The 144,179-nt window shown below is 43.3% G+C and overlaps 4 protein-coding genes and 1 pseudogene across 10 annotated transcripts in view; 3 read left to right on the top strand and 2 right to left on the bottom strand.

Annotated features, from left to right (window-relative positions):
• MEIG1 (meiosis/spermiogenesis associated 1) overlaps positions 1-5,418 on the top strand; it is an 11,932-nt gene extending 6,514 nt beyond the window's left edge. For all 3 annotated transcript variants that reach the window (XM_032880793.1, XM_032880794.1, XM_032880795.1), the window contains exons 2-3: positions 1,639-1,805; positions 5,099-5,418. In XM_032880793.1, the coding sequence (XP_032736684.1) occupies positions 1,668-1,805; positions 5,099-5,227 (267 nt within the window). In that variant the 5' untranslated portion in view covers positions 1,639-1,667 and the 3' untranslated portion in view covers positions 5,228-5,418. The remainder of the gene's footprint in view (positions 1-1,638; positions 1,806-5,098) is intronic.
• Positions 5,419-40,528: 35,110 nt separating this feature from the next.
• On the bottom strand, positions 40,529-47,068 carry ACBD7 (acyl-CoA binding domain containing 7). Its single transcript, XM_032880926.1, has 4 exons — positions 47,000-47,068; positions 42,307-42,424; positions 42,083-42,145; positions 40,529-41,996 (listed from the first exon to the last, which is right to left on the bottom strand). Exons 1-4 carry the CDS (start codon positions 47,009-47,011, stop codon positions 41,923-41,925), a joined length of 267 nt encoding a protein of 88 aa, XP_032736817.1. The 5' UTR covers positions 47,012-47,068; the 3' UTR covers positions 40,529-41,922.
• Positions 44,092-45,013, top strand: LOC116881187 (annotated as a pseudogene).
• A 14,433-nt stretch (positions 47,069-61,501) lies between the features above and the next one.
• RPP38 (ribonuclease P/MRP subunit p38) lies at positions 61,502-66,275 on the top strand. 2 transcript variants are annotated; one of them, XM_032880924.1, is made up of 3 exons: positions 61,502-61,599; positions 63,874-63,996; positions 65,316-66,275. In XM_032880924.1, exon 3 carries the CDS (start codon positions 65,330-65,332, stop codon positions 66,173-66,175), a length of 846 nt encoding a protein of 281 aa, XP_032736815.1. In that variant the 5' UTR covers positions 61,502-61,599; positions 63,874-63,996; positions 65,316-65,329; the 3' UTR covers positions 66,176-66,275. The 2 variants fall into 2 exon arrangements, with proteins under 2 accessions (XP_032736815.1, XP_032736816.1); XM_032880925.1 differs by lacking the exon at positions 63,874-63,996.
• Positions 66,276-68,959: 2,684 nt separating this feature from the next.
• NMT2 (N-myristoyltransferase 2) lies at positions 68,960-133,659 on the bottom strand. Of its 4 annotated transcripts, XM_032880920.1 has the most exons (13): positions 133,469-133,622; positions 100,684-100,819; positions 100,266-100,308; positions 96,679-96,823; positions 93,073-93,191; positions 92,881-92,972; positions 92,641-92,757; positions 91,482-91,652; positions 90,176-90,284; positions 81,623-81,793; positions 71,566-71,733; positions 69,576-69,713; positions 68,960-69,393 (listed from the first exon to the last, which is right to left on the bottom strand). In XM_032880920.1, exons 1-13 carry the CDS (start codon positions 133,494-133,496, stop codon positions 69,373-69,375), a joined length of 1,458 nt encoding a protein of 485 aa, XP_032736811.1. In that variant the 5' UTR covers positions 133,497-133,622; the 3' UTR covers positions 68,960-69,372. The 4 variants fall into 4 exon arrangements, with proteins under 4 accessions (XP_032736811.1, XP_032736810.1, XP_032736812.1 ...); XM_032880919.1 differs by lacking the exon at positions 100,266-100,308 and having other exon boundaries at positions 133,469-133,655; XM_032880921.1 differs by lacking the exons at positions 81,623-81,793; positions 100,266-100,308 and having other exon boundaries at positions 133,469-133,659.
• Positions 133,660-144,179: the final 10,520 nt, after the last annotated feature.

The following is a 144,179-nucleotide window of genomic DNA, read 5'->3' as shown; positions in this document are numbered from 1 at the left end:
CTTTTTTAACTATGAGAGAAATTCTAGGTCACGTCCTTCACATTGAAGAAATATTTATCTGAAATTCAAAAATTCCATCAATTTTATGTTCATTTCCTACTTCCCCCTCATTGAATCCAGGCTGAGCTAAATTTGTTACACTTCTGAAAGCATTTATTGTAAGACTCCTGTTTATAAAACTTTTAAAGTCTGCCCTAACTCATCTTATGTTTAAGATGATGATGGATACTTCTAATTGATGTGATGATTATTTTGACTTTTTTTTATACTTTAATATATTTCCTGACCTTTTCAACACATACTAGCCCCTACTTATCTATGGGGGTTATAGTCCAAAACCCCCCACTGGATGCTTCAAACCACAGATAGTACCTAACCCTATATATTCTATGTTTTTTCCTGTACATACCTGTCTATGATAAAGTTTAAATCAACAATAATAAAATAGGACAATTATGACAATATATTTTGAAGTTATGTGAATGTATCCTGTCCAAATGTATTTTCCTATACTATTTTTGTGATAATGTAAGATAAAATGCCTGTATGATGAGATCAAGTGAGGTGAATGACATAGGCATTGGGATGTAGCCTTATGCTACCACTGACCTTCTGACAATAGGTCAGAATGAGGATCACCTGCTTCCAGACTGCGGTCAAGGTAGAGAGTGCAGAGGTACTACTGTAATGAGTATTTGCATTGTAATTGAAAAAATTTTGAAAATAAGGATCCATTTAGAGGACCTACTCATGAGGTCTATATTTAATGTATTTCAGCCAATAGAAACATATTTTAATAGAAGAATGGATTGAAGGAATCATGGTGAAAATTCTGGGAACTTTATTTCAGTTAACTGATATATATTTTGGTAATAAAATGACTCTGAGAAAACAACTGCAAGACATGTCTTTGAAAAACTGACTCTAGAAGTTTGGTGAATAGACAATCATGCGTACTCCAGTGGACTATTTGAACTTCAAAAGCTATTGGTGCCTGCTTACATTGTTTTAAAATCAATGATCTCAGTATCATACAGTCATACAGCTTTCATGGACTTTGTGTGCGTCCGTCTTTTCACATCGGGCTGTCACCGGAGCAGGGTCACAGTGACCTCCTGAGTAAATGGATTGCAGTGATTGGACTACCTCCAAGTAGTTAAGATATGGAACAAGAGGAAATCATTGCTTCTCAGCAAGAAGAATAAGAAAACAGTGAGAAGACTGATCTTACATTCCTTTTTTAGGGAAAAAAAAAAGTGGGGGATGCGGTTTTGAATATAGTCAAATGGAATGGTGGTGAGATGTTTTGACAATCTACTGAGTAGTTAAAAATAAGAATGTGACTTCAGAAATGTGTTTACTATTGCCTAGGACACCAGAAGTAGGACATTATGCTCCAAATGCAATTTTATTTGATGAAGAAATAAACAGTTCCTATGTATCTTTCAGGGTTTATTTTGTTTCCAAAGTAGAGCATGAATCCTTCTCAATCTTGAAATTGAATGTTTACAATTTAATATACTTAATGGGATTCTCAACATTCTAGGTTTTTTTTTTTAATTCCACTTGTGTTCATTTTTAAAGAGACTTTCAAAGTTGTCACTGTTATGCTATTAATTTTGTTTTAACATCTTTCAGAAATAATTGGCAATAAGATCCCTGTAGCCATGGCTAGTTCTGACGTGAAACCAAAATCAATAAGTCGTGCCAAAAAATGGTCAGAAGAGATAGAAAATCTGTACAGATTTCAGCAAGCAGGATATCGGGATGAAATTGAATATAAACAAGTGAAACAAGTTTCTATGGTAAGATGTGTCTACAAACCTGAACTCAAAATATTCAGTGAAAAGTATCAAAATCAAACAAAGAACCAGAGAATAACTAAAAGGAAGCTCTACTCCAATTCTCTCATTTTATTGATGAGGAGACTGAGCCCAGAGGAGTGGCTTTCAGGTAGACTGGAGAGAGAGGTGGTCCCTCAGCACGGAAACGTTAAGAACTTTCTAACTTTTATTTAACAACCATGCTCTACCAGATAAAAGGTTGATGATCCCACAAAAGCAGTCTTTTTCCCTTACTCGCGTAATTCTATTGCCAATACTCAGTTTGTTGTGTACCTATTAACTTTTTCCAGTTTCTTTTTTATCCTGAATTATAAAGGGGTTAGATTTTGCTTATTATGGAGATTATAAGTGACAGAAAACTATTAAAGAGCCCCTGACTTTGGTTGTGCATTACACTCTCATGCCCAATAATGGGACTGTTGTAAAATCAGATTTAAGACAACACAAAGAACCTCCTTGAAGGGGAAGTCCCACAAAGTGAGAGGAGTGTGTGTGTGTGTGTGTGTGTGTGTGTGTGTGAGATATAGGGAAGAACAAGCTTATTCACTGTATGACTTGGCGATTTTGAAGAGGTCTTTGCATTTCACTTCAGTATATACTAATTGGGTATAAACTGTAAGGAAGGAGAAAATTCTTCCTTGTTCTTTTGGCTGGTCTAACAATCAAATCGACCCATGACAGATTAATAGGAGAAAAAACAGATTTAATCCACTTTCATACGTATGGGAGCCCCAAATATATTAGACCCAAGAAGTGACCAAAGCAGGCCATTTATATACCTTTTAGACAAAGAAATAAGAAATGTGTGAAGAACTGACAAGACAAAGTGACTTGGGCTTGAGGACTAATTAGTGGGGAAATGAAGCAGTTTATTTACACAGTCCTCTTGGCTCTGAATTCTCTCTCTGGTGATAAGGGTGTCTGTCTACCTCCAGGTGCAGGGAGGGTGCCTTTCACAGCGGGGGGCGGATTTCTTTCCTGCTTTCAGGGGTACAGAGAGGAGGGTCAGGGTCTTTACGCTCTAGTTTCTCAAGTAAATTTAACTAGAAACCATCAGTATGCCAAAGTGCCATGTTCTGGGGCAGCGTGCCCCTCAGCCCTGTCACTACCATGTGCAAATTTCCATGCCAAGTGTTTAGGAGATAAAAATATGCGTACCTGACCTCAAGAAACTGACTGGGCCAGTAGGTAGAGAACCAGATTTGGAATCTCTCCAGGGTCTGAATCCTGGTTCTTCTCCCTCATTAGTCAAGCAATCCTGAACAAGGTTCTTAACTTGGCTGAGCTTAACGGTTGAATTGTAATGGCAGTGCCTGCTTTAGAAAATAGTTACAGGAATTAAATGAAATCATGTGCTTGAAGTGTCCAACACTGCAGTGCTTAATGATTTGTTGAGTGAATGAAGGATAAGTGTTTAATGATTGATAGCTTTTATTATCTTGGAATAGAAGATTAATAATGACATGAACAGTAAAAATTTATGCAAGTCAAAATACGTGTGCCTTTTTAAATGATGCAGGAATTTAGGGAAAGACAAAATCACTTCCTCTGGGGGACAATCCTCCAAAAGGGCTTCATGCCCCCAGAGACATTTGCAGAGGGCCTTGAAGGTAGGCCAGGATGGCAACTAAACACTTGCCTTGATTGGTATATCTTAGAGGTGGGAAGGGTTTGATTAATTTTTCCTCACCTGAAGCGTATGTCCATTTGGAACATAGGAGCTATTGAAACTTACTGACCTCTGTGGCTGGTCTTGAGGACCAAACCACTCCACTCTGTTCTACTGAAAGGAGTGAAGCTTTCCTCCATTGAATGGGAGTCCTCAAGTGAAAAGCTAAGAAGAAAAAGTTGTAAAATACAAAGGCTATTATTTAAAATGACTAAGGGTTGATGAGCATAGGAACCAATATAGCTCCTTGGAGGGTATTTCTTCACTGCATGAGATGCTTTTTAGGACCCTAGTAAATGAAAGAGAGCTTGCTCCTGGCCCCAAGAAGAAGAGAGCTATAATGGTGTCTTGAGAACATCCTCCTTTCTCTGCTGGGGGCAATGGAAGCTATGAAAGAAAAACTTGACCTAAGTGACAGGAACCATTGATTTTTTTTTCTTATACTGTATATATCAGAGAGCCTGCCAAGGTTTATCCAATATGTTTCTACCTATTTTCATCAATTCTTAAATAAATGAGACAACATAAAAAATGAAAATGTGCTGTTAAAAAACAAAGGCCACGTATTCCTTTGTATTCATGATCTATTCCTATCCCAGTGGAAAGTTGTGATTTGTGGATGGGGCATATGAGAAATGACAAGCTGCCTGTAGAGGTGGTGGTGAAGATTTGATTATCTAGACCATGATACCTGAGTGATCAGGTTTTCACAATGATAGAGTAGATCTTACAGAATCCAGAAGAAATATACCAAACAACAAGAAAAGTGCATTGACCTGATCAAGAAAGTAGAACATGAATTTGGAGAGGAAAGGGAGAAAAATGTCTAAACTAGGTCAAGCCAAATGATAAAGTAAACAAACCAATATGACGTATGAGAAAGAATAGTGGGGAAAAAGGTAAGAAAAGGTAGTGGAGATTTAGATTCATGACCTCAAATTTCTATTAAAAATTGGATTTCAAGGGACACCTGGCTGGCTCAGTTGGTGGATCATGAGACTCTTGATCTTGGGGTTGTAAGTTCCAACCCCATTGTGTGTGTAGAGATTGCTTAAAAAGTAAAATCTTTTTTAAAAAATTGGTTTTCAAGCTGAACTTGTGATATGGACTTGAGGACTGCATATGCACCTTTAGGTATTTCAAGTCTAGCTGGTTCCATTTGTCACTGCTGTGACATCAATTCTCAGAATCCAAGTGCTTTCAGAGTGTTGCCTGAGTCTAATTTCCTCCTAGGACATTACTTTTAGATATTAGGAAGTAATAATGTTTGAAATAATTTGTAAATATAAGAAAATGCTTAGAGTGTTTTGAATGTTTCCTCTATCTTGGCCACTGAGGAGAAATTTAAATCTAGAAATTGGGATCTAGAGAGAAGAACCAACTTAGCTATTTTACAGTATAAGGGTACAACTTAGGGTGTGTTTGAGGTGTGTATAATACTCTCTTGAGAGCTCAAGTATTTTTAGATTTAATTTTATGCTTTAATTTTTGGATGTGAGATATACTGTTAACTATTTGATAATAAATTATTATATAAAAATAAAACCAGCATCATAGTATTTGTATTCTGGTTTCTGATGTGCAGGTAGATCGTTGGCCAGAGACGGGATACGTGAAGAAACTCCAGAGAAGGGACAATACTTTCTATTACTACAACAAACAGAGGGAGTGTGACGACAAGGAAGTCCACAAAGTCAAAATTTATGCTTACTAGCTTTCGTTCTTTGTGTTGTCATCATCTAAGACTTCATTGCTTCATTCTACATCATGTAAATGTCATTTTACAAAATAATTCAAAATGCAGACTTCAGTTGAATGTTTTGAAACACAAAAGCTATGAAACCTGGTATCAATCATCCTGTTCTATTCTAAAATATAATTACAGAAGCATTAAAGTTGTACCCGTCTTGGTCCTGTTCTTCTGATTATTTTAACCAAGGTAGAGTAACCATGATGCACAGTAAGAGACAACCCAATTTGAAACCATCCCAGTGGTTAGGCTAGTTGTTTACAGGTTAGTGCTCCGTACCCCTGCCCCTGCCCCCAGACTTTACAACTTTCCAAGACCACCATTTTGAACTGTCAAATCTGCCTCTTGTAGCCCCAGGGCTTTCTCTTGCCTCTTTTTCTAGAGGCTTTGCCTTTGCCTCTTGCTGAGTAGACTGGAAATGCCAAGGGCTGCCAGCCCCTAGGAGCTGTCCTCAACCAACGACTGCTGGGGAGGGGTGTTCAAAAGCCCCAGCTGCCTGGTGCCTCCAAGAAATCCATCAGAGGTGTGTGGCGCCCAGTTTCCCAGCAGGATGAAGCTTCAGTCGCCTGCAGCGGTGTCTGGCTGCATCACATAGACTACTGGCTGTCTCCCTCCCTCGCCACTCCCCCACTCCAGGCCAGGGTTTCCCTTCCTCCTGCATCAGCTCCTTGTACGTGGAGCCTTGTCCCAGGGTTGGCTTCTGGGTTTCCAATTTAGACAGTTCCTATTCCAGTGCTGCCTGGAATCACTGCAGAAAGGGTTTGAGTGCTAATGAGCAAGGCAATAATTAACCTGTAAGACACACGACACCCCCAAAATTCATGAGTCTTGAGTGCTTTGAGGTTAAATAGATGAAAAACACCCTTTCTGGCAGCATCTCTTTCTGCCCACGGGTCCTGTCCCCGTGTTTTAATAAAATCACCTTTTTGCACCGGGGGAAAAAAGAAGGAAGGAAGGAAGGAAGGAAGGAAGGAAGGAAGGAAGGAAGGAAGGAAGGAAGGAAAAGAAAGAAAGAAAAGAAAGAAAGAAAAGAAAGAAAGATACCCTTTCTCCTTTAACTATGTTTTCACTAGATTTTTTTTGGTCACCATTCGTAAGCCTTGATCTTTAAATAGATTTTTGGATACGGGGATCACACCCATCAATTCATCTAACTTTAGCTCCCATTTTCCAGAACTGTCTGCACCGTGAAGCTACATGAGTTTTCACAAATCAATGTTGTGCTTCTTCATCATTTGTCTTTTTGAGCAAAAACATCACAGGAAGGATAAACTTCTTTTATGCCTTTTTTGTCTTTCCCAGCGTTGCTTGGGATCATCTCATGGCTTTGAAACCATTGATCTGTACCTCTCTGCTCAGGCTTTTTATCATCTTTTTCCAGATTTGGCCAATCCCATAGCACTGAGCATAAGGGATCTTGTGAATCTGACAATGCTTTTTTTTTTTTTTTTCCTTAACCTACTGTGATAGAAGACATCCCCTGACATCTGCATTGCCTCCAAATACACCCTTATCCCTGAAACCTGAGCATATAGTACCTTATACAGCAAAAGGCACTTGCAGGTGTGATTAAGTTAAAGATCTTGAGATGGGAAATAGAATATCTGGGTGGGCCCAATGCAATCACTCCTGTCCTTAGAGAAGGCAACAGGCTGGTCAGAGTTAGAGAAAGAGGTGTGGCAAGGAGCAGAGGTCTGAGGGATGTAAGGAAGGAACCAAAATCCAATGAATGCAGAAAGCCTCTAGAAGCTAGAAAAAGCCAGCAAATGGCTAGAGTCTCCAGAAGAAACGCAATCTTGCCAGCACCTTGGTTTTACCAAATCAGACTTATTTCAGACTTCTGGCCTCTAAAACAATAAGAAAATAAGCTGGTGTTGTTCCATACTGCTCCATTTGGGGTAATTTTTACAGCAGCCAGAGGAAACATATCCCTACACAGAATGGATGAAGGAAATACCCCCATCCACAGCTATGGAGCCTACATGAGCTTCAATCATGATCTGCCATTTTTGACCAGGGAGCACAGAGAATGTTACGAATAATATCCAGTCCAAGGAAGTTGGCCAGGTCCTTTTTGCCTGGGACCTTCTCACAAATTAGCTCAAATGATCTACATGCCCCTTTATCCTCCTGCAGCAAGACTCTCTTCAGATATATGGCCCTTGGGACCATCAGATGAGATTTTGGTTCCTTGAATCCATGTGACTAGTGTTTTCCCAGTGGGTCTTACAGGGAGTATAGCTAGTGGTTTCCTATTGTGCTAATCTTTCTTAGAAAAGGGAAAGCCACTTTCTTGATGGCTCCCTTTATGCCAATTTTGTAAGGTACTTGTGTCTGCTTGACCACTGCGGTGCTTCTGAGCGGGGTCTCCAACCATTGTCACCTGCTTTTTCTAGACTGCTTGTTCTTCAGTGAGACTTGGCCAACAGGTCCATGATGGCAACAGCTTCCCTTTCAAGAGAACTGCCCTTCCTCTTCCTCTGTGTCATGGCTCCTGGTTTGAGTGGACACTGCAGAAGGACCGCCATGGTATCGGACACCCATAAGATTGCTCCCATGGAACTGCATATGGTGACATTTGGTCCAGAAGCTGGCAAATGTTCATGAACTATGTATTTCTTCCAGACAGTGGTTCTCTAACCTGGCTGCATTTTATTATATCACAAGATGCTTTTTAAATAATTTAAATAATTTTAAATAATACTGACGCCTGAGCCCCACCCTGTTCCAGTTAATCCATATCTCTGGGAATAGGACACAGACATTGGTTTTTAATTTTAAAAGAGCAAAACCACAACACCCCCCCCCCAATAATTTTAATGTGCAAGCAAGGTCAAAAGCCATTGACCTCATCAGCTCTTGCTTACTATACAATTCAGACCACAAATCCAACCATCTCCTGACTGCCACCGTAGGGCCTGGATCCCAGACAAATATTTGTCATTGTATGCAGAGATTTTTCAGGCTTGGCTATGGAGAAACTACCCTCGTGTGTGTGGCTGTGCAATGCGCTTTAGCAACATCACATCACCCCAGTTGTGTACCTCTAGAGCCTGTGGCTAAGGCCCTTGGAATAGGCTCTCTGGCCAATCTCTGTAAACCAAAGTGGCAAGTTCTTCTTTTATGCAGATGACCAAAGTATCAACACATTTATTATTGGAAACCTCTACTGCTTCCAGCAATGCCTGAACTCTACCATTTAAGGAACGAGGCCCCCTACCATCTTGTCTGGGAAGTTTCCTCAGGCAGCCTGTCCTGGGACAGCTTGAATATATTATGATGTCATATGGCTCCAAGTTGTGTTTCTCACTAGGCGGGAAAAGCAGATGTAAGTGGTCAAAAGGGATAGGACAAGGATAAGGAAGAGTGTGCAGAGAAGACCTAGCATCATGGGGCTGGGACTGCAATCCTCAGAAAGGCCTGCTTGCAAGACTGGCCCTTCTCTGGCCCCTGGGCACTTGGAGTTCCCACCACTCCTGATGAGAGGGGTTCACTGCGTCAAAACTGCTCTACAAACTAGGACAGCGCTTCTCTGTCCAGTGACCCCAGCGGATGCAGGGGCAACAGCCTGATTTTTCTTCCCATCTTCCCATGTCTTGCACACCAGGTAGGATGATGGACCAGAGAATGGGAAAACCTCCCCACCTCATGGTTGCTGATTAGCTCAACCCATCAAGCAGTGGTTTTCACAACATGGGTCACTACCCAACAGCACCAATGGATCACAACCCTGCACATTAGAATCACCTGGAAGGTTTTAAAAATGTGGCTGCTAGGCCTTGCTCCAGATTTTCCAGCTGAGAACCCCCACAGGTGTGGTGTCAGCATCTGCATTCTGCAGGGCCCGGCAGGGGCACTGAACCAGCAGCCACGGTGTAGAATCCATTGGCCAGTGGCTCATAGGCTCAAGGTGCTGAGTCATGACCGTCATTTTTTCAAAAATTAGGTAGAAAAGAATGCATGGACTGACCGCGTTTTGATGTGAAACGTTTTTCCTGACCTACATGTCAAATAAAAAAATGTCAAAAAACCACTGCCTGAGGGCATCTAGCTGTACTCTGCTTTCATCCGGGGCCTGGAAGGAGGGTGTTGCTACCTTTATTTTTGGCCCAGATTCTCATAATCCCACCCAGGCCAATCGGAGGGAATGGTGGGGCCCCTCACCACCACCATCTCCAGAACTTTCCTTTCTTGCCCCCCTGCACCTCTCACTCTCCCTCCTTCTCACTCTGTCATCCTATTTATTTTTTGTTTACCATCTGATTTTACCCCCTGCTGGAATGTAAGTTCTACAAGGGTAAAGCTCTGTTGTGTACACTGTAGCGATCCTCGATCCTCGGAATGTAGAACAGGGGGTTCGGTAGGCTCCCGACAGACTTCTCTCCAGGGAGAGGGCTCACTGCCCACCCATTCTCCTCATGGCTTCACACCACACACTTCCTGTCTGGCACCCCCTGACTGCCCCGTCAGCTGGCGCTGGAGGACCTGACTACGTGGCAGATAGGGGGCTGTGACCTCTTCATGACTTGGTCCCCCCAAAACGCTCTCAGCAAGAAGAGTGGTTATGAAAAGCTTCCTGAAGTGTGTCAGACACCTTTGGTGCCTCCTTCCCACAGGCAGTGGGGATCCTCCAACCCCTTTGTCACAGGGAGGAGTTTAGAGCTGAGGGAGGAAGACACTGGGTTCAGGCTGGTTATTCTCAGACCCCCGGTCCAACTTACACCAGGAAGAGAAACGTCTCCTGCACTCCCTAGATCAGGGAGTTTCTCCTGACTCCAGCTGGCATTTTTTGCTTTGAATTGTCTCCCTCTTGTCTGGGTTTTGTTCTACTGGTTTGAACGCAGAATCTTCCTCTCTGCACTGATGACTTTTTTGGATTGTGTGTCTGGTTCTTTAATTCAGAGCCTCTCCGCCCACGCCTCCACCCCTGCAAAATAATGCTTCTCTAATTGTCCCAGGGCTCCATGCACTGCAGTCTGAGGCCTGAGGTTGCCCCAACCCCCGAACATTATCAGCTGCTTACATGCCCTTGGTGTGTAAGGGCTGGTGCTACTAAGAGATGGGATATACGGGTAGACCCTTCTGGTAGCTAATTTTATGTGTCAAGTTGTCTGGCCCATGAGGTGCCCAGATATTTGATCATACATTATTTTGAGTGTGTCCATGAGGATGGTTCAAGATATAACATTTGAAATGCTATGGTGACTGGATGTCTCAGTCAGTAGAACATGCAACTCTTTATCTTGGGGTCATGAGTTCAAGCCCCATGTTGGGCAGAGAGCTTACTTAAAATAAAAATAAATTAATAATTTTTTTAAAGTAAAAAAAAAGACCAACCCAAACATCTGAAATGGTAGATTGAGTAAAGCAGATTGCTTTCCTTAACATGGGTGGTCCTCATCCAGTCAGTTGAAGGTCTGAAAAGAACAAAGAGACACTACCTGCCTTTTCTCTGTGAGTGAGGAGAAGTTCCTCCTGCTCAATGGCTCAATCAGGCACACGGGGCTTTTCTTGTCTTTGAATTGGAACTATACCCTCGCTGTCTTGGCTGTACAGCCGACCGACTGCAGATCCTGGGACCTGTCAGCCTCTGTAAACACCTGAGCCAATTCTTTCTAGGAAATTCCTTACACCTCCCGTTGATTCTCTGGAGAATGCTGCCTAACACAGCCTTCCCACCCAGAACCCACAATGCAGTTAGGAAGGTAACAAACTCTCCACAAAGTGAGTAACAACCCAGCGGCCCATTATTTGATGCCAGAACATGATAGATAAAAGATGACTTCTATAGACTGGAAAAATGAGGGGAAGTAATGGGCTGAATCTTGAAAGATGCATCTGCTGAGTAGAACAGAACCTAATCACAGGTATCGAATGGCCTGGGTCTCACTGAGTAAATCTCAAATTGGGTTGGGTGGCCCCTTGCAGGGCAGCAATGATGGCTCACTCATGTTTGTGTCCAGAGCTCAGCACAGTAAACACTCTCGTAAATGTCTGTTGAATGAATCAAGGAAAGAAGAGAGTGGCAAAGCCGCCATATTGAGAAATGCCACGGATACATTTAGACTGACAAAGGACTGCGTAGGTAAGTCAAAGAGGGTACTTAGCTACAGGAAAACCTGCAGTCAGGTGGCCCAGCAGTGAGATCAGAGAGATCTCACTGACAGAGAGACAGCTTCTGGGTCACAGGCTGCTCCAGCAGGCTCTCAGCTGGGGATGGTAACAGTTGAGTAGCAGTGGATCACCACTGATTTGTACAAGAATTATTGCCTCCTTCTGTCTCCAGCCTGATTCTTCTGGAATATTTCCACACATAGCTTTTAGATAGTGCTGGCAAGCATCTCACCCGAGCCACCTGTCCATCTCCCATCCCAGAGTCTTGCACACCCACGCAGCCTCAACCCTGCCCAAGGTCATTGCCGAACTCAGTGCAGAGACCATGCTCCCTTCCTTCTACGGCATCTTTCCTTGTCATGCTCGTGAGCCCTCAGGGGTACCGGCCATTTTCTGCAGTATGAAATCACCTCATCGCTTTATCAAGGGCCCATGAACAGTCTCACAGACAAACAGAAAGGATCTTTGAACAGCCCAGAGAATCTTCTTGTAGTTTAGTCACAGAAAAGCCTCCTCATGATGACCTTATTTGCAAAGAAATAAAAAAAAAAAAACAAGGCTGCATTCTTTTGCTTTGGGAGGAGTGGCTCCTCAGAGACTTGTTAATACATCATTTGAATGTTGCCTCAAGTGTGTTTCCTCTTTCCTGTGGGGAACCTTCAGTTGAGGGTCTGAGGGTCCATTTGGATTCTACTGTCTTCCTTGTTCCCCAAGGGGATATTTCCCCAAGACTTCCACAGTATCCGTCCCTGCGGCTGCCACCCTAGGCCAGGCTGCTTCTCCTTCCTTCCAGAAGACTACAGGAATGTTCACCTCTTCCAGCCTCCCCTCCACGGAAGCCCAAGTGAGCCTTCTAAAGTGCCAAACTTGACTCTGACTCACTTACAAAACTCTTCAGGTGTTCCCTGTCATTCTAAAGATGACGTTTCAATGCCACCCGATGTCCTGCATGGCCCTTCATGACCTTGTCACTGTTTATTCCTTCGGCCTCTTCTCTGAGAAGCTCTAGCCTCCACACCCAACTAAGCTTTTTTCAGATTCAGCTTTTTCTCACCAACCAAGCTTTCTCCTTGGCTGGCTGCCACTTCCCCACAAACCACCCCAAAGCGTGTCCCGGCTAGCTCCCTCTCTCTCCTTGCTCTGCTCACCGTGGCCTCACTTCAGAGGAAGACTTTCCTCACTTCCTTTACTCCCTCGAATCCGGGTTAGTCGCCCTTCCCTGGCATGATCTCACAGCACTTTTATTTAGGTACTTAGCATGTTCTGCTATAAAATCTGTTTTGCTATCATACCTGCGCACCCTCTTCCTGGGTAAGACTATAAACTCACAGAGACAAATGCCTACAGTGTCTCTCTCTCAGCATCTCTTAGCACTGTAGTTCTAGAAAGGTTGGGAGAAGAGAAGAATGAATGAGTATACCATTCTACTAATGACTAACAAAATAGAATTCTATCCTTAAAACTTCCATAGAGCCCTAGGATAAAGGTAGGAATCATTTGTTATCAGAATGAACTGGGAAATACTAGATACATTTCTTTTTCTTTTTCCTTTTTTTTTTTTTTCCATATGGAAGTAATGCATGTTCATTAAAGAACATTTAGGAATTTACCTTGAGTAGGAAAATCAAAAGTCACCTATGGATCCAGGCTCACACACAAAATATAATTTTGCTGTATTTCTTTTTATTGAAAGAACTATAGCTAGTACTTCAGACTCTCAAATTTTCACAGTAACCCAGTATGGTGGAGAGCTTCAGTAACTGGTTCCAGGTCACAGAGCTGGCTAAATATTAGAGCCAGGATATGGACCCAGGCATCTTGACTCAAAGCCTTCACTTATACCTTTTTGGTCCATCCTAAACTATAGCTGCCTAAAGTCCCTGCTTTGAAAGAAAAAGCACTTTAATTATGCTCAATTTTGCTATTTTATGTCTTTCACAGAATGACTTTTAGTGGTTTACCTAAGTGCCACTCACTTTAGCACATAATCTATAAAACAATGATGAAAACCGTTTACACTAATGAAAACCACGAGGGAGGCCATCTGGATACCAATTTCCAGCTACTGCGCAGCGTGCTTGAGCTACAGCCTTATTGACCTGAAGGAAGCAGGCAGTTTGCAAATGTCTCCACATGAAACCTCTTGACCAGAACACAGTAATCCATGCAAAATGAAAACCGCCCCACAGAGAATTTTGTAACTTGCTCCATGCATTAGATTTCTCACTATTGTCATTTCTGGCACAGGAAGTGATTTCTGAAGTGGTTTTCAGAAGATATGAAAGTCAACATGTTCTTAAATTCAGAGAAATGGGACCTACATTCCTCTCTCTCATGAGAAGCAGCTTCCCTCCTTCAGATACTTATCAAGCCAGGAATATACTGAACTCATTTAGCAATTTCTCTGACTGTGGGGTTTTTGTTTTGTTTTGTTTTGTTTTGTTTTTCATCCAAGGAAAATACCTTTATTTGTAATAACTTCCTATTACTTTAAGATTGTTCAGAGGATCACTAAAGTAATCCAAGTAAACCACAGAAAGAAATGGGTGGCAAATGACAGTGATAGGTTTACTGGATTTTATATTCAGCAGGAACAATGGCTAGAAATCACTGGTTCTCCAATTTTGTGGTTTAGGAATTAGGATTTCTGAACATATGCCATCAAGATAATGGGTGACAGAAAAGATCAAATCCTTCTATGATTTAAAATCTAGGCATCAAAGCATGACTGACCCCTTGCTTTACCATTATTAGTGTGCATATAGTAAGTAAGAGTGTCCCTCCCCCCCTGCACACACAGTCTCTCTAAAATAAATAAATAAATCTTAAAAAAAAAAAAGAAAGAAGGAGGAAGAGGAAGAAGAGAAGCAGGGGAGGAGGAGGAAAAAGGGAGGGGGTAGACAGGAAAGGAGACAGACAGAGACACGGGTATAATGGGACTCTAGGAAAAGCTGCTGGGGACAGGAGTCTGCTCGCTGTTGAGGAAGCCCATATGGCCTCTTCCTCTTAGGTAAGCCGATCAGAGGCAGATAGACACCCTTGGTCATAAGAAGAGTATAGAGCTTGTATAACCCAAGGAAGGCTGCCTCTCCCAATAATCTTTAGCATGTAAATCTACCAGTAGAGAAAGAGGCAGAGACATTTCAATAGAATCCAAGGAACCTAGGAGGAAAGAGAAGGCTCCATCCTTTTTAAAGTTCAACATTATTAGACCTTCTCTGATGGGCAAGAAAGGACACCAAAAAACCTCAAAAGGAGGCCGTACTGAAGTCTAATGGTAGCCAAGCAAGATGAGCCATGGCAGAGCGTGCAGGGGAAGGAAGGAGCCTGTGGCCCTGCCATCTTGGTCCTGCAGTTGTGATCCATGAGGGAGTAATGAGTTAGCATCTTGGGATGCTATTTAGATGGTGGGCAGGGGATGCCTGGGTGGCTCAGTCAGTTAAGCGTCTGCTTTGGCTTAGATCATGATCTTAGGGTCCTGGGATCGAGCCTTGCATCGGGCTCCCTGCTCAGGGGTCTGTTTCTCCCTCTCCCTCTGCCCCTCCCCTGACTTGCATCTTTGCATGCTCGCTCTTTCGCTCTATGACAAATAAATAAATGCTGGGCACCACTGAGGTCTTTGCTGAAATCATAGGGTGTCTTGGATTGTAGGGTCAGTTTTTTTCCAAAGTGAAGCACCCAGAGTTGAAAAGCTGGGGTCATTCATTGAACTTCTAGAAGTAGAAGTCGAGTGGGAGCTAGGAGAGAATGCAGTGGGGGAGGGCCCTTCCAGGAACATGGAAAAGCAAAACCAGAAAAGGAAGCCACAGACCAGGGAGGGGATGGCCTGTTGGAGTGGTGATGGTCTAAATCCGGGGAATGGTGTGAACACCATCCCCTTCTGTGTCCCAGTTCTTCTTCCTAATCAAAAGCATCTCGTACTTTCTTTTTGCCATACTGCATGGGGACCCTAGGACAGAGTACAGAGTAGAACTGACCCTGTGGTGGGGAAAGAAGAGAAAGGCACAGAGCATACCATTTTCCAACTTAGAAAGTCACAGAATCAAAGGGTATTAGAATTGAAACAAGCCTCAGAGGATCTGTGGCCCAGGAGCTCAGGAAATCCAGGCCCACAGAGGGGAAAGGTGTGCCTGAGGTTCCACTGTGGCTGAGATCCTAGACTCCGCCCAGACCACTCTTGCACACCACCACCTGCTGCAGCAAGTCCACTGAGGAACAAGAGCAGAAGAACCTCTCAAGAGGCCTTGGGCCAGAGACTGATAACTGTTCATTCAAGTCATGTTTCTGTCTTTATGTTTAATTATGGCTATAGCTACTTCCTGTCAAATCCTCTAGAATAAGTGGCAATGGGAGCTAAGCATTACTAGTTGTCAATGTAACAGTTGGCGCAGAGCTGATACCTGGCCCCAACTGATACCAGATGACCTTTGAGACAAGAGCCAACCCATCTCCTCTGAGCCCCCCACAGGCCAGGGTGCATCAGAGCAGGGCAAAGGGCAGTATGGGAAACCCTACATCCTGTCCTCCTGGGCCCAGATTCTCTACATTCGGGGTGCATTCCACTTGGGTGGCCTCGTCATCATAAGCACCGTTCTCTGCTCTGGGTGTTTGGCAGCAACTTTGGCCAAGAGCAAGGCCAAGAGAAGAGTGCCGTCTTCTGCACCAGCCAGGCAATGAGCCAAGGGCCAGGAGCACAGCCAGGACAGACCAGGAGAGGCTGCATCCCAGCTCTCAGGCCAGCTGCAGGCCTGTGGGGGTCATGGGTACCCTGAGTGGTGTTAGGGACATGTCAGGAGAAGGGGTGTGATGGGAGGGAAGTCTCTGGGAAGATGGGAAGAGGGAATGATGGGGTGCAGGTTCCTGGGAGCATCCGCCAGTCATCCCAGGCATCTGTAGCATGACTGCTCAACTCTCGTAAAACCTGTCAGCATCTTGATTGAGGAATCGCAGCTCACAGAAAAGCTGTTTACAAAACCTCCTTCGAAAGGTGTGTTTGGAGATAACTTTTGAGACACCCATTCAACACCCTCCTACCACACTTACGTTTGCACCTGTATCCAGTGAAAGGGCTTGGGGTAGCCCCCCATAATGTGCCACTCTGGCATGTGGCTTATTTTGAGCCAAAGGCTCTTTTGCCCTTCCCTTAACCGCACAGAAAAATCTAGATTGGGCGTCTTTCCCAGAATAAGGGTGAGTATCTGAGGGAGCCATCTGTAGGGTAGAGCAGACATCTGTTCCTCTTATGGCCCTGGAAAGGGCATTCTCTTGGCTGAAGTCCAGACACTGCCCCCTTCTCTCTCGTTCAGCATGACACACATGCCTCGTGTTGCCTGACTGTCTTTGGGATTCCCACGTCTGTGTGGATTCCCCATACACACACCTATTAAATTCCATTCCCTCCTGTTACTCTGTCTCATGTCAACCAGATTCTTTGCCTAGCTGGAAGGATCTTTGAGGGGACAGGAATTCGTGCTCCTGACACCAGCATGTGGGTGACTGTTGCTGCCAGCGACCCCTTCCTGTGGGTCCACATGCCTGCCGGCCAACTTTCATGGCTCCACATCCAAGTCCCCTCTGCAACTTCTCTTTTTCTGCCTACCGTTTACTTTATTTTTTTTTATTTTATTTTTTATAAACATATATTTCTATCCCCAGGGGTACAGGTCTGTGAATCGCCAGGTTTATATACTTCACAGCACTCACCATAGCACATACCCTCCCCAATGTCCATAACCCCACCCCCCTCAACCTCCCTCCCCCCATCAACCCTCTGTTGGTTTTGTGAGATTAAGAGTCACTTATGGTTTGTCTCCCTCCCAATCCCATCTTGTTTCATTTACTCTTCTCCTATCCCCTTAACCCCCCATGTTGCATCTCCTCTCCCTCATATCAGGGAGATCATATGATAGTTGTCTTTCTCTGACTGACTTATTTCGCTAAGCATGATACCCTCTAGTTCCATCCACGTCGTCGCAAATGGCAAGATTTCATTTCTTTTGATGGCTGCATAGTATTCCATTGTGTTATATACCACTTCTTCTTTATCCATTCCTCTGTTGATGGACATCTAGGTTCTTTCCATAGTTTGGCTATTGTGGACATTGCTGCTATAAACATTCGGGTGCACGTGACCCTTCGGATCACTACGTTTGTATCTTTAGGGTAAATACCCAGCAGTGCAATTGCTGGGTCATAGGGTAGTTCTATTTTCAACATTTTGAGGAACCTCCATGCTGTTTTCCAGAGTGGCTGCACCAGCTGGCATTCCCACCAACAGTGTAGGAGGGTTCCCCTTTCTCCGCATCCTCGCCAGCATCTGTCATTTCCTGACTTGTTAATTTTAGCCATTCTGACTGGTGTGAGGTGATATCTCATTGTGGTTTTGATTTGTATTTCCCTGATGCCGAGTGATATGGAGCACTTTTTCATGGGTCTGTTGGCCATCTGGATGTCTTCTTTGCAGAAATGTCTGTTCATGTCTTCTGCCCATTTCTTGATTGGATTATTTGTTCTTTGGGTGTTGAGTTTGCTAAGTTCTTTATAGATTTTGGACACTAGCCCTTTATCTGATATGTCGTTTGCAAATATCTTCTCCCATTCTGTCAGTTGTCTTTTGGTTTTGTTAACTGTTTCCTTTGCTGTGCAAAAGCTTTTGATCTTGATAAAATCCCAATAGTTCATTTTTGCCCTTGCTTCCCTTGCCTTTGGCGATGTTCCTAGGAAGATGTTGCTGCGGCTGAGGTCGAAGAGGTTGCTGCCTGTGTTCTCCTCAAGGATTTTGATGGATTCCTTTCTCACACTGAAGTCCTTCATCCATTTTGAGTCTATTTTCATGTGTGGTGTAAGGAAATGATCCAATTTCATTTTTCTGCATGTGGCTATCCAATTTTCCCAACACCATTTATTGAAGAGGCTGTCTTTTTTCCATTGGACATTCTTTCTTGCTTTGTCAAAGATTAGTTGACCATAGAGTTGAGGGTCTATTTCTGGGCTCTCTATTCTGTTCCATTGATCTATGTGTCTGTTTTTGTGCCAGTACCATGCTGTCTTGATGATGACAGCTTTGTAATAGAGCTTGAAGTCCGGAATTGTGATGCCACCACCTTTGGCTTTCTTTTTCAATATTCCTTTGGCTATTCGAGGTCTTTTCTGGTTCCATATAAATTTTAGGATTATTTGTTCTGTTTACTTTATTTTTTAAAGATTTTATTTATTTATTTGTCAGAGAGTGAAAGAGCAAGCGTGCAAAGACACAAGTCAGGGGAGGGGCAGAGGGAGAGGGAGAAACAGACCGCTGAGCAGGGAGCCCGATGCAAGGCTCGATCCCAGGACCCTAAGATCATGACCTAAGCCAAAGGCAGACGCTTAACCGCCTGAGCCACCCAGGCGTCCCCTGTCCGCCATCTAAATACGAGTGATCTCGGAACTCTGTCCTATCCCACTTTCTCCTCCTCCTGAACCTGAAATCCACTGACTCTCAGTGAGTCCATTGATAGACTTGGGGGAGGAGGTCCACGACCCCCATTAAAACAGCATTGGGTGCCAACATGACAAACATAACAAACAGGCACAAGCATGGTTTCTGGAAAGAAGGTCCGCAGTACACATCCGATTCTGGTGGAGGCTCTGGGCCCCTGCTCTGCCTCCAGCCCAGGGAAGAACACCGCTCTCTGCAAGGCCTTCTCACTCCATCCCTTGGGTTCAACCACCCACCAACGCAGACAGCCCCCAACTTCTCCCAGACACTTTCCTGAAAGCCAGATCCCGATGGCCAAAGACCTGCTAGAAATCTCCCCTGAGAGGCCTCTCGGGTACCCCAAATGTAATGATCCAAAACTCAGCACAGCACTGTTCCCCCCCGACCCACTCCCCTTCTTGGGTTCTCTATTTCAGTAAAGGACACCATGGCACACCCCACTGCCCCAGCCAAAAAGCTGGGCGTCCTCCTGATTCCTGCCCCCCACACTCCCCAGACCCAGTATGTGGGCAGCCCGAGCCCCTTCTCTTCAGCCCCTCCTGGAATGGAGGGGCTGTGTGGGGGCCTGAGAGCTCGGCTTCTAGAACTGTACTGTGCCCATCGGCTCCACAACCACACGTGTCTTTCTGCCAGACATATTTAACTTCTCTGGGCCTGATTTTTTCATCTCCAAAATGCAGATAATAGCAATATTTTCCTCATTTTTTGTGAATAGTGCCCACATCACTGAGAATCTGAAGCCCTGATGCATCTTAAAAGCCAGGAGCAACACGGGGCCCTCCATCAGGGCTCTGGCTTTGCTCACGCTGCGGTGAGGCCCGCTCTCCGTGCTCCCCAAGCTCAGCCTCCTGGCTTTCTCTGCCCCGACCCCACAGCCTGGGCCTTCATTCTGGAAGACGGTTCTGGTCAGCATCCCTCTCCACAAATTCTCGTCATTCTGAAGCTCAAGTCCCACATGCTTCCTGGGACTGACAAGATCACTCACCTTCTGTCTCCTACTTACATCCTTGCTTTTTCCCTTGGCACCTGCTGACCACGCTCGCCCTCCAGCAACAGGCATCCTTTTCTCTTGCTCTTTGACCTCATGCACAGCCTCTCCATGGGGCTGTGGCACAGGCTGTTCTCTCTGCCTGTCCTCGGGCCACCATGGGTTCCATGACCCTCTTTGCTGTGGCCTGCCTCAGCTGAGATGGGGAAGCTGAAGCAACCCTGTGCAGAAACAAAATGTCTGTCTTTCTTTCTTTCTTTCTCTTTCTTTCTTTCTTTCTTTCTTTCTCTTTCTTTCTTTCTTTCTTTCTTTCTCTTTCTTTCTTTCTTTTTTTTCTTTTCTTTTCTTTTCTCTTTTCTTTTCTTTTCTTTTCTTTTCTTTTCTTTTCTTTTCTTTTCTTTTCTTTTCTTTTTTCCTGCTTCTATTCTTGCTAGGACCTGTGCTCCCATCTTACTCCTGCCAGGTATGTCCTCCTTGTAAGGGACAAAGAGTTAATGATTTCTATGGAGACTTCCAGGACAACAGATAACAGTTAAAGGATGACAAGTGAGGCCATCATGGGAGAATTCCAGACCACCGGTGCTAGATGTCTTAACAACAAGACCCCCAGTTCCAGGGAGTAAGTGACTTATGAAGGACACCTGGCCCCTGTCCTTGCTCCGACCAGTTGCTGGAAGCCTGGGAGGACACATGCACCACACCACCATGGTCAGTAAAAGCCCCAGACGAGGAACAAAGATGAGACTCTCTCTCCTTTCCTTTCTGAGTCTCTCAGACACCCCATCTGGGTCTGCTCTCTCTGTATCTTCAGTAACCTCTGCTCTCACTTCCTCTCTGCTCATGTTTGAGCAGAAGCCAAGGACCCTCTTGGCTGTTCCCGCGGGACCCCCTCTGAGTCCTGGGACCCCGCCTACCTGCATCAGAGCTAGTCATCTTTCTGTGATGTTTCCTCCATGCCAGCCCCGGAGCCTGGCAAGTGAGTATTGTACCTGTAAAATTATTCTAAAATCACAAGAACGGAATCTTCTTAGGTGCATCTTATATACACAGCACATAGCTGGATTGTTTTTATTTTTTTAATGCAATCTATTTTTTTAACTAGAGAATCAAGTCTATTACCATATAAAATACAATCACTGATATTTGGGGTTTACACTTGCCATCCTGTGTTGTCTTTTTCAATTATTTCCCCTGTTCCATGTTTCTTTGTGAGACAGGGAAACTTGAAGGACTTCATAAAGAGCTTCTTTTGCTCCTTTTCCTGCTGCTTTTCTGTTCTTGGTAGGACCCGCATCCCCACTTCATGCACACCTGAGTACAAATAGCGTCTGTGCTACTTCGAATGAGGAATGAATGATTCCTCTAGAATAGAGCATCTACAGAAGGACAAGGTGAGAATGACCAGACAAAGCCATCATATGTGTATTCCAGACACTGGCGCTGGACATCTCAACCCCAAGACCCCTGACTCTAATGAGTAACACCTGGGCCCTCGTCTTTGTTCTAGCCAGTTCCTGGATGCCTGAGAGGACCCAGACACCAGACTACAACCCTCAAGAAAAACCCCAGACCCAGAGCCACGACGAGACTCCCTCTTTTCCTGAGTCTCCCAGACGCTCGTCTGTACCTTCACTCTCTATATACCTTCGGTAAATCCTGCTTTCATCTCCTGCTGCCTCCTGCTTGATTTCCACCCTACTCTCTTAGCAGGTCCTGCAAGACCCCTCTGGGTCCTTGGACCCCGCCTTTGTCTTTACTTTTTGCTTTGTGATTAACCAAGCATTCTTCTCTTCCAATGTGTTTGACTTAGGGTGTGTTTCTATTCTTTTAAGGACTTGCCTTACAAATTAAGCATAATTATTCAAGTCTAAATTTAATCAGACCTCTAAGATAATATAAGGACCTTCCTTTACTTCTCCCGACTTACACGTTATTTTTCTCTGATATTTTACTTCCATATATACTTCAAGGCCCACCAGATAGTACAACTGCTATGCCAGGCAGGCACTCTTCGTTTACATCTGCTGACATATTTCATCCTTTCTTGCATCCCAAGTCTTCCATCTGGGATCACTGACTTTCTGCCCGAAGGATGTCCTTGAAGATTTCATCTAATGTGTGTCTTCCTGGTGACAAACTTCGTTTTGACTTATCTGACAATGTCTTTATTTTGACTTGTTTCTTAGAATGTGCCTTGAGGGGCACCTGGCTGGCTCGGTCGGTAGAGCATGAGACTCTTGATCTTGGGGTTGTGGGTTCAAACCCCACGCTGGGCCTAGAGCTTAATTGAAAAATAAAAAATGAAAACAAACAAAAAAACATAAACAAAAAGATCTGCCTTAAGATTTCTAATCCAGCTGTTTTTCTTTTGGCAACTTGAAGAGATCCTTATACCTCCTCTAGCTTTCTGCAGTCTGACTGCTGTTCTCCGCAGGACAATAGTCCACGCCCACTTTCTCACCTTCCTGGCTGCTCTTAATATTAGTCCTTTGTCTTTTTTGCCTTGCAATTTCATTATAATGCATCCATATGTGGATTTTTCTTTCATTTATTCTGCTTGAAATTTCCACCAGCATCATACATCAGTTCTAGAAAACTCCTACCTCTTACCTCTTGAATACTGCCTCTTCCAGACTCTCTCTTTTCTCCTCTGGGACTCCAACTGGATGCTTCTAGTGGTTTTCTCTTGAGGGCAGAGTCACTGCCATTTCAACCTGAGGATAATGTTGAGAAGTGACCCAGGACCTGGATTACAGGCCCTCGGCAAATGTCTGTTGAATAAATCTGAACATTGGATAAATGTTTAATCCTCCCACTTATCATGAGGTGTGCCAAGCCAAAGAAATGACATCAAAGAAGGGTTTTACCTACTTTCACAAGAAAGAGCCGGAGGAATTTAGCCTAATTTTATTGAAGTTTTGTAGGTTTACCCCTCACAGACGCTTTCCCTTGCTGATTCCCATTCTTGCCTGCATTTTATATCATTGTCCACCACACACAGTGAAATCCCAGTGAGTCATCAGGCAGTTTCTCTGAGGGTGCTTGATGGCTCTGTACCCTTACTAGTGAGACTCAGAGACACAAATGGTGTCCCCGACCTGGGTGAACTTTCTTCCTCTGTTTAAGCAAGTGGCTCTGTCCATCCAGCAGCATCGCACTCCTGACCAGGAACAGGGTCGGAGGGCAGGCTCAGGGCGCAGCCTAGGCTCCCAGGGACGGTTCTGAGATTCACAGCTGAGTATACTTGGACCTTGACATGATTTGGGATTCAAGCTGCTGCTAGAAAACAAGGGGATAAAATCCTTTACTCTTGGGGAGTTTGAGGGAGTATTTTTTCTCTCTTTTCCGAATATTTACAACATACTGAATTGGAATGTTGGCACCGTACTGAGTCTTTCTCAGACTTCCAAACTCTTCAAGTTTTTTATTAAGATTTTATTTATTTATTTGACAGACAGAGATCACAAGTAGGCAGAGAGGCAGGCAGAGAGAGAGGAGAAAGCAGGCTCCCTGCTGAGCAGAGAGCGAGATGCTCTCTCCCAGGACCCTGGTATCATGACCTGAGCAGAAGGCAGAGGCTTTAACCCACTGAGCCACCCAGGCAACCCTTCTTCAAGTTTTAAGAGAGCATTTTATAAATATTTAGAAAACCAAGATATTTCTATTTTGAAAACGAATATCCATTCTTACCCCAGTTTTCTAGTGGATAGTGAGTGTTCTCTTCTTGATTTGCCAGCAGGGTTGTTTAGGTGGTGGAGTTTAGGTATGTTGCATCTTTGTCTTTCTGGAAATTAGCTGGAGGTTTGGTTAACAGAAGGACTTAGTTCTTCAGAGAGCAACAGGGGCAGGAACTCTTTGCTTCTGTTTTACATCAGTTATATTGCTTCTAATCATTTTCTTCTTCTTCTTCTTTTAAATAGGGCTTGGTGGGGTAAATATAGTTAAGAGATTTAAAAAGAAATCTGGGGGCGCCTGGGTGGCTCAGTTGGTTGAGTGTCAGACTCTTGATTTCAGCTCAGGTCATGATCTCAGGGTTGTGAGATGGAATCCCATGACAAGCTTCGTGCTCAGCAGGGAGTCTCCTTGAGATTCTCTCTCTCTCTCTGCTCCCCATAAATAAATACACAAGTACCTAAATAAATAAATTTATTTTAACAAGAAAAGTAGGAGTCTGGTCTCTCTTTTTGCACAAGGTTGATTGGAGGTCTTACCTACAAAGAGGTACTGAGTTTGGTATTGGCCAACAGGTTGCTAGCCCAGCAATTCTGTAGCATCTCATCATAGCACAGAGAAGATAGATAAGACTGGGACGGCCAAGATCACTCTGTGTGCAACCTGGTTCTTCCTCCACCCCAGGTGCTCTAACACTCTGCCTTTGCAAAGTCACCTTGTTAGACTGAAAGGGATTTGTCACAGAAGCCCTATTGGGTAGCCATTGTCCCTAGTGCAAGGTTTTACACATGGCACTGACTTCTCACTATGTAAAAAGATATTGACTTGGTGGTGATTTTTTTTTAAAGATTTTATTTATTTATTTGTCAGAGAGATAGAGAGAGTACAGGCAGGCAGAGTGGCAGGCAGAGGCAGAGGAAGAAGCAGGCTCCCTGAGGAGCAAGGAGCCCGATGCGGGACTCGATCCCAGGACCCTGAGATCATGACCTGAGCCGAAGGCAGCCGCTCAACCGACTGAGCCACCCAGGCATCCCGACTTGGTGGTGATTTTAAAATAAAATTGTAAATCCATGACTTGGCTCAAGTACTCTTGTGGATTAGGAGAGGTAAAAGTAAGGTTCAAGTTACCCACCCAAGTGGAGAAGAGGTTCTGTCCCCAGCTCTCTGACCCAAAGCTTCCCAGATGTGTTTTCCCCTTCTTGCCAATTCATGGTCTATGGTTGTTGATGCTGAGAATATGGGCAAAGGAATAAATGGAGAAATAGCTTTTAGCATTAATAGGATTTGTGTTTTAATTCCCGATTTGTCACTAACTGCTGGGTGGCCTTGGGCAAGTGACAATATCCGTGAGTCTCAATTTTTTTCAGTGGTCAAATAACAATAAGTAACATTCATTTTATTTAGTGTGTGCCTAAAATCATCTTCAACATGTTTGATACATTTCATCCAAAAATAAGGAAGACATTTTTATTATTCCCATTTTACAGATGAAGACATGGAGACTTTAAGCATTCATTTGTGTGATGTCACATCAACAGGGTTGTAGCCAGAAGTTGAACCCCGGTCTCTTTGTTACCTCAGCCTTAGTCACTAAGTTGTTAGAGTGGATTTAATGATTTCCCCAATCAATCTCAACTCTAAAGATTTAGAATTCTATTATTTAAACCAAAAATGAGGAGGGAGGACCTAAGCAGAAGAAAAGTTCAGGTAGAAATGTTCTACCTGGAAGATTCGTGGCCCTAAGCAAGGTCAGTTATTATTAGTCTTTGATTCTGTCTCTAGTTGGAGAGAAGAGGTTGGATGGATGGGTAGGCAGTCAAGAATCCATGAGTGAGAGCAGTTCTACTAACCACCCGGCTCAGCGGCAATAGACATCACCCTCCCAGTTTCAACCTTTTATCAGATCTTGGTCATGAGTTTGCTGTGCGTTGTAGGTATCCCATCAGCATGCATTCTGAGGACCCACTAAGACTGACATCACTCTATATACATGCAAGGCACCTCCCATCCCCATCCCCAGCTCAAGGGAAGATGGTTTTTACCTTGAAACTAATTATCAAAAGTTCTGCACCTAATTCTGTACTCATGAATTTGTTTTCTTTTTCTTAAAGAACTCCCCAACACCAGCAAATTACATAGGCTTTAGGCACTGCAAAGCCTATACCCACTCTTGTCCTAACACATTACTGTTAGTTAGAATGTAGATAATTTAAATGGATTGAAGTAGGGCTTCTTGACTTTAAAAATATGGAATTGCTTTAAAGAAATGTTGAATTCAAATAATTTTTCTAACTTTTCAATGGCCAAAAAATGTTCAGAAAAGCCACTCATTTGCTGTGTAGTTTATACCAAACTGTGGTTTACTCTACTAATTTTCCTGCTCGCCTTAAAAGATGACAGTAGTGTTTTTCTAACAAGAAAATGGTAGATCCTCATGAAACTCTCACATAAGGCTGATCCACTGTCAATGAATGGGGTTCCTTAGTGGGAACATTCCTTCAGTACAAATATTTTTCAAAAGACAAATTAAAAGTTGTCCTTTTGTTTTTAATTTTTAAATGAGCAATTATTAACATAAGTTCCCAAATATAAGGCAAGGAACTTTTCTTCAAAAATGTTCTTTCCCCGGGGCACCTGGGTGGCTCAGTGGGTTAAAGCCTATGCTTTCAGCTCAGGTCATGATCCCAGAGTCCTGGGATCAAGCCCCACATCGGGCTCTCTGCTCAGCAGGGAGTCTGCTTCCTCCTCTCTCTCTGCCTACTTGTGATCTCCATCTGTCAAATAAATAAATAAAATCTTTAAAAAAAATGTTCTTTCCCCAAAAATGATTTTAACTTGGTATTACATCTGTATGAAGTCTCACATATTAAGAGTGTCCTCTCAATTATTTTATATGAAAAATAAAGTCCTCTTTAGAGAATAATGTTACCTTAAAAGGCTCTCAATCAGTGATAGTTTGGTTGTTTATAGAGATCCATTGACAAAACTAATACCGAAAAAAAAAAAAAAGCAAAAAAGCATCAAATAATCATTACTCTAGGGGTGATGACCTCACATTGACAAAGACTATATATTTTTGTAAACAACTTCATGGTCAATTTGAAAACCTCATAGGAAGGGTTTAGATTGTGGAGAATATGAATCCAAACATATAGGTTGAATTTTTTAAAAAGAAATGATCCTCATACTCAGTGGATGGATATTAAAAGTAGAGAAGGGACCAGAAAATAAGTTCCAAACTGAGAAGGCACTTTGAGACCAAAAACCAAACGACCCCCACCATACAGTTTATACAGAACTGTATTCAGGGCATCGGGTGGGCAACAATCCATGGCAGTCGCACAAGTATTCTTTGCAAAACCTAGACCTTAGTCCAGAGATTTTTATAGAATGAGGAGACATGCAGATCATGAGATCAAAGTGTTCACATGCACCTCCAAGGGCTTGCATGCCCTTAATTGACAGCTAACCTTTAATTAGATCTTGGTCATCACCTGTGCATCAAGAAGGAGAAGAGAGTATGTTACCTCTAACAAATTCATGGCCAAAAGAAGCCTCCCCTAATCCTAGCCTTAGTGGGCATTTCTAAGGTCTGTATCAATCTCCAAGGGGCCTGGAAGACAATCCTAAGAGCAAACATGAACATGTTGGAGGGCCAAAGATGGAGTCAGTATTGTCTGCAATTGTACAACAGATGCTTGGATGTTGGGGGAACTTTTCAATGACATTATATGCAAATTAAAAGCTATATTTAACACTCAGAAGGAGTGAAAACAGTGTGCTCTAAAAAACTTGCAGATGACGTGAATACCGGCTCTAGTAATCATGAAGACTCTGAGAGAGAAGCTGCCCATAAACGATTTTTTTAAGATTTTATTTATTTGAGAGAGAGAGAAATAATGTATGCACGAGTTGGGGGGAGGAGCAGAGAGGGAGGGACAAGCAGACTCTGCACTGAGCACAGAGTGCAACATGGGGCTCAATCCCAGGACCCTGAGGTCATGACCCAAAATGAAATCAAGAGTTGGTCACTCAACTAACAGAGCCACCCAGGTGCCCCTATAAACTGTTAAGATAAAAATATTCCCTGAATTGTGAAAAAGGGGATTTCTAAATCAACACTGATATCACTTTACATGTGCCTATGAACTATACTTACTAAATGTTACAGATTATTTCATCTATATCCCTAAGATTTTTTTATATTAAATTGTCAAAATCAAGCCCATAAAAACATTATTTGGCCTTTCTTGGAAAAATTGCCATTCACTTTATGCTTGAACATATTTTCCATATAATTAGTAAAGATTTCCATTATAACGTACTTAATTCAGTTCAGATGGGTTCATTGATTTATGTAATGTTAAATATATCTGAATTTTCTCCTTAGTACTAAAAAAGTTGTGAACTACTTATACCAAAACCCGGGTGCAATTTTTAGACTGATTTGCTTTCCCTGAGCAGGAGATAGCTCCCTTTATTTTGCCAAATGGGGCCAAAAGATTCATAATTCACTGGAAAGTATGTTACTCTTCATCACCAAGTGATTTATAAGACCAAATGTCATGCATGTATAGGAAACTGGAAGCATGTAAGAATTTCCTCACCGATAGTTAATTAATAATAGGCATTCAAGATGGCTCTTCAATAAGTGTTTTTTATATTTCTAAAGTAAGAAATTCTGTTACCTTTGTTTTGTTATTTTTCAGTAGAGCTAGAAGGACTTTTTAGGAGATGACATTCTAACCAACCACTTTTTTTTTTTAAGATTTTATTTATTTATTTGACAGACAGAGATCACAAGGAGGCAGTGAGGCAGGCAGAAAGAGAGGGGGAAGTAGGCTCCCCGCTGATCAGAGGGCCCAATGTGGGGTTCAATCCCAGGACCCTGGGATCATGACCTGAGCCAAAGGCAGAGGCTTTAATCCACTGAGCCACCCAGGCGCCACCCCCCACACTTATTTTTAATGTAATGGTTGATGCCCTTACATTCAGTCTACCATCCTGCAATTGTTTCAGTTTGCTCCATCTGTGATTTGTTCCATTTTGCTTGCTTTCTCCTTTGTGAACTAATAGACTATATTAAAAAATATTCTGTGTTATCTCCACTATTGCCTTAGTTTTATTTTAGAAAGGGAGGGGAGGGACTGAGGGAGAGAATCTTAAGCAGGCTCCGAACCCAGCACAGAGTCCAATCGGGGCTAAGTCCCACGACCCTGAGATCATCACCTGAGCGGGATCAAGAGTCCGCCGCTTAACCATCTGAGCCACCCAGTGGCACAGCCGTATGTTCTTGTTTTACTCTTTTAGTGGATGCTTTAGAATTTACAATATGCATTTTTAACTTTTCACAATATATCCTCAAATATTATTCTTGGCTAAATTTATTCCTAAGTACTTTATTGTTTTTTATTCTATTGTAAATGGGATTTTTTAAGAGTTTCTCTTTTGATAGTATGTTGCTAGCGTATAGAAACACAAGTGATTTTTACATGTTAATTTTGTGTTCTGTAGCAATTCTGAGTTCATTTATCAGTTTCAACAGTTTTTTGGTGGAGTCTTTAGGATTTTCTGTATGTAAGACTACATCACCTGAAAACACAGACACTTTCACTTCCCCCTCTCCAATTTCCATGTCTTTTTTATCTCTTCTCTACCTAGCAGCTCTGGCTAGGACTCCAGAACTACGCTGAATGGAGTAGCGAGAGCGGGCATTCTTGTCTTGTTCCTAACCTTAGAGTAAAAGCTTTCAACTTTTCACTGTTATGTACAATGTTAGCTCTGGGCTTGTCGTGATGACCTTTATTTTTTTTAAGATTTTATTTATTTACTTGAGAGAGAGAATGAGAGTGGAGTGGGGGGCAGAGGGAGAAGCGGATTCCCCGTGAGCAGGAAGCCAGACGCGGGGCTGGATCCCTGAACTCTGGGATCATGACCTGAGCAGAAGGCAGACACCCAAAAACCCAGGCGCCCCATATATGGTCTTTATTATGTTGAGGTGTGCTCCCTTCTATACCTAATGTGTTCAAAGTCTTTATCATGAAAAGTATCAAATGCTTTTTACGCATCTATTGAGATGGTCACTTGATTTATCCTTCATTCTGTTAGTGTGGTGTATCACTGACTGATTTCCATATATCAGATCATCACTAAATCCCAGGGATAAATCCCCCTTGAGCATACTCTATGGTCCTTTTAATATGCTGTTCAATTTTAGGTAAAATTTAAGAACATTACAATAGCATACTTATATTTCCTCCTTCCGACTTTTGCCATTGTCTCTTGTATATAGCATAGAGTTTAGCTTTGCTTTGCATGGCAATCTACAGATCTTTTTCTTTGAATGGATGAATTAAGTCCATCTACATTTATTGTTAAGACAATACGTTTGGTCTTTGTTCTGTCATATTATTCTGTCACATTTTTCACGTGTTTTTCATTATGCAGAAATATTTTATCTCTTTAAATTTGTATATATTTTTTTATTTAAGAATATTTGTAATTTTGTTTGTAACAATATTTACAATTTTGCAGTTACTGTCATACTTTATATAATTTCCTTGGCCTTCTTATTCCTTAATTAGGCTTCTACTCTTTGCTTTGTCAGATTTAGACACACACCTCTTACCTGTATGAAACCAGTGAACTTACTCTATTTTCCCTTGTCTTCCTTCTCCCATTTAAAGACAAGTTGTAGGGTGCCTGGGTGGCTCAAGTGGTTGGGTGACTGCCTTCAGCTCAGGTCATGATCCTGGAGTCCCAGGATCAAGTCCTTCATTGGGCTCCCAGCTCCACGGGGAGTTGGCTTCTCCCTCATGCTCTCTCTCACTTTCTCTCTCTCTCTCTCAAATAAATAAATAAAATCTTTGAAAAAAAGTTGTATTATTCCTACTTTATCAGAACCTTCATTTAGATGTTGAACTTCCACCCTCCTCCCCTCTCTGCCTTTTGGTAGTCTTAGAACCAAGATTAAAAATATTCTAAGCTCCCTACTGGTCCTTTTGCCAAATTTTCCCCAATCATCTCTCGATTGGATGAAGTTCAGCTTCTAGTACAGGAACTGCAAACCTGTGAAGGGCCAGTAAGTAACATTAGCAGTTTTGTGGACCATACATCCTTGTTGTAACGACTCAACTTTGCTGCCATTGCACACAAGCTGTCAGACACAAACCATACAAGCCGGGGATGGCTGTGTCCCAATAAAACTTTATTTACAAAAACAGGAGGTAGTGGTTCGACCAATGGGTTATCATTTGTTGGGTCCTGATTAATAGATTCCTTAAGTAAGGCTTGTGATTACAGTATTTTGTCAGTTCTTGCCTCTGTAGCACTGCTTTGATACAGGAGATAAATTATTATTGTATCTACATTCCCAAAATTCCTTGAAAATTTTGCTTTACTGTTTTCTTGCTTTGCATTTTGCTATCAAGAAGTCTACTACCATCCTCATTTACTTTCCCAATCAAATGACTTGTTAATCTGTCTTCAGGTCCAGAGGGTTTTAAATTATTTTAAATCTTCAAATTCTGATAGTATGGGTGATATCATAGGTTCTTTTGATAGTTTCATATTTCATTTCAGTAAAATTTGCATAGATAATAATTTCAAGTAGTTCTTTTTGAGTGTTTAGCTTACTTAAAGGTCTCCATTTATCCCTGTGTTGGAGCATTCTCTGCCTTTTACAATGATTATTTTCTTTGGGGATCCTTTCCTTCTTTCTTTGTTTTCCTTTTCTTAGGTCTTGTGCAAATTTCTGTCCTTTCTATCCATCTAAGTACTTTGTATTTATTATCTCAGAGACAACTTTCTTTTAGTTGTTTTTGAAATAACTTTTGCCTTTTGATTCCATTTCTTTCCAGTATTCTACCTGCTCTTTTTGCAACTGTCTATTCCTATCCAGAATTTTACATTTGTGAGGTACAGTGTTCTTACTTTTCTGTAACTTGTTGGATTAAACTTAACTCACGTTGGACTGTTATATTAAGTCATTTTCTGCTTTGTGAGTTTAAATACCATTTTAATTAGCTGAAAAGTTTGATTTATACTTTCTGGATTCTGTTTGTTATGATTATTCCTGTTGGCTTCTCCCTAACCAGCAATAACAGATTGTCCTATTGGGTCCAACTTGCTTACTCTGTTTCTTGGTTCAAGAGTGCCCTCTTCTGGGCAGTTAAATGGGAACTTGTTTGAATAGTGAAGGATTCTGTATTCTTCGGCTGCTTTGCTGTTACCATGTTGTGTATCTTCAGGCCCTTCCTTCTTTATTTTTGCCAACAGACTTCCAAGAGATACTTCCCCTTTCCGAGATGCCTTTCCCTCCCCGGGAAATGCAGACTTCCCAACGCTACACCTCTCTGTTCCCTCACATGTTCCAACACCATTTCTTTCTACTCACCAGCCATGAGTCTGATACCAAAACAACAAAGTCCATTTATTGGAAGAAAGCCCTCTTAATAATGTATATTTTTTAATTATTGAAAGTTCTTTCAATAGCTGATGGTTCAGCATAGAAAATTAAAAGCTGCTCCTTTAAACACATTTTAAATAGGTAATATATACAAATGAATAAAGAATAATACCACAAACTTAACCATGCCCACTGCTCCCCTCAAAAAGTAAGACATTCTAAGTGCGGTCTCCAGGTCCTCCCTCTCCAATTGCATCTACTCTCTCCCTGCTTTTGGCCTCCTCTAATACTGACCTAAACACGATGCAGTATCATTTCCCATATTTCTAACTTTATATATGTGTATCACACTGTAAACATTTCTCTAAAACTGGTTTTTCTCAATTTACTTTCTTGAGATTCATCATGTAGATATCTTTATCTCTACCTCATTGATTTTTTTTAAAGATTTTACTTATTTATTTGACAGACAGGGATCGCAAGTAGGCAGAGAGGCAGGCAGAGAGAGAGGGGAAGCAGGTCCCCTGCTGAGCAGAGAGCCTGATGTGGGACTCGATCCCAGGACAGTGGGATCATGACCTGAGCAGAAGGCAGAGGCTTTAACCCACTGAGCCACCCAGGCACCCCTACTTCATTGATTTTTAACTACTATATAGTATTCCATTTTGTGACTGTAATACAATTTATGTGTCCATTCTTTTTATAGGCATTAAGGTCATTTTCATTGTTTTGCTTTTATTAATAATGCTTCTATGAGCAGTCTTATATATGTCTTCTTACACAGGTATGTAAGAAAGTCTACATCTAGGAGTGGAATTTCTGGATGGTAGGGTATGCATGTGTTCAACAATATAAAATATTGCCAAATTGTTCTCCAAAGGAATTGTAGGGATTTATACTGCCAAGCAGTATATGAAAATTCTTAGTGGTCTATATCCTTGACAATATTATCAAATTTTTATGGGGTTTTTTTTGCCAATCTGTGTATTAAATTATTCTGATTTTATTTTTTTCTAGTTTTACTGAGATGTAATTGACATGTAACATTGTGTGAGTTTAAGGTGAACAACATAATGGTTAATATAGGTGTGCAAAATTTAGTCATTTAGTCAACATCCATCACTATATTGGCTATAATTTTTTTTGCGACAATTTTTATGATCTACTCTCTTAGCAACTGTCAAATATACATAAAATATTCTTACCTATAGTCACCATGCTTTACCTTACATCCCTAGAAATTATTATAGTAATCAAAACAGTATGGTATTGACATAAAAACAGATACATAGGGACACCTGGGTGACTCGGTCAGTTGTTAAGCATCTGCCTTCAGCTTAGGTCATGATCTCAGGACCCTGAGATCGAGCCCCATGTTGGGCTCCCTGCTCAGTGGGAAAGCCTGATTCTTCCTCTCCCTCTGCCTGCCGCTCCCCCTGCTTATGTTCTCTGTCTGTCAAGTAAATAAATAAAATCTTAAAAAAATAAAAACAAACAAATATAAAACCAGATGGGTCATTTCCTTGTCGATTTTGGAGGCTCTCCCAAGAATTTTGTCAACAACAATTTTTGTAAGGATATATTCCCAAACTGATGGCAGATATACCCACTGTTAGTAATTACATGTGAGACAGTGGGTTTCTTTAATATATAATTATCTATAGAAAACTGTGGATTGACAGTTCCCAAGGCTGTTGATCCAGGAAGATGACATTCTAAGAGTTCGATCTCATCTCCTTTGAGGCCACCTGCGATATTTTCATTGGTTTGCAATGGAGCCTGAGCACAGATATTTATATCTGTAAAATATTTTTTTTAAATAAAAATATTTTCTATTCAAGCTTTTACAGGTACAATTTCTGTGCCCAGGAGTCATTGGAAGCCAGTGAAATATACAAATGGTTCAACATACATGTTTCCTCACCTAACAAACATTTGTTGAATAAATTAATGCCAGAGCATTCTCATGTCCCTTAGAAGGGTCAGCAGGACCAGGTCCCTACTCATGAAGCGTGGGGGTGAACCATGGGACAGAAGTGGTTTGCCTTCTGGTGAATTTTGTTCCAGAGCTCATTTAGTTCCAACGCCCGTGTTCAGGCCTTTGTCTCGGAAGATGTGTATACTACGGACGCCTGATCCTTTGAAAAGGACAGAGTCCAAACATCCTGCAAAGCCTTCCCCAATAATCCAAACCTATAAATGGCTCCGCTGTCCTAACTTCCCCTGGGGCAGTGACCGAGGGGTGAGCATCTGGCCCATTGTCACCATTGTATACTGCCATGATTTTCTCCTCTCTTGCCTGGCTTTCGTTCTTTCTGTGAAGTTTCTAGAAGGCAGATGCTTGACAGATGCTATTTTATTTTCTCTACAAAGCCTGGAACTGGGTGTAGGGTCACCATGACCAGTGCTGGGGACTAGAAATTTAAGCAAGTAGCTACGAGAAGTGGCCCAGACTTGCTGCATCTTGAGAACAGAGACAAGCCCACCCATCCTCACATCCCTCCATTCACTGCCCACCTCCCACGGGCCAAAAAGACCACTACCCGCCTCTGGGGACTCCCTGGGTGGACCCATCTCTCTGCATTCCTGCCCACTGCCTCCTCCCAAGTGTGATCCCCATGGGGACAAGGGGTGTGTGGGGGGGTCACCTAGCACAGAGTCAGAATCAAAGAAACCTCAGTCTGAAACCATCCCCTAAAAATGGAAAAATAATCCAAATCGCTGTGCACATTCAAAGCAATATTGGGCTTTGATACTTAAGCCTTGCCCAAATATTGATCCTCCACTTAGCAGGATGGAAACCCTCTGCCTAGGGCCTTCGGAGCTGTGAGACTCAGAGCTGGGTCTAACCTGTCAGGGAAGGTTGCTGAGGAACCCCAGGTGTTGTGGGGAGGATTAAATGAGGCCACGTTTAGTTGACAGTTTGGCACAAAACCACAAGCAAGTTTTTAAAACCAAACACAGGGGCGCCTGGGTGGCTCAGTGGGTTAAGCCTCTTCCTTTGGCTCAGGTCATGATCTCAGGGTCCTGGGATCGAGCCCCACATCAGGCTCTCTGCTCTGCAGGGAGCCCGATTCCCTCTCTCTTTGCCTGCCTCTCTGCCTACTTGTGATCTCGCTTTGCCAAATAAATAAAATCTGTAACACACACACACACACACACACACACACACTTCACTACCAAAGGCTCTTGGGAGTTTTGTTAAATTAACATTTTTCAAGTAGAGTCCCAGCTGGTGAGACAGGGTTCAACAACAGACCACCAGAGAAACTGAAGCAGAGTTTACTGCTTGAGGGTCCTGGAGGAGGTCCACAGCACGCCTGGGGGTGACACGCAGGAGGTCAGGGCCAGGTGCAGGCCCAGGGGCAGGACCTACAGCACAGGCCTCTGTTAGAGCGAGTGGGGGCGGGTACACGCTGGCAGTCCCAGGCTAAGGCATGATTGCTCCATTCAAACAGCGAAAAAGTGGGTTTGGGTAAGGTTCACGGGGGGTCTCTTCTAAGGGAACACAAAGGGAAGCCTCTATCTGGGAGGCAGGAGAGACACGAGGATGGTGGCGGAGTGGTACGAAATTTACCTCGCCTGTGACGTCCAGGGCACGCGCTCACGCTTGCGGGGAGGGCTGTTCAAGGGCCGCAGGCTGCTGACCCCACAGTGTGGGTGCCGAGGCACTATTACAGAGGGGCTTACTCACTTCTCCACAGCTCGCAAAAAGACACCTCCCCAAAGCCAAAAACAGAAGATAACTCACTCTCTGGGATATGCCAACCCCCAGAGTACAAACAACCTTCCTAAGCATTCTCACCCTCCAGTGACTCAAATCACAATAGCTGTGCGCACTGTCGGCTCCCTCTCCGCAAATCACTAACACCCTCCAGACCCCGCTCCTGAGCCTGGTGGCCAAGTGGAAATCCGTCACAGCTGGAAAGACCATCCATAGTCCGCCCCTACCCCTCACTCAAGCCGCCCGCATCCCTGGCACTGTTCCCACCTCTCCTGGGACCCTCATTACATACATCAGGCCACGTGACAGTGTCCCCTGGCTCTCGGATGTTCTGTCTTTTTTTTTAATTCCTTTTTTTTCCCTTTGTGTTTCAGTTTGTTTCATTGCTATTGAGCACCTCCAGGTTCGCGGAACATGCCCAAAGCTGTTTCCCCTGATGTTAAGGGGTTTCCTCGTTGTTAGTGCTGCTTACGTCTAGAAGTCCCATCTGACCCTTTGGCTCTCATTGGAGTCTGATGCTGTTTATTGCTTTGCTCTCGACCATGGAGTTATTTCCTGCTTTCCTGTGGGTTTGATAATTTTTTCATTTGAAAGCTGGGTATCGTGCATAAAACAGAGATGGAAATAAATAGTTTTATGCCTGGGTTTGCGCGCATCCCTTCTGCTGGGCCCTGTGGGGAGCTGAGCCCATCTAGAGTGGACAGGCCGGTCACCCAGGGCACTGCAGAGCAACACAGCTAACAGGTCCCGGTGTTACTGTGCGCCCAGCATGGAGTCCAGGCAGCTAAAGCGTTTTCTCAATTTTCTGGTCTTTCTAGTGCTTCATGGAACGACCCCACTGGCAGGCCGATGTCGCTTGTCACTGATGGTCCTGTTAGCCCCTGGGGTAATGTGGGGAGTTCTTGGATGTCCAGGAGGGATGTGAGCTTTGATCTTAAGCAGGCCCTTCATGCCAAGGCCTTGTGGGAGGGCCTTTCTCAGCACACCTGCCACTTCTCGTATCTGTGGTTGGTCTTGGGGGGAAGTTTGCTGTGCCTTCCCAGAAGTAGTTGTGGTATCCATATGGATCCAAGCCCTCTCACTGCTCCTTCCTCAAGGGCAGAAGGTTAATGCTTCAACCCTCTGCAGCCGTATGTCTCTGCCTGTGACCAGGGAGAAAGGGTTGGGTGTCTCTCCTCCAGTAAGTTGAGGCTTTTGCCTGCGGGAGGGAAGGGCCTGGGCAGTGGGGTCAGCACCCATCTCAAGGTCACAGCCAATTTCCCACTGCCAGCCTGCTCCACAGACGGGGCTGCTTCTGGCCCCCTGGCTTGCTCCCTGTCTTTCTTGTGAACTACTGGAGGCTGCAAGTTGATGTGCGCCCCACCTGATACACTGGCCCTCACTGGATCTCCAGCATTTTGTGAATATTTTAGCTGATTTCTTCTGGAATGTACAGCACATGCCCCTTCTTCCTGTCCTCTGCCTACATGAGCCGGGGGTACATGCCCCACCTCTCCCTTTAAGGGCCTGCCCCTCCTGGGTATTTGGTTTCTAGTTTGCCTCGCAAAGTCAGCTAAGTTCAAGGAAAGTTAGGATTTTGTAGTTTGTCGGGCTTTTTTCCCCCCTCATTGGTGGGGATGGAGCAGAGTTCCTCCATCCCAGGCAGAAGCAGCAACTACCTCTTGGACACTCTGTTCTCCTCCAATCCATTCCCTACACTACCCAGAGGAATAAGTCGAGTCTGGTAATACACATCTCACGTTCAATCCTTTTGGTGGCTTCCTGCCCCTCTTAGGATGGCCAAAATCCCTTAGGAGGCCTAGATGTGGCCCCTGCCTATCTCCTCCACTTGAATTTCTCCCAATTCCTTCTTTGCTCTCAGAACGGCAGCCGTGCCTGTGTTCATTCTATCCCCTCTTTCCATTGCCTCTCTCCCTTTGCCAACCTTGTCCCTATTCATTTGGATCTCAGAGCCCACTCCATTTCCCCAGGGAGACCTTGCTTGGTATCCCTCCCCTTGTCATGCTCCCGGATCACCCTGATCCTGGCCGCACTTGATGCCTCTCTCTAGTCGCGTCCCAGCCAAGTGCCTAAGCTGCCAAAAAGACTGTTTGTTTATCTGCATGTCCCCAGTGGTGAACCCAACAGCCAGCACCCCGCTCGGGACATGCGAACTGCTGTTGTTGTGACCACTGGGAACAGGTGGAACCAACTCAGGGCCCTGCTTGCGTGAGTCTGCTTTTGTTCTGCACCTGACAACCGTCTGCTAACCATGGAGAGTTGGAAAATAGATCGACATTTCTGGGGAACAACAGCTCAAGGTACTGGTTGATACTGGCCTCACCCTGAGTGGAACTGGGTGCCCAGGCACCATTGTGCTGTCCCCCTGCATTGTTCTAGAAGTCAGATGACATTGGTACTGACAGGTGCAGGTATCACTGGTTAAAAAAAAAAAAGAAAGAAAGAAAGAAAGAAAGAAAGAAAGAAAGAAAGAAAGAAAGAGAAAGAAAGAAAGGAAGGAAGGAAGGAAAAGAAAAAGAAGAAGTCTGTATTGCTGGAAATAGCAAAAGGGGAGGACGCACCACATTTCATTTAAGTGAACTTATCCTGGAGAGGCTCCAAGGTGCTGCATATGGAAAGTTATTCACCAGCTCTATTCGATTTACTGTTTTGATACCCCATGTGAGGCTGTTCCTTCTTGCTATTCAACATGTTTTGTTGGATCTAAACATGTAGCAGAGGTGAAATTGTTTTGATGGTTTGGGGTATTTTGAGAAATTTGTTTGATGATTTCCAGCTAATATTGACTAGCCATTACTGCAACAAGTAGAAATTTGGCCCAGGTTTTACTTAGCCTAAGTGCAGAGAGGTCAGTCATGTGGGAAGTGAGAGACTGCAGCTAATATCACTGTGTCCTGATGGGTCTTAGAGAAATGAAAAATACAGAACACACAGAACATGAGACCTCTGCAGTAACTCTACCCCCGGGTGTCAGCTTTAGAGAAACAGTATCTGGAAATAGATCTCTTGTTAGTGGGGGTAAGCATCATTTGTTGTTAAATGTAATTTTATTTTTAGCCTGGAAAGAGTAACTTGTGGAAGTTTTGATGTTCACACACTCCCAGGAAATCACTTTTATCTTATGGAAACTTCCGATGAGACCTTCATCAAGACCTATGTAACCAAGGGTCTAGAACTACTGACACTTGCCTATTTTTAGAGATTTTTTTCCTTTTAGTTTGAAGAGAGTCCAAAGTGTTTATATGATACTCTTCTTAATTTTTCCATAGTTCATTGGTTTTTTTCAGAGGTTGGGAAATTACACATTCTCTACTACCGGGCTGATGGGTGACACATAAATGTATTTCTTCACAGAGAGCTTATGGTTCTGGAGATAGTAGACAAAGGGGTAAAGAATACTTCTGGCAGGGTCCTTTATTTTCCTATCAGAATCTCATTTGGATCTTATCTGTGGGAGGTAAATTATCCATTTTCCCCCTTCAATTATTTCAACAGTGAAATGAGAGGGAAAATGCTAGAAAACAAATTGTTCCATCAGCACACGATGGTAAAATCTTGGTCCAATCTTGTGAAATGTAGGGATATCCATTTTGGTGGGGGACACATCGCATTTAATGAGAAAATGTAACCTACTGCTTTATTAAAATAATATAGTCCTGAGTGATCACTGATGCCTCTCCTGAGTAGGTAAGTCCTCAGAATGCTTGTAAACCTGGGCCCCCTCCTGCACTGAGTGCCTGCGGGCTCTGTGGACGCAGCTGCTGCCCCAGCAGTGACTGACTAGGGCCACTGGGAGTCCTGCCGAGGACAACCAGTCTGGTGTCTGGTCCCTGGCATAAGGAAGGCCAAGCACAAAGGCCATGCCGACAGGCTGTCTCCGTCTTGCTCTGTGATAGTTTGGGGTTGACATAAGGAGAAAGCAGAACAATGGGGAAAAACAGGAGCTCAAAGGGAAAAAAAGCAGAAATTGGGAAAATTTGCTGAGTCCATATAAGGCAAAACACTACAAATGGGATTCACAGTCACTAGTCGATAGGAATGAAGGGGCACTGCCCCCTTGCTGCTGCCTGGCTCCTGCAGTCTCTGGTGAGTTCCAGACTCATCCCGGCTGTTCATTCAGATACGCGGATTTCCTATGTCTTGTGGATCTTCACAGTAAATTCCACTACTTGCTGTCACTGATGTCTCTTCCTCAAGGCTTAAAGTACTTAACACAGCAATATATATTGTTAAATTTTAAAACATCCATTTGTTTATGGTCACATAATACGGATTCATGTTTGTGTTAAGATTTTAAAATCATATTCATAGAATCTTAATAAATAAGATTGAGCAAAATGCATAAGGGACATGTTTTGCAGAATTTATCATTATTTTCTAACAAAGGGCAAGTCATATGAAGAATTCATTGCAGAAGGGGTTAGGATTCATGCAATCGACTTGGGCTATAAATAGGCTGAAGTAAATTATGATACATGTTTAGTACCTGCTGTGGCTTACCCTTTGGTGTGACACCATTTCCAGCACTCCCTTATGGAAGGATTGGCACAAAAATAATTTGATTTTGATTATTCAATTGAAAAGTTTTTAGTTAATATGGTCCACAATGGGAATCACATGATGTACCCAATGCCAGGCTTTTTGCCTGGGCCTTCTCACCTGCCTCTCCACCTGGTAGAGGTGAGGTCCATGTGGGAAGAGTTCTGAGAGTTTCCAAGCCCTCCATTGGAAGGAGCAGCCCTATCATTGCTGATGTCTCCCTTTTCTTGCATTTGGATGTTGACTCCATCATGGCAGACTCCGGATAATCTTCGGGTAAGACTTAGTAGAGATGAGAACCATCTTTACTTTCTAAAATTTTCCAGAATAGGAATCAAGCTAGATTTGTTTTTCATGAAACTTTTTATTTGGAGATAACCGTAGATTCACATTTTGTTGTGAGAAATAATATAGAACTACCCAGTTTCCCCCAATGGTAATTTGTGCAAAACCCCAGTGTAATGTAACAGCCAGATGTTCCCAGTGACACAGTCAAGCGACAGAACATTCCATCCACACAGGATCCCTCCTGCTGAGGTTTCAAGTCACTCCTACCTCCCTATTCTGCCCTCTGTGGTAATCACTATTCTGTTCTCTATGTCTGTAACTTTGCCATTTCAAGAAAGTTACATAAATTACCCTGCACAATGTTTTGGGACTGGCTTTTTTCACACAGAATAATTCCCTGGAAATTCATCTAGTCAATATAGATATATTTTTTTTAAGTCACATGAAATCAATCTATCCCTCTCTGGTCACAGCATACCAAACCCAAACCCTTATCCAGGGAATAGAAGTACACTGTTTTTTAGGATATTTACCCTATGCGATCTCAAACAGATTTTAGACGTGCTAAAACAAGACTATGTTCTTTCAGGGAACCTGTGTGCAGCAAGAAAGACTGAGGACTAGGCCACTATGATATTCCAGACTCTGCATTTTCACTCCGATAAAAATGAATGTAAGAGGCACAGTAGTTGAACGTTTTATTGTCACTAGATACTACATTTGATTTTTCTGTCTTAAATGTAAAAATTTAAAGAAAAATAATGGGTGGATGGCTTTTTTCTTTCTTTGAATAGTCATGGACTCATAAGTTTATTTTTTAAAAATTTTAGTTTATTTGTTGTTAGGTTTTATATAATGTATGCTTTAAATTGAAGGTAGGATCATTAGAGTTACCTCAATTACCAATTCTCAGTTACCTCAAGAATCATTCAATTCTTCCAACCCTGTGAGACTGATTTTTCCCTCTACTCTATAGATGAGGTTTAGCAAGCTGAAGTAATTTGTTTCTGGTCACCTAGTAAAGAATTACAGAGTATGGAATGAAACCAGGTATGTTTATGATTTCCAAGTCCCCAAGTCAGTGAGAATCCCAGAGCTACATGTACAACAAAGGAAGAAACTTGTTATTGGTTCTTAGTAAACTGTTTTGATCACATACCAATAATACTAACTCAATGTAGAAAAACAGATAAGCCAAAAAATATTGTTAATGTTTTTGTGACATACTACCAGAGCAATACTTTTTTTTAAAAGAACTTTTAAAATCATCTGGTTTTAGCAAGTAAAACTTCATTAAATAGTTTCAGCATACCTCTAATTAAGGATTACAATTCATGTTAAGAGCAAATATATTCGTGACATGTAGAGTTAACGGTGCATTTCTTCCCTAGATATAGGACATGATAACATTATGAAGACCTCAAAAGAAAAACCTTCTCATAGCTGAATTTTAAATTCCATATTTTTCTATCAGCTCTTTTGCTTTAGATACATAGGCACTCATGGCATCTTCCTTCGACTGCCCTAGAAAGACACAAAACAGATTATCTCACGGACTGATGTACTGGGAAATTAAGAAAGTTTACTTCACTTATTTAAGAATTAACAACCTTTTTGGAGGTTCCATGCTTCCCATTTAGCCTTGCCTTTTAAATCTAACATTCCTGGACACTCTGCCGAAAGAAGAATAGATATATTTTCAAGTTTATTTTTACTCGCTGCTTCTATAAACATTGCTCAAATGAAATGTATTATTTTTTAAAATATGATTTTAAAAATATTGCTAACATATATACACAACATACACACACACACACACACACATATACAATACCAATATTAATGTCTCCAACTATAGATTGTTTGTAGAGCCCATAGAGTTCTTTTAGTTCTTCATCATCTGGTCTTGTTTTCAGCTTCCTCACATCTTTTGTGATCCTATCAAAATCAGCCTAGAACACAAAAGGAAGAAAAGGCCAATGGTGCCTTTACTAACTTTCAGCAGGCTTATCTATTTTGCAGGTATTTTACCACCAGACAGTAGGAACTTAAAAAGAAAGAGGAAGGTTTCAAACAGAGCTATTAATGGTCTAGTTCTTCCAGAATTATCCTAATTTATTTTAATTTATGGATACCTCTCCTGGTACTTACCTGATATTCAGACAAGATATGGAGAACCACATAAAACCGTTACTAGTGAAAATTCCTTTTTTTTTTTTTTTTTTAAAGTAGGCTCCATGCCCAGCATGGAACCCAGTGCAGGGCTTGAGCTCACAACCCTGAGATCAAGACCTGGGCTGAGATCAAGAGCTGGATGCTTACCTGACTGAGCCACCCAGGTGCCCTAATACTGAAAATTCTTAATTTAAAAAAAAAATTAAATTTTTAAAATTTAAAAATTTTAAATTTTATTTAATAAATTAAATTAAATTTTAATAAAATTTAAATTTTTAAAATTTTTCAGAAAATTTTAAAAACTAAAGAAGACATAAATAAATGAAAAATACTCTATGCTCATGGACTGGAAGAAATATTATTGTTTAAATGTCAATACTACCAAAAGCAATATACAGATTCATGGCAATCAATCCGTATCAACATTCCAATGGCATATTTTACAGAAGTCAAGAAAACAACCTTAAAGTTCATACAGAACCACAAAAGACCTGAACAAACAAAACAATCTTTTTTTTTTTTAAGATTTTATTTTATTTATTTATTTGACAGAGAGAGAGAGATCACAAATACGCAGAGAGGCAGGCAGAGAGAGAAGGGGAAGCAGGGGAAGCACTGAGCAGAGAGCCCAATGCGGGACTTGATCCCAGGACCCTGAGATCATGACCTGAGCCTAAGGCAGAAGCTTAACCCACTGAGCCATCCAGGCACCCCCAAACAAAACAATCTTGAGAAAAGATAACAAAGCTGGAGTCATGATATGTCCTGATTTCCAGCTATATTACAGAGCTATAGTAATCAAAAGGGTATGGTATTGGCCTAAAAACAAATGGATCAATGAAACAGAATAGAGAGCCCAGAAATAAAAGCATGCATATATGGTCGATTAATTTATGACAAAGGAGCCAAGAACATAGAATGTGGAAAGGTGAGTCTCTTCAACAAATGGTGTGTGACCTGACAGTCATATACAAAAGACTGAAACTGGACCACTGTCTGACACTGCGCACAAAAACCAACTCAAATGATTTAATGTCAGGTCAAGTAAGACCTTTTGTTTAGATCTTACTTGAATGTAAGACATAAGTCCACAAAACTCTTCAATAGAAAACAGACGGGGTTAAAAAAAAAAAGAAAGAAAGAAAGAAAGAAAGAAAGAAGACAGAGGGGGTAAACTCCTGGACACTGGTCTGAGCAACGATTGTTTGGATCTGACACCAAGAGCAAAGGCAACAAAACAAAAACAAAAATAAAGACGTGAGACTCCATTAAACTAGAAAACTTCTGTACAGTAAAGAAAACCATCAACAAAATGAAAAGGCAACCTATGGAATGGGAGAAAATATTTGCAAATCATTTATCTTTAAAAAGAAGTGGTTAATATCCTAAATATATAAAGAGCTTATACCACTCAATAGCAAAAAGAGAAATTCAATTAAAAATGGGCAAAGGAAGGAAATAGACATTTTTCCAAAGACATATAAATGGAGGGGTCTGATGCTGCATGGGTCATGGTGCAGCTCCAGCCTTGTACATCCCACACCCCTGCATCAATGATGGTGGAGGAGGGCCAGCATGCCTGGGGGGGGTGTGCGGGGGAGGAAGGCAGAGAACCACGGGGAGGGGAGGGAGGAGGTAGGGGGAGGAGGCAAGGGGAACACCACCTGGGGAAGGGGAAGGGGGCACAGTGCCACCTGTGGGGAGGAGGAGGAGCAAAACTTGCCTGGGTGGGCCTTGCCTGGGTGGGGTTGGGGGGGGTACAGGGAGGAGAAGGCGGAGCACCACCTGTTGGTCCAGCAGCCTAGTAAAGCCTGTTGGGGAGGAGCTGACTGATCAGCACCCAGGAAGAAGCACAAAGGGGAGGAACAGGTTGGAGATAAAGCACTCCTGAAGAAGATGAGCTGTTCATCCAACAAAAAAACTTCCAGGTTAGACTCTTGAGAAGTTAACTACAGCTGGACAGACTAACATAAGGACATCATCAGAAAAGTTGAAAGAAATTCATTTGCAGAAGAAAAATGAAGGGTGTGAAAAAGGAAGTGATTCCAAGAAAGCTGAAAAAGTACAAAAAGTACAGTCTATGGGCCAGATTAAAAGCCACTTACTTGGCTCTAAGGCTAGAAGATCAAGATCTGAGAGATTCAAGGCAATAAGCAGCAAAAGGCTTTAGAGAAAATTTTTTACATGGTCCCAGAACCAACAAAACTACTATAAATAAGGCCCTGTGCCTTGAAAATAAGAGGTTACCAGGGAAAAGGGCTGCCACCCAGTTTTTGAGTAATCCGTGGGGAGCCCAGAAAAAAACAAAACGCCAAGAGGTTTAAAGACAGTGGCTGGTCAGAAACATGAAAACTTCTAAGAAGTAAATCCAAGCTAAATGAAAAATGAAAACTTGTATGTATAGAGCTTATTCATTATAAAGAATTAGTTTTTCTAAAAAAAAATCCAATAAATCATTTATAAATTAAAATAAATAAATAAAGACATACAAATGCCATGTGATTCAGCAATCCCACCTCTGGGTATATACCCAAAAGAAGCAAAACCCCTATGTCACAGTGATGCTGCCACACCCCCAACCCCGTGTTCACTGCATCATTGTTTACAACAGTTAAGGAATGGACATTACAACCTAAGTGCCTGATGATGGATGGATGGACACACACACACACACACACACACATAATGGAATATTGTTCAGTCGTAAAAATGAGGGAGATCCTGCCATTTGTAGCAACATGGATGGACCTTGGGAGCATTACGTGAGATGCGTGAGTCACAGAGACAAATACTGTAGGACCTCACTTACATGTGGAATCTTAAATAACTAAACTTAGAAAAACAGAGGACAGATTGGCAGTTGCAAGGGGGAGGTGAAGGGTGAGGGAAGTGCGTGAATACGGTCAAGAGGTGGAGAAAACAAATCTATCAAGAGAAATTTCAATACATGTTTCTTTTTATTTTTTTTAAAGATTTATTGATTTATTTGGGTGGGGGAGCAGAGGGGGAGAGAATACCAAGCAGACACCCTGTGAAGCGTGGAGCCCAACGAGGGGCTGGATCCCACAACCTGGAGATCCTACAACCTGAGCAGAAACCAAGAGTCAGATGCTCAACTGACTGAGCCACGCAGGCAACTACATCACAGTCTAAGAAGGGGGAAGGTTTGGATTTGAACCTGGCGGGCTCTGGAGTATGTGCCTTTAGTCACCATAACATACTTCTTGAAGAATCCTTAAAGGTGGGGGTGAGGGTTGTCCCTGGGTGACTGAGTGGGTAAAGACCCCAACTTTTGATTTTGGCTCAGGTAGTGATCTCAGGGTCCTGGGACCCAGCCCCATCTGGGGCTCCATGCTGGGTGTAGAGCCTACTTGAGGATTCTCTCTCTCTGTCCCTCCCCCTTCACCCTCTAAAATAAACTTAAATCTTAAAAAAAAAAAAAAAAAAAGGAATCCTTATTCCGTGAAATTGTATCCAGATATTTTTTTTTCAAATTTTTAGAAGATTATTTAATGATGAAAAATTTTAGAAGATTATTTAATAATATAGTCACAGGTACAGGAATAAAACTGTATATACTTGAGTATAATTGAATCAGTGTGTGTGTGTATATACACACATAAACACATGTGTGTACATACCCGTGCAAGTGCAAGTACATACAAGCACATACACACACACACACACATTTTTCACAGTACAAGAAAGTAATCCCTCATGCTAGCAGTGGTTATCACCTGCGTGAAGGAATTCCTAATAGTTTTCACTTATTTTATATTTGCTCTTTCCCCAAATTTCCTACCCTGAACATGTATTTTTTCGTATATTGGCAAAACTACTATTTTGTAGTTTTACAGATCTCCGCTGTTCAGAAAAACACTTGTCTCACCAAGGAGCGAGGGGGCGCGGCCCTCGCCTCCCTTTCGCAGACGGAAGGGGCAGGCGGAGCAGGGCCGCCTGGTCCTCCGGAAACAAGCCGACCTCCGCCAACAAGCCGACCTCCGCCCTCCCGGGGGCAGCTTTATTTCGCTAGTAACGGATCCCCGGGGTTCGCAAGTGTTGCCATGGGGAGCCCCAGGTCGCCGTCAACAGATGGCACAGGTGTGGTCCCCACTGCAATGAGCGGGCGCTCGCGATGGGGGTGGGAGTGTCCCCGGGGTCACTCCGTACAATTCCCGGCGGAGGGGGGGTGGGGGAGAAACTCGGGGCGCGAGGACTGCGGGCGACAGCTGTCCCAAGCTCAGTTCTGACTTGCCCGCCACCCATGGGCGTCACGCCTGCCCCATGCCCACTCGAGCTCTTCCCTCTGAGGACGAAGCCCACTCGTGGGGCTTCCGCACCCTTCGACTCACCTGCAAAGACATGGTGACACCTACTCAGCTACAGCCGCACTCCGGAGGCGCGGGTCCCCGGAGCCCGTGCGGCGGCCGTCCTTAAATGGAAGCGCGCCTCCGCCCGCCGTCTCCCACTGGCTGCGCTGTGGGCCCGGCCAGCTCCCATTGGCCACCATTACTGGGGGGCGGGGATAAGCGGTGAGTGGCACCTGCCCTGACCCCAGCGCCCGCCCACGCGTCCCAAGCCGCGCAGAGGGTAGTCTGCAGCCAGCGCCGCTGCAACTGGAAAAGCGAGGAGCCGGGAATTTTTTCTTCTTTTTTTTGTTTTTTAAAGATTTTTTTTTTTTTTTTTTTGACAGATCACAAGTAGGCAGAGAGGCAGGCAGAGAGAGACAGGAGGAGGCAGGCTCCCCGCCTAGAAGAGAGCCCGAAGCGGGACTCGATCCCAGGACCCCGAGACCATGACCCGAGCCGAAGGCAGAGGCCCCAACCACTGAGCCACCCAGGCGCCCCAGGAGCAGGGAATTTAAATGAGTTCCTCTCCGCTCTTGGCTCGTTCCCCAGTTCTTTCTCAAGAGGTGGTTTGCAAGAAATCCACAGAAATCTCCCTAGGGCACGGATCTCAGTGGGAATTCCTTTTTGTATGTATATCCCTCTGCCCTCTCCTTAATTCCTAGAAACGTGGATGGCAGGTTTTTGAGACCTCTCAAGTCTCCTCTCATACTTCTAGGCACACTTCATCAGGAGTGAAAAAGGCATCTTCTCTTTAAAAAGCAAAACACACCCTGAACATGCGCTGCAAACCACCCTGACTGGTTCTCGGTTATTGTAAAGACACAGAAGTGCGCACTATTCAATCTGACCCCATTCTCCCGGGCAACAAATCCAGTGTCCCTGCAAGTCTGCTGAAACACAGAAGGGGGTTGTGGTGCACACTTGATTAAGTTCTCAAAGCACTGGAACAGCATTTTCTGGTCAAAGGAGTTCATTTCCGACTCTTTCAAGAAAAAAACCTTCTTGGAGCGAAATGACTGGAAGACCTGACAAATTCAGGGTTTAGAGAGTTACTGATCGGAAACGTCTAACATATAACAACGCAAGGGGTGGAGAAGAAAGGCTCCCAAACATTTTAGCTTGTTTTTGCATAGATCTACATTTTAAAAATATTTGCTTGGGGCGCCTATGTGGCTCAGTTGGCTAAGTATCTGCCTTCAGTTCAGGTCATGATCCCAGAGTCCTGGGATGGAGTCCCACGTAGAGGGTCCCTGCTCAGTGGGGAGTCTGCTTCTCCCGGTCCTCCCTGTGTTCTCTCTTTCTTTCTCTCAGATAAATAAACAAAATCTTTAAAAAATATATTTGCTTTACCTCTTCATGCAAATCCTTTGGTTTTTAAATTTTCTCCTCCAAAATACTTTCATGGTGTAATCAATGAATTTCCAAGTAAAAGACAGAAAGCGAATGTTAGCAAAACGTACTGGCCAGGATTTTTGGTTTTTCATTTTTAAACTTGCAGGTGATGGGACAGACACTGTGGGGGTACAAAGGCAAACGGCAACTTCAGAACAGTGAGTGCTTTCTCTGCTGAGGAAGCCCTAGCAGTGTTTCAGTAGGGAAATACTGGGGGTGAACTCCAGTATCCGTGTGCGTCAAGAGCTGAGACATCTGGGCCTTGTAGTCATTATAAGAAATCAGGAAAAGGGAAAAGGGAAGTCATACTGTGCTCTGTTTTATTTTCTAAGTCTAGAATGTTCTTCTCAGAACTTTTTCAAAGCATGCTCTTCTCTTGAGATGCCCTCCTCTGAACAGAAGCTAGAGCCATGGTGTCTTGTTCCCCAGAACAAAAAGAAAGAAAAGACAATGGAAATATTGATGTCTTCTGCCCAGTGATAATATACTAGGTACAGTAAAAACTCAGCTTTCCTTAGGGAGTGAGTCAATTTGGGCAATCAAGTTCCTTTTTTTTTCCTTTTTACTATTTATTTAATATTGATTATAATCCAATATACATACATCCATATATATATGTAAAATTCTAAAACTAAAGGGCATGTTTATGAACCTACCACCAGTTTAAGACATAGAATATTACCTTTACCTTTGTGACTCTCCTGATTTCATCCCATCCTATCTTCCTCATTCATTCTTTCATTCATTGAAATAGTTATTGAGTGCCTAATATGAGCAAGGCAGTGCTCATTCTTGAAAAACATTAGGGAACAGAACAAACAAGATCCTTCTCCTCACATTACATTCTGGTTGGGGATTACAGACAATAACACATATAATAAGCAAATTATATCGTCTATTAAAAGATATGCTGTAATAAGTGCTATTTTTAAAAAGAGCAGAGCAAAAGAGACAGGATGTCTTGGATCTGTGAGATGGAAGAGATGACATGCAATGGTAAATAGGGTAGTCAGATTGGTGTCTTTGAGAAGATGACATTTGATTAAAAGCTTGAAGGAGGGTAAAAGAGCTGACCCTAAGAACTTCCCTTTCAAAGGCAGCCTCCTCTACAAAGGCCCTAAGAATGAGCTTCCACAGCAGATGTGAAGAACAGTAAGGGGCCAGAGTGGCCAGAGCAGAATAGAAGAGGTCAGAGAACAGAAGATGGAGACCAGATTGTATATAGCCTCACACAAAGGCATTTGGTGTTAAGTGGGAGTGAAACAGAACCCTTGAAGAGTTTTGAGTAAGATCTGACACGATATGACTTAGTTTTTAAAAGGATCATTCTGGGGAATGCCTGGGTAGCACAGTGGGTTAAGTGACCAACTCTTGGTTTCAGTTCAGGTCGTGATCTCCAGCGGTGGGACTGAGCCCCACATCAGGCTCAGTGCCAAGCCTGCTTGAGACTCTCTGCCCCTCTCCCTCTGCCCTCCACCCTTCACTGCACTCTCTCTCTCTCAAATAAATAAATAAATAAATAAATAAATCTTTAAAAAAATCACTCTTGTTGCTGTGTTGAAAATAGACTATAGGGGAACAAGGCTGGCAGCAAAATACTTACTATAATTAGAATCCAGAGAACTTATGGGTGTCTCACACTCAGGTGGTAGTGGGGGAGGGTAGCTAGTGAGAAGTATTTCAGATCCCGGATATATTTTGAAGTTAGAGTCAACGATAGTCCCCAGTAGATTCTACATGGGTGTGAGGGAAAGAGACGAGTCAGGATAATTCCAATATTGTGGGCCTGAGTAACTGGAAGGCCCACTGGTGGAGGAGGTTTGGTGAGGAGCAAAGATCAGAAGTTTTGTTTTGGACATGCTACTGTTGAGACATCAGACATCTAAGTGCAGATGTCAAATAGGCAGATGGATATCAAGTCTAATCCGGGCTGGGCATCTAGAGGTGGGACTCATGAACACAGAGATAGTATTTAGATCCTTCAGACTGGATGACCCTAAAAACTGAATGGATAAAGAGGAAGAAAGAGAAGAGGACTGAAGACTGAGCCATGGGAGTTTGCAACATTGCAACACTTCAAAGAGCTTGGAAAGAAGAGGAAGAATGAGCGTATGAGACAGAGAAGAAGTGGTCTTTGGGTGAGAGAAAAACCAAAAGAATATAGTATGCAGAAGTATATCAAATGAGAAAGCATGACAGGTTAGACGTGGACTGAGAATTATCAATTGGATTTTCATCTTTGTCAAGATCACAGATGACACTGACAGAAGTTTCAATACAATGGTGGGGGGTGAAGGCTGATTAGAGTGGGTTTCAGAAAACACGAGGGGCAATTTTTGTTTGTTTGTTTAATATTTTATTTATTTATTTGTCAGAGAGAGGGACAGAGAGAGAGAGAGAGCACAAGCAGGGGGAGCAGCAAAGGGAGAGAGAGAAGCTGACTCCCCGCTGAGCAGGGAGCCCGATGCGGGGCTCCATCCCAGGACCCTGGATCATGACCTGAGCCCTAAGGCAGATACTTAACAACTGAGCCATCCAGGTGTCCCCATGAGTGGCAATTTATAATCATTTTGGGGGGACTCTCCCTTTGTTTACCCCTCCTTCTATGTCAAACTGTCTTAATCATTAAATCCTATCTATTTTGTTCATCTTCATGAAGGGTTGTTTTGGCACTTTGCTCTTCCCTATAAATTTTAACATTCATGAGTCAAGTTCCACAAAAGAGAATTCTTGAATTTTTCTTGGCATTGCATTGCAAAGCTATATCGGTTGTGTGTGGGTGGAGAGGCTGATATCTTTGTGACACAGAGATTCACTATTCATGATTCATGTATCTTTTTCAATCAATTTCCTTATTTAATGTTTTCAGACAGTTTTCTAATTTTCTCCATTGAAGATCTTGTACATCTTATGTGGACTAATTTTTTTCATTTTTTTTAAAGACTTACTTATTTAGTTTAGAGAGGGGGGAGGGACAGAGGGAGAGAATCTCAAGCAGACTCCCCGTTGAGCATAGAGCCCAATGTGGGGCTTGATCTCATGACCCTGAGATCATGACCTGAGCCAAAATCAAGAGTTGGACACTTAACCGACTGAGCCACCCAGGCGCTCCATGTGAATTTCTTTTTAAATAACTTTATAATTTTTTATTATTTAGATGGGGTGTTTTTAAATATGTGTTTGTCCTTTTGTAACTAGTACAGAGAAAGGGAATTCATTCCAGCAACCTTGATAAATCTTTGAAGTTTTAATGATTTTTCAGTAAATTATTTTAGGCTTCCTATTTAGCAAACAATAGTCTATGAATAATGACAGTTTCATTTCATTCTTTCCAATCCTCAGATCTTTCTTTTCCTTGCCTTTTTGCACTATCCAGGATCTACGTATAATAATGAGCGGAGTAGTAGTATATGGTTCCTTAAAGGTAATGCTTTCGGAGTTTCACCATCAAATGTGATATGTTCACTGCAGCTGGCTTATTTCAGTGGATATATATATTTTAGTATGTTAAGGAGGTTTCTTCCTATTTGTAGTTTGGCAAAATTTGTTTCTGTGAATGGATGTAGAATTTCGTCAAAAGCTTTTTTATCCTCTATTGGGATGATCATACTGTTTCTCCTTTAATCTTTTTATTTTTTAGATTTTGTTTATTTGAGAGAGGGGGCAACTCAGGCACTATCCCAGGACATTAGGATCATAACCTGAGCCAAAGGTGGACACTCAACCAACTGAGCCACCCAGGCACCCTTCTCCTTTGATCTTTTAAAGAAATGGCTTACATTAATTCATTTTTCAATTGCTAAACCAACCTTGCATTCCTTATTAATCCCACCTGACCTTGACAAAATGTTTCTCTCTTTTTAAATGCATTACTGGATTGTGGGCTATATTTTGAGAGTGTTTTTCATCCATGTTTACTTTGTAACTTCCCTTCCTTAGACTTTTATATATTTATTTTCTCTGTATCAGCATGATGCCAGTGCAGAAAACAAGTCAGGAGAGCATCCTCCCTTGACTGTATTCTGGAATTGATTGTGTTGGAGAGGATCACAAACGACAGAAGGTCACACCAGGGCCAGTGACACTTCAGCTGATTTTCCTCTTGCTGCCTCCTCCACTTCCAACCCCTGCGGTTAAGGCCACAGCCAAGCACAGGCGAAGCCCAACTACTTTATCGCACCCACTCTCCACTTGGAGTCAGTGTCATAGCGTTGAGCGTGCGAGCACATGTCGGTAACACCCCACTTTCTTACCATAAACTCCGAACTGTTTTTGGCACTAGATGTAGCTCCAGTGAAGCTCTCAGTGAAAGTCACCCAGGAGATTTTTCCCGGAATTACCTGTTCAGGGCTCCCCTACCTTGCCAAGCTGCCTCTGGAAACACCAACTCCCCTCCCCGACAAGCGCCACAGAACCTTGGGGCCCCTGCACAAACGCAAACGAGGCGGTGGGGCTTCTGCAGTCTTGCCTGGGGAGGGGGCACGGTGGCCTCTTCTCCTTTTGTCTCCCGGGAGTCTCCTGGCAGCCAAGTCAAGGTTAAGGGGCTGTGGGGAGGCAGTGGTTTTGAAGGCCGCAGGGGTGCAGCTGGCTGTCAACTTAAATGGAACTCCGTTGAGAGTTTGAACCCCCTCTGTGCACTGCACAAAACCCCCTTGGCCGGCAGGCCCCGCACACCCAGCAGCAGCACAAATTTCTTGCTCAGCCCATACGGGCTATGGTTTGCTGGCAGCACAGGGCGGGGCTCCTGTACCTTCTAACAGGGCTCCATGAAGTTCATGCTTTTAATCCTCCCTGTCAAGTGTAAAGAGCACCACTTGGCATCCCCACATGTTTCCTTTATCACAGTTTCTGCTCCCATTCTGGGAGGTTTGAGTGTCTCCTGTCAGTGTCTGCTCTCAGGTTCCTCTGGCAAACCTGAAACACAGATGTCTCAGTACAAACTTGAACCTGAGCCGACTGAAGAAGTTCCCAGGGGCTCCCTGCAGGCCCTGGCTGTTGTCAGAATGAGTAGGGGGTGGCTCACCTGTGGGAAGTTGTCCGATGGATGGAGTTTCCTTTGGACACAGCATGGGGGGGATCTGGTTCCTTCTGTGCCATGGCTTCTGATGTGTGGGTGGAAGAAGGGGCCAAAGGGACATAAGTCCGTGGGAGTCTGTGCTGGGCTGGGGCCCCTCAGAGGTCCCCTCTGGGGGCACAGCCCTGAGGCCTAGTTGGGCTGTGGCACGTGGATCCCTGGTGCAGATGGGGTCTTGTTAGGAGATTGGGGTGCAGTGGTGGGGTGTGGAGGAGAGCAGAGGCTGTGGAGGCCCTGGGCTCCAGCAGGGTTAGGCCCTCCAGCTCGGCTCTCTTGTGACTTGAGAGCAAATAGGTGGCCATCACTTTGTTGCCCTTACGGCCCATCCGCGAGTCTAGGATCTCTCCCCTGTGTGACACACGGACACCATCAACCCAGCCCGGCTTCCCTGTAGTCAAGTAAGGCTTTAGTCCCTCCCCAGGACCCGTATTCATCAATGGATCCTGAGCTCCAAAGTGCTCTCTTGCTGGGACTGAGAAGGAGAAATTTCTTGAGCAGTTTTTTGCCTTCCCCGGAATGTAAAGAGGGATACGGTGTATTCCATGAAGGGGTGTGCTGACCAGTGTCTACACCATGGCCCTCAGATTCCACACCTCCATGCAGGTCCATCTTATTTGGCCCTGGAAGGGTTCCAGGGCGGCATAAGGGAAGGGGGGGCGGTGCTGCCAAAGGAAGTATCCAGTTGTTCCCAAAGGTGAGCTCTTCCCGGAGCCAAAGTCTTCAAACTTCATTATCACGTCAGCATCCAAGAGCAGGTGTTCTGTCTTTAACTCTATGAACAACACACTTCTAGGGACTGTACCCACAGACATTATCTGACAGAATTTGCCTGTGGCCTTTCTGACAGACCTCCACTAGGAACTCAAGCACCTCTCTTCCACTAGAGTACTCTACGACAAGGCCGAGGGCTTACTCAGTCCGGATCACTTTAGAATGATTGTTTTGGGATGGTTCAAGGCCTTCTTCATTCTTATTTAACAGGACAGTCTATAGTTTGGAGGAGTTCTACTAAACCTTGTCACTGATCTTTTTTTTTTTTTTTTAAGATTTTATTTATTTATTTGACACAGAGAGAGAGATCACAAATAGGCAGAGAGGCAGGCAGAGAGAGGGAGGGAAGCAGGCTCCCCGCTGAGCAGAGAGCCCAATGCGGGGCTCGATCCCAGGACCCTGAGATCATGACCGGAGCCGAAGGCAGAGGCTTAACCCACTGAGCCACCCAGGCGCCCCGCCTTGTCACTGATCTTAACGACTACTTCTTTCCTAAGGCAGGATGTGCCAAGCTAACTTCAGCTTGGTCAGGTTACCCTTGGTGATGGCCTTGAGGGCCAGTGGCTGCCCACACAGGTCTCCTCCTCAGCAGAGATGGCTGAGAGGCCCAGCAGCATGGTGGACTTTACTAATGACCTCGGAGTCGAGGCATCCCAAGGTCAACTTAAAATTGGGAGAAGCTGGTGAGAAGCTTGGCCTACATCACCTCAAGAGAAAATAAATTCGAGTCCACCTGATGAACTGATCTTTATAATGGAATCAAAACACAATGCCAGACAAGCATACAAATAAACAAAACCAGATACTAACAAACTAAATAAAAAGGGTGAAAAAATTTCAAAAGGAAAATGAGGAAAAACAGTAAAGAAGAAAAAAAAGGAATTAAAGGAAAAATTGAGTGGCATTAAGTACATTTGTAATGCTTTGTAGCCATCACCACTATTTCCAAAATTTTTTCATCCTCCTAAATGGAAACTCTGTACTCATTAAAGAATTTCTCATTCCTTTCTCTCCTCAGCCTTAGTAACCTCTATTCTACCTACTAGCTCTATGAATTTGTGTAGTCTAGGTATTTGTGTAATTGCACAATATCTGTCCTTTTGCAACTGGCTTATTTCACTTAGCATAATGTTTTTCAAGTTCATCCATGTTGTAGCAGATGTCGGTACTGAGTCACACTGGCACTCCTGCTGTTTTATTTCTTTTAAAGTTTTTTAAAATTTGTTTAGAGAAAGAGAACATGTGCATGTGCGTGCATGAGTGTGGGGGAAGGGCAGAGGGAGAGAAAGAGGGAGAGAAGCAGACTCCCCCTGAGCACAGAGCCTGACATGGGGTTATCACCACCCAAGCCAAAATCGAGAGTGCTCAACAGAGCAAACCATCTGTCGTTTTAATAACAGCCATCCTCATGGATGTGAAGTAGTATCTCATCACGGTTTTGATTTGCATTTCCATAATGATTAAGGATGTTGAGCATCTTTTCACGTGCTTATTGGACATTTGCATCTCTTCTTTGGAGAAATGTCTTTTCAAGTCCTTTGCCCATTTTTTAATTTTTTAAAAAGAGATTTTATTTATTTGAGGGAGAGAGAGTGAGCATGAGGGGTGGGGGGGCATTGTGAAGAGGGAGAAGCAGAGCAGGGAGCTTGACACAGGCTCTACCCCAGGACCCTGGGACGACAACCTGAGCTGAAGACAGACGCCCAACTGATGAGCCACCCAGGCACCCCTCAACTGGTTTTTTTGGGGGGCTCAAACTCACAACCCCAAAATCAAGAGTTGCATGCTCTACAGACTGATCCAGCCAGGTACCCCATGGGGGTTTTTGTTTGTTTTGCTTTTTCTTGTTGAGTTGTAGTTTTTATATATTCTGAATATTAATCCCTTATCAGATGTGATTTGCAAATATCTTCTCCCATTCTGTGGGTTTTCTTTTCACTCTCTTGATAGGGTCCTATGATGCACACAAAATTTTATAATTTTTTTTAATTCGGCTCCAAGCCCAGCATGGAGCCCAACATGGGGCTTGAACTGACCACTGTGAGATCAAGGCCTAAGTTGAGATCAAGAGCCGGGCACTCAACCAACTGAACTATCCAGGCACCCCAAAAAGTTTTAATTTTGATGAGGATCTAATTTATTTATTTTTTCTTTTGCTACCTGTGCTTTTATGATCATATCCAAGATATCATTACCAAGTGAAATGTCATGAAGATTTTCCCCTATGTTTTAAGAGTTTCATAGTTTTAGCCCTTAAGCTTAGATCTCTGATCTACTTTGAGTTAATTTTTTTAAGGTTTATTTATTTATTTTGGAGAGAGAGAGAGAGTAAGCGAACAAGTGGGAAGGGCAGAGGGAGAAAATCTTAAGCAGATTCCATGCTGAGCGCAGAGTCCAAGGCAGGGCTTGATCTCACAACCCTGAGATCATGACCCTGAGATCACAACTTGAGCAGAAACAGAGTTGGATGCTTCACTGACTGCCACCCAGGTGCCCCACTGTGAGTTAATTTTTGAATGGGATATAATTAACGATCCAACTTCATTCATATGCATGTGGATATCCAGTTCTCCCAGCACCATTTGTTTGAAAAAAACTTCCTTTCCCATTAAATTTTCTCGACCTCCTTGTCAAGGATTAATTGACCGTATATGTGAGAGTTTATTTCTGGGCTCCCTATTCCACTGTCGGTCTTTATGCCAATACCACACTGTTTTGATTACTGTAGATTTGTAGTAAGTGTTTAACATCAGAAAGTGTGAGTCCTCCAATGTTGTTCCACATTTCCAAGATTGTTTTGGCTATTCAGGGGTTCCTTGAGATCCAGTATGAATTTTAGGATGAGTTTGTCTAATTTAACAAAAATAGGATAGGAATTGCATTGAATCTTTTTTTCCCACAGTGCTTTTCATCACCCATATACTATATATTTTACTTTCTCTGTTCTATTGTCTGTCTTCCCCATTAGAACTTCAGTTCACTGCTTTATCCCCAACACTTAGAATTCAATAAATCCTGTTATCTGCCCAGGGGGGCGCCTGGGCGGCTCAGTGGGTTAAGCCTCTGCCTTCAACTCAGGTCATGATCCCAGGGTCCTGGGATCGAGCCCCGCATTGGGATCTCTGCTCGGCAGGGAGCCTGCTTCCCCCTCGCTCTCTTTCTGTGTGCTGCTCTGCCTACTTGTGATCTCTCTCTCTGTGTCAAATAAATAAATAAAATATTAAAAAAAAAAAGGAAGGAAGGAAATATTCTTATGTATATAGCATCTGGCCCATTGCTTGACATATAAAAGATGCTCAGTTAAAACCGGTGAATAAAGTAAAACGCTATTTATATTTTTCACCTAATATATGTTTACAGACATATGTACATTTCTACATTAAAAGTGCTTCTCAACCGCTTGTTCTCATATTGCTTCAGAAAGAATTCTGAGATAATTTAATTCATATAAGGTTTTATACTTTAAATAATTCTAAAATTATGTTTATGTACATGTATGGCATATTTTGAAGTTACCTGCAGCTGATTTTATATCATATAGACACTTTATTTCCAAAAGTACTGTTGCTGGCTCCTTAGAACCTATGTAAAATCTAAAGCCTAGCATCATATCACATTAGATTTTTTTTTTTTAAGATTTTATTTATTTATTTGACAGAAAGAGTAAGAGAGAGCACACAAGTAGAGGGAGCAGCAGGCAGAGGGAGAGGAAGAAGTAGGCTCCCCACTGATCAGGGAGCCCAATGCGGGACTCAGTCCCAGGACTCTGGAATCATGCCTGAGCTGAAGGCAGCCACTTAACCAACTAAGCCACCCAGGTGCTCATCACATTGGGCTTTTGCCTGTAAAAATAAAATAAAACTCTAATAAATAGTCTACTTAAAAAAAAAAAAAAAAAAAAAAAGAACATCCCAGACAACTTTGTGACCATTTGATGTAAGGTCTTTTAAATCCCTCCTTTTTAAAAGAACAACAGCTCTCTGCCAAGGCCCCTGACCACCTTGCATGTCTCTACCTAGATATGCCATGTAGGAAAGGCTTGACTGCAGACTGAGTCATGGCAGAATGCCTGGGATTCTTCCTGGAGCAAGCTCACAATCTTTTTTTGTTGGTTTGAGGCGTGAGGGGGGGGGCGGGGGGGCAGGTTAGGGAAAGAGAATCTTTTTTTTTTTTTTTTAGAAATTAATTTAAAAAATTTTTTTTTAATTTTTATTTTTTATAAACATATATTTTTATCCCCAGGGGTACAGGTCTGTGAATCGCCAGGTTTACACACTTCACAGCACTCACCCCAGCACATACCCTCCCCAATGTCCATAACCCCACCCCCCTCTCCCAACCCCCCTCCCCCCAGCAACCCTCAGTTTCTTTTGTGAGACTACGAGTCACTTATGGTTTGTCTCCCTCCCAGTCCCATCTTGTTTCATTTATTCTTCAGGGAGAGAGAATCTTAAAGAGTAGGGCTGAGTCTCACTACCCTGAATCATGACCTGAACCAAAATCAAGAGTTGGATGCTTAACTGACTGAGCCACCCAAGTGCTCCTAGGTCCTTATCTCTTGGGAAACTTCCACAAAACTGTTTCTCTTCCATTTCTCTAGTTTTGGTGGAGACTAATAATGCCTTTCATGTTGCCCTCCCCTTTCCCTGCATCCCCTCACCATCTTAGGGTATAGCTGTGGGCTTTTTTTTTTTTTTAATTTGACAGAGAGAGAGAGAGACATAGAGAGAGGGAACACAAGCAGGGGGAGTGGAAGAGGGAGAAGCAAGCTTCCCGCTGAGCTGAAGCGTAAAGTTGATTTGTTAATGCAGAGTCACACATCACTCAGGACATCCGTGGTTAATTGATCTCTGGGACTAGGGTTGTTGTCCCATGGGCGTAAGATCCTGCTGATCTTGCTTTTGCTGTCTTCTAGGTAAAACAAATGGTCTAAATCCAAATAGATGCTTTTTCTCCTTACTGACCTTATCTACAGACACATGGCACTGCCACCAGCTGTGACTTAGCTGCTTGAAACACTTCACATTTACACATTTACATAGTCTCTCATGACATGATTTATCACCAGGTCCCTTAAGCCACTCTTACATCATGACAAGCATATAAATCTAACAACAGCCCAATTCTAGAGTTAATATAAAAAAGAACATTTAAGGGGCGCCTGGGTGGCTCGGTGGGTTGGGCTTCTGCCTTTGGCTCAGGTCGTGGTCTCAGGGTCCTGGGATCGAGCCCCACATCGGGCTCTCTGCACAGCGGGGAGCCTGCTTCCCCCTCTCTCTCTGCCTGCCTCTCTGCCTACTTGTGATCTCTCTCTTTCTCTGTTGAATAAATAAATAAAAATCTAAAAAAAAAAAAAAAGAACATTTTATTATTCAAAAACCAAATTGAGGTTTCACAGGGTAAAATAATTGTAGCAGCTGTCATTAGATATTTTATATATATAGGTATATATATGTGTGTGTGTGTGTATGTGTATATAGGTATATACACATACACACATATGAGTTAAAGTGATACCTTGAAGACGATATGAGAGACATTCAAAAGTGTTACATGGGAAGAAAATCACAATATTTAATCTGTGTTATTATTTCGCAATTTGAATGCATGTATAAATGTGAAACAAATTACAAGGGAACACAGAAAGGAAATATGTTTTGAGGTAATTGGGTCATGGGATGATTGCTTACTTTTTTCTTGTAAAGTTTGTGCGATCCAAATGAGAGAAATTACCTTTGAAACACCATCATTTTAGCAAAGTTCTTGTGGAGATCATACTGGTAGTCTCAAAATAAGACAAGCACGAAAGTCATAGAGGCTACTATTAATTTTTATTATTCCTCATTCAGGTTGTCACTATTCATCACAGAATTATCAAGCACTTTCTGCAGGCCAGGGACTGTGCTAAGCATCTTACACAGATTATCTCTCCAATAAGCACAACGGGTACTATTTTTATCACTTCATGGAGAGGGTTCATTAGCTTGCTTTAGGGGTCACATGCCTAGCCTGAGTTGAAGCTAGGATTTCAAGCAGGCAAACTGGCTCCAGAGCTGTGGGATGTAATGGGAGGTAATCTTCATAGAGCAAATGTGAACTGAAATGATGTTGTAAATCTCACTCTACACTCTGGAACCTTAGGGGGACAAAAACTCGTGCACAGTTCTTTCTCATGACTTGAGCATTTCAATTAGATATGTGTGTCCACATTTCTCTTACAGCTTGAAAGCTAGATCTAAGACTACAGTAAGCTAGATCTAAGACTGGATGTCTGCAGTTTATCATGAGCCAATACGGTTCATTTTACAAAACAAAAGTCCATTGCTACATTCAAACTCGCTGTAACTTCATTCTACTTAATTTTTTAATTGTAATTTTTTAAAAAAATCACATTTTACTTTAACTCTATGTAACCTGCAGAAATCTTTGACCAAAAGGAACACTTCTTGTTGTTGTTTGTTTGTTTTCTTTTCTTTATGGTCAGTTAGGTACCATGTAGGTGATAAAAACTGAAAATGGAGAAAATAGATTTAAAAATGGAAAACCAAATGAGCCATGAAGAGATTGAGAAGGGAAAAGTTCTGAGACAAATGGAGTAAGGGGGACTAAGTTAGGCTGGAAAAGAGAATGGACTGGGATGGCGAGGGAGGAGGCTCTTTAGGTCAGAAGCAAGCTACTTTCTTCTAAGTTCTCACCACGGGTAAATCAACAGATTCAGATGCCTGACCTTGCAAATGTCCTTCAGCTGTTTACAGTTGTCCATGATTCCCCAGCGACTCCATTCGTACCTTTAGTTTCCACTGGTCCAAGGAGCTACTGCAGACGTTTTAAGTTTTCAGAGCTGCTGTCGCAGAACACAAAGAAGCCTTCACTCTCCTCTTTCAGGGGGCTCAAGATTGCCTACACTGTTGCCTGTAGGCACATTTTTATCTCAAACCACCCCTCATCCCCCAGTCTATCTTGATTTTCTGGTGCCGGAGAGTCGACGGAGGTGGGTACACTGGACAGGGACTAGGGTTTCGCGTCCCCTTAGGCAAGCCAAATACAGAAGAGCGAGAAGAGAGAGAGAGCTAAGACTGCCAGGCGCTGAAAGGCAGAAATTGGATTAGAATGGAACTGGCAACATATGAGAGAACCAGCCTTCCGGCGACTACCGGCGGTAGAACAGCCCCCCAAACCAGTAGTGCAGCCTGTGAACCGCGCGTTACCAAGGCAACCGTGAGGTCTCGCGAGACCGACGGTGCGCCTGCGCACTGCCGCTGTAGGGCTGGGTCCTGAGCCTCCCTGCAGCATTCCCAGACGCGGGGCTTCTGTAGTTCGGGCCTCGCGGCTCAGTGGGCTGACTCTCTCCATTGTGAGTGACAAGGTGAGATGATGAGATGCGAAGCTCTCAGAGAATTTGGAAGGCGGGGCCAGGGAGGGCGAGGGCTCTGCGCACGCGCATCGCACGTGGAGGTGGTGCGGTTGCCTTCGTGAGTGGGAGCGGGATGCGGAGGACGTAGGGGGACCGGAGGGGCGCCCCCGGGTGGGATCTGGCCTGGGAGGTGGCGGAGAGCTGCAGGCATGCGAGGTCCCGAGGTCTTCCCCGAGACCCCTCTCTTTCCGGCCGAGCCACCCCCGCGGGAACGGGCGTACTTTCCTGCCTCCGGGCCTAGGTTTACTCTCCTGTCTGGAGTTGAGCATCTGTAGGGTACGAGAGATAGTAAGAGAGAGCCCACCCTGGTCCTTCAGTGCGCCACAGCCTAGAACCGGGGACGGATCACAAAATGTTGGCGAATCTGAGTAGTAAAGAATGAGGGCTCTAGATACGGGCGGTAAACACGGGGACTCTGGGACAGGAATGCAACCAAGGGGAGCTGGGAGTGTCCTCCCCTTCGCTACCAGATCTGGAGACCGGAGTCCTTCCTTGTTTTACTCCGGCTGATAGCACCAACCCTGGTAGATTCTACCTCTTAAGTATTTCAGCCCCATCCCCTCTGCGGCGACTCTAGTGCAGGCCACCATCATGCCTACTCTGGGAACCTCTTTGCTCCTTCCACTCTTGGCAAAGGACGCTTCCAGGCGGGGAATCCGCAAAGACCTTGTTGCAATGCCTTTGAAATCACGGCGCGGCACTCTTCTGTTTTAAACGTTACAGTTGCTTCCCATTATAAGCTTTGCAAGGATCTTAACCTCTTGTCCTTGCTTCCTTTCCCTACCTAATATCTCAACATCTCTGCCCCAGCGACATTGAACTTAACTTCATTTCGTTAATGTTGTTCCCTGGGATACTTTTTCTACTTCATACTCCCTTTGGCAGGCACTCTTCAGATGTAGGTTAAAAGGTCACTTTCTCCAGGACCTCTTTTCTGACCCCTTAAGCTAAGTTAGGCTTCTGCTATTTCCTTAGTATTCTGTAGTTCCTGGACTCGACTGTGCATATCTTACCTGGTGCTAAGTCTTTTTCATGGATTCTAAGCACCTTGAGGCGTAGTTAGCTGTTTTTTACTTTAATACTGTATGGCTTGGTGCGTTGTGGATAATCCAGAAATACTTGCTGAGGAAAAGTGGTTGTGGGGCTGAAGGTGGAAGGGAATAATGTGGATGTGGAGGTTAGAAACTGGTGGCCTTGTTCAACAACAGTAAGGGGTTCAGTGATGGGATGTAATTATGCATGGTGGGAGAGGGGAGTGGAAGATGAGGGCCAGAGTGTGGAGGGCCTTGTAAGTCACCTTAAAGGGTTTTCCCTTGATCCTGTAGGTAGTGAATGCCTCCAACACCTAGCTCAAAAGGCATCTCAGCAAAGCCTTCCTGTTTTTCTCCTCCAAAACCGTTACCTTCTCATCAGTCAGTACTATTTTTGGATTATACGATGTTAAGATTCTGCTTCTCCAAACTACTTGGCTCACAATCCCTCCCCTCCCGATTCTGAAGACAGTTCATGCCTGGCTTGCTCTTCTTCTGGGACCCACAACATACATAAGGATTTCTGTGCTGTTTGAATGCTGAAGCCCATAAGCTGACTTGCAGTTTGGCAAGAGCTCTATTAGATCGTATTTGTCTTGCTCATTTTCCTGACCACCTTCAACCTGATACCAGCCTTTGCCAATCCCAACCGGATTTGGCTGAGCTACTCCCTGACTCCCTGAGCTGGAGGGGAACATGGAGAAAATGGGGGATGAGGAGGGCTGTGCAGAGAGGCTGGGATGGAGGAAGCAGCTTGTACAGCAGGTAGAGAGGCCCAGCAGCACTGGCATGAAGGAGGTCTGATTCTGCCCCCGGGAGCTGAGTTTTGGATTTCTGTTAGAAGGTGACTTAGGAGGTGCAGTGGAGACCAGTGGAGGTTAGGAGGCCATTTTTCACGGCTGTCCAGGGTCAAGAGGCATCCTGTCCTACCCCAGCTGTTGTAACCCTGTTCTGGATCAGACTCACCTGGACATTTTTTTTTTTTTTTTTTTAAACAAATACAGGTGTCCTGGTCCTAATCTCAGGGATTCTAGTGCAGTACATTCAGGATAAGGACCAACCATCTGGATGTTTTAAAAGGTAGCAGGTTATTTTTGAGGTACAGCCAGGATTGAAAAAGCATAAACTTTGGGTTTGGAAAACCAGTTGTGACTTTTAACCTCTTTCTTCACCCACACATTGGGCAATTCTATAGGAATTTTGTGACAATCAAGTAATACATGGAGAAATAGAATCAAGTAATACGTGGAGAAAATGCCTTCTAAATTCTGACACACTCCGTGAAGATACCTGCTCTTTACCATCAGTAGCCAGCCTGGTGAGTGGAAGTTTAATTGGAGAGGATGTAATTCTTAATTGTGCATGGGGCATTTGGGGGAAGGCAGGCCTCAGTGCGATAAATTACCACCTGGAATGAGGGACTGTCTGGAGGGAGAAAGTCTGATCATCTGAAAATAGGGACAGTTCCAGATGCCAGACTTCTCAGGGGGCTGGCTCATTTAACTTCCTTCAGTTTTGCCATGCAGGTCACTGTAGTTCTTAGCTAAGCAACAGGATTTAGTGAGGAATAAAACTGAGGGAAGAGAAACACACGTGTTCTGGGAAGCAGAGCCAGGATATGTTCCCTATGTCAGTTGTTTATAACATTTTCCCAAAAAGGATCCTTACTTTTCTTTAACGGATTAGTGTTTTTTAAGTTTCATTGCAAAATTTCCCTAGTTTTCATCAAGTTGTCAGCTACAGAAGCTGTGAGCTTCTGTTAAGAAGGGGGAATATATACCTGTGTACATAGGAGATGTTTAAGGAGGGACATACAAGAAGCTTAGAGTCCAGGGAGGGAGGGAGACTTCTAAAAGGGCATAGAAAGAAAGTATCATTGGAATTTCTGATCGGGTGCATAGATTACTATTCTAGTTCTTGAACACCCACACGTGGCTGCTGATGAAGAGCAGAGGCTCCCGGGACCACACAGCTTGGGGGCTCCATGCAGGTGGACTTGTTCAGTGCCGAATCCTGTAGCCAGAATGCTGCCTGCACATGGGAGGCGCTCAAGGGGTCTTTGTGGGATCGAGGCCCAAATGGAGAGCAGCTCAGAAAATGGTAACAGGGGGCGCCTGGGTGGCTCATTGGGTTAAAACCTCTGCCTTCGGCTTAGGTCATGACCAGGGTCCTGGGATCAAACTCCACATCGGGCTCTCTGCTCAGCGGGGAGCCTGCTTCCCCCTCTCTCTCTGCCTGCCTCTCTGCCTACTTGTGATCTCTGTCTGTCAAATAAATAAAAATCCTTAAAAAAAAATGGTAACAGATTTGTAAGATTAATACCGCACAGTCATTAAAAAAGATAATCATGGACAGGTAGAAACACGGAACATTTTTAATAAAGGAAATCAGGAGAATTTCACTGCGATTGCAGTAATGCAAAATACTTATATATTACCAGTATATGAATAGACAAAGTCATGAAAAAATGGGGAGAATAAATTCCTTATTCTTAAAAGAGGTTCTTAGTGTATGGTCATGTCATTGGTTCTATAACGTCGGGCTTGCTATAGCCTATCAGGAATCAGAGTACAAATAGGATATTCTTCAACATGCATTGCTAGTGACACGAATTTACTTTGTCCTCTGCTGCTTTAGGAGGGATTTTCAGAATGGCTGCAGCTCCTCAAGCTCCGGGAAGGGGCTCTGTTCGGAAGACCAGACCTTTAACAGTAAAGACATCGTTGAACAACCCATACACTGTCTGCTGGAGTGCGCTAGACAGAGAAGACATGCAATTCATACTACAGACCCTTGAAGACAGATTTAAATCTCTTGGGCTTCAGAAGATGGAAGGTAAGAAGAAAAAGAAAAAGCAGTTTTTAAAAAAACAAAGCTCAGACAAATGTAGCACAGAGGTTGGTATGAGTGAGGATCTGAAGGAGAAACACCCAGAAGATAATGAGCAAGGGTCAGGCTGGACTCCTGTCTGTGTCAGGAAGCAGCTGGCCATTGGCGTTAATGAAGTTACCAGAGCTCTGGAAAGGCGTGGGCTGCTGCTGGTACTCGTGTGTAAGTCAGCCAAGCCTGCGCTCATCACCTCGCACCTGATTCAGTTAAGTCTGAGCAGATCTGTTCCTGCTTGTCAGGTTCCCCGTCTCAGCGAGACACTCGCACCTGTCCTTGGCTTAAAATGTGTCCTGGCCCTGGGCTTCAGAAAGGACACCACTGCCTTTATTGATGAAGTCAAAGCCATAATTCCCCGAGTACCCAGTCTACACGTACCATGGCTCCAAGGCAGACCGGAAGAGTCCATGGGAAATTTAGACACTGAATCTTTGGAAAGCCAAGACAAAGAAATTTTGGAGACTTCCTTTGAAGACATCTCTAAACATAAAAGGAAGCCTGTTGAAGGTCAGCAGGCTGTAGTGTTACAACCCCTTAAAATAAAGAAAGTGATTCCAAACCCCAATAAGATAAGGAAACCACCCAAAGGTAAAAAAACAACTTCAAAGTAATTTTTATCTAAACTTGTCATATCCCAGAGCTGTAAAATGACGCTTTGTAAAGAAGCCTTGAAACTAATAAAATGTGTTATTTTTACATATATTCTTGGGATGCTTTTAGTAACATTTCTTTCATATGTGTAAGACTATAAATAGGCTGATGCTTAAAACAAGTGCAGAAAATTTTCAAAAGCATGAATATCAAAACAAAAATTTATTGAAACTAATGTCCATGCTTGTATAAATTGACTTTTTAAAAGGCTGGTACAATGCTTGTAAGCAAGAAATTCTGTATCCTACACCACTTGACATCTTTCTATCAGACTTGGAAAATGAGCCACAGTAAACAGGTTCTAGTTAGTAATGCAGATGAAACTGGACTGGAGATCGATCAGTTTTAAAAGAAAGATACTAAACACCAAGCAATACATTATCTTCAGAAACATCAGAAAAAAAAAAATTTTTTTTTTTTACTTCCTGTTGACTTTGTAGGTAGGCATATGCATGAGCTTAATGTTTATAGGAAAAAGCCAGATATGGTATTCTGAATGGTTGAAATTCATCCCTCTACATGGTTAACTTATTTCCTTGGAAATTTAACATGGGTAAAAAAGTATGCTGGTAATTAGGTCAAATGTAGAATTAAAAAATAAAATGAGGAGCTTGAGGTCTCAGAGATGGGTTTGTGCAATGACTGGGGTTCTTTATGTTAGGAAATGGAGTGTAATCAATCCTCTATGTCTGGGTTAAAGTGTCTGCTATTTGCAGTATGTGTTTGGAAAAGGTCCTTTTGTTATTTAGGAAGGTACTGGACTGCTAAAGTCTACTTTCAGCCTAAATTCTGGCTGACTCTTGGATTATGCCACCTCTGTTCATTTAAATTTTACTAAATGCCATTCTGGCTGAAAAAGGGGGGAGGGGAGGGAAAGATACCTCATGGAATAGAGCATTTCCATTGTTGACAAAGATGCAGGACAACGCTTTTTTCAATCTATAAGACACTGTATATTGCAGTGAAATTTAATCCTAATAACTATAAACACAAGCAGTTTTATCATTTTTCAATTTTGAAATGTTCACTGGTAATCTCTCTGAATTATGACGAGGGCTTATAAAGAGGAAAATATGCTATTAATTGCTGTACTTAAAAATGAGTAAAAGCATCTGAATTCTATAAACAAAAGTGCCACAGTTTTATCACAAGGCGAGCTTGTGATATACTGACTGGCAGTTCTTCAGTCATCTGAAAACCTACATCATCATTAGGATTGTGCCTTAAAAATGAGTGGAACACAATTCCCCACTAGAGCCTTGACTCCAGATTAAAATCCCATTTACTTAATTCTTGGTGTTTTGGTGGATTGGTTCAGTTTTGCTTCCAAAGCTACCCTCCTCTGTTAAGAAAGAATGGTAATGCAGTGGAGTCCAAATCGTCCCATATGAGAAGTCTTCTCTGGGTCTTCAAAGAGGTAAACACTGCCCTCTGAATTACGCGCTACTGTGCGGTCCCCGAAAGCCCTCTAGTGGTAGTCACAGCTGTGGGTTTGTCTTTAGGATGATGGTAGGAAGGTGTAGAGAGTGGCTTTCAGCTCTAGTGTAAGTCAGGGTCAACAAATCCCCCCCACCCCCCACCCCCCATAAAGGGCCAGACGGTAAATGTTTCAGGCCTTGTGAACCACACAGTTCTGTCAGAATGACTCAATTCTGCCTTCGTAGCATGCAGCAGCCACAGGAGATAGAAGCAAGTGAGTGTGGCTGTGTTCCAATAAAATGTTATGGATGCTGAAATTTGAATGTCCTACAGTTTTCCCATGTCACAAAATGTTATTCCTTTGATTCTCTCCTCCCTGTACCCCCCCCCAAAACAACCATTCAAAAATGTAAAACCATTCTTAGCTCATGGGCCATAGTTTGCTAGCTCCTACCTGATGCGAGATATGACCGGTTTCATTTGACCACTTAGAACATAAAGGAAAGGCCGTCATGTTGTCTAAATTAAAATTTTCTGGACTGAAGAGCCTAGGCACTGGCACAATAAAGGCAGGAAGAAGTATCTATTCTGTGTAATAGGAGTCAAGGCCGGTTCTCCGTGGCCTCATTTGGCATATCCTCCCCCTTGGACTACGGGCAATATATACATATATATGTACACCGCGAAAACCGGGTTTCCAAATTCTAGATAAAAACACCATCGGTAACAAAATTATGAATACTTATTTACATATAAGACATTTTCCATTAGCATGACAGCTTTCATGATAAATTAAGGTCCGCATAAAGGAATATGTGCAATTCTGCGTAATAAAAACATTCAAACTCTCTATGTCCTGATAGCACTAATAAATTCCACTGAGCATTTCTTTTGACATTAGAGCTTTTATTTTCTTTGCCTGACATTGCTTGCTGCCGCTGAGAAGACACGAGTTTATGTGGTGGCAGCGAAGTCTAGGCAATCACGGGTGTAGACTCTCAGCAGAGTTTGCACAAAACTCTGCTTTTGATTTGCTTTTGAACCAATTCACTGACCTGCTGGAGATCAAAGTACACATGTGTGTGTTTATTTATTTGGCAACTCTGCTTCTGGAGAAATAAATGTACCTCCTAGTCCCCGGTACATTTTTATCTCCCTCTATACGTCAACATGCACCCACACGTCAACATGCACCCACTCATCACTGAGTTACGGAAGTGCTCATTCCCTAAACGCTCCCCGTGATTCCGTGTAAGGGGACGGAGGCTCATGTTTTCCACATGGGTCCTTCATTCTGTTATACGGACAAACAAACCAACACTTAATAAATAGAAATGCTGCAGTTTATCTCCACACAATAGCAAAGATTTTCTTACACAATTCTGTGACTTCTCTTCAGTTCATAGAAAAACAGTCCCTTTTCTACAGAGTGGAAAAATACCTTCTCTTCATCAAAGAGACAGCCCAAAGTCTGAAAATTAGAGGAATGTGCTCTCTGTGCCCTTTCATCCCTCCTACAAATGGGTAAACAGTGAGAAAGAAGAATGTTAACATTCTAGCTAGAAATATGTACTATTGGTCACATATGGGTTTTTTTTCATCTTTTCTGATTGTTACCGACTACATCGATTTCATTTAAGTTGTGCTTTTATTCTTCTTTGGAATGGCAGTTCCAGGAATCATTAAATAGAATATTAACAAATGATGATGTCAGAGTTCTAGAAATAGAAATATCCATCTATTGTAATACTAGTCCAACCTAAAGGGAGGGAAGAAACAGAATAATAAGAACAGGTAAGCGAGAAAAAATGAACTATAGTACAATAGCTCTGTATTTTTTAAACGCTACTAAAAAACACCTTAACAGTCCTAAGGGCAGTAAGTATGGGATTTTCCAAGTACATTTATTAAGTTTATAGAGGGTGTAGCCCCTGCACTTACCTTTTCAGACTCTGTTCCCGGACATCTCCAGTTGTACAGGTAATACTGCAAATTGCCATCTCCTATGCCAAATTTGAGTTTTTCCAAGAAGGTCTTATTTTCCATCAAATCTAGTGCATTGAATACATCAAATCCTTTCTGCCAATGTAAAAAGGATTTCAAATTTTACATATCAAAGGACTAGAGTGTTTTCTATATCATGTACGTCAGTGTAACATTTTATTTCTCCACTAGCAGCTCGAATATACATTTATTTTTTATTTTTTTTAAGATATTATTTATTTATTTGACAGAGAGAAAGAGCAGAGGGAGAGGGGGAAGCAGACTCCCTGCTGAGCAAAGAGCCTGACGTGGGGCAGACCCCAGGCCCCTGAGACTATGATCTAAGCCGAAGGCAGAGGCTTAAGCCACTGAGCCTCCAGGGGCCCCTCGAATATACATTTAAAACAAGGTATAATATCTACACTCTATGTGTAGGTTAAGAACTCAGTTCAAACCTGTCTGAGGATATTTTTAGAAGGAACATTTGCCCAGATGGCTCCATCTCCAGAGCTGTTAGGGGCCTTTCGAAGTTCTGACTCTTTAAAGACTTTAAATGTGTCCTTGTCTGGGGCTGATGCTGGGAAATAAAGGTAGTAAAATTTTAGTAGTAAAAATTGTATTTCTTGAAAACGTTAGGTAAAAATACTATCCAAATTTGGTATAGATTTCTATTTCTCAGGGGTTTTACCTTAAATAATTTATTACTGGCCATTTTTGTGGGGAAGTAGTTGAAAAAGAGCAACAGGATCAAAGAATCATAGGATAATGTTGATTTAGAGATGCAAGAGTACTATGTTAGAAAAATATTTTCAGTTTATCAAAGATGACACTTTTTTTTTTTAAAGATTTTATTTATTTATTTGAGAGCGAGACAGTGAGAGAGAGCATGAGCAAGGAGAAGGTCAGAGGGAGAAGCAGACTCCCCATGGAGCTGGGAGCCCGATGTGGGACTCGATCCCGGGACTCCGGGATCATGACCTGAGCTGAAGGCAGTCGTCCAACCAACTGAGCCACCCAGGCGTCCCAAAGATGACACTTTTGACGTGTTATTCCCAATTTCTCATGGATAGTATTTTCTCATGTCCAGTAATTACACTGAAATAACTGTTAGCTAATTTCAACTTCTTTTTGGGAAAAAAAATGTTTATTTGTAGCAATAATTTTAAAATTACCCTAACTACCACACTAAAGAAATAGAAAAATATTGCAAATATAGTACAGCACATTTTGAATTTAATTCCTTTCATTTCAAATGCCTTTCTTTTTAATACTGAACTCCTTAATTTTAAAAATAAAATTCCTTTAATTTTAAAATTCAGAGACTATTTAGTTGAATTCAAAAAAGGTTCCTGCTGCTGATTATGTACCACAACACTAACATGTATGTCCCTTCTATCAAGGTACCATGTATTTTCCCTATATTCCTTGTTATTACGGGGTTTTATTCATTCTTCCATAAGGGTTCCATAAGAGTTTCTTCCATATTCTTCCATAAGAGTTTCTAATTTGCACAAAATATCTTTTTGGCTAAGCTGCAACAGAACCAATGATGCAAACAGCCTCTGAAGTTTTAAAAGAAACTCTTATCAAAACTCTCCCTTTGTCAGATGGTCAACAGTAACAAATATCTCAAATGAATTGTACCAGTGCAAAAGGAACTCTAGTAAGAGGTTTTATTTATTTTATTATTATTTTTTTAAGTTTATTTGAGAAAGAGAGAGAGAACACAAGGTGGGGGGGGAGCAGAGGGGGAAGGAGAAGCAGACTTCCCACTGCACAGGGAGCCCAATGCAGGGCTCAATCCCAAGATCTTGAGATCACGACCTGAACTGAAGACAGATGCCCAACCAACAGAGCCACCCAGGTGCCCCTCTTGTAAGAGGTTTTATATACTCTGAGACACATATTTGGAGAAACACACAAGACACAAAGGGAGGGAGCTGCTTACCAATTTGGCTATAATGAGTGCGTCGCTCATGAGGTCCAGCAGGGGCGTCTCCGTGTGAATGTTGTAGAAGGAGTAGGCGGCCTTGAGGCTCTTGTGCGCAGGGTGGTGTGTGACTGTGGAGGGGAGTGTGTAGAAGCTCAGGAAGTCAGTTAGTTTACCACTGGAGTTCTGAAGGACAAAGGTGACGTCAGGTAAATACCTCCCCGAACACAATGCATCCACGCATTTAAGCTCACTTGCTGATTTTTGACACGTACCTTAACTTTGTTAGAACAAAAAGCAACAACTCCCACTATGTCTCTCTCAGCAATTCTGTCTGGGGCCCCTGAGGGTGGGCCAGGTAGAGCCCAAGAAGAGCAGGGAGTTGTACCTTTCTCAGCCCAGTGCTAGCTGGCTGTTTGCAGAACGTTCCTAAAAGCACAATGGTCTGAAAGGAAAGTTTCCTCAAGCTTGACTCGTGAGTCTCCCTAGACCTAGGGAAGAGGGATGAAAGTGCATTCATTGTTTTTGCAGAAATAAAAGCTCCAGGGATCGGAAGGCTCCCTTTGCCAACTCAAAGATACTGTATTATACTAACATCTTCTTGGCACAAAGCAAGAATTGTGTCAGCATAAAGTGAAGTTGGATAGTCTGGAAGTTGTTTGGGGAAACTTGTGAAAGGCATCAGTACTGCAGCCGAACACGCACCTGTGAATCTGAAGCTACCAAAAATCAAAAGGGATGCAAATGATGGTCTTGGTTTCATCATCACTGGGATACCTTTCAATACAAGAAATGAGCCAGCACTGTTGGTGCCACTTTAATGAGCTGCGGTGGCCTAGGCGGTTGGCACACAGCTCGAACTATGCTATGCCTGAGTTACATAGCTGGAAAGCCTACACCACATGTACAGTCTTGCTGGTATTTCAGCAGGAAAGAAAATGCCATATGGGTGCATTATCTGGTTTTTGAATGCTTCTGATTTACGAAGCCCTTTTGCAAACACTAAGCAATTAAAGACATTTTGCTGAAGTGATTCTCTATGGCTCTATATTAGCAGCTCAGTATTCGTGATGAATTACAGACCTAAACTTTCAGCTTCAGTAAGGATTTTCAACTCAAAAAATCGAAACTGAAAAACAAAACGCACTGGATGGGCTCAGAGGTGGAGTAGAGATGACAGAGGACAGAAATCATTGCCCTTGGAAGAATTCAGTAGAATTTACCCAGTCTGAACAAAAGAGAGAAAACAGACTGAAAAAAAAAAAAAAGGAATTAAGTCTCAGGGACCTGTGGGACAGTTAACAAAAGATGGGGCATTTCTATCACTGTTGTCCCAGAAGAGAAAAAGAAATGTGGGACAGCAGACAAAATAATGGATGAAAGCTTCCCAGATTTGGCAAAACACACACAACAGAATCAAGAAGCTGAGTGAACCTTGACAGGAAAAACCCAAAGAAATCCACTCCAGGATTCAGCCTAATTAAATTTCTGAGAACTACAGACAAAAGCCTTAAAAGTAGTCACAGAGAAAAGGCATTACCTACAGGAGAATACCAATTCAAATGACAGCGGATTTCTCATCTGAAACCACAGAGGCCAGAAGGCAGTGGAACACTTTTTTTTTTTTAATTAGGCTGCATGCCCAGTGTGGAGCCCAGTGTGGGGCTTGAACTCAGGATCCAAACCCCAAGTGAGATCAAGAGCCAGACACTTAAACTGACTGAGGCACCCAGGCGACCCAGTGGCACATTTTAAAAAAAATTATTTATTTATTTATTCATTTGAGAGAGAGAACACACGAGTGCACAGGAGTCAGAGGAGGAACAGAGGAGGAGGGATAGAATCTCAAGCACACTCTGCGCTGAGTAGGGAGCCCCACAGGGGGGCTCAATCTCACAACCCTGAGATCATGACCTGAATGGAACCTTAACCAACTGTGCCCCCCAGGCACCCCTCATGGGCACAACATTTTGAAGGGCTGAAAGAAAAGAACTATCAGCCATGAATTCTGCATCTGGTGAAATTATCCTTCAGGAATGAAGAAGAAATAAGGACACTCTCAGACAAATGAAAACTAAAAAACTTTGTTGCTAGCAGACATGCCTTTAAGACTGGCCAGAGGACATTCTCCAAACAGAAATGAAGTAGTAACAGAGAAAGAACAACAGAGCAGAAATCTTGGTACGTGCTGTAAACTATGCTTCTCCTCGTGAGTTTTCTAAATCTACTTGGTGATTGAAACACAAGTTGTAACACCATCTGATACTCAAGACAGTATTTAAAAAGTCAAGAAGAGAAAGGGATCTGATGGAAGTAGACCATTTGACGTGGTAAAATGTTGGTACCAGTCGACTGTGATAAGTCACACATTCCTATATGTAGGAATACTCAGAGCAACCATCATACAAACTACACAAACGCATTCAAAGGCACCATAACTGCATAAATATTCAAGTAACCTCCAGGAAGGCAAGGAGAGAGGAGCAAGAGGAATAAAAACCAGGGAAAACAAATAAGAAACAGGTAACAAGAGCAGACTTAAGCTCTAGCCTATCAGTAATGATCAAATATCAATGGCCTAAATACACCAATCAAAGGAAAGACTGGAAGAGTGGATAAAGAAACACGGTTCAACTACATGCTGTTTATAAGAAACTTTCAGTTCAATGACATAGATCAGTTAAAGTAAAACGGCTGTAAGAGACATACCATGCACTACTTTCATCTTACAGTAGCAGGAATGACCAAGTGCCTGCTGGTTAAGCATCTCTGACTCTTGGTTTTGGCTTAGGTTGTGATCTCAGGGTTGTGAGATCAAGCCCTGTGTTTGGCCCTGCACTCAGAGCTGAGTCTGCTTAAGTTTCTCTCTCCCTTTCCCCACTGTGCATGTTCTCTCTTTCTCTCAAAAAAATAAATCTTTAAAACAGCAGGAGTGACTATATTTGTATCCAATAGAGTCCATGGCAAAGAAAATTATTAGAGACAAAGAGGGGTATTACATGCTGGTAAGGTGGATCCCCTGAGAAGACATAAAGGTCCTAAATATATTAAGTATCAAACAGCACCCTCAAAATACAACAAAAAAACCTGATAGAGGTTGAAGGAGAAACAGGTAATAGTTGGGACTTTCACACCCTCTCATCAACTGACAGAGCTGCTAGAAAGAAAATCACCAAGGAGGTAGAAAATCTGAATAACAAAATAGGATCCAAATGACATACATGGAACACTCCACCTAAAAAGAGCAGAATATACATTGCACATGCATTTGTGCCTAAAATAACCATTTGTGCCTAAAATAACCCTCAACACCTTAAAAGAGCTGAAATCATAGAGAGTGTCTTCTCCAATCATAATGGAATGAAACTAGAAATCAATAGGAAATCTCTGAGAAGTCAAAGTTGAACAACAGAATTCTAAATAATCCAAGACTCAAAGAGGAAGTTTCAAAAGAAATTTTAAAAAATACAGGGGCAGCTGGGTGGCTTAGACAGTTAAGCATCTGCCTTCAGCTCAGGTCATGATCTCGGGGTCCTGGGATCGAGCCCCACATCTGTCTCCCTGCTCAGCAGGGAGTCTGCTTCTCCCTTTCCCTCTGCCTATCTCCCCTGCCCATGTGCACTCTCTCTCTCTCTCAAATAAAATCTTTAAAAATACATACATACATACATACATAGAACCAAATGAAAATGAAAATATGACATACCAAAACATGTAGGATGAAGCCAGAGCAGTACTGGGAGGAACATTTAGAGAACTACATGCTTAAACTGTAACAGGGAAGGGTCTCAATAATCTAAATCCTTCCCTCAAGGGACAAGAAAACGAAGATCAAAAGAAGCCCAAAGCAAACAGAAGGAAGGAAATAATAAACATAAGATCAGAAATCAGTAACACTGAAAAGACAGAAAATCAATAAAACAAAAGCTTTGTTCTTTGGGGGGGAAATTCAATTAAAATTGATTTGATACAACACTAGCAAGACCAATAAACATAAAAAGAGAAAAGATACAAATTGTCAATGTCAGGAATGAAATAAGCATTATGACTATACATCCTTTGGCCAGTAAAAGGACAAGAGAATAATTAAGCAACTTTACTCTTATAAATTTGAAATCTAGAAGAAATGGAGCAATTCCTCAAAAACCACAGCCTATTAAAATGTAATCAAGATAAAACAGATCATTTGAACAGTCCTGTACCATTAAAGAACTGGAACTTTAACAAAAAAGAATTCTCTAAGGTCAGATGGTGTCAAGTGGAGAATTCTAGCAAACATTTAAGAAGTATTATCACCAATTCTATAGACTCTCTTCTAGAAAGAAGGGGAGGGAACATTTCCCAATTCACTTTTGAGGCTGGTATTAACTTGATACCAAAACCAGAAGAAAGCAGTATTAAAAAAGAAGAAGAAACTGCAGACCAGTATCTCTGATGAACTCAACCAACACTCAACAGAATATCAGCAATCCAAATCCAACAATGTATATAAAAAAAATTATACACCACAACCAAGTGGGTTTTTTCTAGGAATGCCAAGAGTAGTCAAACATTTGAAAATCAACCAATGTAAGATACCGTATCAGCAGATCAAAGAAGAAAAATCACATGATCGTTATCAACTGAAGCAGAAAAAGCAATGAACAAATCCAACACCCATTCATGTTAAGAACTCACCAAGTTAGGAATAGGGGAAATTGGGGCGCCTGGGTGGCTCAGTGGGTTGAGCTTCTGCCTTCAGCTCAGGTCATGCTCTCATGATCTCAGGGTCCTGAAATCGAGCCCCGCACTGGGCTCTCTGCTCAGTGGGGAGCCTGTTTCCCTGCCTCTCTCTCTCTGCCTACTTGTGATCTCTCTGTCAAATAAATAAATAAAAATCTTTAAAAAAAAAAGGAATAAGGGAAATTATGTCAAATTGGTAAGAAGCATCTACAAAAATCTTCCAGCTAATGGTAGAAGACTGAATGCTTTTCCACTAATATCAATTAACAAGGCTGTCGACCTTTACCACTCTTATTCAACGAAGTATGGGAAGATCTAGCTCCTGCAATAAGGCAAGAAGAAGAAATAAAAGGCATGCTGATGGGCAGGAAAGAAATAAAACTGTCGCTATTTGCAGATGACATGACTGCCTATGTAGAAATCCCAAGAAATCTACACATAAACTCCTGGACCTAACAAGTGATTTCAGCAAGGAGGCAGGATACAAGATCAACACAGAAAAAGCAACTGCACTTCTATCCACTGACGGTGAACGTGCAGAAACCAAAATTAAAGACACAATACTATTTATAATTCCTCTAATGAAAATCAAGTATGTAAGGTATACACTTAAGAAAACATTTGTAAGATCTGGATGCTGAAAGTTATTAAATGCTGATAAAATTCAAAAGATCTAAATAAATAGAGACATATTGTGTTCATGGACTGGAAAACTTGTGAATTCTCCCCAAACTAAGCTATAGATTTAATGTCATTCTTATCAGAATCCCAGCAAGGTACTTCGTAGACAAAAACAAGCTTATTCTAAAATTTATATGGAAAGGTGAAAGAAAGACATTAAAATAATCTTGACAAAAACAATGAAGGGGGAGGAATCACTCTACCTATCAAGACTTATATAGAACTATAGTAATAAAGACAGTGTGGTGTTGGTGGGGGACACCAGAGATCAATGGAACAGAAGAGAGAACCCAGAAGTAGAGCCCAATACAAATATTAGTATTCCACTAATGGAATTCCACATATTTCCACTAATACAGAAAAACCTTTAGAAACCTAGATTACACTTAAAAAGAAAAAGAGTCAAAGTATATGACCAGCATGCAAATGGCTAACAGATTTATGAGATGTTCAAATTCACTAGTTATAAGAACAGATGAATGAAAACCAAGGTATCAGTTGATACCCATCAGACTGGCCTACATTTAAAGTCTGGTAATAACCAAATGTGAGTGAGGATCTGTGGAAACGGGACCTCTCCTATGCTACTAAGCGATATGTGGGCGAGCTATAGCACCATGGAGCTAGACCTCTGAGTATGTACCCGAGGGCAGCAGTTCTCAAAACGCGGTCTGTGGGGCACCTGGGTGGCTCAGTGCGTTAAAGCCTCTGCCTTCGGCTCAGGTCATGATCCCAGGGTTCTGGGATCGAGCCCCGCATCGGGCTCTCTGCTCAGCGGGGAGCTTGCTTCCTCCTCTCTCTGCTTGCCTCTCTGCCTACTTGTGATTTCTGTCTGTCAAATAAATAAAACCTTTAAAAAAACAAATCAAAACAAAAACGCAGTCTGTGAACCCCTGGAGGGTATCCAAGACCCTTCCAGGAGTCTGAGGAATCAAAATGATTTTCCTAACAGCGCCACAAAATCATCTGCCTTGCTCACTGTGTGGACATGGGCACCAAGAAGGCAGGAGTGATGGCAGCACCGCCATCCAGGCCTCAGCACGGAACATGGAGCAGCACCAAACCATGCTAGGGGGCTTGTTACTCGTCACCACCACACCCTCAAGTTACAAAAAAAAGAAAAGTTTTCACTTAAGCTTGTCCTTGAGTAAGAACTATTAACTGTATTAACTGTCCACCCTTAACAACTCCTTCTTTTCCCAGCCTGGGTGGTGGCCCAGGAGGGAGCACACACAAAGCACTTCTGTGGCCGACTAAAAGGGCAGTCCTTTTATTTGTCTAGGAAAAGCTCTCATTTTCCAGGAGTTTATTGTCTCAAAGAGAAGCCCAGAGGCCACGGAGCTATGAGCTGAATTACCACTCTTTTCATGGAACACCACTTTAAAGGAGGACTAGCAAATTATGGTCATTGCGACTTGGGGATTTGGCCCATCTTCAAAAATCAATGATGCGATCCTGTCATGTCAAGGAGAATATTGGTGGGATTTGTTGCCAGTGATAAAATCTGGGCATTCAGGGTGCAACTTTAAGTCTGGAAACACCTATATCCTCTAACATAAATTATATTATATGCTTTTCTGGTGACAATGGTGGGGATATCAATGAATGAGACTTGATATTATATAACAAACTGTTAAAATTTGGAACATCTTTTTAACTCAGTGAACTCGTATTTTCCAAATGATCAGTATATGATGTTACAAATTCATACACTGGTAAAGGAATGATCAAAGGAGAAGACAGACCAAAGGATTTTAATCAGAGTATGGAAAGTTCATTAATATGCTTTCAGGTAGAGAATTTTCAAAATGATCTGAATAGGCTACTAAAATATTCATTCTTTTCCTTATCTTCAATACTTCATGTGAAGGATTTTTTTTCCCACATACCTCAGCCAAAATAATTTATCACAATAGACAGAATGCAGAAGTAGATACGTGAGCCCAGCTGTCTTCTAGTAAATCAGACATTAACGAGATTTGCAAAAATATAAAACACACCACTCTTAATTCCATTGCTTTGGAAAACAATTATTCTTCATAAAAAATACGTTATTTAGGTAACATGTTTCTTACTGTTATTAAATAATATATATATTTTCAACTATTTATTCCTTTTTAAAACTAAGATATAACTGACATATAACATTATATTACTTTCAACTGTACAAGATAATGATTCAATATTTGTATATATCACAAAATGATGACCGCAGTTAGTTAAAATCCATTTAGTTAAAATCACCACATGTAGTTAACAATTTATTTTCTAGTGATAAGAACTTTTAAGGTCTGCTCTTTCAGCAACTTTCAAATATGCGACACAGTCTTAATTGTAGTCACCATGCTATACAATACACGCCCATGACTTACTTATTTTATAACTGGAAACTTGTACCTTTTGACCCTTTTCAACCATTTCACCCACCCCTCACCTCTGGCAACCACCAATCTGTTTTCTGCATCTGTGAGTTTTGGGTTTTTTTGGATTGTACATACACGTGAGATCATACAGTAACTGGCTTTTTCTATCTGATTTATAAAATAATAATATTAAAAATTTTTTGTTTTGGTTTCAATGTAGTAAGTATCTGTAAATATAATCCACAAAAATAAAAGCTCTTTGGGGTTCTCAATAATTCTTCAGAGACTGAAAGAGTCCTGAAATCAAAAACTTTGAGAACTGCTGTCCTGGAGAAACTAACCACAGGGGCATAAAGATTTATGCCTAAACTTTTGCACGACAAAGGAAACAGTCAACAAATCTCCTGACAGAATGGGAGAGGATATGGGTAAATGTCTTATCAGATAAAGGGCCAGTATCCAAATTCTATAAAGAACTTCTCAAACTCAACACCCAAAGAACAAATAATCCAGTCAGGAAATAGGCAGAAGACACGAACAGCCAATTCTCTAAAAACATACAAATGGCCAACAGACACAGGAAAGTGCTCCACATCACTCGGTACCAGGAAATACAAATCAGAACTATAATGAGATGGCACCTCCCACCAGTCGGAATCCCTAAAATTAATAGGTCAGGAAATGACAGTTGTTGGTGAGGATGCAGAGAAAGGGAAACCCTCTTACACTCTTGGTGGGAATGTAAGATGGTGCAGCCACTCTGGAAAAAGTATGGAGGTTCCTCAAAAAGTTGAAAATAGAGCTACCTTATGACCCAGGAATTGCACTACTGGGTAATCACCCCAAAGATACAGATGTAGTGATCCAAAGAGGCACGTGCACCTCAGTGTTTATAGCAGCAATGTCCACAATAGCCAAACTATGGTAAGAGCCCAGATGTCCATCAGTAGATGAATGGATAAAAAAGATGTGACACATACACACACAATGGAATATTATACAGCCATCAAGAAAACACAAAATCTTGCCATTTGCAACAACATGGATAGAACTAGAGGGTATTATGCTAAGCAAAATAAGTTAATCAGAAAAAGACAATTATCATATGATCTTACTCACATGTGGAATTTAAGAAACAAAACAGGACCACAGTGGGGAGAGAGGAAAAAACAAAATGGGACAAAACCAGAGAGGGAGACAAACCATAAGAGACTCTTAATCACAGGAAACAAACTGAGGGTTGCTAGGAGGGAGTGGGGTGGGGCAATGGGGTAACTAACTGGGTGATGGGCATTAAGGAGAGCATGTGATGTAATGAGCACTAGGTATTATATGCAACTGATGAATCAATGACTTCTATCTCTGAAACTAGTAATATACTATACATTAATTAACTGAATTTAAATTAAAAAAAAAAGATTGTGCTTAAAGGTGTGCACTCTAGCATTGTTCTAGAAATAAGAGCTTAAAAACAAAGACTGCTCAGCTGTTCTCCAGAAACGCCCTTTGAATTCACCCTGTTTCTACCATTTCTGCCCTATCTTGGCTGCCATCCTACATCTGGGCCAATGCCCGACAGTGTTGAAAAGACACTTCCGGTCAGTGCTCACACCTGAATGGTAAATGGACCATTTACCATTGGTAAATGGTAGAAGAACCAGTCCATAGGGACCTCTACGTGGACTCCACATTCTTTCTCTCCTCCAGGTACATACCTGCTTAAATCTCAACTTCTGAACCCAATCCCACTTCAACTGAAAGAGCCTCTATGCGAAACATCATTTGAACAACAAAGTTCAAGCTTTTTTTTTTTTTCCTCCTTCTGGGAAAAGGGTTAAAAGCACTAGGTTAAATTCATCCAATCAAGAATCAGAAAATCTAGACTATTTCTTTTCCTTCCTTCCCTTGAACAATGGTTAAGTGGCTGAGTTATGCCATCTCAACCGAAAACAGTTCAGTTCAAACCAGTTTTGCAAAACCCAAGGGTATTAAACTTTGGAAAGTATCTACCTCAGAAAAGGCCATTCAAATCAACTTTTTCAAACTGAATAAAGCAATTACTCAAACAGGTACCAAGAGAAACATATCCTGATTTCCCATTAATGACTAGCAAAAATGTGCTCTTATCCAGGAACGGAAACTGTAAGAAGAAATTCTGGTGCTATCAGGAGGAACAAAAGTCTGGTTTGGAAGCAGTGTGTCATGGAGAAAGAGGAGAGAGGGGGGCACTCTTTGGTCCTTCCAGAAAACAGACTCAGCTATGTGGTGTTTGCACACTTGTCTGTATTGTCTTATCACCTTGTGTTTACCTCCACTACAAACGTGTCAATAATGTGCTCCTGCGGGAGGAACCAGTGAGCCACTTCCTCTTCATCCATCACTGGGGCGAGATGAAACTGCTTCAGGTAAGTGTTGGTCAAGTCTCGCACGGCCCGGATATCTCTGGGTTCCATCGGTCTCAGGCCTGAAGTCTTGGTAGCCTTGTTGCAGTGAAAACAAAACAAAGCCAGCAGCTGAACTATAAGGAGAACGAAGGCCACGTGCATCAGCACCACCTGGGAGCTTGTCAGAACTGCACAATCCTGGCTCCCCCTCAGACCTGCCAAGTCCGAATCTGCAGTTTGCCCAGATTCCCTGGTGATCTGTCTACACATGGAAGCACCGAGTCAGGAGACGCATTAGACAACATGTTGCACCTTCTATCCGTGGGCCGGGTCTGGGGTTAGTGCTGCCCCATCAAAGCCAGGACCACCCCAATCCAAGGGCCAAAGCCTAGCATGTTAACAACCACCCCACGGATGCATGTGTTCTGGAAAGATGTGTCTTAAAACTGTCCTGTCTGACAGGCAGAGAATGCAGGTGAAGACGGCTCAGAAACTTATTTTAATCAATGGACTGTAAAGAGGCTGTAAGCTATTTTGTTCCTGTGAGTAACAAAAATGAAATAAAAGTAAATCATACTGGTCAGAAGGGGAAGGGCAACCATTTTAACAGCCAAGCGGCCAAGTACCCGCCCTGACTTCCCAGGTTATCTTTTGATTTAAAAAGGTGATTAGAACAGGCATTCGAATTTATCATTCTGGAGCATCACGATTTCTATAGTGTTCTATTAGGAACAGAATTAACCTCATGGTTAGGCCAGGTCCCCATTTGGATTTGTTCTACTGTGTCCTCAGAAGCTCCAGACATCACTTAGCTCCCTAGGAACTGCCCAGACACCAAGACACTTGAGCTGAGAAGTGAGAAAACCCACCACAAGTGCTTGTTTGTACAAAATACTAAAACCTCAGGGCGCCTGGGCAGCTCAGTCCGTGAAGCGTCTGCTTTCGGCTCAGGTCACGATCCCTGAGTCCTGGGATTGAGCCCCACGTCAGGCTGGCTCAGCAAGGATTGATCTCTCTCTCTCAGAGAAATAAATAAAATCTTTTAAAAAAATACTAAAAACTCAGCAATCCCATTTCATCTTTCCAGTTAGCTTGTTTTTTTCCTAGAAACAGTGGATACATTTTAAGTGGTAAGTAACCTGTATATAAATACTTCTACTCTACCTTTTCTAAGTTATTTTTAAATACTTTAAAATTAAATACAGCCTTTAAAAATAGATCATGACAGCTCCCGCACATCCCCAGACGCATAGCATAGCAGAAGCCCAAGGTGGTATACAGGTTTCATCCTGTGTGCTGGCTCTGATCCACCTTAGTCGCTGTGCTGAGGTCTCTTGGGGTCCGTGACAAGGAATGCTGACCGATCACTGACCGGGGGACTGGGAGGGGTGCTGAGAGGTCTGTTCTTTGTATTTACAGACCCAAATGTCCTTACAATGCGCCATTCTGTTATGGTTCATGTAATCTCTAAAGATGTAATAATGCAGCCAAAATATCGTTTACTAAGTCCACATCGAGAGAAGGTAAGCCCTTGACATTTAATAGAGAACTTGTACTTTTAGCCTTTCTGTGGATCACAAAGCCAAAGCAAGAGAAATCTCCATGCCCTGGCTTCCATACAAGCCCTAACAAGCAAGAATGGTAATAACAGCCAAATGAATGAATGAATGAATGAATGAGTTCCTATGTTTTGAACCACATTTACACAGTAAGGTACGGTGAAGACTGCATGCATGGAAAAAAGTCACTGTCAGCTCCGCAAAGATGACAAATCTTGGGCCTGGCACTTACGTGTGAGCCAGGCAAAAATTCTTTTTTTTTCGTTTCCCCGGGCCAATTTTAGTGTTTGTTAGCACTTCTATACTGGAGATTCATGGCAAGATGGAACCTATGTGATTTCCAAATACTGGAAAATGTAATAAACATACATTTCTAAATGCTAATAGGAAAAACCAAACTACATATACAGAAATGATGTATTTAAAAAGTCATTTACAAAGATGATTTTCTGCTACAAGGATGACCTCAATAAAGTCTTAAGTAGCCCTGTTCAATAGTAAACTGCTTTTTCTTCTGTTACTGGATCAGGAACAATGATATCAAGCAATTAGAGTCTTTAGTGAAAGCAACAGGACAGCGCGTCTGTGAGGCGGACATTCAGAAAGGAAGAACAAGCTCGCTGACGTCTTTCTAGACCAAACACACCTCTTCAGCAATATTCTCCTGAGTATTTATTCCGCAAAATCACTAAAATCAACATCTTTTGCCCAGCAGACACCCTTAAGTATTTTTGTCTGAGACCCCTTTACTTTTTTAAGATTTTTTTTATTTATTTGAGAGAGAGACAGCATGAGAAGGGGTAGGGTCAGAGGGAGAAGCAGAGGGAGAAGGGGTAGGGTCAGAGGGAGAAGCAGCTCTCTGCCAAGCAGGGAGTCTGAGGCGGGACTCGATCCTGGGACTCCAGGATCATGACCTGAGCCAAAGGCAGTCGCTTAACCAACTGAGCCGCCCAGGCGGCCCCCCACCCGCCCCTTTACTCTCTTCAACACGGAGTAGGCCCAGTGAGTTCTGCGTGTGTGGGTTATATCCACCTGCACCTATCATGCTAGAAATTAAAACTGAGAAAACTTTAAATCAAAAAAACGCACAAGCACACATTCCGTAATGCCTCTGGTAGATGCCACAGTACATTTGTAGGGTAATTAAGTGAAAAATGCATTTTCTGTCTCACTGTTATTATAAAAATAGTGTTGATGTCACAGATCCCCACCCCCTGGATTGGGCTAAACTCGTGGACGGCTCAGGGGTCCCAGGACCAACTCTGAGAACTGCTGTGTCAGGTCTCCAAAGGTCAGAATGACAGGTAGTTGGAAGTGGGAGACGGAAAACTCCATGAAACATTATGTTTGGGCGAAGAGGGAGATAGAAAGTATATGCACTGGGCAATTTATAAGCCCTTGAAGTGCTTTTTTACAGAAGCTTTTTTTTTTTTTAAAGGAGAACATCAGACTGTATCAGCTACAGGGGGGAAAAAAAAGCCAAAATCCCAGAAAACAGGAGAAGAATATTTACTTTCGCCAACTCACAATGGCCATGTCTCTCAGGGTCTAAATGTGCTCCTTTTTAATATCGTGAAGTCACACACTCTCCAAAAAAAAAAATCTACAGAAGCACGAAATACATTTGAAAATATAAAATAAACCCTTCATTTACAGCTGTGGTCTTCAGAAAGAGGTGGGGAGAATGTTAAGCCTAAATTTAAAAAAAAAAATGTTGGAGCACCTGGGTGGCTCAGTGGGTTAAGCCTCTGCCTTCGGCTCAGCTCATTATCTCAGGTTCCTGGGATCGAGCCCCTCATTGGGCTCTCTGCTCAGCAGGGAGTCTGTTTCCTCCTCTCTCTCTGCCTGCCTCTCTGCCTACTTGTGATCTCTGTCTGTTAAATAAATAAACAAAATCTTAAAAAAAAAAAAATGCTAAGTTTTGGCATAACCCAAAAAAGAAAGGTGGTTTCCAGAGAATTCCAATAAAACAAATAGACATTTCAGGTGACTGGGAAAGCCTCATATTTCACACGCAAACTCTATTATCTCAGGCAGACTCACTTTCCCAGGGTCCAACTAGCAGGCATGACTTGTTGGGACTCTCTGTACATTGAAATATGTGTTAAATCTGCTTATCAGTGCATACGGGAAAAAAGGCTCAGAGGTCTATTAAAAAACAGAAGCCGCGTTGTTCTCTGTCAAACTATGTGGCGTAAATTGTCTCAGAGCCAAGATTCCAGAGCAGAGATGTAAGCAGTGATTATGGGGATTTGATTTAAAAAGCAGCAGCAGGACGCTAATCACTAAAAAAAGCATCTACTGCAACGCACTGTAGGAAGCACTCCATGTGTCTTAGCATGTCTTTACTAGCACGTCCTTCTTGCCACACCACGGAAGGACACCAGGCAATTTATGTGACTCTGGCTGTTTGCCTGCTTTAAATTCCTTCAACTTTAAGACCACTGACCAAAAAAAAAAAAAAAAAAATTCCAACTTTGTTTGAAAATGCTCAGAAGTGGGGCGCCTGGGTGGCTCAGTCGGTTAAGGATCTGCTTTTGGCTCAGGTCATGATCCCAGGGTTCTGGGATCGAGTCCCATATCAGGCTCCCTGCTAAGTGGGAGAGTGGGAACCTGCTTTTCCCTCTGCCCCTCTCTCTCTCTCATAAATAAATAAATAAATAAAATCTTTGGAAGGAAGGAAGGAAATGCTCCGAAGTGGGGCACCTGGGGGGCTTACTCAATTAAGTGTCTACCTTCAGCTCTGGTCACGATCCCAGGGTCCTAGGATAGAGCCCCATGTAGGACTCTCTGCTCAGCCTGGAGTCTGCTTCTCCATCTGCCTTTGCCCTCCCCTCCCTGTTCACTTGTTCATACTCTCTCTCTCTCAAATAAATAAATAAAATCTCAAAAAAACAAAAAAAAAAGAAAGAAAAGAAAAAAAAATGCTCAACAGCAAACGAAAAACAAACTGATGATCACAAGGTAAGGAAAGGCATTACTCTTGGGAAGACCTTAGCATTGCAGATAGCAGAAGCTGGGGGGCGTGGGAGCTGGGTGGTTCTCTCCTAACTAGAAAATGACTGATTCTGTGCAGACCAATTTCACATTTCTCTTCCGTGAAATGGGGAGAATGCCTTGCCCTCCTAGGACTGTCCTGAATAATAGCTGAGACTATGGATGTCCACTCTCTAGCACAACGGTGGCCATAATGATATTAAATTCTTTATATCCCGAAGTCCACAAACAAGACCTAAAGCAGGCACTGTAAGCAGAAAGAGTAACGGTGGATCAGAAGATGAGACTGATCCAGAGAGTAAAAGCTGTATACAAGAAGGCTCTTCTTCCTTACTCTGAAGGATACAAAAATGTTCTTAAATCACACAACTGGGCCCCTGTGTGAGGAAGGTGTTGTCCAGTTTTGTTTTGTTTTTCTTTTAACGATTTTATTTTTAAGTAATCTCTACACCCATCACGGGGCTTGAACTCACAGCCCTGAGATCAAGAGTTTCAAGCTCTACTGATTGAGCCGGCCAGGCGCCCCTGCACTGTCCAGCTTCTAACTCAAAGGCACACTCCCAGGTGGCTCAGTGGGAGCCTTCCGATTTCCTAATATCTGTACTCTTAACTCTTCTACCCTCTCTTCTGCATTATTTCACTCTTCATTTTTCTCTCCTTCCCCAGGACTTAAATGCAGGGAAGGAGACTGAAACATGCCAACGAGCACTATTTTGGACCCTGACAATCATGCTTTCTCGTGTTCACCTCTGCATGGCGAGACACCTGGTGGGACCAGGTCACGCGGCCCCCGGAGGTGTGCGAGAGGTGATGGCAGGAGCAAAGGGATCTAACAGGTGAAACCTGATGTCTGGGGCAGGCATCCCAAGTCCCCCACTTATTAGTGACAGGCCTGTGCCTAAGTGTGAAACTGCATAAGCCCCAATCTCTTCATCTGCAAAATGCAGACAGGACACTAGAGCTTCGAAAGGCTGTTGTAGTAAGAATAACGTGAATACATACACACACGTGAGAGCACTTTGTAAACTTCACTTTACTGGGTCGGGGCTGGAGGTGTGGCGGGGGGGGGGGGGGGGGGCGGACTCCGAATGCCGGATCCGTGATTTATTACCAACTTGTTAATGCTGTTACCTGGTTGATTGATTTTTGTGTAAAAACATAAAGGATGAGGAACAAAAGTCAAGAAAACTCTCAGCAGCTCAAAGTCTGATCACCCCGAATAAACCAATGACGAGTATTAAAACTCCTCCTTCATCTCATTTTAGGGAGCCTACATGGAAGTGGGAGCTTTCCTTACGCACAAGCTGGACGGCTTCAGGCTCAAGAAACTGAACCGGGGAGACCACAGGAGAACAGTGTTAGCCCCTAGTGAAAAGAGTCGGCACACCTGAAGTTTTTAATTTGCACTCCTGGATGGCAAAGTCTTTATAACTGTGGGCAAGGAGGCTGCTGAGAACAGAAAGGCCTGCAGGGGGCATGTTTCACTGTAGCCGTGTCCTGTGCCTCTATATGACTCTCTCCCCCTTGGGTCACTCTGGTCAGAATAATCCTGGCCAGTCAGTATGCAATGTCACGTTGCTAGTGTGACTGTTCTGAATGTCTTCCATGTCCACATCTCCACACGCCTACCTTCCCTTCTGTCACTCCAGCATGAGGGGCTGGCTCCCCCTCCCCAGGTCCTGTGGACCCGCCTCTGTCATGTTGCCTGGATTTTTTATTTTCCTTTCTTCTGGTCTAGGTTTCCCCTCCCTCCTTGGCCTCAGAGGCAGTGGGTTCATTAGTCTGAGCCCCACCGTCTGCCAGGACAGTAAGACTGAAGGGAAGAAGAGGCCTTCTGCCAGGTTACAAAGCTCCAGAATGATGGTCCTGATATCTCCTACATCTGGTTTCCTCACCTCCCCTTTTCTCCTCATGAAATTCTGCCTAAGGTCAGAAACAGTTGTTTCATGTCCATCGTTAGAAAAAAAAATACATCAGTTCATGTAGCTATTCACATGAACTCGGTAAACACACTACTGGCCGAAGACAAAAAGAAGAGGAGCCCACCACACGGAGAAAGGCCACTGCAGGGAAGGAATCCCCGTGTTTGAGATGAACATGGCGACATTCCACGGGAATCCCTCAAATCAAGTTAAAGTAGTCACGAAACTACCTTCTAACCAGCCCAAGAGAAGAACAGTTCTGGCAAAATCAAAACTTCGAACGGAAGATCCCATCTGTGGCAGACAAATTCTAAGATGGCCCCCCGGTGATGCCCCCTCCTGGTGCTTATACCCTTGTACTCCTCCGGAGTGTGGGTGGAAGCCAGGACTTGCTTCTAACCAGTGACGTATAGAGCAACAGTGACTGGATGTCACTTGCAAGCACTGATTACGTGAGGTTCTAACTTCTACCTTGCTAGCTGACTATCCCTGTAGACTCACTTCCTCATTAGGTCTGATGAAGCAAGCCGCCATGTTGTCACAGCTGCTACCCTATGGGGACTCTGCTTTGGCGAAGAACTGACGGAGGCTTCAGGCTGACAGCCAGCAAGGAATTAAAGCTCTCAGTCCAAATGCCAGCAAAAATTCAGGCCTGCTAACACCCCTGTGAGTTGGAGGTGAACCCACCCCCAGTCAAGTGTTCAGATGAGACCCAGCCCCAGGGGATACCTTTTTGGCAACTTCATGAGAGACCCTGGGGCAGAGGCCCCAGGAAAGCTGGGCTTTGATTCCTGACCCACAGAACCTAGGAGATAATAAATGTGTGTTTTAAACTGCTAAATTTGTGGTAATCTATCACAACAGTGACAGATAACTAACACACCATCCAAGCCTTAAATAAAGGCAACACTGGTAAGCACATGTAACTTTTCCTCTATTAAAAGATAACTTAGCATGTTGAGAACTCGCTAGCTTAAGATTTTTTTTTTTTTTTGAGGGGGTACCTGGGTGGCTCATTTGGTTAAGCATTTACCTTCGACTTCAGTCACAATCTCAAGGGCCTGGGATGGAGTCCCAGGTCAGGCTCCCTGCTCAGCGGGGAGTCTGCTTTGCACTCTCTCTGCTCTCCCCTCCACTCATGCTTTCTCTCCCAATCTCTCTAATAAATAAATAAAATCTTAAAAAATATATATGTATATATATTTTATATATAATATGGTTATTTATAAAACATTTTTATTATATGTATTTTATTTTATTTATTTAACATTTTATTTATTTTATTATTTTATTTATATTTATAGAATTTTATTTTTTATTATTTTATTATTTATTTATTGTTTTATTTTATATTATTTTATTTTATTTATATTATTTATAGAATATATATTTTATATATGTGTGTATATTTTAAAATTTTATTTATTTATTCAAGAGAGGGTGTGGTGGGGGGCAGAGGGAGAATCTTTCAAGCAGACTCCCCAGTGAGCACAGAGCAAACTCAGGGCTTGATTCCACCACCCTGAGATCACAACCTGAGCCGAAACCAAGAGTCAGATGCTTAACTAACTGAGCCATCCCAGGTGCCTCTAAAAAGACGATAATTTAGTGAGACATTATTTCCTTTCCTTGGTCTCTCCACTAAACCTTATTCCTTAGTTCCTTTCTGGGAAAACAGCATCAGAAGCCTCAAGTTTTCTTACTTCTTATGTAATAAATGTTATATACTCGAAATTTCAAAACTTACATGTCTTGATTTCAATCCCATCCAACCATAAACTGAAGACTTAAAAAGCCTTAAAAAAAAAAAAAAAAGACAAAACAAAAAACTGGTGTTTTCAGCACGCCTCTTTTTCCTAGCCCAGAGTTCCAAAAAGCTACACATTCACATTCTCAAACACATGAGCTAGTTTTTTAAGACTCTTGCAAATAACTCTTTTTACATTAAAAGCTTCAGTGAAGGTCACAGCTTCCAAAAACTGCAGAACATTCTTACTTACATCTGGAAGTCTGTAGAGCTTCATTGTTCTCTGTAACGTCATATTTCTACTCAAGTGAGAAAACTTCACTTCTACCAGTTTTCTGGGGTTTAGCGATCGATGCCAGTATCTGGAATACAATAAGGGTTTCAAAATCTGATTGGTTTCTAACCCTACCAGTTGCTTACTCTTTGTCTCAGCTCAGCTGTTGCAGAAGCATTTAACAAACACTCAAACACTCATGATGTCCCCAGCACAGCGCTGGATGCCGGCCCTCCTCTTGTATAATTATTTTATCAGCTGTTTTTTAGAATCTAAAATACGTCCCTGCTTTCCTAGTTATGTTCCTTTGTAGTCTGTGACCTTTCATCTCTTTCAATAAAGAGCAATCATAAAATTGCAAAATAAAGTTTAAAAAAAAATGCCCAGTCTGCAAGTATTTAATGACCAGTGCTGATTCTACAGAAAGCAGACCAAAAAGTTTAAAAACATGAAAACATCCTCCCTAAATTAGAAGCTGTCACTTTTATATAATCCACACCAAGGTAAACAACTTTTTGAGAAACAACCTTGAATTTCTTTAGAGATTCCAGTTTAGGTACTAGATGATTTGTATTAAAACACACCTGCGAGAAGTCTTATATGTTCAGGTTACTTATGAATAATTTAATGGGAGATAGTTGTTACAGTTTTACCTTTTGTACTATGTTTAGCAAAAGTTTCATCTTAGCTGAGTCAAAAAATAGTCGAGAGATAAAGCCTCAAGGCTTTACGGAAAGGTTAGTCCAGAGACTAATCTGATAAAACATTTTCTCCCTGGATTAACCTTTGAAAGTTTGATAAGAACAGATTAAGTCATAAAAACAGAGTTTAAGCCTTTTCTTATTCTCAGCAAACAAGTTTGTTTGGGCTTCTCAGCTGGTGTTTTTCAAGCATTCGCAACAGTTCCCTGACATCCAGGGCACAGCTTGGTATAAACCTGAGTGCTTGGAAGGAAAGAAAATGCTAGCAGGCTGGATGTTTCAAGATCACAATGCCCCGGGTTTCCCCAAGGGAGAGGCAGCGCTGGTCTTTCCAACGGAAGGTACAAGGAAATACAGAACCAGCATCATTAGCCAGAAAATGTTAAAAAGTAGAGATTCCCCCCCTTTTATAATCACGAAGTTATATGGCAAACTGGAAAGAACACTGGTCACAGTGTTTCTTGGGTCTGGTTTCCCCTGTGCTACCCAACCAACTACATAATACCAGGTAAGCCCCAATCCACAAATTACATGTGAGAATAAAAGCTGGTAGCAACACAGCAGGGGGGCAAGTTGCTGTTTACCTGCAGGTGGCTACCGGTTTAGGAAGAACCACTCCAGCTGTATAGACGGCCTGAAAAATCCCTTCCAGGTTCACTCTTCTGGTTATTTCTCGAATTAACACTGGGGCTACCCGTTTTGATCTCAATTTCTTATGAACACAAAGAAAGTTGATTTCTACCATCTTCTTCACACTAAGAAAGAGAAAGATGTCAAAAACTTGAGGGGACGTACGACAAAAACATTTTTAAAAATAAGACAACACCCATGACATTTAAAATAAGAAACTGAAAGATCTCCCCTCAACACAATATTTAAGAAAAATAGCCCATCATTTAGGCATTTCACAAGTTCAGATAAATACACTAGTCCCCAGATCCCCTGCTGAAATGATTTTAACTCTAGGCCATGGAGACCCAAACCCCCTTGTCCTCAATAAATTTAAGACTTTTTGTTTCTAAGTTTTCACTTTGGAAAATAAGTAAGATGTGCCTCAAAGTTTCTACATCTGTTTTGTTTGGTTTTTTTTTTTTTCCCTGTAATGTACGCAATTAGGACACTAACTGGGTCACCCAGCTGCACAATCTGGTTAAGATGTTGCTTTGGAGGATAACGCAATTCCTAGGATCCGGAGAGGTGCCCTGATCAGAAGAGAGCTGGTGTTTTTCCGAGCTCCAGTAAACCTTGCAGAGTTTCAAAGCCCATTCCCTGCCTGGTTCTAGATACGCAGGCATTCCATGTGGCACAGAGGCTCCTTGACATCAAATGCTTTTTAGCAGCAAAGAAACTAACCTCATACAATGAAAGGTAAACAACCCTACTATGCATTAGATCTCTGACTTTCTGGGCCAGAGACCCAGAGCAAAAATGCAACATTAGTTATCCTATGGATAAAAAGATTTCTTATAAAATCTCTCTCCTGAGGCACCTGGGTGGCTCAGTGGGTTTAGCCTCTGCCTTTGGCTCAGGTCATGATCTCAGGGTCCTGGAATCAAGCCCTGCATCGGGCTCTCTGCTCAGCAGGGAGCCTGCTTCCCCCCCCCCTCCTCTCTCTGCCTACTTGTGATCTCTCTCTCTCTCTCTCTCTCATAAATAAAATTTTTAAACAACAAAAAAAATAAAAGCCTATTGTAAAGGCAATTCGTGGAAAAGAAACCGACACGGACAAGCTTTAGTAGGTACCTGTCATAAATCCGAATGTTTGCTGGAATGGCACTTATGAACCCTACTAGTTTTTTGTTCGAAGACACTCGGACCCCACAGTGCCATTGCAGGAGCCAGCCCGGGGGACGCAGGGCCCTGAAGTCAAAGCAGACGAGGAAAACTGGTGCCAGTTAGTGTCCAGGAAACCAGGGAGAGACCGAGGCACGCCGCCCCGACTGCCCGCGCCCGGGGCGCCCCCTGGCGGCCGGCCCGACTCACCACAGCAGGAACTCGGGCGAGTAGTCAAACCGGAACACGCTCTCCTCATCTTCCACGTAATTCTCATTTAACAGTGTGTACAGCTCCTTGAGCTACAAGAGCAAGCGAGTGATCTGTCTATGGTGCTCGCAACCCCCGCCCCCCGAAGCAATGTGTGCGAGGGCAGCTGCTGCACTCAAGAGCGTCACTCACCACGTCGGCGTTACCCAAGTCCAGGGTGTCCCACATAAAACCCTGCGGCAGGGAGTAGGGCTCCTGACGCACGTTGTCTTTGTCTGCTTCAATCGCCCCGTGAGAGGTTATGACTTCATCTGGGGAGGCGCAGAGGAGAAAAGAGACAGACAAAAAGAGAATATTCAATGACGAAGTATTCTGATGGTCCAAATGGTCCGTCCCAGAAAACGAAATCATTTCTAGGGGACTTGGGTTTCATTTCATCAACGAAAATATGCTATTATTTCAGCTACTTCCTGAGTGAGACAGGGTAGCTAGGTAGTGGGGAAGGCTATCTCACCAATTAAACAAAAGGAGCAATCGTTTCTCATGCAATGAATGACAAGGTGTGTATTATGACATGACTATGACTTCTCAGCCTCAACCCCCAGATGACAGATCTGCCGCAGTGGACAGCTTAGGTCCAATGACAGCCTGGAAACGCTCTCTTCCTACTCTGCATTTCAAAACCCTGGGGTGGGTTGGGGGAGGGTTACAGTGACCTCTGACCCTTCCCAGCAACACCTACAACTAATTTTGGGACTGCTGACAGTGCAGCTGAAGTCATCCACATTTCCAGTGACCTCCACAAAGGTGCCCTTTTCCTCCCCCACAGCTTCCCAGTGTGACTGGCATAGAACCCAGGCCCTTGTCTGTGGCTGATCCCACCTGGCCGCCCACCTGGCCTTGCTCTCCAGCTTCATCCATGCTGATCCCCCCAAGGCCAGCTCCAGCTTGTGGCGTCTGGGGTTTCCCTCTGCTCTCACAGCCCTTCCCCTGCTCTCCGTGCTTGAGTGTTTGTATATATAAGCTTACACATCACTTTTGCAAAGCATCTTTCTCTGATTAAATTTTTTCCCTACCTGGAGGCTGCCCTGCCCTCCCTCCATCCCCACCTGGCTGCCATTTTTATCCTACTTTCCCATCACGGTTTCCCTGGCATGTTCCCCAGTGCCTGGCACTGAACAACAGACACTCAACACTGATCTGCTAACTATTACTCAGCCATAAAAAAGAAGGCAATCTTGCCATTTAATGTTGACCCTGAAGGCATTATGTGAAGTGAATTAGGTCAGAGAGAGAAAGACAAATACTGTATGATTTCACTTATACATAGAATCTAAAAAAACCCCCAAAATTCTGAATTCCTAGACACAGAGAACTCTAGTGGTTGGCAAAGGTGGGGGTGGGGGGGTGTGAAATGGGTGAAGGGGGTCAAAGGACACAAACTTCCAGTTATAAAGCAAGTAAGTCCTGAGGACATAATACAAGCATGGTGGTCACACTTAATAATACCATATTCCATATCTGAAAAGTTGCTAAGACAGTAGATCTTAAAGGTCCTTATTACAATAGAAACAGATTTTTTAAGTCGGTGTGGTGAGGGATGGTAACTAGACCTGCATGGGGGGGTCATGTCACAATGTCTATAAACCTGTTTGATACCTGAAACTAATGAAGTGCTCTATGTCACTGATACCTCAAAGAAGAAATAAATAAACAACCAGGAAAAACAAACAAACAAACAAAAATCCAAAAAGAAACAGTTATCAGCTAAATAAATGACCCTCAGGTACAGGTTTTGGCCTCACCTTTTTACAGGTGGAAGCCACAGGGGCTCTACCAGCTCTAAGGGGTCTTGCTTCTCATTCTTTCTAGCCCCTGACTTTGTCCATCTCTACTGCTGCACCAGCTCACCCCCGTATAATACCTTAGGCTTCGTCAAGTCAGCCAGAGTGGCCAGATTCTCAGCTGCTCCCAGAGAGTCCCTTCAGGATGTCTGCCTAGAGCTTGGCTCCCCACCGGACACTGGGGACAACCTCAGGCCGTCTTGCCCCCCCCCCAGCCCTCCCCCGCTAACCTTGCTGCTGCCTTAACTCAGGTGCAAATGGGCAACCAAGGAAGTGGGGGGAAACCTGCAGGGATTTAGGGGACAGGCCAAAATGTGGTGCACCCCGGCTATCTTCCCAAAGATGTATTCTCATGTTAGGAGGCAGCCTGCCTGTCCCCGGGGCCAGGAACTGAAAGCCAGCAGCAGCTTGCCAAGGAGCATTCGGCTAAACCCAATATATCCAGATCAATAGACCCATATCCCTTTTGCTAATGGTCACTCACTTCAATGGCATTTAAAATCCTATAAATTCTTTCTAGAGAGGCTTCCTCCAGGACCAAACACATGTATTTCTAGAGCCTGAAGGAAAACACAAGGGAGGAGAATCGCTCTCCTCGCTCTTTCACACTCCCGAGCCTGTGCTTTTTCCAGACGCGTGGAGCAGACATGGCTGGGAGAAGAGCGGAAACTTCATTAAGGTTGAAAATCATTATTTGAGGGCACAGACAAGGATTGTCCCTGTTTTTATGCGATAGAACAGATTATTTGTACATAAGTGGACTATTAAGAGATCTGGATGACAATCATTTCTCTTTCACGGATTCTGGAACCTGAACACTCCAGCAAGAACAGAAAAATAATTATAATCTATTTTCAAAGGAGGACAATAGAAAACAGCAGGTTTAGCTTTTAATGCCGTCATAAACATTTTTAGTGCATTTGTATCGCCTTTTCTATCGTGAAAAGGGGAAAAGCTAAATGATGTTTATAGAAACTTAGGAGGCACAAGTCTGAGTAGAACATGAGGGACCAGGCTCCGTGCTGAGGCGAGAGGCCAGCTGCCAAGATCCCCATGCGCCTGTGGTGCCCCGAGAGTGCCCACGATGGCCCCGCAGCCCTTACTGCACTGTAGTGGTCTTGCCTGCTAGGAATTCACACCGGCGCTCAGGGAGCAGGATCCTAGCGTCAAGCAGCACGAAATTTTCCATTTCCATTTCTGTGTGTCTAGGAACTCAGAATTTTCTTTTCTTTTCTTTTCTTTTTTAGATTCTACATATAAGTGAAATCATATAGTATTTGTCTTTCTCTCTCTGACCTAATTCACTTCACATAATGCCTTCAGGGTCACCAATGAATGGCAAGATCGCCTTCTTTTTTATGGCTGAGTAATAGTTAGCAGATCAGTGTTGAGTGTCTGTTGTTCAGGTCCAGGCACTGGGGAACATGCCGGGGAAACCATGATGGGAAAGTAGGATAAAAATGGCGGCCAGGTGGGGATGGAGGGAGGGCAGCCTCCAGGTAAGGAAAACGTTTAATCAGGGAAAGATGCTGTGTGAAAGTGATGTGTAAGCTTGTATTTGCAAACACTCAAGCACATTTTCCATTTCAAGGCCAATATCCTATGTCTTTTAGAATAAGTGAGATGTGAGACTGCTAAAAATTTATGTATAGGAAAAACAATTCCATGAAGCTCAGGACCAGACTAAGGTTTCAAGTGGGAGAAGTTGATTTTTTTTACAGAAAGAGGAATTAGACTCTAAAACTGTGTCTACTGAAAGCCAGCGTCACTACCCAATATTTCTATTTTAAGAAGAAAAATAGGACTTCTGTGTATATAGCTAATCTGTGGTAAAACACAAATTATGGAAGTCAATATGGAAGTCAAGTTTCTTTTGTGGATTTTTTGTTTGTTTGTTTGTTGTTAACCCAGCTGTTCTGGGGGATGGGGGGAGAAGAAAGGCTGAAAAGCTTACTTAGTTTGGGCACCGGCTGTGTGTCCCAAAACTGGTATCTGTGTTTGGCAGCTTCATCGATGCTCCTGGCAGGGCCTTGGCACGCGGACAACAGCTCCATGGCTCTCTGGATATCCTGCAACTTCTGCATCGGGATGGTGGGATTCTAGAACAGCAAAGACACACAGACACAAAAATGAGGAAGCCGCCACCCGCTCCCAAACCTGGGCCAAACACATGTGCCATCTGCCCTGGAGACCACAACACCAAAAAACAACCCCTTTCCTCTAAGTCTGGTTGGGGACCGGGCTCAAGGAGGCTAACGTATTAAAACAGAAGCAAACACATTACATTAAGGGTAACAATAACACAGGAGTTTTCACGGGGCTTTGGTAGTTTTGGGAAATCTGAAGTAAAGCCAACCACCCACCCCACTTCAGGGTCCCCCCCATCTGCAGAGGGTCCTCACTCGCACTCATCTGGGTGGAGCAGCAGAAAGGAGGGACATGCACACAAGCCTTATGACCACAGCAGCCCGTCAGGCACACCCTCGGGTTCACAGCTGGGGTTGAGGCCCTCAGCAGCAATGTGGGGCCAAAGGAAATCACTGCTAGAATGGAAACGAGGCAGGCAAGGGAAATTTTAGTTCATTTAAAAAAAAAAAAAAGAGGAAGGAAGGAAGGAAGGAAGGAAGGAAAAGAAAGAAATGAAAAGGGAAGGGAGGAGGGAGGGGAGGGAAGGGGGAAGGGAAGGGATAGGAAGAGTAGGAAATGGAAGGGAAGGGAATAGAGAGGAAGAAGGAAGGGAAGGAAAGAAGGAAGGGAAGGGAAGAGGAAAGGAAAGGTGGAAGGGAAGGGAAAACGAAATGGAAGGGAAGAGAGAAAGGAAGAAAGGTAAAACTTGAGTGCTGAGCTGGGAAGAAGTTAATCAAGAATGGAAATCTCTAAGTGTGCCTTCCACCAGGACCACACCCTGCCTTCTCACAGCTCCCATGCTCCTCCAGAGACAAACCTCCCGACGAGAACAGTTTCTTCTGTGAGTTTAGATCTTTGGCAACCGCAGCCTCTTTTCCCCACGCCAAGTGTTGGAAACTAACCTTTTTTCAGGAAAACATATTCTCAGTCTGGAAAACTGACAATACCTTTCAAATCTCAAGCTCCTTCCTCGAAGCCAATATTTCTCTTATCTCTGAAGATTCCCCAGCTCTTTTTTTGGAAAGTCCCTGAGATAATGTAATCCCACATGGAAAGTGAGCCTACACTTTCCACTTAGGGCTGAACGGGAAAATCAACTTTTTTCAGTGTGTCAAATTATTAGTTTTAGAATTTGGATGTCACACAAAGAATGCCCTTCACTGTCATTCAGAGGTGGTTAACAAGAATTTCAGAGCCCTTTGCTATTCCTGTGTGCCAACACACCTGGGGCACCAAAGAAAGCTACCACGGATCCTTGCTGGTTTATTAATAGTAGCTCTGGACTTCTGGTCAACCTCGAATCTGCCATCTGTGGTCTGGAGCCAATCCTCTAACTTGAGAAGCTTTACCTACACCACACACTACAAAGGGTTTACTTAATATACACCTCCCTGTGTTTGCTTTATCATTGGGTTTGCTTGGGATTCTTGCTTGGGTCTCTTCTGAACCTCCAACATACAGTAACCGATTTCCAGAAAAATGAAATTTACATCCATCTGAACCCCTAACGAGGCAATCTATTAGAAGACTTACAGCTTAAAGAGGAACTCCGAGCACAGCACATTTCAACTAAGAATGCTTGAGCATGTACCCATTTATCTTTAAAAAGGCAAATTTGAACCCACAAAGCCTACACTAAATTTGTCATGGGGATTTTTCTTTCCTAATTCTGGAGTTAAATTCTTGATCACAAATATAACAAACTCTAGCTAGTTTGCAGCAAACATGAATCGGCATCTTTGTTCCAAAGGAGCCAATAATATCCCAACTCTGTGAAGACAGACCTCAGAGTGGTTTCAACCCTAATTAGCCTCGTCGGGTTGACTAGCAGTCTTTCCATAAAACGACCATTCATGACATATTTATATCTGAATGCTCACTATTTTAAGTGCTTTCTTAAAGTGGATACAAGTAAGCACAATTTTCAAATCCATGGTGACAAAGCAGCCAGGAAAATTCGGCTATGATACATTCTTAACCCTATCCGCTCACTTCCCACCACATTAGCTTCCCACTACCATCTCTAAGTCAGGCCCATCTCTTTTCATCCACGGAATATTATACTCCAACTGTACTCTGTACCCTTTCCTTTCTAAAATGTAATATCTTGGAAAAATGTCCAAGTCCTCCACCGCTAAGGAGCCTATCATCTTATTCTGATTCTTGGGTGCAGACTGGAATATTTTCTACACACAATCCAAAGTACTTTATAGTGTTATTTAGAGCTAGCGTTTTGTGTAAGGGAAAGAAGCTCCAGTTTCAAAAAATGCAATGGAGAAGGGCCCACATTAACACAATCCTGATTTATTCTCAATTGTAAAAGAAAACGTCTCCACCAGACAATGCTAGCCGCTCCTCCTGCCTTGGCTAGCTCTAGCTTCTTATAAACGACCAGAAGTAAGGGAAGGGCTCAAAGTGGCTGGGGGTACAGCGAGGGGTGCAAGCTGATGGTGATGGTAGAAGCAATACGGAAGGTCAGAACCGCATATATGCGACACCGCATTTATCCAAGGAAGCGACATTGAGAAATGGGAAAAATGTCTTGCGAGTTGATGGCAATACCTTATACGAGTGACCCTGGGAAGGAGGGCCAGTGGATAAGAGTATATATTACCTGAGAGACGAGCTGAAAAGCGAGGGGACAACACCCCATTTTCTTCTCACCCCACAAGGCAGTCAGGGAAAACTGGGCAAAGTAAGTAACCTCTCAGTGACTCCTGGTCCTTATGTGTAAAACAATTAACAAAAACTGCCTGCAAGACCCACTTGGCACGAGACAGTGTCAACTGCGTGCAAGAAAGAAATAATTCCAACCCTGCACAAGTTGCATAACATTAGGTAACAGCTGCCATGTCGACAATGCTTTAAGGTCATTTAACAGAAAGGCCCTAACTGTAACCTCCTCACAGCCCCGTGAGCTGGGGCCAGAAGGCATGACTCCCACCCCGCAGCGGCGGAAACTGGCTCATGGAGGGTGGCACCCACACAGCTTGTGAGCTACAGGGCCGGGACCGAGACCATGTTTCTCAGTGTGCCCCTGAGCCCCTCGGCCACACCACGACCCCCAGGACGATGGACGTGGCGCTGCAAACATCAGGATCGTCCGTGTGCTTCACCACACTTCTAACACCACCCCCGTGCCCTGTGAGCTTCCTGCACGGAGAGGGCCCTGTGCACCCACAAGGCCTGTATTCCCAGCCAGGGTGACCAGGGTCGGCCCCAAGGTGGGGGCAGCTGCCATCCGTTCCACCAGAGCCTCGAAAGACCGGCCGGCCGCCCACCCTGCCGGATGGGTCTCAGGTGGGTGTTTCTCCGGTGGGAACTGTCAGGAGCTCCAACCCCCCCACCCCCAGCAACGCGATGTAAGCATGGCCGCTCAAGCCTGCTGGTCGGATTCAAGGTCGTAAGACTTACCTGTGGCTGCTCCCGTGGGAATCTGCTGCCAGATCGTGGGGTGCTATTCAGGTAATTAGACAGATACCCAGAAAAATTAAAATGTGAATATCTTCTGAACTGAAAGTAACGAAATATTAAGCTTAACTTCAAAAACAACAACACACACCTAAGCAGCTCACGCTGACACTGACTTCTATCACTATAGTCTATGTTCTAATTTGCTCTGAGAAAAAGGAAAAATGCAGGTTGTATCTCCATACACACAAAAACACAGTCTGTACCTCTTATTTAGGTACCAACATCAGCAGCAGGAAGGCTGTAAAGCCCTCCGGGGACGAGCGCCACCCAGCACAAGGTCACGGCAAAACCCCAGGTACGCCTCCGGCTTGCACATGCAGGAGGAACCACAGAGGCTAAAATAAAACTGGGGTCTCACTTTGGAAGGCTGCTGGATTTTAATCTCCTGGGAATCAGAGGCCGAGTCTGACTTGGTGCCTCCGGAGTTCGGTTTCTCCTTCTTTCGCTTCTGTTTCTTCTTTTTCTTTTTGGCACCCAAATCTCCTCCAGGACTTCTGTTAGGAAAATCACAGAGGATAAAACAGAACAAAAAAATCATTATAGAAAATTAATCATTGAGAAGAACACAAATCATACCCGGGAGGGAGAAAAAAGAAAACTAGGTTAGGAAGCCTCCTCACATTGTGATTTATAAGGAACATATGTATCTGATCATTCAGGCAACTTAATTCATGGCTCTTGCACATATTTCCTAAGTGAAAAGAGCTTAAAAATGTCTGTTATGTTAATAAGGTGACTTGTGGAAAGTACCTAAGGGTGGGGGTTGGTGGCCAGTGGTGCCAGCCCTGTGATCAGAGGGTTGGAACTTCCATTCCCAGCCCCCCAACTGCCAGGGAGGAGAGGACAGGATGAGAGGACAGGATGAGAGGACAGGAGGAGAGGACAGGATGAGAGGACAGGATGGCCGGTGATTTAATCAGTCGTGCCCGTGCAATGAAGTCTCTACAAAAACCCTGGAAAACAGCGTTTCCCTTGTACAAACTCAGGGAAAGTGGGGCATGGAAGCTCGGTGCCCTTTTCCCACACCTGGCCCTATGCATCTCTTCCACTTGGCCATTCCCTAGTCCTATCCTTTTATGATAAACCAGTCATCTAGTAAAGAAAATGTTCCTATTACTTCGTGAGCTGTTCCAGCAAATCAATCAAATCTGAGCAAGGGACCGTGGGATCCTCTGATATAAAGCTGGTGGGTCACGAGGACAGGGGATAGCTTGGGTTTGCTTGCAACTGGCCTCTGAAGTGGAGGGTGGTATGTAATGGGAGCAGTCCTGTGGGACCAAACCTTTGCCCCGGGCAGACCGAATCAGAACGTATGAGAACAGCGTTAAATGAAAATTCTGCCAGTGTCTTGTGAGAAGCCTGCCATCTACATGCACATGATGGGGTTAGATCCAGAAACTCAAGATGGGATGTAAAGTGGAAAATGAAATTTAGACAGATGAGAAGTTAACAGGACAAAGAACTCAGAAGAATTATTAGTCTACATGCAGTCACACTGCAGGTTCTCAGATAGCATGTGAGCAGGAAAACTATAGCTAGAATCCGTATTTTATGATGAAAGTCAAGTAGCTTTCCAGCTGAACCACGGCTCTGCTAACCAACTTTTTAGGTAGCCTTTTAAGGGAGAGATATGTGTTGTAAAAAAAATTCCATTACAACTTCTCTTGGGCACAACAAATCACAAAGCTCAACACAACAGAACCGAGGAAACCGCTTCTTTGCAGAAGGGGAAATTTTCCTTGGTAAATCATTTAACAAGAAAAATTAACAATTAAAAAACCCTATGTGGAAAAAAATGTTCACTGGTAAGACATTTGTATGGAACTCTTTTGTCATCTTATGGCTGTGACCCCCTGAAAGAACGGAAGAGACCCCAGGAGATGTGCAGTTTCCAGTTACTTGGGTCTACACCACCACAGTATTCCCAGAAGGGAAGTTGAAATTCAGAGACTGTTACTGCATTATTGCCTGGATGTAAGGAAAAGTGATGGAAACAAACCATTCCACTCTACTGCCCTCAATAAACTGTATCTGCTGTTGGCTACTTTCACTCTTGCCTAATTATCAAATATCTATGCATCACGCAAAACACAAATGTCACCGATATCTATGTATTAACAGCCCTGTAACACTGTCCCCCAGAGGCAACCCATGGTTTTTCTCGTACATATTCTTCCAAATTTCTCCTTCTTCTCTAAGCACCCCTTCATTTTCACTGTGAATAAGTTTTAAATAAAAATTGAATTTTTTTTTAAGATTTTATTTATTTATTTGAGAGAGAGACAGTGAGAGAGAGCATGAGTGAAGAGAAGGTCAGAGAAGCAGACTCCCCATGGAGCTGGGAGCCCAATGCGGGACTCAATCCCGGGACTCCAGGATAATGAGCTGAGCCGAAGGCAGTCGGACGTCCAACCAATTGAGCCACCCAGGCGTCCCTAAAAATTGAATCTTAAACATACCATTTGCCAACTCGCTTTTTACCTCCTTCCACTTAACAATGTGTCTTAGATTCCTTCCCATGTCAGGATATAGTGAGCGACTTCATTTCTTTTTAGCAGCTAGAGAGCATTCCATTGTGTAAACACATCATATTTAACCACCCCTACATTTAAAAATGCTGCTGTAGGGGCACCTGGGTGGCTCCGCCGATTAAGCATCTGCCTTTGGCTTAGGTGACCATCTGGGGTCCTGGGATCATGCCCCAGGGCAGCTCCCTGCTCAGCAGGGAGTCTGTTTCTCTCACCCACCCCACCCCCTGCGTGTACTCTTTCTCTCAAATAAATAAAGAAAATCTTTTTTTTTTAATGCTGTAAAAAAAAAAAAAATTCTGGCATTTACATCTTTATGCATTCGTGTCAGTAATGTCCAAAGGTGGAAATACTAGGTCATGCACGTTTTTACTTTCAGTAGATAATTAAGATTGCTTTACTAAATACTGTACCAATACCCAGTCCACCAACCTGGTTCCACACATACGGAGCTTAGAAATCACCACTCCATCTTAACAAACCCAACAACTCCTCTTGGATTCATGGGAAAGGCAAGGACACAGGACTAAGACTGGCCCCAAGACCAGCCAGAGAGGTACGAACACAGGGCATTGCAGCTTACTCCAGCAAAGCCTCAGGAATGCAAACCACCACAGCAGCTGTACTCAGGTAAGAAAACAGGAGGTGTGACTGCCCAGTGCTGGGGCCTGTGTGTGAACCAGGGGGACCTAGTCCCAGGGGTCTCCCAGACTTTTGTGAGTTTTCCCAGAACAAACAGCAGACAAAAGTCCCCTCGGGCTTCCGGCAGTGGGAGGGGAAGAGGGACCCTTCTGAAATGAGCCAGAGCACTCTGTTCTCAACAAGGCCTGCCCCTAGAAGAAACTGGTCGACCAGAGCCTAATTGACATGGGGAAATACCCAAACCCAGTCCACATAAGAGGGGAGGAGGAAACAGAGGAAACATGAGCAGGTTCAGAGCCCAGAGGCCCAGGCTCAGTAGCGGCTGGGAGGGGCCGCAGTGCAGGACCGCAGAACCCCCACGCCCTCACCTCTCACCACCACACCACTGAAGCACCGGCAGCAGCTCCTCTTACCCGGTACCTCATGTCTGGTTATCTGGAAAAAATTATAAGGCGTACTGAGAGACCCAAAACAAAGCTGGAAAAAAGACCAAGCACCAGAATCAGACAGGGCAGGGATGCTACAACTGTCAGAACAGGAATTCAAAACCAACAGATTCATATCCTAAGGTTTCAAAGGAACAAAACAGACAGCATGAAAGGGCAGACAACGTTAACAGAGAGATAGAAAACCTAAGAAAGAGCCAGAAAGAAATGACAGAAATAAAAGACACTTTAAGAGAAATGCTGAGGTCCTTTGATGGGCTTATTAGCCGACTGGACACAGCTGAGGAAAGAATCTCTGAGCTTGAAGATACAGCAACAGAAGCCACCAAAAGTGGGACACCTAGATGGCTCAGTCAATTATGCGTCTGTCTCTTGATTTCTGGTTCAGGTCATGATCTCAGCATTGTGGCACCAAACCCCACACGGGGCTCCCCCCACCCCACCCCTTGCACGCAAGCACACATTCTCTCAAAAATGAAGAAAAACAAAACGCAACAACAACAAAAGAAATCTCCAAAAGTGAAAAGCTAAGAGAACAGTGATGAAACAGAACAGACTATCCAAAGGCCATGGGACAACTACATAAGGTATAGCACATGCGTGATGGGAATACCAGAAGGCATAGGAGGAACATAAAAAATATCTGAAATCACGACTGAGAATTTCCCCCAGTGAATGTCAGCCACCACACCACAGATCCAGGAAGCTCAGAGAACACCAAGCAGGATGCACGCCAAGAAACATTATGCCTCAGTACAGGCATATCCTTTTCAACTACAGAGTATCAAAGATTAAAAAAAAAAAAAAAATCCTGAAAGAAGCCAGAGGCAAAATATGCTTTTCCTATAAAGGAACAAAGAACAGTAAGTCAATGGGAATGTCAATTTCCCAACTTCTCTGCCAATACTGAAATATCAACATTTTTTTCATCTTGGACAGTCTTTTTCTTTTTCTTTTTTTTTTTTTTTTTTTAAGATTTTATCTACTTGAGAGAGAGAACACGCACACAAGCAGGGAGAAGGGGCAGAAGCAAACTCCCTGCTGAGTAGGTGATGATGCAGGACTTGACCCCAGCACCCTGAGATCATGACCTGAGATGAAGGCAGACGCTTAACCACTGAGCAACCCAACTGCCCCTCCATCTCTGACAGACTTATAGGTAGAAAACCCTTACTGCAGATTTAATTTTTCTTTATTTAATCAGGAGCAAGGCTATACATATCTTTCCATATGTTCAATGACCATATATATTTTTTCCATGAATTGCTCATTCATATCCTTTTTCTGTTACCCATCTCTTAAAAAAATTGACCTGTCGGTGGCCTTTATAAAAGCATGGATAGAACCTACCAGTTGTTAAGTATTTTTACTTTGGCTATTTTCATTTCATTTAATCCTTGCAACGGCTCTGTGAGATACTACTTTATGTCTGTAGTACATTGCCTAGGCTGTTGTCTGTTACTCAGATTGCAAATACTTAATCTGGTTTATTTTTTATGGTATCTTTTCCTACACAGCCATTTACAATTTTGGTGGAGTCTAACATTTAAGAAATTTTCCCTTGTGGCTTTTGGGCTTTTAAATCTTGCTTAGAAAGACCTTCCCTATTGCAAAACCACATCAACATCTTTTTATGTTTTTCCTCTACTAACTTTGTGACTTTTGGAGAATAATATTTAGCTTTCTGACTCCTTCGGAATGAAAGGTATACAGTGTGAAGTGCCCATGCCTCTACTTTTCAGAAACACAGTAAATAGAAGCAGTACCATCACTTGTTAATACCGGGGTCACACTGCAGCACCCAAAGACTGATAAGCAAATTTTGTAAGAGAGGCAGATCTGCCTGATTACTGGACACAATCACATAATGAGGTTCTCTTGTTGCCAGACACTGTTGCAGGCGCAAGCAGTATCAAAACACATCTGAAAATTCTTGGATACTTCTCTCAACAAGAGGTGAGGTCCATTCCCCTCCGCATGAGTCTGGGCTGGCTTGTCCCCTGCTCTTTGTGCAGCAGAACCGACCCCATGGGATTCTGGAGGCTTGGTCACAAAAGGCCATGCCTTTTCCACCTGGCTCCCTCAGGATGCTCATTCTGGGGGCAGCCAGGAGCCACAGAAGAGGCCCGAGGGCCTGGAGACTGCCGGGCCAGCACCTAACATCCCCAGCAGGACCAGCTAGGGCCGAGGGAGGGAGCTTGGCTAGACCACCAGCCCCGTGGAGCCTGCACCTACCCAAGAGCCCCGAAGGGAGAACCTGCCTTTCCAACTTCCTACCCACAAAATCTGCAAGTGTAACAAAGTGGCCGCTCTTTTATTTAGGTCACCAGCTCTGGCATGACCTATTACAGAGCAACAGACGGCGGATCAGAAATTGGGGGCCTGATAATGGAGGGCCACTCTAAGAAAACCCGAAAACACAAGGCAACTGCTCCAAGGCCAGGTGACAAGGCCGGGAGGAGACTCAAACAGACAGAGTTTCATGGAATGATTATTTCAGTGAGTGCGTTTATAAAGCTGTTGCCAGCAATAATGTGGAAACCAGAAAATGTACCTAATGAGCTGATGATGATCTAACTGAAAAGATCACTGAAGCTGCTGGCTTCGTCTATAATGAGACAAGAGAGAGATCAATTCCAGAATAAGCTAGTTTCTGAGTAGAAATAAGAGAATAGATACACTCAGCCAGTAATTTGTAGGTTAAAAAATAAGTGTTTATCATCCCAGAGTCTCCAGAAGGCAAAGATCTGCCTATGAAGAAATGGCCTCAGGTGGTGATCTCATGGGCGATGGGACTGAGCCTGCCTCGGGGTTCTAGCTCAGGGGGCGTCTGCTTGAGATTCTCTCTCCCTTTCCCCCTGTCCCACCCCCCCCTTCTTTCTCTCAAATAGTGAATAAATAAATATTAAACAGAAAAAAGAAATGGCCTAAGAACAGAAAGTCACAGCAAGGGTGGAGCGGTAAGCCCTTTGTTAGGATGTTAGGAAGATGGAAGGTGGGGCCTCTGGACCCTTCCAAACAGACAAAGGCCTCAGGTTCTGAAGGATGGGCCTCATCTATCCTCTGGAAACAGCAGAGCTTCTAAGAACCTTTGTCCCACAGCACCTTCACCAGGCGCCTGACAGAAAAGATTATCTGACAGAAGAGAGTTCAGGGTAACTTTTGTCGAACAGAGTGGATTATAAATGGACACGGAGGAAAGCCTGTGACGTTTCTAAAAGCATCACACCAGCCTGAAAGGCAGCGGAACAAAGTGAACAGAGGCCTTTGGACCTGCAGCCTTTTATAGGGAGGAAACAGACAAAGAAGGTTACTCACGAGGGCACAAAGTTATCTTTTGGAAGGATGACTGGAACACCAGAACCAAGAGCCCCAAGGACAGAGTCCAGAGCCACAGAGGATAGCTCCCAAGAAGAAGGACCGAGCACGAATCCAGGAGCTGACAACACATTCCTGGTTGGATTTCAGAACTGCTATGGACCACTGACTGTGTCTTGCGCTCTACTTCCTCCCTCTAGGGCTCTCCTACATCTGTCCACCATTCCACAAGGGTGTGTGGAAAGCAGACAAGGTACATTCTCAGTTCATGGTGTTCAGCAGACCCCAAGAGCCCTCAGCCAGACCTTGACTTTATTTACATGAGATCCCAGACTTCAAGCCTGAACCTAATATCTAAGCCAAAACACAACAAGCCAGGGACTGAGTGAACGGAGGAAGATGATTATAGTTTTTGTGACTCTTGCTTGAAACATTGCTGGTTCTCCAGTGTTTGCTCTTCCAGATTTAAGGAATCAGTTTCTCCTAGGATATTTATGACTTACATAAACATGGTAAAATGTTCCTTTGTGAACAAACTGAAGCATTTATTTTTTTCTTCCTTCCCAAACCCTCTAGAATTCAGAAACTCTCAGTGAGTTTTCTTTCTTGGGTGGCAATTATAATTACTTGCATAAGTTCAATAACAATGTGGTCTTAACAGGACACCACTGAAAACACAAGTTATGTTACCAAGGTTTTGACTGGAATGTCATTACTAGAGAGACACACATGGACTCAGATGAGACCAGAGAGCTTTAAGGAACTATTAAAGTTGACTTCACGGTGCCAATAGAGCCCCTTGGAAATGCTGGCCTGATACTTAGCTTATAGTTATAGCTTATAGTTTCCATCAACCTTACGAGGGTGAGTAAAGACCGTCACTTCCTGGCAGGTGCAGGAAACTTCAGGATATTCTGGGGACCTGAAGAGGATTTCACCCAAATCTACAGGCACTGCAGGCAAATCTGACAGCAAGTATTTGGCTTGGTTTCTGGCCTTAAGAGGCTATTAAGTTCAATCTGAAATACCTCATAAAAAGTTCCAGCAAAGCAGATTTATAAGAACTTAAAATGTCAGTCAGTATTCTTGCTGTGCTTATGCAAATAATCAGGCCAAGTCTGTTAAAACCAGACTTATTTTATAAACAAATTAGTCTTTGTTTGGCTACTTCTGATGGAAATGAAGATGATTTTATTTTATTTTAAAGATTTTACTTATTCATTTGACAGAAACACAGCGAGAGAGGGAACACAAGCAGGAGGGAGTGGGAGAGGGAGAAGCAGGCTCCCCGCTGAGCAGGGAGTCTGATGTGGGGCTTGATCCCAGGACCTTGGGATCATGACCTGAGCCAAAGGCAGAGGCTTAACGACTGAGCCATCCAGGTGCCCCAAGGGTGATTTTAGAGAGAAAAATTATATTTCAATAACACACCTTTGGAGAGGTTAAAGTCTACCTCTGATTGTCTTTAAATGTTTGTTTGCCTAAGCTAGACAACTTGAGGTAAACTTCAGAGAAATTGCCACAAGAGCTCATGTATAGACATTCTTCTTACCTATTTCTCTGTGGGGATAACAGGACTCCATGCGCATGTGATTATTTTAATAGCTGGACAACAGGATGGACTCCCCAGCTGTGTAACTCAACTATCACCTTGACTAATTCTATGTGGGGGATGGCAAAACCGTTCCTCAAAAGCTGGAGCAGACCCTTGGGGAGCCTGGGTGGCTCAGTGGGTTAAAGGCTCTGCCTTTGGCTCGGGTCATGATCCCAGGGCCCTGGGATTGAGCCCCGCATCGGGCTCTCTGCTCAGCAGGGAGCCTGCTTCCCCCTCTCTCTCTGCCTGCCTCTCTGCCTACTTGTGATCTCTGTCTGTCAAATGACTAAATAAAATCTTAAAAAAAAAAAAAAAAAAAGCCAGAGCAGACCCTACTCTATGGGTAAGCTATAGACTTGTGGAGAGAGGGACAGCCCAACGTTCCTCATGACTAAAATCGATGATGCAGTTGGGGATGCCCATATCTCCCAAGAGGAGCGCCTCCCACATGCCGGTGATTCCTTGTAAGTAGGACATTGTTAAAGCCAGGTATCAGGCAAGGTGGTTTCCTGATAGTTTTATCCCTTAATCATATTTGTCCCAGGAGCTGCCTCTATCAATGTAGAATTACAAGAAGAGGCTTTTACCTAAGCATACAGCGGCCATCTTTAATTAAACCTGGAACCCACTCACCCTCCTAAATGACGAAACTACATAAATTTGAGAAATAGTCCTTCAAAACTGGATGGCCCTTGATATTTTGAGAGCAACCCAAAGATGAACCTATGCTTTCATTAAAACAGAATGCTGTGTCTGTATTTCATATTACTCAAAAAATGTAACTGAAGCCACAGAAGATTTAAACAAACACATCACTGCAATAAATGCTCTAGCTCTAGACGCTTTTAGCAGGATCTAAATTTGAGTCCTTCCAAATAGAAATATGCCCTGCTAAGCACTGCTATTATTTCTTGTTCTTTTAGGTTGCTGTTTGACTTTCCGTATTCGTCAAACGGGAGCCTGTGTTATTCACACATGCCTGCAGATGCCTTTGCTGTCTATTTCAGGAGGAACTAGAGAAATGAAGTTCTCCTACCCTGTCAAAGTCTTCCATTCCAAAAACCCTCCATCATCCCTGGTCAGCAGGAAGTAGCTACATAAGAAATGGCTGCGGGGGCACCTGGGTGGCTCAGTGGGTTAAAGCCTCTGCCTTCAGCTCAGGTCATGATCCCAGGGTCCTGGGATCGAGCCCCACATCGGGCTCTCTGCTCAGCGGGGAGCCTGCTTCCTCCTCTCTCTCCGCCTACTTGTGATCTCTGTCAAATACATAAATAAAATCTTTAAAAAAAAAAATGGCTGCGGTCCCTTCTCCTTCCACAGAAATGGAATGGTGTCTTGACAGTGGGAATTTGTAAGCGGACTCCAATTACCTTCCTTTTTACCTCAGTCTTTACTTTCTAACTAATTAAGTTCTTCTTTCCAACTTACCTCTTAACCCAGGCAAAAGACCTTCCACGCAAAGCATCCCATGACAGGACCCAAAACTACTTCCTCAAGCAATAGGGAACCCCCAGACACCAGCAAGACCCGCAAGGCAATGATCAACCTGACCTTTACTGCCCCTCTCCTGTACCCACCAACCTCTGTCCACATTTTGCTTATATAAACCTGGGAGTATTTTCAGAACTTTGGAAACAGTCTTTTGAGACACTAGTCTGCTGACTTTCTGGTGCTGGCCTCACAGAAATAATTTCTTTTCCTGTTTCACCACCATTCATCTCTCTATCTTTGGATTTTGTCAGCGATGAGCGCCTGACTCTGGTCTGGTTGAGACCCCCGAAACCTGGTGCTTTTGCACCCCTGTGCTCTGGCTATAGCTCCCTTCCCCTGGATGTATGCACTTACAGTTTTGTGACTCACTTACAACCAATCATTCACAACAAGTGTGTCAGTATGTGACTTCCATGTCTAGTGAGGAAAGCAAGCAGCTCCCGCGCACTACTTGTGAAATGTTTTCTCCAGACGACCTTGAGACCTGCCCCGCTGGTGAGGCCGCAGGTAGGCGCACTGAGTGAGAAGCTGAGCTGCCACTCCAACCACCTGAGTGAGCCACCTGGGGGGTTGGGTCTAGTGGAGCCCTGGGCTGACTGCAGTCCCGGCTGAGATCTGCAACTGCTGCGACGGCAGGCCCATTTGTGGGTCTAAAGACAGGGTCTCTAAGCGTGTAGCCTAGTGGCTTGCACAAAGAAAGCCAGTCAACAAGTAGTAGGTACTATTATTATAGAGTGAAGCGTGTTGTTTCCCCTGCCAGGACACCCTTCCCTCCTTCACTGCCTGGCAAACTGCTTGTCACTCAAGAGTCAGGCCAAGAATCACTTTCTTGGAGAAAGCTTCTGGTTCCTCCCCGAATCTGAATCAGGGGCCGCTAAATCAAGGAGTGCCCGGCCATCTGAGGTTTGTTCTCTTTAGCACACTCTAATCTGGTGTTCTTACCTGCTTTTCCCACTACAGTGTAAGCCTCTTAGGAACAGAATGACTCCCATTTCTCTGTAAAATGTACAAAATAGTAGAAAAATATGTATCAGTCTCTGATCATCAGGAAGACGAAGCCATGATTAGAAGTTTGGAATTTCGAGAGAGGGGAGAGGGGCTGGAAATGGAGTCAATGATGGATCATGCCGACTCATGAAGGCTTCACTAAAATCCCAAATGTCCAGGGTTCAGAGAGCTTCCAGGTTGAGGAGTATGTGGGGGTGCTGGGAGGGTGGCGCGTGGGGTGGGGGGACAAGGAAGCTCTGTGCCTCCTCCCACATACCTTGATCTATGCATCTCTTCCATCTGAATGTGTATGTGTATCCTTTATCCCATTTTTTTTTTTTTTTAGATTTTATTTATTTATTTGACAGACGGAGATCACAGAGAAGCAGGCAGAGCGAGAGGAGGAAGCAGGGTCCCTGCTGAGCAGAGAGCCCGATGCAGGGCTCCATCCCAGGACCCTGGGATCATGACCTGAGCCGAAGGCAGAGGCTTTAACTCACTGAGCCACCCAGGTGCCCCCCTTTATCCCATTTTTAAATAATAAACTGGTAAACACCTATTTTCCTGAGTTTGGGGAATTCAAATTAATCAAAGCCGAGGAGGCAGTCATGGTAACCTCCCAATATACAGGCACTCGGATAGAAGCAGGGGTGATGACGGGTGCTCAGGACTGGCATTTGCAGCAGGGGCAGGGCAGTCACGTGGGACTCCCCAGGAAGGCAGTCTGGGAAGTGAGTTATTGCGTAGGGCACCCAGCTGGTGTGGCAGAACTGCCTGGTATGGAAGCCCCCAGTCCCGGTATCCAAGCGCTGTGACAGGGCAGCAGCGTGAAGGTGAAGGAGAAACACAGTGGGAAAGCTGGGTTTTTCCTACTCAAATGCGTAGTAAACGTTATTCATGCTCACTAGTATTTCGGAATCTCCTCTCCTGTGGGTGCTGGAAAGTATGAGGCATAAACATCCCCCGCCCCCTTGGAAGTGAGGCGTGGGCAGGCAGTTTGCTTAGCCAGTGGGAGATGAGGACACGTATCAGGTGTCACTCCCAGGTGGAAACTTGAGAGCCATTACATCTTCCTCTTTGCTGACTATCCTCCCAGCCAACCCCTGCAGCCCTGAGGCAAGACGATGGCCATCAGGAGAGGATGGAGCCTCCCACCTAGCTGGGGCCCCGCATACCTCGAAGGAGTGGAGGCCCTTGTCTGCACCCACACAGTGTGTGTGGGAGACAGATCCTTGGTGACTTACACAACAGAACTGAGGCTTTTTGTTTGTGTTAAGCTCAGGATTACTTAAAGTCTACTACCTGATACAAAGCATTAGCCTCTCACCCAATCCCAAGGTCATAAAGGGACTCCTCTTTCTGTCGGTTAGTATGTACTAAAATCAGAAACTTCTCAATTCTAAAATGGACAAATCATTCCTCTGTAAAGTCAAAATATGTAAGGTAACTTCCATAGTGAGAAAAACTATCGAAGAACAGTCCTTCAGACAGAGACTCATACTTCCCTAGTCCTGGTCCTAAAACAGAAAGTAGTGTACATTTTTGGAGACACATGAAGACCCTGCCAAATGGTACCCCAGTGGTCTAAAAACAGTAATGTGTTCCCACCCCAAAATGAGTGGTTTATTTTCATCAGATTTGAGCAGAATCAAATTGGACTATTGTGATATTTACATTTAAAATCGTCTGTGGCTAAAGACAACCATAAATATGCAACTAGCAACTGGGCTTAAACAAACACGAGAGCCACACAGCAGAGCTGGAAATACGCCGTGGGCAAGTATGGTTTCGTGAATTCTCTGATTTGGGAGGGCAAGTGTTTCAGGCTTTCCTCCCTCAACACTCCCATGGCTGGCACACTGTGAAACAGTGAGCTCGCTGAACTGTGGTGGTGTGATTTATGCCTGTGTGGTGTCAGTGTTGGGGGGGGAACAGACAAAAGCTATTCATACTTGCACCCCCAAGGTCTGTAGTGCTTTAATGCCTGACACTAGCAAATTTTTATTTCAAATGCTTGTTGAATGAATGAGTGAATAATTCTCTTGAGATCTCTGGCTCTTGGGATGACTCCAGTCACCTATTGCCAGGTGGCAGAACACTTCTGAAAGCTACAATTCTCCCTATGTGCAGGGTAAACTTACTATGGCCTAGCATCACGTTTTTACTGTGCATCTACTATGTGCGCAATAGTGTGCTGGGAGCAGGGGTGAGTTGGGGGAGGGGAGTGGTGGTAACTAAAGTCATCAGGGACATGCCCTAGGCTTCATAACCCAGGAAAATACCCCTGTCCTGCCTCATTCTTTTACTGCCGCTGGTTATGGCTTTTCTAGAAACCACTGCGAGCCCAGGACCTTACAGCTCTTCCATCCAATACACCTAGTTTAAAATATCTCCAGGGGCACCTGGGTGGCTCAGTGGGTTAAAGCCTCTGCCTTTGGCTCAGGTCATGATCCCAGGGTCCTGGGATCAAGCCCCGCATCGGACTCTCCGCTCAGCAGGGAGCCTGCTTCCTCCTCTCTCTCTGCCTGCCTCTCTGCCTACTTGTGATCTCTGTCTGTCAAATAAATAAATAAAATCTTTACCAAAAAAAATAAATAAATAAAACAAAATATCTCCAAATTTCCAAGAAGCTTTCATCCAGAGGGATACAAACTGCTAATTTATGACTGGCATGGATGCCTACCCAAATGGATAGAAAGGAAGAATCAGGACCAACAAATAATCCAGACACAGATTGGTTCTGTGTCTATCAATCACTTTTTTTCTAAAAAAGATAAACAAACTCATGGAAACTGAAGTTGATACAGAGACAAAAAGTAAATAAAAACACCAGATTATTTCACCAAAATTTCCTTAAATATGCCTTTATCACGGATTCCATAACTTCCCAGACACTCATACGATGAAGTTTTCTGTTAATTTGTATTTTGGGGTCTGGTATTACACACCACAACTTCCTCCACTTCCCAATACCATCTTGTTAAAATTATACTATCTTATTTTGTTATGATGGAGAAACTGGAATCCTTTTTGTTAACTCTAGTGCTCAAGGGTTTTTTTGTTGTTGTTGTTTTTCCCCCTTTGCTCTCACGGGCACTAAATTAGCCATCCCCTCCTCCAAACTCCCAGACATATCTGATAGTATTTCCACATTGAAAAGAAGCAGAAATCCCCCACCCCTAAATGAGGACGAACTACATTTCCATCTCCCAGAAGCCTCCAGTGTACCACTTGGTACATGAGATAATGGTAAATGAGAACACATGGTAAATGAGAACTGACAGGCGGACTTCACACTTGTGGGGATAAGAGTTATCACAAAAGGTAATAAAAGTGTTGGCAAGCATGTAGAGAAATCAGACCCCTCATACACTGCCAGCAGAAACGCAAAATAGTGTAGGTGCTTTGGAAAACAGTTGGGCAGCTCCTCAAAATGCTAACCATTAAAGCTACCATGCCACTCAGCAATTCCACTCTGAGGTATATACCCAGGAATAGCAAATACATAGATCCTATCTAGAAGCCTGCACACAGAGGTTCCCAGACGCATCATTTTATAACAGCCAAAAAAGCAGAAGCCACCCAAATGCCCACCAACGGATACGCAAATAAAGAAGATGTGTCATATCCGTACCATGGTGTAGGACTCAGCAACAAAAGATGGGAGTCCTGACCCACGCTACAACACGGATGAACCCTGAAACCATCACGCGAAATAAAAGAACCCAATCACTAAAGACCATATACTATAGGATTCCCTTTACACAAAATGTCCAGAGCAGGGAAATCTACGGAGACAGAAAAAAGACTAGTGTTTGTCAGGTGCTGGGAGAATGAAGAGTACTGGGGTGTGACAGCTAAGGGACCCAGGGTTTCCTTTGGGGGTGATGAAATGTCCTAAAATTGATTGTGGGGATGTTTGTACAACTCTGTGAAAATACTACATGCCACAGAATCACACACGTTAAATGGGTGAATTGTAGGATGTGTGAACTATAGGTCAAAAAAGCTGTTAAAACACTGGCAAGTGCAACTCCTGTCCCTGGAGGTGGTAGGATGATGTCAAGGCCTTTGCAGACCAAGAGCTGGTGATGGTGGCCTGCAGATGTCACAGCCCCCGGGTAGTACAGTTTCTGCTGGGCCTCAGGATAATAAAGAAAAATCCCTGCTCTTGAAGACTCTTCTTGAAAATCCAATGAAGAATAACTGATTCAGACCCTTGGGACTCAAAAGTAAATCCTGAGCCACAGGTTAGCCACGGAACTCACGCAGCCCTCTTATAAATATCTCTTGGTTCTTTAAGAACAGAAGTTGCACTTCCTACTTCCCCCCAGAATTCATACGAAAGAGTCACAGCAGAAAGCCACTCAGTTTTCCTACCCCAGGAAGGACAGGTAATTCTGTCTGTGCCCACCTAGAATCTCTGGCGTATTCAAACCCCATTTATCTTAGAAGGTTAACCAATAAACTCCTTCTCAGCCATGGAAATGGCAAATATTTAATATATACATCCAGCAACTCTGTTCAAAGACATATTCCAAGATTCTATAGACAGGACTATAGCCAAGCAAACATTCTGCAGATGCTCCAGGATAAACAAGTGGGGTAGAGATTGCTAGCTGACTACAAAATCCATCTTCCCTTTCTTTCTGGGCTCACAACCAGACTATGTTTTCCAACTTACTCACCATCAAATATGGCCATGTGACTAAGGTCTAGCCAGTGGATGGGAGTGGGAGTGAGGTCTGCCACTTCCTGCCAGCCCACAGACTCTCTTGGGTGTTCTCCCCACTCCTTCCCAAGTGCTGACAGGATGCAGATGTAGGATGAGACAACAGAGAATGGGAGAGCCACATGATGGGAGAAGACTAGGCTCTGATAGAATGAAGGAAAAGTCTTCTTGCCACCCATCTGAACACCTTCACGTGGCTGTTATATGTGACATAAGAAGGAAATTTTCATTCCATTGAGCAAACTGCACATTAGAGCCTACCTGATATAGCAGTTTACCCTATCATAACTAATACATTAATATTAAGGACATCAAAATAATTCAATTTAGGGTATGTGAATCCCCAAAAAAACAATTTTAGATTTCACAGGATTCCACCAGAGATTATTTAGTTTCTCCCCACAAAAACTCTTAATGGTTTGATGTTTTAATTATTTTATAAATTTTTCCCCTTGATTTACTATTTCTGCATAGAAAATGATGGGATTATAGATAAGCTTTGTTATATTTTCACGCATTTTCTAAAGTGTCTATAATAATTACAATGCCTAAAATGGTTAAGAACAAAGACTCCAGGGGCGCCTGGGTGGCTCAGTGGATTAAGCCTCTGCCTTCCGCCTGAGTCAAGATCTCAGGATCCTGGGATCGAGCCCCACATCGGGCTCTTTGCTCAGCGGGGAGCCTACTTCACCCGACCCTCTCTGCCTGCCTCTCTGCCTACTTGTGATCTCGGTCAAATAAATAAATAAAATCTTAAAAAAAAAAAGAACAGAAACTCCAGGAAAAGGTTCAAGACAGCGGCATAAAAAGATACTGAGCTCACCTCCTCCCACAGACACAACACATCTACATCTATATACAGAAAGGGACCTAGAAACTGGATGAACAGAGCACCACAACAGGAATGCCACCAGGGTAGATAGAAGAGGTAGAGGTATGGTCTCACTGAGGGAAAAAAACCCACCACACCCCAGCCATGGAATTCCAATCAGGAAGGGCCCTAGCTATAAGAAAATTTTCCCTAAGGAGCGAGAGATTTGAGCTCCAAACCAGGCAAGCCAACACTTAGATTCTGCGTAGGAGAGATGTGCCCCTAAAATACCTGGCTTTGAAAACCAATGGGGAGTACATTCAAGAAAATTACAGAGTTGTTGGGAAAGGAAAGTCCCTCCTAAAGGGCTTGCACACAGACTCCCTAGACCTGGAAATGAGTGCAAAGCTCCAGATAGAAAAGTACATAGATTATAGGTAAAGGAGACCCATTTATTAATCTGGACTGCCTCCCAGATAGGCAGGAGGCAGCTGGGCCTCTCTCCAAGGACTGAGACACTGGTGTCAGCAATTTCTGCACTTATTTGGCCATGCTGATCCTGGCACTAGCAGGTGCCATTTTGGAATTGTTCCTCTAGACTGCTAAAGCCAGGAGGCATGTTCTGCTAAGAGTCCAGCACAGCCCTGTTCCTCCTTGAACCCCACAGCAGACAGGCTGATAACCCTGCCCACTAGCGCATCCACAGCAGTCTGGGCAGGGCCTCACAGCCCACCAGGCTGGGGACCGGCCTTGCCCAGCAGCAAGCCCCTACCAGTGGAATCCCAGCCACAATATAGGGGTGATGCCCAGTGGACTTGAGAGAACACTGGGTGAACACAGTGAGAACTTCAGCAAAGAGACATAAAACAAAATAAAAAAAACAACAGAGCAGAAGACTAAAGTTAACTGAAACGAAAAATACACTAGAGGGAATCAAAAGCAGGTGAGAGGTTGCAGAACAGATCTGCAAACTGGAAGACAGGGTAGTGGAAATCACCCAAACTGAAAAGCAAGAAGAAAAAAGAAATTTGAAAAAAGGAAGATAGTTTAAGGGACCTCTAGGACAACATCAGGCATACTAACATTTATATTACAGAGGTCCCAGAAGAGGGCAGAGGAAAGCGACAAAAAACTTATATGAAAAGTAACAGCTGAAAACTTCCCTAACCTGCAAACGGAAACAGACATTGAGGTCCAGGAAGCACAGAGCGTTCCAAAAAAAGATAATCCCGAGGAGATCCACAATAAGACACATTATATTTAACATGTCAAAAATTAAAAAGAGAATCTTAAAATCAACAGACACAAATCGACTAGTCACATGGAGTCCCATAAGACTGTTAACTCATTTTTTGACAAGCTTTGCAGGCCAGAGGGAGTGGCACAATATATTCAAAGTGCTGAAAGGAAAAAACTTAACAACCAAGAATACTCTACTCAGCAAGATTATTATTCAGAATTAAAGGGAAGATAAAGGGTCTCGCAGAGAAGGAAAAGCTAAAGGGGTTCATCACCGCAGCTTTGTAAGAAATATTAAAGGGGGGCACCTGGGTGGCTCAGTGGGTTAAAGCCTCTGCCTTCAGCTCAGGTCATGATCCCAGGGTCCTGGGATCGAGCACTGTGTCAGGCTCTCTGCTCAGCAGGGAGCCTGCTTCCCTTCCTCTCTCTCTGCCTGCCTCTCTGCCTACTTGTGATCTCTGTCCGTCAAATGAATAAATAAAATCTTAAAAAAAAAAATTAAAGGGACTTCTTAAAGGAAAAAAGAAAAAGCCAAAACTAGAAATAGAAAAATATATGAAAGAAAAAAAATCTCACTGTTAAAGACATGCATATAGTGGTATACAGAACCCAGAAGGTAGTGGATCAATCACTTAAAAGGCTAGTCTGAAGATTAAAAGACAAAAGCAGTAAAATTAATTATATCTACAATGATTAGTTAAGAAATTCACAAAATTAAAAGATGCAAAATATGATATCAAAAACATAAAATAAGGGAGTTAAAATGTAGAATGCATCTAAACTTAAACACCAACTTAAAATAGACTGCTATACACATAGTTTGTTATATATGAACCTCACAGTAACCACAAACCAAAACCTATCTAATAAAAATGCGAAAAATAAAGAAAGGAATCCAACCACAAAAGAAAGATCACAAAGAAGAGAGCAAGAAAAGAAACAAACAAGAACTACAAAAACAACCAGAAAACAGTAAACAAAACAGCAATAGATACATACCTATTGATAATTACTTGAGATGTACATGGACTAAATGCTACAGGAAAAAAGACACAGGGTGACAGAAGAGGTAAAAACAAAACAAAACAAAACAAAAAACCATCTGCATGCTCCCTACAAGAGACTCACTTACAGACTGAAAGTGAAGGGATGGAAAAGATAGTCCATGCAAACAAAAATGAAAATAAAGCTGGACTAGCAACACTGATATCAGACAAAATATACTTTAAATCAAAGTCTGCCACACAAGACAAAGAAGGCCATTACATAATGATAAAAGGATCAATCCAACAAAAAGATGTAACACTTGTAAATACCTATGCACCCAATATTGGAACACCTAAATACACAAAGCAAGTATTAATAGGCATAAAGGGAGAAACTGTCAGTAATACAATAATAGTAGGGAACTTTAACACTCCACTAAAATCAACCAGACAGAAAACTAAAAAGGACAGTAGCCTTAAACCACACGTTAGACCAGATGGACTTAATGGATATATACAGAACATTCCATCCAAAAACAGAATACGCATTCTTCCAGGGGTGTAAAACCTCCAGCTTTGTTTTTGCTCAAGACTGCTTTGACTATCTGGGGTCTTTTGTGGTTCATACAAATTTTAGGACTATTTGTTCTAGTTCTGTGAAAAATACCACTGGAGGGTAAAAATGCCATTGGTATTTTGATAGGGATTGTGTTGAATCTGTAGATTGGGCAATATGGACATTTTAACAATATTAATTCTTCCAATCCATGAGCATGGTATATCTTTTTATTTATTTGTGTCCTCTTCCATCTTCTTCATTAATGTCTTACAGTTTTCAGAGTATAGATCTTTCACCTTCTTGGCTAACTTACTCCTAGGTATCTTATTCCTTCTCTATGCAATATTACTCGTACATAAAAAAGAATGAAATTCGTGCCATTTGTGACAACATAGATCGACCTGGAGGGTATCTGTTAAGTGAAATTAGTCAGACAAAGACAAGTACTGTATGCTTTATATGTGGAGCCTAAAAAACAAAACAAATGGGGCTCCTGGATGGCTCAGTGGGTTAAAGCCTTCGGCTCAGGTCATGATCCTGGGGTCCTGGGATCGAGCCCCACATCGGGCTCTCTGCTCAGTGGGGAGACTGCTTCTTCCTCTATCTGCCTGCCTCTCTGCCTACTTGTCATCTCTGTCAAATAAATTAATAAAATCTTTAAACAACAACAACAACAAAAACCAAACAAACAAAATACAGAGAATAAGCTCATGGTTACAGGGTGGGGGGATGGACAATCTTCCAGTTATAAATAAGGCACAAGGATATAATGTACAGGATAGAGAACACAGCCAATTATATCATAACAACTTTGTATGGTAACAAACGGCAACTAAATTTATTGTGGTGACCATTTTTTGTTGTTTTTTTTTAAGATATTTTATTTATTTATTTGTGAGAGACTAAGCAAGAGAGCATGAGCAAAAGCAGGGGGAATGGCAGAGAGAGGGAGAAGCAGCCACCCTCCTGAACAAGAAGCCCAATACAAGACTCAATCCCCGGACCCTGGGATCAAGACCTGAGAAGGCGGCAGATGCTTAACTGACTGAGTTACCCAGGCGTCCCACAGTGACCATTTTGTAATATATTTAAATACTGAATCATTATATTGTATGTGAACTAATCTTCAATTTTAAAAAAAGGAATAAATAGGGGCAACCTCAAAAGTACAACTACAAATAAAAAGCAGTAACTCGACTACATCAAAGTTAAATATTTTGTGGCAAACTAATTATAAATATTTTAAACTACAGAATGAGGCAAGATATTCATAAAACACATGATAAAATACTATTAATAGTCAGAATACACAAAAAAATCTTTCCTCTTTTGCACTGTATCTCCAATACAGGATAGGGAGATAACATTACACCCTGGCCAGGAATGCAGGCCTTAGCCAGGGTCTGGTTTTGACTTCTGGCTCCACTACTTCCTAGCTGTGGGACTTGGAATGTATTATTTTAACCTGTCTGTGCTTCAGTTTCCACAGCTGTAAAAGGATAGAGTTTTCAGTAGAAACTATTAGAAAAATTGCAAGGACAAAACCAGTTACTACACGTTAAGAACTTAGTACAGTAGCTGGCACATAGAAATCACTCAATCCATGTTAGCTATTAATGTGATTGCCCTGCCTCGCCTTTTCTCTTAACCTACTGGTAGCTAAAATTGTGTTATGTATTTATTTCTCTTCCTCTAGTCAGTGCCTCAGGTCCATAAAACAGCATTTCCCTTTGTATTCTTAGCATTTAAAACAGTGTCTGCTGTACCAAAGGTCCTCAATAAATATCTGCTGGGTGAATGTGAAATCAATGAAACAAATCAATACGAAAAAGACAAAAGACTGACAGAAGAATGGGCGGCGAATGAGTGCCGCTCAAAAGCGTAATCTCTAACAGCTAAGAGAGTCGACAAGATGCTCTACCTCATGGCTATACGGGATCTGAAAAGAAAACCACCTCGGATTTTACTCTTTATCGGCTGATTTGTCGAACATCTGTAAGTCTGATGAAATCAGAAGAGTGGGAGGGAAAGAAACTCCCATACGCCTGACCAGGCCGCTCAGGAGAACAATTTGGAAGGAGCCACCATCACCGCCCGCGTGGCAGCAAGGTGGCGCCCTGAACGCACTAGGTGCTGTGCCAACCAAGCACTTCACACAGGTCAGCCCTGGAAGGCAGGTGCTACAGGGACTGTCGTTCTCATTTTATCGAAGAGAAAACGGAAATACAGAGCGGGTCTGGCCTTGGCTGGGAGCTACCTGGTAAGGAGGGGCTGAGCCAGGACTCGGCCGTGGCTACACAAGATGGCCTCTTGTCAGCGCCTCTCCACAGACCAGACGTCTTTTGAGATATATGTTGGCAATATTTGGCTCCTCTTGGGTCATCTGCCTATTCGTGATCTCCGGCCATGTTTCACCAGCCTAATCGTTTTTGAACGAGTGTATTATGGTGGGGATGCCACACCCTTTACGAGATGGAACGGCACTACAAGGGACAAACTCTGTGCCGAAGTTTTGATACAGTTTATGAACAACAGGAAAGGGGATGCAAAGATGCTTCACAGTGCCCTGCAGACAGGAGACGATTCACACTGGCAGCTACGGGAAGTGGGCCATGGCAGAGGCAGGTGCTCCGGGGGCGTGGGCCGCACGCATCTCTCCTCGTGGGGGATGGGGGCACCCAGCGCTCATAAGGTGATCACGTGGCCGCCCAGTTCAATCACGGATTTGACCTACACTTCAGGTTCGCGAGGCAGTCTATTGTCAGTAGCTCAGTCAGTGCAATTCCAGCAATGACTTCTTCACCCGTTTTCTCCCCAAGTGGAACCTACAGTCCAGAGTGGGAATCCACCCTTCCAGATGTCATCATCTAGCTCTGTGATGGCGCGACCTAAAGTAAAATTTCAGCCACCTCACCAGTTGGGTGGCTTCATCCCTTTCCCAGCACATTCCTCACCTTAGGGGGTTAACGCAGGAAATCCAAGTCAGGGGTTCTCCAGATGATCTCTGACCAAGCATAAGTCATGGACAAGCCTTTGAAAAGCTCAGAGTTCAAAGATGCTCCCAAGTTTATGACCAGTGAAGGTCAGAGATCATTATAAAGGTCAGCCAAGGAGGCTGGCAGCTGCAGCGACTGAGATCATAATGCTGGGCGGAGGTCATGGTGGGACCAGCCAACAATTTCTGTATTTACACCAGTGTTAGCAGCAGAGAGTGGCTAGCTCTGGGCAGTAGCTTCTGCAAGCCCTAGATTCAACCCAGGCCTAGCTGGTCTAGAAGAACCTGGATGACTCCCTTTGCTAGGTTCTGATCAACCAATCCCCCTTTTTAAGATACTTGGTTGCTTGCAAGTTCTCAGTAGTTTCAACTCTTACCATAAAGTCAATGTGGGAAACTATCTCCTACCTCTTCAGCCTTCTCTTTCCACAATCATTTCAGTATTATCAAACAATTTCAGATTCTACTTCCCATAAAACCCAATTCTGATAGGAGTTAATGTTAATTACAATAAAATTGTATCACTATGCTTTGGCTAGAAACTAGCTTAGCATGAATTACAGTTTGTGAAATTAAGACTTGTCTTTGCAGATAGTCCACGATCAGAATAAAGGAGGAAATATTTAAAATGTAAATGAAAATTTTAAATGCATCTTTAAGTTCATTATATATAATTAAAAGACAAAGTACAAGTTGTTCAGATATTCAACGAACAAGTTTCTTAAAGGCTTACTTCTTTGCCTGTTAGGCAAAACTGTTTCTAAAGATGAAATGATGAATACATCAAGTAGAAAAAAAATTATTTTAAAGGCTTGAGGGAGTTGGCAGAGTATACCCTTCAAGAGAGTCCAAATTAGAGAAAAATCGCCTATTTCCTATAGTTTTCTCTCACCCATGCCCACAATGTTTTTCTGACTGAAATACACTAGCTCCTACTTACACAACTTTTCTCATTTCTGGGCATTTGAGAGGCAAATAGTACTTAACAAGTCAAAAATAAATCTTTTGTCTGGCTGAGATTCACTTCAATAATGGATTCTTATTGTTAGCGTCCACAAAGAATCAACATGCTTTTCAAATGATATTCCTATTTCTAAATTTCCTTACATAATCAAAGTTTCATTCTCTACTTCCCCTTTTCTATATCCCAATGCTGATCATGCACCAAGTCAAATCTCCCATTACAGGAACATTCCGTAAGTACGTGAAATCCTTTTGGTTACAGAGTGTGGCAAAATATTATGTTCTTCTCTTCAGAAAAATCCCATGAAGAAGTGAAGGGCAACATCTGTATGGTGTGGGGGAAACACCACCATTATAGGAGTGATGAGGCTGCCACAGCAAAAGGTCATCAGTCATCACCTGGAATACCAAAAGTGAACTTGGGAGTTCTCAAACATAGAAGGATATGACCTCAAACACAGAAGGATAGAGGGTAGCTAAACAGTCCACTTTGGGATGGTAGAGGAAAGAAATAAGGAAATTTTTAAAAAACACAGAGACACCCCAGAGCTCAGAGAAATTAAACTAAGGGTGAGTGATGGAAGTTTCTTGATCCCTGGTTTAATACTAATTTCAATACACTGCACAGCCTCCCTAAAACTTACTAGCACAAAAAGATTCTAAAATATTTGTTATGAAATATTTTAGAGAAGTGATATACATTCAAGGATATTAATTTCAGCACTGTTTACTAGCACAGAATAGGGGACAGCTTATTAAAGAAAAAATGGTACAGCCAGTCAATGAAATAACATACAGTTTTTTAAAAAAATGAGGTTGGTCTGGGGGCATCTGGGTGGCTCAGTCACTTAATCATCCGCCTTTGGCTCAGGTCATGGTCCCAGGGCCCTAGGAAGGAGCACCGCAACGGGCTCCCAGCTCAGCAGGGAGTCTGCCTCTCCCTCTGCCTGCCTCTCGTGCTCTTTCACTTTCTCTCTCAAATAAATAAGTAAATAAATAAAATCTTTAAAAAAAAAAAAAAAGAGTTTGGTCTACGTGGCCTGATATACATACTGATTTTAGTACCAGCACAAGCACACGCAAGCGTGGCACGCATACATGTGCACACCATATCCTTCACTGCTGGAAGGACAGGCCACCACCTAGCAACAGTGGCTGCTCCTGACGACGGGTACTCCATGCCGGGAGAGTAAGTGTCACCTCTCACTGGATACCCCTTTGTGCCTTCTGAATTTTGTAACCGTATGCTCATTCTACCGACTCAAAATATTTTTTAATCTAAAAAACTAAGGTGGGTACAGAGCCAAAGCTAAGATACAGAGGTTCTATTAGTTAGCATACAGGTCAGGCTGCCCCGGGGGTGGGGGTGTTAAGTCCCAAATAACAGAGCATCCGACATAGGAGCTCACTTTGCTCTCCTGAATCTCTGCTTGCCCCAAAGGCAAGTTCTAGAAGACAGGCCAGGCTCTCTACTTTGTTCACTGCCATCCTCAGGATGTCTGCTGGGTTCAGCCGGTCCAAGACAATTTTTGTACCACAGGCATATCCTGGCCAATGGAAGGGGGGAGGGAAACACAAGGTGGCAGGAAAGGACGGCGTTGCTCTGGATGATGGGGCCCACCGGCAGCCCCGGCACGAGAGCCCAACAGCAGACGGCGTAGATGATGAGTCTCCACAGAGCCTTGGGATGGTCTCAGGGAGGGCTAGGATATTCACGGCACATCAAATGACAGGAATTTCCAGGACAACGGAAAGAGTATATTTGCTTTTTGTAAATACATATGAATAGGAAAATGTATATATGTACACATGAATTATATATATGAAATACATGTATATATGAATACACCAAGGCATTGCTTGATGATACATTCTGACATTCTACATTAAAAATGATGTGCTGGGGCACCTGGGTGGCTCAGTCGTTAAGCGTCTGCCTTCGGCTCAGGTCATGATCCCAGGATCCTGGGATCAAGCCCCACATCCGGCTCCCTGCTGGGCAGGAAGCTGGCTTCTCCCTGTGCCACTCCCCCTGCTTGTGTTCCCTCTCCCACTCTCTCTCTCTCTGTCAAATAAGTAAATAAAATCTTTTAAAAAATAAATAAAATAAAAATAATGTGCTTCTGCAAAAAAATTTAAAAAAAAACTTCATTTGGAAAAACAAAAAAGAACTCTACTTTCATTGGTTCTTTCTTCAGTTTCTATAAAATGTTAATAAACGCCCAAAGAATAGTAATGAACAAGTAGCCCTACATTCCCCCCCCCAAAAAAAAAAACAAATGAAGAGACTATGGAAAATTATCATATTAACTGAATCACCATCTTTCTCAGGAACGTACTACATGAACTTGAACACTGAATGAACTCAGCCGTGGGAAGAAAGGAGCGCGTATTTCCCTGGTGTGTGCGTGTGTGTGTTGAAACCAGTAACAGAAAGGCAATTTGCTAACAAAAGAGAAACTGTGAAGTTCAAATCCCAACTTGGTTTGGGACACCCCCCACCAGGTGATCTCTGCAGTGGATTTTCTCCTGCCTCTTGGGGAGCTTGATGGGCCCTGACTTACAGGAATTCAAAAACACCCACAAAAGCACAACCCACTCCAGCGCCAGAGGCTGGGCTGTGGAGCTGAGGAACCAGAAGGCTCACGTGGATTCTCCTCCAGCAGCACTATCCTCCTGAAATGCTCAACACTGGATTCCTGAGCCCATTTTCCTTCCAAATGGCCAAAAGGCCATGAAGACTTGACTGACCGAAGTCCTGGGAGGTGGAGGGCACCAGGGGAAGGAGGCCGCACTGGGGCCGCTGTAGAACTTGGTCTAGATCGGGGACTAGACTGCCAAGAAATAGGCATGGAAGAAAAAAGATTTCACTGCCAAATAGTGATGCTACCATTAAAATTAGTCCTTGAACAGACCTGAAGAGAATTCAAGAGTTCTCTCTGTAATCAAGTTGCAGTATTTTTTTAAAACAAGGAAATGTATTCGTTTCTTTTTAAATCCACTGACATTTCCTGCCCTCGTTACACTGGTGAATTCTGACTCTAGAGGTACTCAAGTTGGTCATCTCTGACTTAAAAGGAGAGGAGCTTGAAACACTATCAGACAAATCACTTTTTCCTGATTCATGGTTCCTGCAGTTAGTGCAGGGCTGAGTGTTTACAGTCAGGTGGCAAGAGGCCCACAACCTAAGTAAGTGTGAATCTGAGATGAGGCCTGGACAAGTTTGTAAAGCTTGGAAAAGCACGCATCTCCTCATCTGTGGTTGCAAAGGTTCAACAAGGAAAACGTACGTACGAAGTAGGAAGAGCATACCGAAAGTTCAGAAAATTAGCAATTACTTTACCACGCTGGGGTCTATACAGCATAGAAACGAAGTGCAAATCTATAGTCCAAGTCCTTTCAGTTAGAATTAGGGGGAAAAAAAAACATCCTTCACATAGCCCTCCTGCACATAGGGATAAATTTTTTAAATCAGAAATTATGTCAGTGGAGATTCAGAGCCACTGGGACCATTGAACAAATCTTTGTTAAGCCACCACCATGTCCCATGCACCAGTTATGGCAAAGACAGAGCCGGCGAGCACGGTCTCCGCGCTCAGTCTGCCTGGAAGCAGACAGGGAGACACATGTCCGTGTCCTGCAGATGTGTTTTGAGGTGCTGGCCTTGTCTACTAGCTCCTTCCCTGAAGAAGACCACAGCTCTCCCTGTGGCAATGAGGGTGATAGGGCCTTTCACAGGGCTCATCACCTTGGATGGAAGCCTTTCTGAAAAAAATGACACTGGAGCCTCTCACCTGGAACTTGGAGGAGGGGTGGAGGTGGGAAGATGCAGAGAACACCCTGGGAGAGAGAAAGAACTCCCAAGTAAATGTGGGAAGCTGTGGCCTATGGAGGGGCACGGACAGTAACTAAATCCCTTTGCTGAGCAGTGATGTCTGACGTTGACTTGGAAGTTGTCTTCTGCCCTTATGCGATAATCCAGCCTCTCCCCTCATTATTCACAAAACCCTCAGTTGGTGGTGTGCACAGCAGCCTGATATTAGTGGCTTTTGGGGGGCAGGGGATACCGAACAAACTGATCCAGTGTCAAAGGTCTGAGGAGAAAGAGTTAAAGAGTCAAAAGCCAAAAGCGTTCAGAGCTGGTGATGGGGAAGCTGGAGGTAACAGAGGCAGTGGGGGACCGTGAAAGCTCAGACCCCAAGAAATCTCCATCCCTCTGTCTCAGCTTGAGTACTCTGGTTAGGTATTAAAGAAAAGTATGATTGTAGAATGTAAAAGGATATGGAAACCCTCAGGCTATAGAAAGATCGGGAGAAAGTCCTAGAAACTTCTAGACTAAAAACAAGTCAAAACAAAAAAAGACCGAGGTTTCCTATATAACAAAGAGAAGCAGATTGGCAGAGAGACAGCATCTGTGCCACTAAATGCTAGATGATAACAAAGCGTTTGTGGAGTTTGGAGAAAAATGATTATTATAGAATTACCCACATGCCCAGACTATGGTTTATGCACAAGGACAAAAGAAAGGCATCTTCTGATACACAAGAATTCAGAAAACATATCTGCATATGTTAATTTAAAATATTATGTGAGAAAGTCCTCAAAAAAGAAGGTATGGTTTACAAGGAATAGTGATAAGCAACAAAAACAGGGGAGTCTAATTAGTTTTCAACAATATGGTTATGAATATAATGTAACAGTTAAGAAGAAAGTATTAATGGGATACAAGGGCAAAAATAAAAGAAGCCACATGGAATTAAAATTTCAGACTATTCCAACAAAACCCAGGCCACGTAAAGGAAGGAGAAGTTAAAACATCCTACACGTTTTGTTTTGTTCAATGATAGAATACTTTGAATAATGGTTAATTTTTAACATTGACAGAAATACAGATAAAAACATGCTTGCTCAAAATTTAAAGATCATTCCCGGAGGGGGAGGGTGTAAAACTTCTAAACCGCTAGAGGGAAGAAATGAAAAATATTCCGCAATAAAGAAGCATTTTGAGAACCACAAAAGCTTCTAAAAGTCAAAAGCAGGATATGATCTGAGCTGTCCAATCTGATACACACTAACCAGAAAGCACTGGTTACATTTAAATTATAATTAAATAAAATTTAAAATTCAGTTCCTTAGTGACCCTAACCACCTTTCATGTAACTAGTGACCTCCGTCTACTGCAGAAAGTTCTAGCACAACACTAATAGTGAAAAAATACAGGATAACAAATGAGTCCATGTGAAGTTTGATCTTATTAACGCTAAATATGCACTTTTTTATATATATTAAAATGTTAGTTGATTAAACTGTCAGTAGTGATTTCTCTAGCAAATAACATGACCAAGGGCCTTCCGCTGCTTACACACTTTATTGTCTGAATTTTTAATAAATTATATTTTACTCTTAAAATGAGTAAAAGTCAGAAATAGATCTTCAAATATGGTAACAAAAAAACTAATCAGCTAACCTTTTTCTTGAACTTGGTACAGAATTTGGTTCCAATCCCTGAGTTAACTGAGCAACTGACTCTGACTCATACATATTTATTGTGGACACTTGTGTTAATAAACAATTTCAACACAACAAAGAGTGTGTCCTATACCTAGAAATTTTCTAGAGTTTAGCTATGTATCTGGAAAAAAGTCTGTCTGGGGCCCAAGGGTAGTATCACATTTCATATGCAAGTCTGAGCAGACATTTGATGATTTCAAACTGTATTTCTTGAACTGAGGGGGTTCCTTGGCCATAAGCTGTTAACATACCTTTCCATTTTGATTTACAGAGTTGATAACAGATCAAATTTCAGAAAGTACAGCTCTGAATAATCCTCGGGAAAAATTCCCACCACCAGTCTCAACGATACATAGAAAAAGTCAGAAAGAACAATACACTACATGGAGAATAACTTCAATTTTCCCCCCGTACTGGGTGCGGGAGAAGAGAGATGTTCTTTGTTGTAGGAATTCCAAAATTTTAATCCTTACCAAATACCAGATCTTTAATTTTTCTAAGGAAAGAAATGCTTAAAAATGTCTCAGAATAACCCTCAAATACTAAAACTATTTCATATCTACCCCAGGGAATAATTTGGTCATTTATCTGCCAACAACAGCATATTCATATATGCTTATTTTACTCCCTAAGTAAATATTCTTGGTAGCTGCCTCCTATTCCATCACAGTGAATATTGAGGAAAAAGCTCTTAGTGGGAAGGAGATGAAAAACATCAATCTGTCTAGGAATTTTTTTTTTTTTTTTTTTTTTTTGGTAAAGCCAGAAAAGAAATGATTTGGTTTTGTGCCAACCTGAACACTAATTTTATTTGGAGCCAATCGTGTGACCCTGCTTCTAACACTGGACAGTAAGTATGCTCCATGTGGAGTGGTCGGCTGAATTCGAGGTAATTACCACTACCCACTGTTATTTTACAAACGAAGAAATGAGTTATAAAACAGAGGCTAGAATGAGAAGATAGTGAGCTGCGAAGATCCTTCAACAATATGCCCCATTCTCAATGGTTACCCAAATCCCTTCCTAAGAAAGAAACAGAAGCCACCCATGTATCAAACTGAGATAAGTATTAAAGATCCTTGAGTATTTATCTAACCTTGAACCCACCTGGGAAAGCTCCAGGGGAAGACACCCTATAGGTAACCACAGCCATCCCCACCAGAACAGAAATCTTCAGCAATCTGGACTATTTCAAATAATTCACACGGAAAGCTGGATTGAAGTTCATTTTTATCCATGTAGAAAGTCTTGCTAAAAATAATAGTTGAAAAGTGATTACCTTAGAACTCTGAATTTGCTTAAAAGTTTTCAAGTTCCCTCTAAGCCCTCTACAAGGACCTGGTTACTTCCTCTAATTGTAAGTCACGCGTTAAAGGGAGTTATTTAAACAATCCTTCTAGGTAATGGTCTATTACTCTTCTCATTAAGCATAAAACATATGTCATTCACGGACTTGAAGCATTATCCACAAAAATGAATTAGTCCATAAGAAAAATTCTACGAAAATGAAAAAAAAAGCATATTATGTAATAATGTTTACATTTTGGTGCAAAATAATCTAATTTGGTATCTTCCTTTTATCTGAGGTTTTAGTTGCAACTTAGTACGTCTAAAATGAGTAAATACATGACAGTTGACCCTTGAACAGGTGTTAGGGATTCTGACACAAGGGAATCTGAAATCTTTGTGTAACTTTTGACTTCCCCAAAGCTTAACTACTAACAGCATAGTGTTGACCAGAAGCCTTACCAATAACATAAACAGTTGATTAACACATACTGTGTATGTTACACATATTATATACTGTATTCTTACAATAAAGTAAGCCAGAGAAAGGAAAATGTTATTAAGAAAATCATAAGGAAAACACATTTATAGAACTGTGCTGCATTATCTGTGGAGAAAATAATCGCATATAATTGGACCCATGCAGTTCAAGCCAGTGTTGTTCAAGGGTCATCTGCATACTCAGTTGTGGGGGTAAATTAATTGCTTCAGGCCACAAGGGTACTATTTGGTAAATTACTGCTTTGTGCCCTTACCTACACCAAGTGGCCTCAAAGCAGTAATTCATCATTAAAAGGTAAAGTGTTTACCTATGCATTCCTCCAAAGGTTCTTTATTCATCACTTAATTTAAACCAGTTAGAGAATGAAAAGGCCGAGGTCAGAAAAGAGGAGACTTTCAAATTTTAACATCTACAAACTGGAGACACGTGAGAAAAAAATCCGGGTTTCTACTGAGCCACATCATCATCAGTACAGAAGCCAAAATAGAACACAATTATCCACAAACTTGGCACATACCATGTAAATTCAAATCCAAAAAAGCAGTCCAACAAGTGCAACAACTCGAATTTTTACTGATCTCCTCCTATCTAACACACTACAAAGAAATCCATTCTAGTACTCTCTCCCCACTAGAAGTTTTTATATTATTTGCTCTTGGTTAAAACCCTCGGTTTAACGGTCATCTCTAAATGGTGAGTAACCATGCTAACATACAATATGTGAATGTGTAACACTGAAAATCTCTGTGGAGGACAAGAGATGCCTCTCGGTCTTCTGGAACTTCAAGCAGCCTATGCATGCCAAGGCTTCCTGGGCCAGGGCCCAGATCAATGGAAACACGGGTAAGTATTTCTCTGTAACATGAATATTCTGGATTGTGTAAGCAAGGAGGTACAAACCCAGCCTACAAAAGAATGAATAATAAACATAAATTACAGTGGACAAGACAGAAGTCCAGAGTCTCGCCAGAAAGATAATGGGCAGTTATTTGGAAAGTTATTTGAGTTATCCATCACATTTCACCTGGGCCCATTCTAGCACTAATGCGACTGTGTTGAAAGCATATTTATATGTAGCTAGCTATCGCGGCAAATTTCTATCCCTGCATACACAGAATTCAGGCTTAGATTTCTGTCGAATTTCGTTTCCTCTTAAAAAAAATATCTAGACTTGAATTGTAACATTCGGTACTTGCAGCTGCCACCGAAGTATTATTCACTGCAAAAATATAAAAAGCAACTTGCCAATGGGAGAAACATTTAGTCAGCTTTTCCTTTTCTTGATCTCTTTTAATATTTTATAACACATGAAAGCTCAGTAAAAGTTCCTTTCTTAAACAAATCTTCAAGCAGACGTTAAATAGAATGCAAATGCTTTACACTTTAAATCATCAATCATTTAAAGAATCCTCTCCATGAACTGAATAAATAAGCCATCTGTGACTAAGGGCTCCCTATCATGTTTTCAAGCTGACCCACTTCTTCACCAGTCACCATGGTTTGCAAAAATCTCACATCTAAGGGGCAGCAATAAGTGCTCCGTGCCAGCGCATAGTTTGAATCCAACCGGGTAAAAGGGTAAGGCAAACACCACCTTTAAGGACACCAGTCTTATTTAAAATGACCACCCCACCCCACCCCACTCTAAAAACAGAACTTCAATACCCTTAACCGGAAGCAATCTTTTCTCCAAAGGGAAAGCAAATCAAGTCTGCCCGGGGAGAAAAGGGAGCCAGTGAAAAGGGGTAAGAAGAAACCTGATCAGGTGCTAAAACGCTTGGTGCATCTGGCTTTGGAGATCAAACACCCGCTTTGCAAGCAAGATCTGTTCAGATCCCCTAAGCCTGGGCCCAAATCAGCGGACCCGTCCTGCTTCAGAGACCTCTGCAGGCACGCGGGGCAGTGACAAATCTGCGCGTCCCCAGGAGCGGCGGGCCCCGGGACCCCCGGCGACCCCAGCCCCGCTCCGCGCGGGGCGGGCCGGGGGCCGCGGCGGGCAAGCACAACTTTCCGCAGTTCCCCGCCAACAGCGCGCAAAAGACCCCGCGCCAATCTAAAACCACTCCTCCCATCAGCTCCTCTTTTTTCTGGAGGTGGTGGCGGCTGGGGGAGGGGTGGGAGGGTCTGGAAGGACTTAAGGAGAGGATGACAAGGAGCGGAGGAGGACGACTTCCCATAAACGGGGCCGCCACAAAGGGACAGGGACCGCGCCTCCCCATCGGTCCCTCCGAGTCGCAAGCCGGCCAGGACGGCGCGTCGCACCCGCGGGCCGAGGCGGAGGCGGGGACGAGCAGGGGCCGGCCGGCTGCGCGGCAGGTGACATCGGCGTCACCGGTCCCCCCACCGGGGCCCCGCGCCCCACCGCCCACCCGGGGCCTCGCCTCCGCCGCGCCGCGCGGGAGCCGCGGGAGCCAGACATCAGCAGATCTGGGGGCCGCCCGCCCCTTCAGAGCTGCCCCGGCCCCGCCCGCGCCCCCGGACCCGGCGTCCGAGCGCAACCCGAGCGGCGCGCTGTCCCCGCGCCCCGAGCCTCCCGCGCCCCGCGCGCCTACCCTTTGGCGTGCTCCGTCTCCTCCTCATTGTCCCCGTCTATCCCGCACGTGTCCTGGTCGTCCAGCTCCAGGCTCTGCTGGCTGGCCGCAGACTCGCTGTCCTCCGCCATCGCGGCGGCGCGGGCTGGGGAGGCGGCGCTCGGGACCGCGGGCGTGGGGGACCCGCGCGGCAGCGGCGCGAGCAGCTCCCCCTAGTGCCGCCCGCCGTCTCCTCGGAGCCAGCAGCCCGGGCGCCTCGCCCGCCCGCCCCGCCCGGCCTGGGCCCGCCCACCGCGGCTGGGGCGGGGGCGGGGAGGGGTGGGCGCGACTCGCGGCGCCTGAGGGTGGGGGGAAGGGAAGGGAGGGCGAGGGGCGGTGCCGGGTGGTCGCGAGCCGGGGGGCGGGCGCTGGCACGGGCGCGGGCGCGAGCGCGGGCGCTGGCGCCGAGCCCTGCCACCGGAGCCTGCACCGCTTGTCGGCCCCGTGTTGGTCTCTGAATGAGGCCACAGACAATCTCCAAACCTTGGAGTCTTCATTTTGAAACACAGGGCCGGCGATTTTTACACCTCTACAGGTTAGGAAGCACTTTTAACCATTGCAGGGATCTTTTACTCGAGTAGGCGTGCCAAGGCCCATGATTTCTTAGAAGCCTCCCACACATACACATACTCTCTAAAAATTACGTTGCTTGTGTTTATCTTTCCAACGCACTGTAAAACCAAAGTCAAAGTCAAAACAGAGTGCTTCCCACCTCCCCACCTCCCCATTCCAACCAGACTGGCACCCCGAAAACTCTTAGAGAAAAAATCTGAGCTGTCCTGTTTCCTGTGGACACAACAGATAGCCAGCTCCGAGCAAAACAATCATCTTAGGTGAATTGGGGTAATGTCCATGACGCTGGGGGATCGGACAGTGTCAGGTAGGACACTTTGGCTTCGCTCCGTGAAAGTCATAACCTACACCTTCAAGCCAAAGTAGATGGTCTTCTGGCTGAAACCCTCTGTGTCGACCCGTGAATGCAGGAGGGACAGGTCTCGCTGCTACACGGATTGCCAGATAAAAAGGCCGGTCAAGTTCAGCCTCTTCTTTGCTGTTGCGTTCTGTACACAGCAGACCCCTTCCGTTGCTTTCCTGTAACGGTTGGTGTTCAAAAGTCCTGCTGGACCACGGGAAGGTTTACAAAGTCAGCGGAAAGATAGTTACCAGAAACTGCTTAAGGAGCAAAATTGGATTTTAAAAAGCCACCTGAAATTTTTGGTGTGGGTTCGTTTTCTGCAGAAAGTATTAGGAGCATTTTGTGCCTCCCCTCCGCCCCCACCCCAACACCAAGGGGAGATTATGCCCTTAAAATGCAATGAGGTGGAGTATATAAAGACAAAAATTGCAAAGCTATTTCAAAGCCCATCAGCCTTTTATGGCTGACGGTGTCGAGCCTGCTAAGGTTCAGTAAGAAGTGCAAAATGGGGCCAAAACATGAAGGAAATACAACACTATCTTTCACAAATGCAACTATTTCGGAGGCAGAAAGTCCCTTGTGGCCTCTGGCTTCAAACTTTAGAATAAAGGCAAATATAGATCAGAGAGTTTCCTGCAGCTCTTGTCTATGAACATGAATAGTCAGATAACTGTAACCTAGTTGGGTAACCAGCAGGATCATGGCCGGGAGCAAGTCTATCTTCTCAGTCACTCACCGATCAGAAGGGTTCTTGAAAAGATTTTAAAAATACAAAGCAAAGGAAACGTATTTGTTTGAATTTGCAAGGAGCTTTGACTAAAAACCCCGCAAAAAAAGAAAAAAAGAAAAAGAAAAGACAAATAATCCTGGAGAAATAAAATGAGGGCATCAAAAATCAGTTAACGCTGGAAAACAATGACAAACAGGGAACATCTGTTCCCCAGAATGGAAAGAAGTTGGCGCAGACGTCTGTTCAGTACAAGATTGAGGTTTTATATAATACAGTGTTTGTCATTTTAATCAGTTGAAGGAGGGCAAGGTTTGCAGATGACCCTGGAGATACCCAAATCCTATTGTCATGTACAGAAATTGACTATTTCTAAAAATGTTTGCTTCTTTCCCTGATCTAATCCCAGAGTTCGGGGAATTGGAACCAAGTAGCATCTTCTAGAATCTCAGATCCAAGATTGATGTGGGGAAAGAGAGTACTGTCGAGTAGCCCCTACTGTGTTAAAGAGGCCCTGGAAAATTTTCTATCCTGCTAACTCATCTCCTATTATAGGTGTAAGACCATAATCGTATAATTGGTCTTATTTTATTTAAACTATTATAACTTTTTGGTTTTTAAAAATTGTGGTAAAATACACATAATAATAAATAGATCATCTTAGCCATGTCTAAGTGTATAGTTCCATCGTGTTAAGTAAAATCATATCATTGTGCAACCAATCTCCAGAGCTCTTTCAACCTGCAAAACTGAAATGATATGCATTAAACAACTCCCCATTTCTGGGGCTCCAGAATGGCTCGGTGGGTAAAGCGTCCAACTCTTGATTTCAGGTCAAGTCATGCTCTCAGGGTCCTGAGATGGAACCTGGGAATCAGGCTCTGCGCTCAGTGGGGAGTCTGCTTGAGATTCTCTCCCTCTCTCTCTGTTCCTCTCCTTCTGTTCACGCAAGTGCCTGGGCGCTTATGCACGTAACCTCTCTCTGTCTCAGATGAATAAATCTTAAAAAAAGGAAAACAGAAAACTCCCCCACTACCCCCTCAGACAGCTAGTATTCTGCTTTCTGTCCCTATGAATTTGGCTACTCCAGATACCTCATACAAGTGGAATCATGCACTATTTGTCTTTTGGGGCATGGCTTCACTTAGCATAATGTCTTCAGGGTTCATCTGTGTTGTAGCATGGGTCAGAATTTCCTTTTTAAGGCCGAATAATATCCCGTTATACGGATATAAACATTTTGTTTATCCATTTATCCTTCTATAGACACTTGGGTGGGTTCCACTTCTTCCTGTTGTGAATAATGCTGCTATGAATGTGGATGAAAAATATCATTTTGAACCCATGCTTTCAGTTCTTTTGGATGTATACCCAAATGTAGAATTACTGAGTCATATGGTAATTCCATTTTTAATTTTTTTTTTTAGGAACTGTCATAGTGTAATCCATTGCAACTGTGCCATTTTACATTCCTACCAACAGTGCACAAGGTTGGGATTTCTCTTCATCCTCACCAACACTTGCTATTTTCTGGGTTTTGATGCAAGCCATCTGATGGGTGTGAGGTGCTGTAACTTGATATAGCTAGAGTTTTATATATAATCCTTGTTTCTGCCTATAAAGTACATTTTTAAAGACCAAAACAATAATAAAAAATTTTAAAGTCACATCTAATACAAGGAAGGATAGACCACATGTAGCAATTGTTGTCCATTAGGTAACATGAGGTGATAACCATAGACGGTCCTTAAATACAGTGAAAAAATTCTTACATAAGTCAATTGTTGGAAGAATATTACACATAAGCTGTAAAGTAATACTACGTAGTACTTAACCTCAAGATCAATTTGAATATTGTCTCTTATTTTCATCTCTAAATACTATAATATGAAGAAAACGTGGGGAGGGGGGTGGAAGATTATAGAAAGAGGTAATTAAGAGAATTTGACAATAGGATTCTAAAGGAAAAGTCCAAGAAGATCACGTTATTTATAGTCAAAATCTAGGGGCAACTGGGTGGTTCAGTTGGTTAAGGATCCAACTCTTGATTTCAGCTCAGGTCATGGTCTCAGGGTTGGGCAATCAAGCTCTGATTTGGGCTCTGTACTTAGTATGGAGTCTGCTTAAGATTCTCTCTCTCTCTCTGTCACTTTGCCTCCCCCCCCACTCTCTTTCTTTCTCTAAAATAAAAAAGATTAATTTTTATACTCAAAATCTAAAGGTTCATTTTGGAAGGGTAATACATGGAGGACCCAACCTACAGTTTTCCATTTCTTCAGAGGATAGTAAATTATTGATACAGCTGAAAAGAGATTTAATGAATGGGAAGATAGACCTGAGGAATAATCCAGAAAGCAGTTCAGAGAAATAAAAAGATGAAAAATTTAAAGACGTTAAGAAACGTAAGTGATAGAATGAAAAGGTTTAGGGTTCATCTGACAAAAGTTCCAGAAGGAAAGAATGAGTGTCAGAGGGAGAAAATGGGGAACACTATATTTGAGAAGGTAATGTAAGTATACTTTCCATGATTAAAGAAAAACATGAACCATTGGATTTATGTATACCCAGTTACTGGCAAGATTTTTTTTTTTTTTTAATGTAGGCACATTGTGTTAGATTGGTTAAGAAAATGGACCCAAGAGGCGCCTGGGTGGCACAGCTGGTTAAGTGTCTGACTCTTGGTTTGGGATCAGGCCATGATCTCAGGGTCATGGAATTGAGCCCTGCCTTGGATTCCGTGCTTGGCAGGGAGGCTGCTTGGGTTTCTCTATCCCTCTCCCTCTCCCCTGCCCCTCCCCCCTGTGCATGCCCTCTCTCTCAAATAAATAAATAAATCTTCAAAAAAAAAAAAAAAGAAAAGAAAAAAGAAACTGGACCCAATTCTTAAACTCTCCCTGTATCCATATTATTTATAATCTGACTTTGCATCTCTTTCCCCAAAAGTGCTTGAATTTAGGTTGGCTTTTTAACCTGTTTTGGCCATTCGAATGTGTTAAAAGTGATAGTGTTTCAGATCCAAGACCAGCCTCAAAAGGCTTTGTGTGATTCCTCTCTCTCTCTCAATCTTTCCCCTAGAATCCTGCCTCTGCAACAAAGATGAGCCTAGATGGCCTCCTAGAAGGATAAAAGACTCTACCATTTAGGGTTCTTCCAGACAAGGCCATCCTAGGACCAGCTAACCTCCAGCTCACCCGCCCTCTGACTGGAGATACATTGATGATCACAGCAAAAATCAGCAGAGCTCAGCCTAGACGAGCAGAGTCACCCAGCAGACCTGTAGATTTGTGAGAAATAATAAGTGAGATTGTCTCCAGATGCTAAATTTTATGTGTTTTGTTATGGAACAATTGGTAACTGATACAGAAATTGGAATGTAAACACGGGATGTTGCCATGCAAAATGTATGCTATTGGCTTTACAATCAGGCAGCAGGCAGAGATTGGAAAAGTGGTAAAGAAACCATAAAAGGCTAAAAAATATGGTGTCCCATGTTATGTAGCATCCAAACATTTGGGTAAAATTCTTGTCCTTAGCAACTTACAAGATAGAAAATATATCTAATATACCTTAGACTCAAGAAAGATCATTTCAGGGCCCCTGGGTGGCTCAGTGGGTTAAAGCCTCTGCCTTCGGCTCAGGTCATGATCTCAGCGTCCTGGGATCGAGCCCTGCATGGGACTCTCTGCTCAGCAGGGAACCTGCTTCCTCCTCCTTCTCTGCCTGCCTCTCTGCCTACCTGTGATCTCTGTCTGTCAAATAAATAAATAAAATCTTTAAAAAAAAAAGATCATTTCAAGGCAGAATATTCAAACTGTCAGTTGGTTACTCCTAACTGCATATGATGGGGCTCAGCAAGAAAGCGATGAGCCAAGGAAAGAAGCGGAGCATTTGCAAGCAGAATTGGAAAGAACATATATGGACAGGCACTTGCAATCTTTTTTTTAAAAAAGATTTTATTTGAGAGAGAGAGAGCACGTAAGTAGAGGGGAAGGGCAGTGAGAGAGGGAGAAGCAGACACCCGCTGAGCAGGGATCCCAAATGTGGGACTCGATCCCAGGACCCTGGGATCACGACCTGAGTGGAAGGTAGATGCTTAACCGACTGAGCCACCCAGAAGCCCCCAGGACTTGAAATCTTAAGGACTGACTCATTCCTTCTAATCAGTTGTGGTTACTATGTATATATCCAGTTATATTTGAAAAAGACTCTTGCCAGTTCAGCAGTTTATACTTTCCACTCTACATGCCCCAAGCCCTGCCCATCACGCCTGCATTGTACTGTCTGTTCCCAATAGCTGGTCCGCTTCAGACTCCTGTTTGACTTCATCTTTTTTTTTTTTTAAGTGACTCCATTACTAATTGTGTAGGAACCTATGAATGTGCTGTACCTTTGGAAACTGCATTTGAAAAGCACTTCTGATGGGCAACTCTGAGTGTGGACATTGCACACTCCAGCAGCTTAGTGTTCTGCTGGGGAGTTTTCATACTTGCTCAAGCCAGTAGCGTGGGACTACCGAGAATCCTGCATATGGGCTGCGTTATGGAACTTCACAGCTGGTGAGTGTGTCTTGCCCCTGGAGGACAAGGTGGGACCTGAGGGCAGTGAGAGTCCCAGAGGATGTGAGATGGGGCCATAGCCCAAGTTGCAAGGTGCCCAAACTCTCGAAACCACGTTGCTTGCCAAATTCCTTGAACATACCCAAGCTTTTTTCCACCAGCACATCACTGGATTGTGCATGGCCAAAGTTCATTTTTCTTTTATTAATAAAGATGATACATTTTTGTGCTCATATTTTAGAAATCATATGTCAAAACAGACAATGCCTTTCTCAGGAAATGTATATGAGGTGACAACTGAGAGCACGAGTTGACGGTTGATTCTGGCCCAGAGCTGTCACTCTCTACCATGCTGCCTCTGGACTTGATATATATCGTGATAATCACACTTTATTATTGTCCCACGTCTGCATCTCCCCTGGACAATGGGCTTCTTGAGAATGAGCTTCATTGTCAGCGTCTTATAGGGGGCCCGGCAGATAGCAGGCACATAATGAAATTTTGCTGAATTGAATTTAGCTTTAGCTTCCTTCCACCACTGTGGTCTTCCCCAGGAATCATGGGCACAATTTTCTGAGAGCTGTGTGCAAGGACTAGGGAGCAGAATATTCCAAAGCTGGAGCATGGGCTTTGAGGCTCAGCACACTTGGTTTTATGTCCACTCGATAACAGTGACGGAAATGCAACAGTGTCCAGTGCTATGTGCCGTCTGTGATATTCCCAGGCTTGCAAGCTAACAAGTGTGCTTGTTAGTGTTTTATTGCTACTGGAAGACACGAGCTTCCTAGTTCAGAGACAAAGGATTTTGTCTCAAGGCATGGTAAGAAGCAGGAGAGGAGTATATCTGTGTCAGTCCCCCTTGACCCTGAGTCCCACAGGGGCAATGCAAGCAAATGGCTACATTCTCAGGAGTAGACAGACTTCTCAGGTGACGAAGCTCGACCTTAGGGAACTGGTTGTCTTTCTATCTTTTTTTTTTTTTTATTAAAAAATTGTTAACTGTGGTAAAAATGTACATAACATAAAATTTGCCCCCAAACCTGTGACTGTACTCTTATTTGGAAAATGGGTCTTTGCAGATGAAATTAATTTATGGATCTCAAGATGAGATCACCCCAGATTACCCAGGTGGGCTCTAAGTCTGGTGACAGATCCTTCTGAGGGTGAAGCAGAGGGAGATTCGACAGAAGAAAGAGGACATGGGCGTACAGGAGGGAAGACGGGGGCAGAGACTGGGATCATACCGTCCCACGCCAATGAACACCACAGCGCACCGGAAGCTGGAAGAGGCTGGGAAGGATTCTCCCCTAGAGTCTTCAGGAGTGTGGCTCCGACTGACGCACTGTGAGAGAATAAACTTGTCCTGTTCTAAGCCACCGAAGTAAGTTTGTAGGCAATTGTTATGGCATCTCTAAGAAACAAATATGACATCACACTTAGCAGGTACGAGTTTCCCGGAGGAGAAGGGCTTTGGGGTGATTTTGGCTGGGGGGGGGGTGCGACAGAGAGAGAAAGAGAGAGAGAGAGAGAGAGAGGAAGCAGAGTCCCCACTGAGTGTGGACTCCAAGGCGCAGCTCGGTCTCACCCCCATGAAACCATGACCTGAGCCAAAATCAAGAGTTGGACACTTAACCGACTGTGCCACCCAGGCACCCCGAGATGAATTTTGAATAAAAGGAAGGATGCTTGAATCTTGGGTAGACAGCAGGAGCCTCTGATGACATGTTGAAAGGGAAAGAAGGAAACCACATGCCTTTTGCATAATTGGCAGGGAAAGGATCTGGGAAGTGATATAATTAGGATAATTTGATAAAGAGTCTTGAAATCAAATGTGAATAAATTGAATCTGCCGCAGAGGCATCCCCCGATTATGTTGTCAAAGATACAGGTGGGAGAAATGGCTTTAACCACGGTGTCGTAAACCTCTTGGAAGGAGCAGCATCTGGAGGTAAACAGCTGGTTACTCTGACTTATTTCAGATGAGAAGCAACCCCAGTGTGTCCTAGAGATTCTATAGCACACAGAAAAAAACCCATACTAAACATACACAAAATTTCAAACCACCACCAACAAAAATCCCCCAACACCTCAGCCACGAGCCAATTGTGAGAAGGAATGGAAGTTTATTCAGAGGTTCAGTACCCAAGGCAGAGGAACAATGGATAATCAGATGATCTAGGGGGAAATGTATTAGATGCTTAAATGCAGTTCCTGAGCTTTCTGGTAAATCCAAGGAGGCACAATTGCACTTTAAATTAATTCCTAGCATGCCCGCCTTTGCATTTTTTGATGTTTACTTTTACTTTGCGAGTCAAATTGATTTTCTTTTTTAAAACAACAAATAGCCAACAAAATTCAAGAGGATAATCTTCCAGGTTAGCGGTGCTGTATCTGGTTAATGAGTATTTCCGGAATATTTCTGCTGTCGGTGACAGGGAAGGCGAAGCCAATGGGGATTTGCTGCATGCCAGGGATAGAAGCAGCGCCTCTCTTACATGTGACAGTGATGGGAATTATTTCCCATTAATCTCTACAACAGCTTCGTGCTGTGGATATTATTCTCGTTTCCCATTTAGGAATCCGAGCCTCAAAGAGGTTATGTAACTTATCCAAAATAGTGTCTTAGCAAATTCTCCTCGCACTTACAGCCCTGTCGCAGTTGCCTGTTTCCTTGTGAGAGCAGACACTTGCCTACGCAATGTGCCACCCTCTACGTGTCATTGGCATCCACCAGCCCCTGTCGACAACGCGGTAAATGACAGACGCTCTGCTTGCTCCCTCTCTGGACGCCAGAGGTGGCGCTATGACCCCCTTTGTCAGGGAGACGTAAAGATGCCCCATGGGCGCCCCTGGGGGATCTTAACGTGCCTGTATTCATTGACTGATTAGACTGTTGGCCAGACACCTGGCCGAGGGGAAAGATGTGAAGAACCTGGTCCTCCGTGGGGTCAGCGAGCCTCTGAGATCTAGGACCACCAGCCGAAGGCTTCTTGTAAGGGGAGAAAAATAATCTCTTAGTGTTCAGGCTCCTCGTATTTGGACATTCTGTGACTCGCAGCTGAGAGCATCCCAACCCATATAGGCAGGGCAGGCTCGCTCCCACACGCTGGGAGGCTCACCACCTGTTTTGTGGGAGAGGGCCCCGCCCACCGGTCACGGCCAAGGAGACGACAGCTGCCTGCCTGCAGTAGGCAGGACCATCAAGGCACCTTCTATTAGAGCATCCTTCAAAAGGGGGTTTGAAAATCAAATTAAATTCTCTCTTTTGGGAATTTGAACTGGAGATTTAGGAAGATGGTTTTTCATTTAGCAGAGGGTGGAGAATTAAAAGAAAAAAAAAAGAAAAAGAAAGAAAAGAAGGAAAAAAAACCCTGGAGGCTAAGAGCAATGCTGAGTCACATCAAGGTGGGGCAGTACAGTCCCGTGAATACCCATCCATAAATTCCTGGTGCCTCACAGTGGGTAGGGTAGCCAGAGGGGAGAGGCATGGCGGGCCAGTTGTCCTTGCTGACTCCATGTTCTAGAGAATGAGCTTGAGGCCTCAGGCTGGCCTCAGCTAATGCTACTGCTTCATCATCCATTGTCCTCCATTTCATTTCTAGTTTCTGGGGAGAAACTAAAAATGGTGGGGGGGAGGCTAGGAGGGCTTATGCTGAGAGTACTGTTTACGTAGGTTAGCTCTGCTGTTCACTCCCTAAGCAATGACGAGTTTAGGAAAGCAGACCTTGGATTCTAGGAAAACCCCTGCGATCCACTTGGTGCTGAGGTCGTCGCCACCCCTAGTCAGGGACTCAGGGAACTCAGAGCAGCCTCGACCTTCCCCTCCAGCAACAGGACCACGCGCTTTCCTCGCCACACCCTTAAGACTTCCTTTAACCTTGATTACTTCTGTAGAGCCCCCACCTCCAAATATAGCTGTATGGGACATTAAGGCTTCGGTATATGAATTTGGCGGTGGTGGGGGTGGGGGAGGACACACCTCAGTCCTGAGGGCTTGGAAAGTGGTAGCCATGCCCCATGCAGCTTTCCATTGCCCAGCAGAACACAGTGCTGACAAAGCACAGGGTCAGGAATTGCTAGTTCAGGGGAGTCATGAATGAGATGACAGGACTAGGATTTCAACTCAGGCCTTCTCTCTCAGGACCAGATCAAATTCCGGGCTTCATACCTGGACATCCATGGGACATTAAAGGAAAAATAAGACTTGGCTGGCCCTCTAAGAGCTTAATCTTGTCCTGGTGGCAAGCCATACAACTGAAATAAATGATAGGGTGGGGCACCATGTCACGGTGGGTGGGCTGGTTGGGAGGTACGGAAGGGCTCCAAAAGGGAAAGAACACGAGTTGTCCTAAGAGGCTGGTCTGCTTGGGGACTTTGGGGAGTAGAAGGCAGGCAAAGAAAGGGTTCTCCAGCCAGAAAATTTTGGCCTCTGAGACCCGAGATGGAGGTCCGAGAGTCAGCAGGATGGTCCAGGATGTAGTGAGTGAGGAGACC

The sequence above is a fragment of the Lontra canadensis genome, unplaced genomic scaffold (genome assembly GCF_010015895.1).
Source record: "Lontra canadensis isolate GAN:19392208 unplaced genomic scaffold, GSC_riverotter_1.0 scaffold72, whole genome shotgun sequence".
Taxonomy (NCBI): Eukaryota; Metazoa; Chordata; class Mammalia; order Carnivora; family Mustelidae; genus Lontra; species Lontra canadensis.
The sequence above is the reverse complement of the archived record's forward strand: the minus strand, read 5'-3'. Positions and strand labels throughout refer to the sequence as shown.

Bases quoted from the DNA above. Each gene is read 5' to 3' on its own strand.
- ACBD7 (XM_032880926.1), bottom strand. The intron at 42,146-42,306 runs GTATTGTATATG...TTCTTTCGGCAG, and splicing joins AGTTGGAGACATTAATATTG to AGTGTCCAGGAATGTTAGAT. The intron at 41,997-42,082 runs GTTGTTAATTCT...GTGTCTTTCTAG, and splicing joins AGCATGGAACCTCCAAAAAG to GGCAGTCGAAGGAAGATGCC.
- RPP38 (XM_032880925.1), top strand. From the start codon at position 65,330: ATGGCTGCAGCTCCTCAAGCTCCGGGAAGGGGCTCTGTTCGGAAGACC.
- NMT2 (XM_032880919.1), bottom strand. From the start codon at position 133,578: ATGGCGGAGGACAGCGAGTCTGCGGCCAGCCAGCAGAGCCTGGAGCTG. The intron at 92,973-93,072 runs GTGAGTGACGCT...TTGCTCTTGTAG, and splicing joins ACTTGGGTAACGCCGACGTG to CTCAAGGAGCTGTACACACT. The intron at 69,714-71,565 runs GTAAGCAGCTCC...TTACATTGGCAG, and splicing joins CACTCATTATAGCCAAATTG to AAAGGATTTGATGTATTCAA.